Source organism: Hemiscyllium ocellatum, chromosome 7 (genome assembly GCF_020745735.1).
Source record: "Hemiscyllium ocellatum isolate sHemOce1 chromosome 7, sHemOce1.pat.X.cur, whole genome shotgun sequence".
NCBI classification, from domain to species: Eukaryota; Metazoa; Chordata; class Chondrichthyes; order Orectolobiformes; family Hemiscylliidae; genus Hemiscyllium; species Hemiscyllium ocellatum.
Window position 1 is genome coordinate 94,934,224 of NC_083407.1, and position 144,179 is coordinate 95,078,402.

At 42.9% G+C, this 144,179-nt stretch overlaps 1 protein-coding gene across 1 annotated transcript; it reads left to right on the plus strand.

Annotated features, from left to right (window-relative positions):
* The first annotated feature begins 43,841 nt into the window (after positions 1 to 43,841).
* ndufa10 (NADH:ubiquinone oxidoreductase subunit A10) lies at positions 43,842 to 103,944 on the plus strand. Its single transcript, XM_060828061.1, has 10 exons — positions 43,842 to 43,952; positions 45,259 to 45,427; positions 46,211 to 46,426; positions 50,852 to 50,938; positions 55,925 to 56,046; positions 74,145 to 74,224; positions 82,752 to 82,806; positions 92,796 to 92,881; positions 98,772 to 98,880; positions 103,676 to 103,944. Exons 1-10 carry the CDS (start codon positions 43,887 to 43,889, stop codon positions 103,742 to 103,744), a joined length of 1,059 nt encoding a protein of 352 aa, XP_060684044.1. The 5' UTR covers positions 43,842 to 43,886; the 3' UTR covers positions 103,745 to 103,944.
* The last annotated feature ends 40,235 nt before the right edge of the window (positions 103,945 to 144,179 follow it).

Below are 144,179 nucleotides of genomic sequence, written 5' to 3' on the forward strand. Positions count from 1 at the left end.
AATTTTCTCCCCATTTAGAAAAACAGTCCATGCCTCTATTCTTCCTACCAGAGTGCATGACTTCCCACTTTCCCATGTTGTACTCCATCTGCTAATTCAATGCCCACTCTCCTAACCTATCCAAATCCTTCTGCAGCTTCCCCGCCTCCTCAATGTCCCCTCTTCTTATCTTTGAGTCGTCTGCAAATGTGGCCAGAATGCCCTCAGTTCCTTCATCTAGATCGTTAATGTAGGACCTTGTGAGGCACCACGGGACATTTCTCAGAGGGAAACAAATTGTTTTTGTTGCAGTAGAGTCACAGCATCATACAGCAAGGATACAGACTCTTTGATCCAACTCGTTCATACCAACCAAGTTTCCCAAACTGATCTAATCCCATTTGCCTGCGTTTTGCCCATTTCCCTCTGAAACTTTCCGACTCATGTATCTATCCAAATGTCTTTTAAATGTTTTAATTATACCAGTATCCACTCCATCCTCTGACACTTTTATTCACATACAAACTACCCCTTTGTGAAAAGGTTGCCCTTCAAGTCTCTTTTAAATCTTTCTCCTGTCACCTAAAAAATATGCCCACTCATTTTGAGCTCCCCCATTAAAAGACCTTGGCTTTTCACCTTACCTATGCTGCTTATGATTTTATAGACCTGTATAAGTTCACTCCTCAACCTCCTACACTCCAGTGAAAGAAGACCCAGCCTATCCGGCCTCTTGTTATAACCCAAACCCTCCTGTCCTGGCTACATCCTGGTATATCTTTTCTGAACCCTATCCAATTTAAAGTGAGCCTTCCTTTAACACCATTACCAGAATTGGACACAGTTCTCCATAAGTGGTCTTATCAACATCTTGTACAAACTCAACATGATGTCCCAACTATGGTACTCAGTGGTCTGAGCAATGAAAGCAAACATGCTAAAAGACGTCTTAACCACACTATCTATTTGTTCTGCAACAGGAAAATGAAACACTCTCAGTGTTGAAACTCATTCACTTACAGCGTGTAATGTAACAGGGAGGCAATAGCATTGTGACAAAGTAACTTCCAATGAGTTTGCAGGACATGCTATTTCTGAATAGGATGCTTAAAATAATCGATGTGGTTGGGGGGGAGTGGGTGGTGGGGGGGAGGGGTGAAGATTTGAAGCTCTAAACTCATCGGGTCACAAAGGTAACATTCAATCTGACTCTTACAAGTTTCCATTATCCAAATGGTCAAAGTGATTTGCAGCCAACAATAACGTCCTTCGTATTTATGTTTGTCCACTTGTTGCCCTTCTGATAAAATGCTAAGATGGAGTTGGGGTAAGTGGTTTGGATGGACAGAAGGTAATGAAGGTTTTCACCTCCAAATGAAGGCTTCAGACTGAGAAAAGGAGAAATTTCTCCATTATAAGGATTGTGAATTGTTGTAATTCTGTGCCCCTAGGGTTTGAATGCTCAACTATTAAGGATATTCAAGACCGAGTTCAATAGAATCTGGTCCTAAGGGAATTAAGGGATTGGACTACACAGAGTTGATATAGATCAACTCTCATTTTATGCACGGTGGAGCAAACTCCTCCTCCTCCTCCTCCTATTTCTAAAGTCCTCATGAGATTTGAGGTTATGGTTGGGTGAAGAGGTCGGTTTGAGGCAGGTTTTGGGCAAGGGGATGGGATAAGGGGTGACAGGTTAGAGATGGTTTTTTTTGAGGCATGGTTGGAGGTTTTTGGGCTGGGTAAAGCTGGGAGTGCAGTTGGAGGCGAGGATTTATACCTCTACTGCCGCCAGTCTGTACCCAAAAGATTGAGGCGATGAGACCATCAGCTTGTGAAACGATCAGAAGCAGAAATGTGTCCCCAGGGATTTATGGTCTGGGCTTTGAACTGGGAATGAGTCAACTGTGGACTGTGTGCTTCTAAAAGCCTTGGCCATTGTACATTGCCAGCAGTGTAAGACTGTGTTGAAGTGAGATTGAGTTGACAAAATTGTGGCAGAGTTCTGACACCGGAGCAGAGGGATTACTGAGTCACATGGTGGGTGGTGTGATGTTACAAGCCTGTTTGTCTGGTTTGCAGGTGCCTAAAGATCCACACACTCTCTAGTAAATGGAGTAGTTTCCAAAATAAAGGTCAGCAACATCAAAAGCATTGTTCCTCAACTTCAAAAACATCAATGATTGAAACAGAAATCGCATATTTAATACCGAAAAAATCAGTCAGAGAACTGGCCTAGTTTCACTGGCTTGACAAAGATTTTGAGGCCAGAAGGATTTTTCTCGACTAAAGAGTCTTCCACTTATCAGATCAACTATCTAGTGCTGAAATCTCTGAGGGAGCTTGGTCTTCAGCCGAGTATATAATCTCAGTTCCGGTATCACAGGTAATGATTGAGTCCATCGGTGAAAATTATTCTACGTACTAGACTAAATACAGAATCAATGAAGGAAACAATTTGCATGGATCCCCATATATTACCATAAATTTCAGACACAGCAGGGTGATATGAATTGCATTGTCTGGTCTTGCTACCTCATCGTAGGAGGGAATGGATACTTGCATTCACCACCTAGAGGTACCAACAGGTATTGCAGGGAATTTTATAGAGCTGTTGGGAGCCTTGGCTGTCAGTGGAGAGCTGACAAGAAAACACCCTTGGGGAGAACATGCTGAAATATGAGCCAATTGGCAGTTAACAGGCCAACAGCTGACCTATCATGGAATTGAGGGCCTCAGGGGCTGGAAAGTCATCTCTGTCAAGTCTGTCTGTGACACTAACCACACAACAGGATGGAGTGAAACTGTATGGAATTTTACAAAATTATCCACAACACATCAGCTATCCCACTTCTTTTCAAACCTTAGGTTAAAGTCCACGGATCAGGGATTTAACCCACAACTCTTAACAATTTGCTCTGTACCACCTGTCTGGTGATTGTCATCTTCTTGAGTTCCTCCTTCCATTCCAGTTCCTGATTTCCAGCAATTTCTGGGTTGCTGCTTGTTTCCTCTACAGTGAAGATCAATGCAAAATACTTGTTCAATTAATCATCCAGCTCCTTAATTCCCGTTATTAAGTCCACATATTCACTTTCGGTAGGATCAATGCTTACTGTATTAACTCTTCCAACTATTTATAGGAAATCTTACAATCAGTTTTTACATTTCCGTCTAGCTTTCTTTCATACTCTACATTTTCCTTCCAACGTAATTTGTTATTCATTCTTTGCTCTTCTTTATATCTTAGCAAATTTTCTGTCCTACCATCTGTCTTTGTGTAATTCTGTGGGTTTTTTTAAGTTTGATGCTATCTTTCACTTGTTTAGTCTACCACAGATGATGGATCTGCCCCTTGGAATTTCTCTGTCTTGTTGGGATGTATCTATTCTATGTATTCCTTTTAAATATCTGCCACTGCACTTCTATTGATCTATCCCTGAATCCAATTCACCAGTTCACTGTCTCCAAGTCACTTGAGATAGCCTTGCTTTCATGGCCTCATAGCTGCCTTTACTTAAGTTAAAAAGACTAGACTTGAACCCACTCTACTCACTGGAGCTTAGAAAAATGAGAAGTGATCTCACTGGAAACATATAGGATTCTCCAAGATCCTGACAGGATGAGTGCTGATGGGATGTTTCCCACATGGGAGAGACTAGGACTAGAGAGCATAGTCTCAGAATAATGGCATGCTAATTTAAGACTGAGAAGTTTGTGAGTCTTTAACAAGGAGGGTGGGCTCCTTGCAACAGAGAGCCATAAGAGCTGAGTTCTTGTGCATATTTAAGGCTGAGATCAATAGATTCTTGATCAGTAGCAGAATTAAGGGTTATGGGAAAGGGCAGGAAAGTGGATGTGAGGAATTTGGATCAGCCATGATCCTGTTAAATGGTGAAGCAGGCTTGAGGGGCTGAGCGTCTTAGTTCTGTTCCTATTTCTTATGGTGTCATTAACCTGAATCTAAAATTCTATCTTATTATATGACAGCATGTTCTCTTCACTTGAGAACATTCATTAATCCAACCTGTAACTACTCAATGCCAGGTCGAGTATTTCCTGCTGTCTGGTTGGCTCCAGAACAAGGCGAAAGTAAGGACTGCAGATGCTGGAGATTAGAGTCGAGAGTGTGGTGCTGGAAAAGCACAGCAGGTCCGGCAGCATCTGAGGAGCAGGAGAATCGATGTTTCGGGCAAAAACTCCTTGGATGCTGTCTAACCTGTTGTGTTTTTCTGGCTCTAGAACAAGTCATTCTAAGAAACTATCCCAAAAGCATTCTTTGACTCTTCATCTTGCCTGTCTGATCTTTCTGTAGATTAAAATATCCCATGGTTATTGTCATACTTTGTTTTAACAAACCCTTGATATGTATTCCTTTGTATTCTGCCTGTTTGTGCCATTAGTGTTATACAGCCTGTACACCACCCTACAGTGACTTCCTGTTTTAAACAATTTCCCATCTCTACCCAAACCACTTCTGTGTCCTGCTTTCTGGAAGTTAGGCCATTAACCCTATTGTACTGGAGCCATCATTAATTAACAGAGCTAGCCCTTCACCTTTTCCTGGCATCCTGTCTTCCCTAAATGTCACCTATCCTTCAGCTTTCAATTCTTTTTTAAAAATTTTTTTTAGAGTTGGTGCAACTGTTTATTTTTCAGCTTTCAATTCTAATCCCGTTCAGGGTCACCACCATTGGACACCAGCAGCCTTCCTGCCATGATCCAATTGGGTGGTGGAAATGTGCCACCACCGTCCCATCTGACTATTTGCTACCGAGCTCATTTTGGGGAAGAGCATCAGATTCCACTCAATGTATCTCCCAATCAAAGTAAGGTCCAGTCATTTGTATTTATCTGTCCACTTCCAGAACTGTGTAGAAAATATTAGAGCTAGAAGACTGACAGGGAATCAATCTGACAAGGGAATACCTGTTGCTATTTCAACCCATCTGTTAAATTCATTTCAGGTCATTAAGTTTCCACTGTTTCCCAAACTAAAAACCAACTCACCAACCAATTGTGAAGGGAACATTCCATCTGTGACAACCTAGTTCACACCGTACACAACACCCTAATCCAGTCCATCTCTCACACACTAATCCAGTCCATTTGTCACACCCTAATCCACTCCATCTCTCACACAATAATTCAGTCCATCTGTCACACCCTAATCCACTCCATCTGTCACACCCTAATTCAGTCCATTGTCACACTCTAATCCAGTCCATCCAATATATCCTAATCCAGTCCATCTGTCACACCCCAATCCAGTCTATCCATCACACCCTAATCCAGTCCATCTGTCACATTCTAATCCAGTCCATCCATCACAACCTAATCCAGTCCATTGTCACACCTTAATCCAGTCCATCCAATACATCCTAATCCAGTCCATCCATCACACCCTAAGTCAATCCATCTGTCACACTCTAATCCAATCCATCCATCACATCCTAATCCAGTCCATCTGTCACACTCTTATACAGTCCATCCATCACACCCTAATCCAGTCCATCCATCACATCCTAATCCAATTTATCCATCATATCCTAATCCAGTCCATCCATCACACCCTAATCCAGTCCATCTGTGACAGTGACACCTTGGCTCACTCCACAAGCTGACTCCCAACTTGAAGTCATCAGTTATTTCTTTGCCCTGCCTAACTCACACTTATTGCATAACACCAGGTTATTGTCTAACAGGTTTATTTAGAAGCACTAGCTTTCAGTGCTCTGCTCCTTCATCACTCTGAATGGCCTGGTGTTGTGTTATTTTGAACTTTGTCCACCCCAGTCCAATACCGGCTCCTCCACATCATGGTTACTCACACTTAGATCTCTGTTTTCTTGTGTTCCAATCAACAGCAACCTGATATTTTAAAGAGGGTCTTTAGCAATATCTATGCCTTAATATTGTGTTTAACATTTTATTATCTTTTAATTTTGAAGGAAATAATGATTTATTACAGTCACAGTTGTACATTAAGAATTTAGCCATGATGCCGAGGAATTAAGGTTTAATTTCAGTTTATCTATGAACTTGTGGCTGCTCTCAAGGATAGTAGCTTACAGAGTGTTTTCCATCCCAGAGCAAAATTCTGATTCAGAGAAGGTATGTGCCAACAATGTCAGTAGCATTTTATAAGCAGACAGACGAGGGATTGTTAGCAGCTGTACGCCATAACCCTGGCTCCCAGCGTCTTTGTCAGTAACAGGATTGAATGACATTAAGAGTCACTCTACAACAGGTATAGCCAAATAACACTGGTATTCTCCCAGGTAAGTTAGGTCAGCACATGAGGGAGACAGGAATAGGAGGATATGTTGTTAGGTTTAGTTGAAGAAGGGATGCGAGGAACCTTGCATTGTGGAGCATTAAAATCAGCCCTAAACAGTCGGGTTGAATGGTCTGTGGCTGTGCTATGTGATCTTACAAAATGTAACTGAGTAAACCCTGCCTCTTGCTTTGTTGTATTCATTAAACGTTGCCTGAATGCTGGTAAGTATTGTTCCCATGCTGCCCTGGTGCGACAATCCTCGTTTGTCAAATTCTCTAAACTGGAAGAGGTTTGTTCTTGTGAACTTGTGCCCATTGGAAACAGCATTGACTAAAGGTTTTACGGTCAGCAATGAGACATTCTGTCTGGGTATGAGTTCAATCCCAGAGATAAAAGGACAATGTGCTAATTGACTGCACTGGCCAGTCCCATTTTCCTTTAATTTTTAAGAAACAAAATGTCTTTTTTTTTAGCCATCATTCCATTGCAGTCTGTAATTCCTTTGACCTTGGAGCCACAGTTCTAACAAAGAACAATGAATCAGTTTGAGATCAAGTCCGTTAAGAAGACATCATTCCAGTAACTTATGTGTGATCGGAACCTTTCCTTATCCCTCTCACAGTTTGATGTAAGTTTGAAAAGAGCCATTCTGAGAGTTCAATGCAGCCTTAAAGTATTATCTTCCCTTCCTCCTCTTTGTATTTGAGCACTGAGTGAACAATGCCAGAATTGCTTTACTCAAGCTGTGAAAATATGGTTTGAACACTTCCGGAAGTTAACAAAAATCCTGATCTATAAGACTGTTGTGTTGGCCACCCTCCTCTGAACCTGAACCATCTCCTGACATCACATTAATATCCTCAAGAGTTTCCATTGTTATCAAAACCTCAGGGTCAAATGAGAGAAAGGTCACATGAACATGAGTGTCGTCTATAAGGCTACATCTGCCAGTGTTAAAGCCTTGCTCCTGAAAAACCAACACCCATTCTTGGGCTATTGCATCTAGAAGTCCAATTAACGTTCACTCCTTATACCATGCTGTACCTTCAGTCAAAGTTTGCTTTAAATTCCAGAATTCCTTTTCTGAGCCATCTCTTCTTCCTACCACTCAGTCTTCTTTAAAACCCTCCTAAGTGTGCTTTTAGTCACTTGTCCTGATAACTCTTTCTTCGGCTCGATTACAAGCTTTGTCTGAAACTACTGCTATGGAATATCTTTTTGTCCACCATAAAGGTGCTACGTAAATACAAGTCATTGTTGAGTCTTCCCATGTAATTCACCATCCTCCTGTTTGATAAGGTAAAACCGAGCTGCTCCGAAAACTCCAGATAATGCCTTTCTGAAGCTGACTGCAAGAACCAGCACAACATTCTTGTCTGGCTTTACGTCTTTTGGCTGAGGAATCTGGCCTCAGTCTAACATCTTTCCATAGCACCCCAACTGAGAATTCAAAGCATGAATCGATATTCCAAAATGCAAAGGCACAACTGTTACCTTCTATTTGACAAAAACAAATCAATCACCCACAAAACAAAATCGGAAATTCTGGGAAAACTCAGTAGATCTGGCAGTATCTGGGGAAGGGAAATCAGAGATACGATTTCAACGTCAGTGAACCTACTTCAGAACTGAATGTGGTTAAGAAAGGGTTGGTCTGTATGCTGAAGGAGGGGGTAGAGGGGGCGTGGGGAAGTAAACAATAGCTGGAGATGGAGCCCAGAGAGACAGAAAAACAGTTGAACAAAGGAATGGGTAAAGGTCAGTCTAGGAGAATGAACAGCTGCTAATTATGACATTTTGTGACAGTGGAGGCCCAGTCTCTGGATTCATTTAAGAAAGAGTTGGATAGAGCTCTCAAAGATAGTGGAATCAAGGGTTATGGAGATAAGGCAGGGAGCGGATACTGATTAGGAATGATCAGCCATGATCATATTGAATGGCGGTGCAGGCTCGAAGGGCTGAATGGCCTACTCCTGCACCTATTGTCTATTGTCTATTGTCTATTTGTGCTTGTGGTAGCAGCCCATGTGATGTCAAGTGTGTGTGTGTGTGTGTGTGTGTGTGTGTGTGTGTGTGTTGGGGTAAGGACATCGGAGAAGGTGTTCAAGCCCTAAAGTGGTTGAACTCGATATTAAGTCCTGAAGACTACAGAGTTCCCAAGTGGAAAATGAGGCGTTGTTCTTTCAGCTTCAGCTGGGACACTGCAACAAGCATGAGACGGAGATGTTGGCCAGGGAACAGGATGGCGTGTTAAAGTAACTGGCAACCGGAAGCTCAGGGTCTTTTTTGCAGACAGAACATAGGTGTTCTGTGAAGCAGACACCCAGTCTACAGTTTGTTTCCCCAATGTACAGCAGGACCACATTGTGAGCAGCGAATGCAGTAGACTAGATTGTGTGATGCATGGGTAAAGCACTGCTTCACATGGAAGGTGTATTTGTGGCCTTAAGTACGGAGGAGGGAGGAAGTAAACAGACAAGTGTTACACCTTCTGCAGTTACAGGGAAAGGTGCAATGAGACTGTGGGGTGGGAGTGAAGGTGGGGTCAATGAAGATGTCCTGGAGGGAAAGGTCCCTGCGGAAGACTGATAAAGGAGGGGAGGGAAACATGTGTCTGGTGATGGCGTCTCACTGGAGGTGGCAGAAATGGTGACTAATGATCCTCTGGATGTGGATGCAGGTGGGATGGCAGGTGAGGACAAGGGGAACTCTATCGATGCTGTGGGAGGGTTAGGGTTAGGGCCAAAGAGTGGGAGATGGATCAGACCTGGCTGAGGGGCCTGTCAATCGCAGTGCTGGCGAATCCTCAGTTGACGAAGAACGTGGACATTTCAGAGGCTACCTGTTGAAGTTGACAACATTGGAACAGATATGACAAGGACAGAGGGACTGGGAGAATGGAATACAAGGATTATAATCATACAAGGATTTGAAAAACAACAATAGGGTTCTTTATTTGAAGGTAAGCCTCTGCACATACAATGTATAACTGGGAAACCAAGTGGATATATCTGACCTCGATCACTTCTGCTATACTGTTGGCCACAGAGGCATGACACTAATATATCATCTTGTGTGTTGAAGGGGAAGTGATTGACAACAGTTTACCATGTGACCTTTTCGAGATAATGGTACTGATGATGATGGTAGTTGCCCTTCATGGTCAGAGAAGTCAATTAATGTGCAGGTTCGCTGGACTGTCATATCCGGAAACAATTGAGCCAATGGAACAACCCATATCCTGAGGTATGGACAATGCTGCAGCTTTCTGACATTGTTCACTTGCAGGAATAAGACAGTGAGAGGCTCAGCATATCAAAGCATCATCCTGTTTTTCTCAATGCAAAGTTTACCTTGAAAATATCAAACAGCTTACAAGACAGCAAACAAAATAATGTTGTGTCTGAAATAAACCACTATTCAAAGTAATTTATTCACAAGCTCTGTGAAATATAACAAGAGTTTATTTCTCCATCCAGGCTCAGTTATAGTCCCCTGATTGGAAGCTGCGTTATGGTTTCCAAATGCTGGTTCGGGTGCTTCATTTGCATTGCGTTGAAGACTGTGTTCTATCTGCAATAGGATTACTAGGTGTTTCTGCCTGCAGTGTTGCTCCAACTTGGTACCTGTTCAGCACACTGTCAGGAGAAAGTGAGGACTGCACATGATGGAGATCAGAGCTGAAAATGTGTTGCTGGAAAAGCGCAGCAGGTCAGGCAGCATCCAAGGAGCAGGAGAATCAACATTTCAGGCATGAGCCCTTCTTCAGGAAGGAGAAGAGGGTGCCAAGCAGGCTAAGATAAAAGGTAGGGAGGAGGGACTTCGGGGAGGGGTGTTGGAAATGCGATAGGTGGAAGGAGGTTAAGGTGAGGGTGATAGGCCGGAGTGGGGGAGGGCGCGGAGAGGTCAGGAAGAAGATTGCAGGTTAGGCAGGTGGTGCTGAGTTCGAGGGTTGGGACTGAGACAAGGTGGGGGGAGGGGAAATGAGGAAACTGGAGAAATCTGAGTTCATCCCTTGTGGTTGGAGGGTTCCTAGGCAGAAGATGAGGCGCTCTTCCTCCAGCCGTCGTGTTGCTATGGTCTGGCGATGGAGGAGTCCAAGGACCTGCATGTCCTAGGTGGAGTGGGAAGGGGAGTTGAAGTGTTGAGCCACGGGGTGGTTGGGTTGGTTGGTCCGGGTGTCCCAGAGGTGTTCTCTGAAATGTTCCGCAAGTAGGAGGCCTGTCTCCCCAATATAGAGGAGGCCACATTGGGTGCAGCAGATGCAGTAAATGATGTGTGTGGAGGTGCAGGTGAATTTGTGGCGGATATGGAAGGATCCCTTGGGGCCTTGGAGGGAAGTAAGGGGGGAGGTGTGGGCGCAAGTTTTGCATTTCTTGTGGTTGCAGGGGAAGGTGCCGGGAGTGGAGGTTGGGTTGGTGGGGGGTGTGGACCTGACGAGGGAGTCACGGAGGTAGTGGTCTTTTTGGAATGCTGATAGGGGAGGGGAGGGAAATATATCCCTGGTTGTGGGGTCTGTTTGGAGGTGGCGGAAATGACGAAGGATGATACGATGTATATGGAGGTTTGGTGTGGTGGTAAGTGAGGACCAGTGGGATTCTGTCCTGGTGGCGGATGGAGGGATGGGGCTCAAGGGCGGAGGAGCGGGAAGTGGAGGAGATGCGGTGGAGAGCATCGTCGATCACGTCTGGGGGGATATTGCGGTCTTTGAAGAAGGAGGCCATCTGGGTTGTTCGGTATTGCAACTGGTCCTCCTGGGAGCAGATGCAGCGGAGACGAAGGAATTGGGAATATAGGCTGGCGTGTTTACAGGGGGCAGGGTGGGAGGAGGTGTAGTCTCGGTAGCTGTGGGAGTCGGTCAGTTTATAGTAAATGTCCGTGTTGAGTCGGGTGACCTCCAACCGCCACCAGGACAGAACCCCACTGGTTCTCACCTACCACCCCAAGGAGCAGGAGAATCGATGTTTTGGGCACGAGCCCTTCTTCTGGAATGAGGAAAGTGTGTCCAGCAGGCTAAGATAAAAGGTAGGGAGGAGGGACTTAGGGGAGGGGCGTTGGAAATGCGATAGGTGGAAGGAGGTCAAGGTGAGGGTGATAGGCCGGAGTGCTTTTGTCAGTTATCGTTTTGTGGAGTACCTTATCATCTGATCTTCTGTGTTGCAGAGTTCAATGGTTTGCTCTCACTGTAAACATGGGGTTTTCCAGGAATGGTTAACCGGGACAAATCCCTGTCTATCCATAAGCCTGACATCGCTAAACCTGTGGTGTCTTTAATGTGACATGTTTGGGTGGGGAGAGTGAACTATTGTCGCGACACTTGAGTGCTATGGATTCCAGCGATGGAATTTCAGACCCTCTGTACACCTAGAGTTTGGCAGCTGTTGGAAAACCATCATTTGCCCGTTCCCTGTGTTTCAGTATGCTAAGTGGGAGCCCCCAATCCAATGTTGCCTCAATTTGTGCTGATAAAAAGTGAGGTCTGCAGATGCTGGAGATCACAGTTGAAAATGCGTTGCTGGTTAAAGCACAGCAGGTTAGGCAGCATCCAAGGAACAGGAAATTCGACGTTTCGGGCATAAGCCCTTCATCAGGCTTATGCCCGAAACGTCGAATTTCCTATTCCTTGGATGCTGCCTAACCTGCTGTGCTTTAACCAGCAACACATTTTCAACTCAATTTGTGCTGACCCTGCATCCATGAGCATGTAATTGAGATGGTGGCAAAGGCATCTGTTGGTGTCACTGAGGCAGTATATTCTTAGATGCTCATAATGCTTAAAGTTTGTTCATTTTGTGTTGGGTTATCCTCATCACCTGACCATGTAGTTCACCTATACATGACATGAATATTGTCTGGATGATGTCTGCTACATGTTTATGGTGGGTTGGAATGTATGTATGCTTCTAGTTATAGTTTTTCACAATGTCTAACCACTTTAAGCTTTGGTTTTTACATTTACGTTTCCAGTGTCTTCTGATGCTACCTACGCTGCGAGTACTTTAAAAACTGGACAATTCCTGGGTACATGTATAGACCGGACCATCCATGTTGCTTACTAGTTTAGCCTCTATTGGCTACCAGGCCGATGACAGATGCATTCTGCCCAGCTTGTAAACACTGTCCCTTGTAGTATGGCTTTACACTCATATATTTGCTTTGCAGTTGTGATTCCATGTTGTAACATTTGTATACTCCAAGAGATCTTTTTGTAACACCTCTATCGCTGTAAATGCTGTCATGAGCTTGGTTATTCTGTCCGCTAGCTCTGGCATCTTAGAGTCCCAATCCAATCCCTTGCCTCTGCATCTGCTTTTAAATCGATCAATAATTTCTGTCAGTTGTTAACTGAAGGGTATGCATTCTGTCAGTATTTAACTGAGGGGTGTGCACCACAGGCAGTGTTTTCAGAGGTTGAGCTTCTCTTATAATTGACCCTAAAGTGTTGACCACATTTTATCTGGGTTTCTAATGTCATTATTGAACAGGTCTGAAGAGACTTTCATTGCTGATAGAAATTATAAACTTCAATAGTGTTACGACATGGGGTAAAGCCTCCTGCTTAATTTAAACCAACAACACAGAAAAAGATTTATCCCTTGCAGTAAGCTGTGAAAATCCAAGAGGGCAAAAACTATTTAAAGTAAAAACGAACAAGTGTATTTCTTAAAGTATAACAGAGAATAATTAGCTAACATCTATTTACAACTCCTTCCCCTAACCTATCTTTTACTTTCCCCTCTATAATACTGGCCTGATAAAAATCCCAATTAGGATTTAAAAAACAAAACTTCTTATCTCAAAACCAGGCAGCTTTCAGTTCTTCTCTGTATTCCTGTCTTCTTTTCTTCGTCTTGGGAAATCTGCTTCACAGGTTACTGATCGATAAAGGTACCTTTAAGATAGCTATTTTCTGGGCAGTCTTTACATGCTGGTGGCCTGGCAGTTCTCCTCTCAACTGTTCAATTTTCCCTGGTTTTATATCCCCAAAGCATTGGATTGTGCCATTGGCTTTTAAATTGTCAATAAATGATTTAGATGTGAGCATAAGAGGTACAGTTAGTAAGTTTGCAGATGACACCAAAATTGGAGATGTAGTGGAGTTGTAGAGTTACCTCAGATTATAACAAGATCTGGGCCAGATGGGCCAATGGGCTGAGAAGTGGCAGATGGAGTTTAATTCAGATAAATGTGAGGTGCTGCATTTTAGGAAAGCAAATCTTAGCAGGACTTATATACTTAATGGTAAGGTCCTAGAGAGTGTTGCTGAACAAAGAGATCATGGAGTGCATGTTCATAGCTCCTTGAAAGTGGAGTCGCAGGTAGATAGGAAAGTGAAGAAGGTGTTTAGTGCTTTATTTTATTGGCCAGAATATTGAGTACAGGAGTTGGGAGGTTGTGTTACGGTTGTACAGGGTATTGGTTAGGCCATTGTTGGAATATTGCATGCAATTCTGGTCTCGTTCCTATCAGAAGGATGTTGTGAAACTTGAAAGGGTTCAGAAAAGATTAACAAAGATGTTCGCTAGCTTTTAATTCTCTTAAAGGTACAGTACACTCACATCTTCATAACAATAGCTTTGATTGCCTGCATCGACAATATACTGGTTAAGATAACACAACTCTTCACATTTTTGGAATAACATAAGCTCTGGTAGGAGTTCCATTGTCTTCCAATGGATTCTGTGGTCATCCTTTGACTTTTTGAGGATTACGAGGATCTTATCACAATTATTTAATACTCTCCTCCTGCAGACATTATTTGATCAGTAACAAATCATTTATCACCTTCAAACTTGATGGTGTCAATTTATTTATTTCATGTGCATGCTTTTCTTGTTTCTCCTTTGAAAGTTTACAGCACTTACTATGCTAAGCCATAATGTACAATATCCTTACAAATGCATTTCTCCAAATGCTTTCTTCCACACTCTCACATTCCAATCATTTAATCTACTCAATCGACACTCTTTGTATTCCAGCACTCCAACCTCCAATTTTTACATAAATGCTGCTCCTCACCACACTAGATGTCAGCTCCAATGAAGACTCATTTAGATTCAAACATTAGCTTGCTCTTTCTCCACGGTGGCTCAGTGGTTAGCACTGCTGTCTCACAGAGCCAGGGACTCGGATTTGATTCCACCCTCGGGTGACTGTCTGTATGGAGTTTGCATATTTTCCCTGTGTCTGTGTGGGTGCTTCCATTTCCTCCCACAGTCCAAAGATGGGCAGGTTAGATGGATTGGATATGCTAAATTGCTCTGTGGTGTCCAGGGATGTGTAGGTTAGGTGGGTCAGCCCTGGGAAATATGGGGTGACAGAGTTAGGGTAGGGGGTAGGGTCTTGATGGGATGTTCTTTGGAGGGTCAGTGTCGTCTTGATGACCTGAATGGCTGACTTCCACACTGTAAAAATTCTATGATTCTTTTTAATTACAGATGTTTATTCTTGCACTCTCCCAACAAATGTAGCATATTGTCCATGTCTGTCAGGATTAGAGGCACCATTATAACAGGGAATCCTTGTATCGCTGTGTTTAAATGGCATGTTAGACAGACAGTTAACAAGTGTCTGTGTTCCTCCACACGGTATTTACCTCGTGGAAAAATAGATTGGGTTTTCTCAGGCCAACTATTGTTTTCTTAATTTTCTTTCTCTCAATGGCTGTTTACATGTTTGCCTTCAATCTCACTGGAAGGATTCTTGCTATTTCAGCATTTCGGATGATTAATCCTGACAAGGATGAATGTGTTTTGAAGAGCTTAAACTACGAGAGACTGCTCTGGTAAACTACCTGTCATTCCATCCAGTCACAGTATTTTGGCTCCAACTCAATCTTAGTTGTAGTGGGTGTTACCAACTCCAAAATCCTGAGTTACTTCTGAGTGGTTTCTAAATGTAAATGTATCCATACGTATAAAGTAGAAAGCTTAATGTAGATTAGAAAGAGTGGAAAAGTCCATCTGCTTGATCATGTTCTCAAGTGGATTCTTCGGGTATTGATATAAGGCCAGACGCCTTTGAGATTTTTAATGTATTGTGGGGAAAGATTTGCTAACCCATGATAGGCCCACAAAAGTAAAATTGGCCAAACTGTCAGAGAAATTTGTCCACTAGCTTAGAGATCACAAAACACAGCTCAAAGTGAAATTGACAAACAGTTTATGAGAAGCGATATCACCGGAAACGAAACTAACTAGGCTGACACAGAACTGGCAGTCTGCACAGGTAGGTCAGAATTTTGCTTCCCAGAGCTGAGGATGAGACCAGTTTTATAGTAATGCTGCACAATGAGACTGATTAACTAATGGGGAAACTACTATGTATCTGGAAATGGAGTAATCTAGTTGCAAGGATGCTAATTGGACAACAAATACCGGATGAATGTCCTGTTCCTTCACACACAATGCAACATCCTGCCAGTATCGATGGTTCCATTCCTCTTCACAGGTATCATTTGGAGAGGCCGGTGTTGGACTGGGGTGTGCAAAGTTAAAAATCATACAACACCAGGTTATAGTCCAACAAGTTTAATTGGATGCACTAGCTTTCAGAGTGCTGCTCCTTCATCAGCTGGTTGTCTTCACAGGTAAGTGTTAACGTCTCCTCTGAAGTGGTGAGGTGCCTCCATTGTCCTGTTCCTGGAGCATGTCCATGCTGGTACCTCTCTGTCTGACCTGTTCTTTGTGTGGCTTTGGTATTGCTGGGTTGTGAAACTGCTCTCGGGGCCTTGAGATGTTTGTGGTGCTCTGCCATGGTTCGTGGGAGCTTGAAGTGTATTTTCTTGTCTGTGTGGGCTGTCTGATTTGGCTTGTGCGCCTGCTGGAGAATTCTGGGTGTTTTTGGTACAGTTTGGCCAATTTTGTTTTTGTGGGCCTTTCGTAGGTTAGCGAATCTTTTCCCTACACATGCCCAGGTATACAAACTACGTAACCTAACCTGGCAAACGACATCCTGGGGGGACACCCTAACCACACTTACTAATCTGATTAGGAATGGACTGTTCATCACACCAAGACCGTACGGTAGAGGTTTCGGGAGTGCCCATGACAGAGCCACCCTCCCAACCCGTGAACTTTAGTATCGGACCAGCCACTGCCCCTGACCTGGCCGTCATTTCCGCTACCTGCCCAGTCGCCCCCCTGGGCTGACAGACCTTATGCAAACTAAATGCCAGCATTCACTGTTCCCCGGAGGGCCTCACACTAGAGATCCCGGACACCCACTATTCCATGTTGCAGGCAGTAATCACCCAGAGCCCGGAGCCCCGTAACCAGACAAGTTCCTGCTACGCCAGGTCCTGCCCCACCACCCCTACCCGCTCTCTTCTCGGCCGCTTCCTTTCCCTGTTATCAACGGCCCCTTCATCCCACACTTTATCTTTCCTCCACTGGGTGATACTGACAGGCCGCTTGTCTGTCGGGCTCACTGAGCAGCTTCCGGCCCACTGGAACCGGCATCAGCATTGCACTCGCAGACCCCTCACCTCACCCTCACCTCCCCACTTGCACTCACTGGCCTGTACTTCGTGGGATCACAGGGAGTGGCGGCAGAGGTACAGCTTGGCAAGGAACAGGCTGCACTGTTCTTCAATGACCCAATGGCTGTTCTGTACATTCCCCTCATTGCTAAGAACCCGGGAGTCCCTAAGGATTTAGCCCACGTGATGGTGACCTAAGGGAGTGCCCCCTCCACTTCGCGCCCCTCAGTCAAGCCCCCACTCCTCCAGTAGAGATTGCCCAACTTGGGCCGGATGCGTTCTGTGTGCATAGTGGTCCCGCAATACTCCAGGTCACTTTCACCAAGCTAACCCCAGACACTGCCTCCTCCTATGAGAACCCCCCTGTTGCTAGCAGGACCTCCCGACCTCACTGTGGGCACAACACCCTAACCACGTAGGCCAAGTGAAGTCCACCCCACCACACATTGTCACACTCAAACAAGAAGCCATCCTGCCATCTATCTGGCAATACCCACTGTCCCCAGCAGCAGCAGAAGGCATCAAGCTGGTGATTGACTCCCTTCTACAGCAGGGTATCCTAGTTACAACAACCAGCCCCTGCAATACACCCATCCTACCCATCCCAAAACCCAGGAGGCCAGGAAAGTGGCGCTTTGTCCAAGATCTCAGAGCTGTCAATGCAATTGTAATTTTCTGCTCCCCAGTGGTCCCGGAGATCAACGCTATCCTCACCAGTATCTCTGCCTCCGCCACCTACTTTTCTATAATCGACCTCTGCTCAGCCTTTTTCTCCATCAAATTGTCCCCTGAAAGTCAGTACCTTTTCACTTTTACATACGGCAGCTGCCAAGTACACATGGACCAGGCTTCCCCAGGGTTACACAGAGAGCCACATAGTCTATGCCGCTGCAATACACCGTACCCTCTACATCAGCCATGCAACAGCACCCACCTGCAATATGCGGGTGATTTGTTACTGGCCTCCACCTTCGCGGAGTCATACATGCAGGACACTGTGACATTGCTCTGCTGTCTGGCAGTGGACAGACACAGAGTCTCCATAGAGAAGATGCATCTCTGACAGTACATGGTTCAGTATTTGGGGTACAAACTCTCACATGGCCTCAGGGCACTACCTAGAGAGAGAGTCGCAGCCATCACTCAGCTCCCCCCCTCCAGCCACAAGAACTCAGCTACAGGCTTTCCTGGGGATGGTGAATTATTGCAGGCACTGGATCCCAGACCACCATGCTGTTGAGCAGCCTCACCAAAGAAGCCTGCAAAAGTGACCTGGACACTGAATGGAATCAGCGACTCGTGTTTGCTCCTGCCCTGGGGGTCCCAGACTACACTCAGCCCTTCTACCTCTATGTTAATGAATCTGTGGGGTTTGCATCTGACATCCTAACACAGGTCCATGGGGATCTCCGACATCCTGTTACTTTTTACCCTGTCCACTTCCCGCCTGTTGTATGGGGAATGCCGGTGTGTTTGAGCTGTGGCAGCAGCCACGGTAATGGTAGAGAAGGCCATCCCTATTGTGCTAGATCACCCATGCATTGTTTTGGTTCCCCATTCGGTCTCCCTGCTGCTCAATTCAAAAGCAACCCAACATTTCACTGCCACACGGAGAACTGACTATGAGGTCGCTTTACTGTCCAAAGCCAACCTGTCCCTACAACCTGCCCCTGCCCTGAACCCTGCCACCATGCTCCCACTCATTCAGACTGCCATTGCAGATGACCACGACTGTTTAGACAGCAGATTGTCACCCTACGTCCTGACCTCTCTGAAACACCTCTAGACAATCCTGACCTCATACTCCATACAGATGGCTCATCCTTCAGGCCCTCAGACCACTGTACACAGGCAGGGTATGCCATCTGTTCCCCTTTCACAGTCCTAGAGTCAGCTGCACTGCCAGATGGCACATCTGCACAGGCTGCGGAGCTGGTTGTAACATTGCTAAAGGACTCACAGCAAACATTTATACTGACTCCAAATATGCCTTTGGAGTCGTCCATGATTTTGGCACACGCTGGAAACAGAGAGGCTTCATCATGTCAGCGGGGAGGCCCCTAACAACATGCTGTGCTAATCCTGGAAGCAGTCCTGTTACCCTCAGCCCTAGCAATTATCAAATGTGTAGCCCACACCTCTGCCGCTGACCCGGTCACCCTTGGGAATGCCTCAGCTGACACAGCAGCCCGGGAAGCCGCGATGCACCCCACAACCTACGTCCTGCAGGCCCCCAGAATAGCAACGGCCCCAAGTTCTTTCTGGAACACTAGCACATGACCACTGTATTCGCAGTGACATCCCTGCTTATGACAGAATCCATCTCCAGAATCACCACATCTTATTACTACATCTACCACCCCTCCACACCATGTATGTCCTTATCCAGTTTTGAAATAAAAATATTTTCCTTATATTACTATCTGAAAGGTTTAACTAAGGGCATTCTCATTAAAACTAGACATGTTTTCAACTTCACCACACCCAGCAACGTCTATTTTTGACAGTTTCAAACCTTAGAGAGACCTCACAATGCTTCTGAACTGGTCAACTGGAATGATATAAGGGGACAATAGCAGGAAGGGTGGTCCGGCACTGCACTTTTATAGAATCCCTACAGTGTGGAAACAGGCCCTTTGGCCCAACAAGTCCACTCTGACCCTCCAAAGAATCTCCCACCCAGACCCATTCCCCATTACTCTACATTTATCCCTGACTAACACGCCTAAAGTACACATTCCTGAACACTATGGGCAATTTAGCATGGCTAATTCACCTAACCTGTGCATGTGTGCACTGTGGGAGGAAACCTGAGCACCCGGAGGAAACCCACACAGACACTGGGAGAAGGTGCAAGCTCCACACAGACTGTCAGAATCAAACCTGGGTCCCTGGCACTGTGAGGCAGCAGTGCTAACCACTGAGCCACCGTGCTGCCCTGGTTCAGCAACCAAAACAAAAAGAACAAGATGAGTATCAGTGGTCCAAAGCTCACAGTAATTAAAGGACAATTAGTCTGACAGACCGTCATCAAAAGGTGGCCAGTTGATGCCAGTTAGTTTTGTCTCTTTGATGATGTCTTCGAGTGAGGAGAGAATGATTGACCACTGAAGGGTGAAACTGCACCATAAACGAAAAGCAGAGGGATATCTTCATTCAATTGCACTGGCAGGAGAGTTTTGTATTTTTATATTTTGTACTCCTGCTTTGCATTTTTAACCCTAGGATGAAGTGACGAGTTAGCCTCTGGGAAGGCTGCACAATATAGATTCATTCCTGCAAAGGACTTGCTCAAGGTCTGCAAAGGATCAATGCAAATCTCTTCAGAGGTTGCTGCTATCGATGGAGGAGTCACAGAAAGGACTGCAGGGACTGCATCAGGACCCACCACACTATTCTGGGCAGAGAAGGCGAGATCAGGGGACCATCAGAGTTGCTTAATGGTCGCATCGCTGAATCACCAGATAAAGACAAAGAGTTTTCTTGTCTCTAGTATGAATGTGGAACATCATTCCTGTTCTTCAGCATCCTGGAGAATGTTCCTGCATATTCAGAGTTTCCTGTTCTTCTGCACTGTTGGACAAAGTAATCACATACAACCTGTGTGCTGCTGGGTGAGACTCCAGTCTGAGTGCCCATGTAGCTAGAAATATGGAAGCTTCCATCTCTTCTTCAAAATACAGTGCTACCTCATTAACAATGCTGGTCATACCAACTGGCTTCACCTCAACACTAGGTGAAAGATTCTGCTGTCACTGATCTGGAACTGTACCAGAGGGATCTTCATGGAGTGCATCAGCAACTGAAGGATCAGGTACCACAGGATCTATTTCTGGAAAGAATGACATTAGGCCTGATACAACACGTTATCAGGTTCACCAACCATTCCCCATACCAACTCCCCACCTCCCCTCCCCCCACCCATCCAACAATGGTTCGACAATTGTCTTGGCCACCTATTGTCAGCTACATGACACTCTGCTAGCTTCCTCCAGTTGGAATGGTGTTATGGACTAGGCCAGACCATTCAAAACATTTTTAAGCAGGCAGCCCAGACCATAACTTTGCAATTTGTTTCGGTAAGATACAATGAAAATTATCTGGATTAATTTAGCTAGGTTGACTACTAGATTTTAAAACAGACAAACATTTATTCACAAAATTATACAATGAAACACAGAGAACAGAATAAAGAACCCCTACAGAACTCAGTCCATCCAAACTAGACTTGGGTATGCTGGTCCAAACATACACAACAGTCACAATAAGCAAACTCCCTTTAAAAACCAGTCCAACACGCTTACAGGTTGAAGTTGAAGGGCAGAGAGAGAGAGAGAGAGAGAGTTTCCACACAGCTCACTGTTGAACTCTCAAACTGCTCAGCTATAGAGAGCTGACCACTCCCCTTTCATTATACAGGTCACTTCTGAAACATGACCACTTTAGCCTGAAGTCTCAACTGTTTCCATATAAACAAAAGGCCCTCAAAATCCTTTGCATCTCTGTATCAAACCAGACTGATTGGAGCCCAGCCCGGTCTACTAACCCTCTGAAAAAAAATCAAGGACAGAGTCTCCTTGAGGCAAGGACCAGTTTTTGGGAAAAAAAAGGTTGAGCTTTGTGACAATGGTAACTATTCACCTAACTAGCCACGTGGTGAAAACAATCTTTCTGAGTCAGCACATAGGCAGATAGTGTCAATGCCAAATTATGAAAGAAATCAAGCCCCATCATCTAATTTTTGATCTGCTTTTTCTGGAATACTGCATCCACAATGTGGTCTTGGTTTGAGCCACTGATAACGTTCCAAAACCGAAATTGAATTTGCATACAGCAACACATTTTTAAAAAAAACAAAAGCCACATCTTAGAGGATCAGGGCAAGCTATTCTCCATTCTTCCTACCTCGTTTCCATTTCCCTTCTTTTGGAAGTCACAGGGAGAGATACGTTTTGGAAGTATATTAAGGTGAATCCTCATATTTGGACGCCTGGCTGCCATGTTTTACAAATGGAGTCAGAGAACACTGTTCCTGTCAATATAGTTTGAGATAAGATTGTGCATTAATCCGTACGCTGTCACTTCATCTCTGGGACCTGTGTATGAAATCCAATCTCTCAGTGCAGGACAAATACACTTTGTAATTGGAAGGTTATCCACCAATGAAGCCCACAAGAACTCTCATCTCTTTGTCCCCTTGGTAGCAACTTGTGGAAACACAAAGTAAGGTCAAGGCAAAATGAAAGGGAATGAATGTGAGAAATTGGAACGGACACCTTTCAACTGATAACCATTACGCTAACAGGACTTGCTTGATAGAAATTTGGAACATGTTAGTGTAGTGTTACTTGAATGGATCAGGGGACTTTCATTCCAGTGGCAGTGATGTGGCAAAGGGGATTCATGCCAGGCCACCACGGCCATGACCCATGATGGAGCACTTAACAAGAAGGACTGCAAAGTTGGACATTTTCTTTACTTCTTCATTTTTCTGCCTTTATATTCTCTGTTTTGGTTTATTTTTCCATGTTTTAAGATGGTATTGGAGAGTGGCGACACTATACAACAGTTTTCTCTGTATTTTGTAACAATATACACGTGACAATAAATAAATTAAATAGTAATCCCACTACCCGAGTTCAACTCCCACCACAGTAGCTGAGTAAGTTCAGCTAATAAAGAAATCAGGATCTAATGAAACTAGTAGCAATGTGTAGTGACCAGACTTCCCTAAACTCTGGTCTGGTTCACTAATATCCTTTAAGAAAATAAATGCATGGTCCTTAATGGGCCTTTATATGCCTGTAAATCTACAGCAATGTGGTTATCCCTTAAATGTCCCCCGAAATAGCCCAGCAAGACATTCGACTAAAGACAATAAATCCTGGCCTTGCCAACAGCACCTACATCCCATAAGTGAACGAAAAACAAGAGAAAAGACCTTTATGATTTTGGTTTTCCTTCTTTCAGAGACGAGAAACTAATTGGACCTGCTTTGCCAGTCCTGAGGAAGAGTCACCAAACCCAAAACATTAACTCTGATTTCTCTCCACAGATGCTGCCAGACCTGCTGAGTTTTTCCAGCAAGTTCCGTTTTAGTTTCTGCTGTGCTTGTTTTTACTTTCACCCGTGTCGGCCATTAACTGTTAGCTTATAGGCGTTAGTCAATGCCCACCATCCTTCTCGTGCTGACTTGAAATAAGTCCCCTAACCTTACTGATTGATTCCTATAATCTGAAGATCATGAAATTCCTTAGAATCGTCAATTTCCTATCTGACAATTTAACACTTGTGGAATGTCAGATTTGGATGCTAGAAAATTTCAATTTCCTGACTTAATTTGTCTTCATTCTCAGGATTCCGAGGCTTTGGAGCTCCGTGACTCCAACCAGCTCTGAGCTTGAGTTTTCATGTGATTCTCTGACTAGACATAACTCAACTTGCTTGGTATTTATTCCTTGTGTTTACTTCCTTGTAGCCCTGAGGATCTTTCTTACATTTACACTAGTGTTATGTTACCCTAGCAACAGTGATTTGGTGTGAAGCAGTTTACAAGTGATAACAGGTGAGTAGCTCTCGGTGATAGTGGTTGACTGCCAGGTATCACTGGGAGTTTGGATTGACTTCATTATTGAACATTAAGAAATAAAATCGAGAAAAAGGACCAAAGTTGGGATGATTAACTGGATTCTTAAAATCTCAGTCTAGTCACGGAAGTGTTTCAAATTGTTTTTCTGATCGAAATATTTTCTGGATCATTTTTGTTTCATGCTCAATGAAGTGAGGGATTTCACTACGTACACTCAGGAGAACAGAAAGCAAAAAGAAATTGCCAAGCTGTCTTGAAAATGCTATGAAGGAAGTAACTGATAAATGTTACATGGATGGAGAAATGTTCTGGATTGTTAGCAAGTTACTACAAAGAAAGAGCACAATGATACAGAGAGATAAGAAAATTATTTGACAAACATCACATTGTGAACAGATATTTAAAGAAAGGTATCACTTCCAGTGAATGGTGCCACCAGGTGAAGCATTAAATGCAGGAATTAGAATTAGAATTAGAATGAGGTTCATTGCCATATGTACTCAAGTACAGTGAAAAGTTTAGAATGTTACCACACCTGGTGCCATTTTAGGTACAATGTACCTAGGAACACAACCTGACAACCTGATGTGATGCCTCAGCAATGGAGTAGAGCATTGCTGATGTTTTTTATCTTGTCTGTCTAACTTTGCTGCAAGCTGAGTGTATTTTGTTTCCCTACTCATCCTATTAGAGCAAAGAAAGTGGATCTGAAATGATCCACACCATTCTGTTTCTTTGGTGCTGAATGCAGAAACGCCTGTCTTTGCTCCTGACTAGACAGTCTCCTAACACAATCGATGACTTGGAACCCGAAGTACCCCTCATTACATTAGAAGCAGTCTTGATACCAGCAACTTGGCTGTTCGTGCTATATTTCCCCTGAAAGTCCATCACCCCCTACATTTTCCAAAACAACATACTTGTTTTAAATGGGGATAGCCACAGAAGACTTTTGCACGACCTGTCTACTTCTCTTACCTTTCCTGGAGTTAACCTATCTACCTGACTGTACCTGCGGCTTTTCTCCATTCCTATTACTGCCATCCATCAGACCCCATAGCTCTTGTATATTCCTCATTGCTTCTAACTGTCGCTCCAACTGATCTATTCAATCTGACAGGATTCGCAAACAACAACATTTATTGCAGATATAACCCTCAGTATCCCTTAAACTCTCCTGAAACTCCCACATCCAACAAGAAGAGCATATCATTCTACTAAAGGCCATTTTGCTTCTTCCAATCTACAGTCCCAGAAAATAGCACCATCTTATTGGTCTACAAAACACTGCTCCAGGCTAAATTAATACATCTGACTTACATTTTAAAAATTTAATCAAGAGACAGATCCCAATTTAAAAAATTTAATCAAGGAAGAACTCATTCAACTCACTATTTTAGATTTACAGCAAGGCTATTCTTAAAACTATTTACATATCTGTTTCTGTGCTGGTGAATGGTGTGTTGCCTCCCTGCTGCCAAGATCAAGGATGTCTTAGAGAGGGTGCAAAATGTTCTCAAAAGGGAGAGGGACCAGCAGGAGGTCATTGTACACATTGGTACCAACGATATAGGAAGGGAGAAGGATGAGATTCTGAAGGGAGAATATAGAAAATTAGGCAGGAATTTAAAAAGGAGGTCCTCAAGGGTAGGAATATCTGAATTACTAGTGAGGGTAGGAATAGGAGAATAGAGCAGATGAATGTATGGCTGAGAAGCTGATGCATGGGAAAAAGATTCACATTGGATCATTGGAATAGCTTCTGGCGTAGAAGTGACCTGTACAAGAAGGATGGATTGCACCTGAATTGGAAGGCGACTAATATACTGTCAGGGAGATTTGATAGAGCTGATCGGGAGGATTCAAACTAGGAAAGGGTTGGGGGGTGGGGGCGGGGTAGGGGTGTTGGTTGGAGCTCAGGGATACAGGAAAGAGATCAATCTGAGACTGGTACAGCTGAGAAAAATAGTGATTTAAACAGTCAGGGGAGGCAGGAACAAAGCAGAGAACAAGGTGGACTGATAAATTAAACAGCATTTATTTCAATGCAAGAGGCCTAACAGGGAAGGCAGATGAACTCAGGGCATGGTTAGGAACATAGGACTGGGACATTATAACAATTACAGAAACGTGGCTCAGGGATGGACAGGACTGGCAGCTTAATGTTCCAGGATACAAATGCTACAGGAAGGATAGAAAGGGAGGCAAGAGAGGAGGGGGTGTGGTGTTTTTGATAAGGGATAGCATTACAGCTGTGCTGAGGGAGGATATTCCTGGAAATACATCCAGCGAGGTTATTTGGGTGGAACTGAGAACTAAGAAAGGGATGATCACCTTATTGGGATTGTATTATAGACCCCTTAAGAGTCAGCGGGAAATTGAGAAACAAATTTGTAAGATTTCAGTTTTCTGTAAGGAAAGTAGGGTGGTTATGGTAGGGGATTTTAATTTGCCACACAAAGACTGGGTCTGCTGTAGTGTTAAGGGTGTAGATGGAGAGAAATTTGTTAAATGTGTACAAGAACATTTTCTGAGTCAGGATGTGGATGTACCTACTAAAAAAGGTGCAAAACCTGACTAACTCTTGGGATGTAAGGCAGGACAGGTGATGAGGTGTCAGTGGGGGAGCACTTTGAGGCCAGCGACCATAATTCTATTAGTTTTAAAATAATGATGGAAAGGGATAGACCAGATCTAACAGTTAAAGTTCTAAATTGGAGGAAGGCTAATTTTGACAGTATTTTCAAAAGCTGATTAGGTGCAGATGTTCGCAGGTAAAGGGATGGCTGGAAAATGGGAAGCCCTCAGTAATGAGATACCGAGAGTCCAGAGACAGTATATTCCTGTCAGGGTGATAGGAAAGGCTGGTTGGTTTAGGGAATGCTGGATGACTAGAGAAATTGAGGGTTTGGTTAAAAGAAAGAAGTCTATGTCAGGTATAGACAGGATAGATTGAGTGGATCCTTGGAAGAGTTTAAGGCAGTAGGAGAATATTTAAGAGGGAAATCAGGAGGGCAAAAAGGGGACATGAGATAGCTTTGGCAAATAGGGTTAAGGAGAATCCAAAGGGTTTTTATAAATACATTAAGGACAAAAGGGAGTGAATAGAGCCCCTCAAAGATCATCAAGGCAGCTTTTGTGTGCAACCCCAGGAGATGGGGCAGATACTAAACAAGCATTTTGCATCTGTATTTACTGTGAAAAAGTCATGGAAGATATAGAATAGGGAAATATATGGTGACATCTTGAAAAATGTCATTATTGCAGAGGAGGAAGTGCTGAATGTCTTGAAATGCGTAAAGGTGGATAAATCCCCAGGACCTGATCAGTTGCACCCTAGAACTCTGTGGGAAGCTAGGGAAGTGATTGATTGGTCTCTTGCTGAGATACTTGTAGCATTGATAGTCACAGGTGAGGTGCCGGAAGACTGGGGGTTGGCTCACGTGGTGCCACTGTTTAAGAAGGGTGGTAAGGACAAGCCAGGGAATTATAGACCAGTGACCCTGAAGCTAGTGGTGGGCACGTTGTTGGAGGGAATCCTGAGGGACAGGATTTACATGTATTTAGAAAGGCAAGGACTGATTTGGGAGAGTCAACATGGCTTTGTGTGTGGGAAATCATGTCTCATAAACTTGATTGAGGTTTTTTGAAAAAGTAACAAAGACGATTGATGAGGGCAGAGTAGTGGACATGATCTGTATGGACTTCAGTAAGGTGTTTGACAAGGTTCCCCATGGGAGATTGGTTAGCAAGGTTAGATCTCATGGAATACAGGGAGAACTAGCCATTTGGATACAGAGCTGTCTCAAAGGCAGAAAGAGGGTGTGGTGGAGGCTTGTTTTTCAGACTGGAGACCTGTGACCAGTGGAGTGCCACAAAAATCAGTGCTGGGTCTACTACTTTTTGTCATTTACATAAATGGTTTTGATATGAACATGGGAGGTATATTTTGTAGGTTTGCAGATGACACCAAAATTGGAGGTGTAGCAGACAGCGAAGAAGGCTAACTAAGATTACAATGGGATCTTGATCAGATGGGCCAATGGGTTGAGAAGTGGCAGATGGAGTTTAATTTAGATAAATGTGTGGTGCTGCATTTTGGGAAAGCAAACCTTAACAGGACTTATCCACTTAATGGTAAGGGAGAGTTGCTGAACAAAGAGATCTTGGAGTGCAGGTTCATAGCTCCTTGAAAGTAGAGTCGCAGGTAGATAGGATAGTGAAGAAGGCTTTTGGTATGTGTTCCATTATTGGTCAGAGTATTGAGTACAGGAGTTAGGAGGTCATGTTGTGGCTGTACAGGACGTTAGTTAGGCCACTGTTGGAATATTGCATGCAATTCTGGTCTCCTTCCTACCGGAAAGATATTGTGAAACCTGAAAGTGTTCAGAAAAGATTTACAAAGATGTTGCCAAGGTTGGAGGATTTGAGCTATAGGGAGAGGCCGAATCAGCTGGGTCTGTTTTCCCTGGAGCGTTGAAGGCTGAGGGGTGACCTCATTGAGGTTTATAAAATCATGAGGGCATGGATAGGGTAAATAGACAAAATCTTTTCCCTGGGGTGGGGGAGTCCAGAACTAGAGGGTATAGGTTTAGGGTGAAAGGAAAAAGGTATAAACGGGACCTAAGGGGTAACTTTTTCACGGAGAGGGTGGTGCGTGTCTGCAATGAGCTGCCAGAGGAAGTGGTGGAGGCTGGTACAATTGCAACATTTAAAAGGCATCTGGATGGGTTTATGAATAGGAAGGATTTAAAGGATTTTGGGCCAAGTGCTGGCAGGTGGGACTAGATTAAGTTAGGATATCTGGTCAGCATGGACAAGTTGGACTGAAGGGTCTGTTTCCATGATGTACAACTCTATGACTCTCTGACTCTAATCACGTTGATTTGAGTGTTTCAATTTGATTGCCTCAACCTTGATTGTTGCATTTAAAAACCAGTTCCCATAAAATGAAAGTAGGGAACTCTGTGCATGCACTGGCGTTGATGTCATTGAGCACAGAATTACTCCATCAGAGAAAAGTGGTGCAACTTAAAAATAAATGTATAATTAAAGACAAATTCGAAGTGTCAGGTTGGATTCATTGGTATTCAAGCTTCATCACTTTAAAACACAGAAGTAAATTGTTTTATTGTGCATCTTCCAAATTCAAGTCACATCTTTTATTCTAAATGGACCTTGATTAAGAAGGTTTGAGATGAATACAATGTACACCTTGATCATCAACTTTTCAAATGCCTGCTCTAAATGAAAGCTCTTTGAGTAAATATTTCCAAGAAAGGGGACTTGATGTATTCAAACTCCAGGTCAGTCAAATCAGTCATGGTCTCATTGAATGATGGAGCAGACTCGAAGGACCGAATGGCCTGCTTGTGCTCCCTCGTGTAATGGTTTTATGGTTCATGCTTGTTTTGCAAAATTTTTCCACCTCTGCTCGCAACTGCTAAAGTTCTGCCTATATATTCTGTGCCTGTGCCCTTCCCACCACTTCACCTGACACAGGAGCAACACTCAGAAAGGTTGTGATTTTAAATAAACCTGGTGGACTATAACCTGGTGTTGTGTGACGTCTGACTTTGTTCACTCCAGTCCAACACCAGCACCACCACATCAAAGCTTTAAGTACTGAGCCCATGTGTTGGATTCTGATAAAACATCATTGATCTGAAATTCAGTTGTTTTTCTCCATCCACAGATGCAGTCAGACTGGCTGAATGTTTCTAGCATTTTCTGTATTTATCAAACCTTTAATGTGATTGGTTGAGAGATAGATATTGGACACAATATCACCTCCCTCCCATCCTTGTTCTTTGTCCTATCAAACTGTGAGATCTTTTATATGCACCTGAGGGGGCAGTCAGGACCTCAGGATAACATTGTCATTGATAAACAATATCTTTGATAGTGTTCCTTCTGTACTGGAGGTTGTGCATTTGGAACAAATTAAATCCCAAGTCTCTGAAATGAGGCTCAAAGCACTCCTTTCAGAGACAGAGGTGAGAGTTGTGGCTGATGTTGTGGCAGAGTTACATATCACATGAACAAAATTTACTGCTGATCACCCCAAACGTGTGTGTGTGTGTGTGTGTGTGTGTGTGTGTGTGTGTGTGTGTGTGTGTGTGTGTGTGTGTGTGTGTGTGTGTGTGTGTGTGTGTGTGTTGAGGGGGGTGGTGGGGAGGATCTTGCTGCTTTGTTTTCCATCTTAAGGTGCTTATCCATCAACTGTTGAAATTGTGGATTCCTGAAAAACAATGCAGTTCTATTAGAGTCACAAAACCGAACACCAGAAGCCTCAAATTATAGACTGTCCGTTGGGTGTGAAAATCGCTGTGTGGCTGGACGGGCCACTCAAAATGGTGAAGTTACAATGGATTTACAAAGGTGGGACAATAACTGAGGCATGCTGGGAAACAGAGACAAGCCTTGACCAAAGGGACTGTGCTAATAAACATGCTGCCGAATCCAGGCAGGCTGCGGCTACAGACAGACAGTATGCAATCGACCTGGTAGCTGCAGATCACACAGTACACACCCGAATTTGGGATTGAATAGAGTCAATTGGAATACCCTCATCAGGGTGTTTGGAAACATTCTGGTGTGTACCAGATACAGAGGGGTGCCTCACACCCTTATTGGAGGGGGCTTCATGTGCCCTGCACCTCCAGGAATGGATGCCTCAGGACCATCCTACCATCGACATGCCAACGCCACATTGGGTCCAATTGATCAGGGTGATTGAGCCCTGATCGATCTATTGGAGGACAGTAAGGACCTTCCCAAAAAGACTTCCAAGTACAAGAATCACACAACACCGTGCCAGAGGCAGTAACTCGAGACCAAATACTGTGGAGAGAAGACACCCTTGGGAACCCCAGGAAATGACCAGATGATCATCGCCATGTAGATCAAGGCCAAGATCTTTTGTGGTGGGATATGACCATCCAGAGTTCGTTAAAGCACAAGGTAGATTCATAATGTAAATCATCAGTTTATTGTGTGTTTTGTTGTTATAATACTAACTGTGTTTAAATAAATCAATAAATATTATTTTTTAATGTTATTAAGAGTTGCCTCGCAGTTTCTTTGCTAGATATAAAAATTAAAACACACTATGTGGCAAGCACAATACTGTCAAACTTTTATTGCCAGATTTGGAGATGCCGGTGTTGGACTGGGGTGTACAAAGTTAAAAATCACACAACGCCAGGTTAAGCTAGTGCTTCCAATTAAACCTGTTGTACTATAACCTGGTGTTGTATGATTTTAACTTATTTGCAGAGAAGGTGCTAGTCAGCTTCTTTCTTGAATACAGCTGAGTCTCTTGCTTGGCCTTTTCAGAGGGTAGTTAAGAGCCAACTGTAATGTGCTGGCTTTGGGAGGTCAGTGCAAGTCTAACCAGGTTAGGACGATAGGTTTTGTTTCTGAAGCCTAGTAGTGAACCAGATGGTTTTTGTTTAAAATGACCATCCAGTAGTTTCTTGGTCACCCTTACTAAGGCTAGTTGCTTTATTTCAGATGAGTGCAATTTAAGTTTCCTAAATGCCACAAAGGGATTTGAACTCTAACTGTGGTTGGTATAATGCGATTGTTCCGTTCTCATGTTATAAGAAAATCGTGTCATAGCGGCACCATTTAAATGAATGGGGCTGGAATCACGCTATAACCAATAGACGCTTAAAAAGTTCATGCTTTAGAAATAGTGTCCCCAATTCATCATTGGTGTTATAGCAAAGTTATAATGAAACATGTGTTATAGCAGAACGAGTGGTAATCGTTTTCCTCCTACACACGTACAATAAGGTACAAGATACAGGAGCAGAATGAGGTAATTTAGCCCATCAAGTCTGCTTCACTATTCAATCATGGCTGATATGTTTCTGAACCCCATTCTCCTGCCTTCTTCCTGTAACTCTTGATCGCCTTTTGAATCAAGAATTTATTTATCACCGTTTTAAAGACATTCAATGACTTGGCCTCCACTGCCCTCTGTAGCAACATGTTCCACAGACTCACCTCCCTCTGGCTACAAAAGTTCCTCCTCATCTCAGTTCTAAAGGGTCATCCCTTCACTCTGAGGCCCTTGGGTCCTAATCTCTCCTGCTAGTGAAAATATATTCTCCACATCCATTTTATCCAGATCTCTCAGTATTCTGTAAATTTCATTCAGATGCCCCCCTCGCCCCATTAGAATCCATTGGGAACAGACCCAGAGTCCACAACTGATCCTCATAAAGCAAGCCCTTTGTTCCTATAATCATTCTGATAAACTTCCTCTGTAACCCTTCCAAAGCCAGCACATCCTTCCTAAGATACGGGCCCAAAAACCACTCACAATATTCCAAATGCGGTCTGACGAGTGCTTTATACAGCCTCAGCAGTACATCCCTGCTCTTGTGCTTTAGTGTTCTTGAAATGAATGCTTGCATTTGCCTTCCTAACTGCCAACTGAACCTGCATGTTCACCTTCAGAGAATCCTAAATGAGTACTCACAAGTTCCTTTGTGCTTCAGATTTCCAAAGTCTTTCCCATTTTAGAAAGTAGTCTACTTCTCTATTCTTCCACCCAAAGTGCATGATCTCACACTTTCCTACACTGTATTCCATTTGCCACTTCTTTGCCCACTCTGCTAGGCTGTCCAAGTCCTTCTGCTGCCCCCCTGCTTCCTCAATATAACTTGGCCTTCCACCGATCTTTGAGTCATCTTTAAATTTATCACACTGCCCTCAGTATCTTTGTCCAGATATTTAATGTGTAATGTGAATCGTTGCAGTCCCAACACTGAATCCTTTGGTACTCCACTCATCACCTGTTGCCATCCGGAAAAAGATCTCTTTAGTCCCCACTCTCTGTCTTTTACCAGTCAGGCAATCCTCTATCCATTCCAGTACTTTGCCCCTATAATGATGGGGTTTTGTCTTATTGAGCATCCTCCTGTGCAGCACCTTGTCGAAGGCCTTCTGGAAACCTAAACAGATCAATTCCTCTGGCTCTCCTTTGTTTAACTTGCTTGTTACTTCCTCAAATAATTCTAACAGATGTGTCAGGCATGACCACTACTTGATGAAGGTCACGAGTGTGGTGCTGGAAAAGCACAGCAGGTCAGGCAGCATCCAGGGAGCAGGGAAATTGGTGTTTCGGGCCAGAGCCCTTCATCAGGAATGAGACTGGGAACCTCTGGGGTGGAGAGATAAATAGGAGGGGGGTGAGTCTGGGGAGAAGGTAGTTAAGAATGCAATTAAGTGGATGGAGGTGGGGATGGAGCAGATAGGTGGGAAGGAAGATTGACAGGTAGGACAGGTCATGAGGATGGTGCTGAGCTGGAAGGTTGGAACTGGGGTAAGGTGGCAGGAGTGGAAATGAGGAAACTGGTGAAGTCCATATTGATGTCCTGGGGTTGGAGTGTTCCAAAGCAGAAGATAAGGCGCTCATCCTCCAAGCGTCAGGTGATGAGGGAATGGCAATGGAGGAGGCCCAGGACCTGCATCTCCTCGGCAGAGTGGGAGGGGGATTTAAAATGTTCGGCCACAGGGCAATGGGGTTGATTGGTGCGGGTGTTCCAGAGATATTTTCTAAAGCGCTCTGAAAGAAGGCATCCAGTCTCCTCAATGTAGAGAAGACGGCATTGGGAGGAATGGATACAGTAAGTGACGTTTTTGGAAGATCGGGTGAAACTCTGATGGATGTGGAAGGCTCCTTTGGGGCCTTGGATGGAGGTGAAGGGGGAGGTGTGGGTGCAGGCTTTGCAGTTCCAGCGGTGGCAGGGGAAGGTGCCAGGAGGGGAGGGTGGCTTGTTAGGAGTTATGGACCTGATCAGGTTGTGATGGAGGGAACTGCTTGATGAAGCCATGCTAACTCATCCTGCACTTCCAAGTACTGGGAGAAAGTGAGGACTGCAGATGCTGGAGACCAGAGTCGAAAAGTGTAGTGCTGGAAAAACGCAGCAGTCCAGGCAGCATCCGAGGAGCAGGAGAATCGACATTTCGGGCATAAACCCTTCTTCAGGAATGAGGCTGGTGTGCCAAGTGGGCTGAGATAAAAGGCTGGGGGGAGGGAAGTTTGGGGGAAGGGCACTGGGAATGCGATAGGTGGAAGGAGGTGAGGGTGAGGGTGAGGGTGATAGGCTGGAGACGGGGGTGGGGGCGGAGAGGTCGGGAAGAAGATTGCAGGTCAAGAGGGCGTTGCTGAATCCAGGGGTTGGGACTGAGATAAGGTGGGAGGAGGGGAAATGAGGAAGCTGGAGAAATCTACATCCAAGTACTGTGCAATCTTATCCTTAGTATTAGACTCTAAATCTTACCAGCAACCAAAGTTAGGCTAACTGGCCTATAATCTCCTGCCTTTTGCCTTGCTCCCTTCTTAAACAGGGGTGTTACATTAACCATTTTCCATTCCTTTGGGATCGTCCCTGACTCCAGTAATTCCTGAAAGTTTGCCTCTAATGTCTCCACAATCTCCTCAGCATACTCCTTCAGAACTCTGGCATGTAGTCCATCTGGTCCAAGTGATTTATCGACATTCAGACCTCTCAGTTTACCCAGCTCATTCTCCTTAGTGATGGCTGTTACACTCACCTCTGCCCCTGACTGGCTTGAAGTATGCTGCTGGTGTCATCCACGGTGAAAACTGATGCAAAATACTAATTAAGATCCTCCATTCGTCCTTTGTTCCCCATTACATGATTCTGTTTTCTGAGCAGCATAGTGGCTCAGTGGTTAACACTGCTGCCTCACAGTGCCAGGGACCCAGGTTTGATTCCAGCCTTGGGCAACTGACTTGTGTGGAGTTTGCACATTCTCCCCGTGTCTGGCTGGGTTACCTCTGGGTGCTCCGGTTTCCTCCCACAGTCCAAAAATGTGCAGGTTAGGTAGATTGGCCTTGCTAAATTGCCCATGCTGTTCAGGGATGTGTAGGTTAAAAGGATTAGTCAGGGGTAAATGTAAAGTAATAGGATAGGGGGGTGGGTCTGGGTGAGTTGCTCTTCGGAGGATCGGTGTGGACTTGTTGGGCCGAATGGCCTGTTTCCACTGTCGGGATTCTATGACTACTACTTCTCCAGCCTCATTTTCCATTGGGCCAATATCCACTCTTGCCTCTCTCTCATCTCTTACATATCTAAAAAGAACTTAGGCAATTTTCTTTTATATTACTAGCTAGTTTACACTCATATTTCGCCTCCCCCATCCCCCCCAACCCTACCTTATTGCTGTTTTAATTATCCTCTTCTGATTTTTAAAGGCTTCCCAATTCTCTAGATTCCCACTAGTCGTCTCTGAATTGCATGCCTTTCCTTCAACCCTTTGTCACTGTCCCAGATGTCCCTTGTCAGCCATGGTTGCCTCTGCTCAAAGGCTGGTCTGACCCTCAGCACTGCGGTCTCCACCATCAATGGGGTAAGCTTCTCCCCTCCACCTCAGCAGGAATGGGGATTAAACCCTGCGCTTTTGGCCCCAATTTGATCCACACCATCAGTCCAGCATTGCACTGTCCTCCACATCACTCCTCTATCTTCATCACTCCCCCACCACTATGACAAAGTTTAGTTTACTGCAATGTTTTAAATATAGTAGGTTCTCAACATCTCAAACACATTAATTGGCATGTTATATGTTACACATGTAACAATGAAACATTGTATTTACAAAACATGCTGCATTATAAACATACAGTGTTATTTGACAAACAGTGTTACTTTATAATCTGATAAGGGTTTACACGTTCATGTGGATTTAAGACATTATGACCATCCTTTACTTTTTAAACTTGTGACAAGGCAGCATCAGAAAACATAAGGTTTCAGTGGACAACATGCACAATGTTGAGTGCAAAAGGCTGCAGCAGCTGAAACAGCCTTTGGCACTTCATTTCCAGGTTTGTGGGGAACACCAGGTTTGTAATCTGAGCAGACCAGTACCACGGTTTTTCACTTTATATGCTGCCTATCAAATTGGTGTTGGTTTGTTTGTTTTGCATGCTGGGACAGAGTTCATGAAGGGACAAAGATTTTACAATTTATTTGGGCTGGTACTTTTTTCAAGAACAGCATTGCTGACTGCTGGAAATCTGTCAGGCTTCAGGATACTGCTAAACGTAACTTGGAATTGAAGGAGTAATCCCAAGTCTTACCCTTGAGTCATTCTTGAATTTCTTTTCCCTGGTTTAAAGTCTCCTTTTTTAGGAAACCCAGGCTTCACATTGTGTACTTTTGTGCGAGCAGTTTATTTTTCTGTTGAGTTAAAACCTCCTTAGCTTCTTGAAGAACTTCCTCAAGGTTACATCAAAGTTTAGCTGAGAAAGTTTAATGTTCCTTTTCATCCAGTTCACAATATTTATTCTTACAATTTCTTCTTGCCTTCTTTGCTCCCACTGTATATAAACAGTCAAATTCAGGATAGATCGATTGACCGTGCTAAAATAATTGCCCATTAGTGTCCAGAGACATGTAGGCAAGTTGGGTTAGCTGTGATTAAAAACCCTGTGTAGTGTTTTAGTGGTGGGTCTGGGTGAGATGCTCTTTGGAGGATCAGTGAAGTCTAGACTGAATTGCTTCTTTCTGCACTGCAGGGATTCCGTGATTTTTGTTGTTGCAAGGGTGATTACTTCTTTAAGTTCTGTTCAAAATGACACATCCTTCCTGGCAGCTCTATAGTGTCAGCATTGGACTCAACGTTTCCATTCTGTTTTGAAGCACGTTTTTCCACTTTCTCCTTAAAGCTTTAGATACTATTACCAGCTTCTTTACTACATTATAGGAAGGATATTATTAAGCTGGAGAGGTTTCAGAAGAAATTTACCAGGATGTTGCCAGGTCTGGGTTACAGAGAGAAACCTTTATAGCCTGGGACTGTTTTCACTGGAGTGTAGGAAATTGAGAGATGACTTCATAGAGGGGTTTATAAAATAATGAGGGGTTTAGATAAGGTGAATGACGGTTGTCCTTTCCCTAGGGAGGGAGATTTCAAGACAAGGGGGCGTATTTTCAAGGCGAGAGAAGAAAGATTTTAAAAAAAACATGGGGGAGCAATTTTTTTCCAGAAAGAGTGGTTCGTGTGTGGAAATAACTTTCAGAGGAAGTGGTGAATGTGGCTAGATTTACAACAATTAAAAGACATTCAGGTAAGTACATGAATAAGAAATATTTGGAGGGATTTGGATAAGCGTAGGCAGGTGGGACAAGTTTAGTTTGAGATTATGGTTGGCATGGGCTGGTTGGACCGAAGGCTCTGTTTCTGTGCTGTATGACTCTGTGACTATTCAGGGACACTGCTTCCATTACCTTTGCAGAAACAAAGTATCAAGGAATCAATACCCTCTGACAGAAGGATGTTTGCCTGTTCTAACTGGGTGACCCCTTGTTTAACAGTGACACCCACCTCTAGATGCTCCCATCGATTATATCATCATCTCCACATCTATCCCACAGGATCTTACCTGTTTCAATCAAGTCACCTCTGACTGTTCTGAACCTCGGCTGAAACAAGCCAAGGTAGTCCAACATTTCCTGATGAAACAACCCTCCCGTTCTAGGTATTGGCCTGGGCTGCTTTGGTACAGAGTGACAAGATTGAGAATTGCTGAACGAGGAAGTAAAAGTTTCAGAATTCGCATTTAGAATGAGAATCAGGTTTATTGTTTTGTGTACCCAAGCAGAGAAGTACAGTGCAGTGAAAAGTTAACAATGTAACCCCTCACAGCACCATCTGAGGATGAGGCCTGATTGCAGCGGGACAACCATTATGCCCAGAGCGGAGTGGGGACGGTAATTGGACTGAGGACAAGTCTGGGTGGTCAGTAGCTTGCCCGGTCAGACCACGGGCGAAAACCCCCTGCATTAATCTACTTATAGAAAGATTATAATGTTTATCTTTTTAACTTTATTTCTTACTTTTCTAATTTATCCTATGCATAGCTGTAAGGTGATATAACTTCATTTTCTTTGTTTCTCTATTTTGTATCTAAGATTTGTATAAAATCTGGGAGTGCTTGCCTGAAATTTACCATTTTACTTGAAGTTACTGCTTTAAATCTAAAGTCTCTCTGTGGGCAGGGCTAAGCCTGGAAACCAGGACTTCTGCAGCAGAGCAAATGAGATCAGTTAAGTACCTGATTCTACTGGGTTTAATAACAGACTGTCGGGAGTGAGAGGAACAATTGAGAGAGTTTATGTGCTCTCTTACTGGTGCTCTGGTGCAGTGTAGTAATACTAGGTTTGGACAAAGTTAACAATTACACAACACCAGTTATCGTCCAACAGATTTATTTGGAAGCATCAGCTTTCAGAGCACTGCTCCTTCATCAGGTAACTGAAGGAGCAGCACTCCGAAAGTTAGTGCTTCTAAATAAACCTGTTGGGCTATAACTTGGTGTTGTGCGATTTTTAACTTTGTCCACCCCAGTCCAGCACCACCTCCTCCACATCATGACTAGGTTTGGTAAATAGGGAGTGCAGAGAGGAGGGAAGGAGAACTTATCATCTTCTTTCTTTCTTCATCTCCAGCCCCAAACAAGAAAAAGCGATGAAAAGCTGCACGAGACAGGTGAATTCCGAAAAATATTCAAAAGCGATATTGCAGGGAAAGCATAAGCTTATCAGGTGAGACTGCAAACCAGTGCCGAACATGTGGATAAGACAGGTGAGTATTTCTACTATCCAGTCTTTAATGTAAAAATTAATCTTTAGGTTAAAAATGTTTCAAGTATAATAGATTGGATTCTCTACAGTTTGGAAACAGGCCCGGCCCAACAAGTCTACACTGATCCTCCAAACAGCAATCCACACAGACCCATTGCCCTATCCAATGCACTTACCACTATGGGCAATTTAGCATGGCCAATTGACCTGACCTGCGCATCTTTGGATTGTGGGAGGAAACCAGAGCACACCCACACAGACACGAGGAGAATGTGCAAAGTCCACATAGACAGTTGCTTGAGGCAGGAATCAAACCCACATCCCTGGTGCTGTGAGGCAGCAGTGCTAACCACTGTGCCACCCTAATAATAAATAAGGTAAAGTCCATGGTGTATAATTAATATTCTTTAAACTAGATTAAATAAATGGAAAATAATAATTTAAGGTTAAGCTATGGCAGGGCAGCTTGACCTGGTGAAGTACTTCTCCCATACAATGTGGGAAATCAGGGACACTTCCAGTCTCCAGAGTAAGCATACATGCAGGAAGTTATCTAGCTGCAGCTACAGAAAATCTGCATTTTGGATCTGGAGTAGTAGTTGGAGTATCCACAAAGCCGAGATCTTCATGGATTGTTCATACATTGAAGTGGCCACATTGCAGGTAAAGAGTCGACAGGAAGATAAGCATGAGTGACTGCCCATTCAAAAAGCTCTAGGCAGGGAGTGCTGGAGTCCCTTGGGGACATCTCCTCTCTGACAGATTTTCCTTTACAGACACTCAGAGTGGGGGGGAATGTATATGGCACTGGGAGTGGCTCCGTGGCATGTGTCAGTGGGTGGGGGAGGGTCAAAAAAGAGTGTATGAGAGCAAGAATGATAGGGGATTTTGTGGTAAGGGGAACATATAAACATCACTGTCATTGCACATGTGACATAGAGTCATAGAGATGCACAGCACGGAACCAGACCCTTCGGTCCAACCCGTCCATGCCGACCAGATATCCGAACCCAATCTAGTCCCACTGCCAGCACCCGGCCCATATCCCTCCAAACCCTTCCTATTCATATACCTATCCAAATGCCTCTTAAATGTTGCAATTGTACCAGCCTCCACTACATCCTCTGGCAGCTCATTCCATACACGTACCACCCTCTGTGTGAAAAAGTTGCCCCTTAGGTCTCTTTTATATCTTTCCCCTCTCACCCTAAACCTATGCCCTCTAATTCTGGACTCCCCAACCCCAGGGAAAATACTGTCTATTTATCCTATCCGTGCCACTCATAATTTTGTAAACTCTATAAGGTCACCCCTCAGCCTCCGATGCTCCAGGGAAAACAGCCCCAGCCTGTTCAGCCTCTCCCTATAGCTCAAATCCTCCAAACCTGGCAACATCCTTGTAAATCTTTTCTGAACCCTTTCAAGTTTCACAACATCTTTCTGATAGGAAGGAGACCAGAATTGCATGCAATATTCCACAGGATGGCACATTGTCTCACTGGTGCCAGGATCAAGAGGTCCCTGAATGGCTACAAGTCATTCTAAAGGTGAAGGGCAGGTGGCAGGAGCGGAGGGTGGGTTGGTGAGGGGTGTCGACTAACAAGGGAGTCACAGAGGGAATGGTCTCTTTGCAATGCTGAAAGGGATGGGGAGGGAAACATATCTTTGATGTTGGGGTCTGATTGTAGATGGTGGAAATGGCAGAGGATGATGCATTGTATGCGGAGATTGGTGAGGTGGGAGGTAATTGTGCACCATTTAGCACATGTTTTAACCAATCTCCTGTCTCCCAGGTCAGAAGCCCCTCAAACCTTTGTTTACTGTAGATAAAAAAAATGTAACACCACATTAATGGAATTTTAATATTTATAAGAACTATATTTTGGGATTCTATTGCTGCCTCGAACTTGTGCAAAAGTGGTTGCTGAATAAGGGAGATTATTTTCACTGATGTTAGTTGATATTTGAACATAATCCCATAGTGTCATCAGCAAACTTGGAAATATTACATTGATTCCCTCATCCAAGGACCTTGTCTATTTGTCCTACCCATGCCCCTCATGATTTTGTGGACCTCTGTCGGGTCTCCCTCTCAGCCTCTGATGCCCCAGAGAGGGCAGCCCCAACCTATTGAGTCCTTCTTAAATCTTTCCCCTCTGAGTTCCCAGAGGGAGCTGGCTTTTAAGATTCATTGTATTCCAGTAGCATTTTGCAAAGGAGTGTATGGTGTCCTGGAATAACTGATCACTGGGCTCCACAGGTCCATTGTCCCATTCCAGAGCTGTTTAGTTAGAAAGGCTGGAGTGTTGATGGGTGCAACTGGCTATAGACTGGAGAGAAGCTGAAGAGAGCAGGCAGCTGTACAAAGCATAGACCCGTGCCAAAGAAGGTTGTCTCAGAGTACAACAGGATCTGGACCAGATGGGCCAATGGGCTAAGGACTGGCAAATGGAGTTTAATTTAGATAAATGTGAGGTGCTGCATTTTGGGAAAGCAAATCTTAGTAGGACTTATACACTTAATGGCAAGGTCCTAGGGAGTGTTGCTGAATAAAGAGACCTTGGAGTGCAGGTTCATAGCTCCTTGAAAGTACAGTCACAGGTTGATAGGATAGTGAAGAAGGTATTTGGTATGCTTTCCTTTATTGGTCAGAGTATTGAGTACAGGAGTTGGGAGATCATATTGCAGATGTACAGGACATTGGTTAGGCCACTTTTGGCATATTGCATGCAATTTTGGTCTCCTTCCTATTGGAAGGATGTTGTGAAACCTGAAAGGGTTCAGAAAAGATTTACAAGTATGTTGCCAGGGTTGGAGGACTTGAGATATAGGGAGAGATTGAATAGAGAACTGTTTACCCTGGAGAGTTGGAGGTTGACGGGTGACTCTAAAGAGCTTTATACAATCATGAGGGGCATGGATAAGGTAAATAGACAAAGTATTTTGCCTGGGGGGGGGGGGGGGGTGGAGTCCACAACTAGAGGTTTATAAAATCAAGAGGGGGGGGGGGGCTTGGATAAAGTAAACAGACAAGGTCTTTTCCCCCTGTGGTAGTGGAGTGCAGAACTAGAGGGGCTAAGGTTTGGGGTGGGAGGGAAAAGATATGAAAGGGACCTAAGGGGCAACTTTTTCATGCAGAGGGTGGTGCATGAATGGAATGAGCTGTTGGAGGACCTGTGGAGGCTGGTACAATGACAACATTTAAAAGGTATCTGGATGGGTATATGAATAGGAAAGGTTTGGAGGGATATGGGCCAGGTGCTGGCAGGTGGGACTAAGTAGGGTTGGGATACCTGGTCAGTATGGACGAGTTGGACCGAAGGGTCTGTTTCCATGCTCTCTATGACTCTAAATCATTGATATATATTGTAAGTGGCCACCGATGCTGGTGCCATGTGCCAGCAAGATCAGGAATTGGAGAATAGACTGTCTCAACACGTTGCTGTAGAAGTTTAGATCCTTGAGGCACTGGGATTCATTCAAGCTAGATGGGACCTATTCAAGCTAGATGGTTGCAACCCAGCTGGACTGGGACCAATATCCTCAGAGGGGCATTAGCTAGTTCAGTGGGGAAATGTTTAAACTAGAGTGGCAATGGGATGGGAAACTGAACAGGAAGACAAAACTGAAGAAAACAGGGATGGAAATGAAGGTTAGAAAAGTAGAAATCAAATAGTGAAGACAGAGGAAGGAAGGACTAACAGCAAATAAGGTTGTGATTCAAAAAAGTGTGAAAACGTCAATTTTAAAGGTACTACATCAGAATACATGGAGCATTCATAACAAGATGAACAAGTTCACAGCACAAATAATTATAAATGGATTGGATATGATTGTGATTCTGGCTACATGGCAGCAGTGTTACCAAGGCTGGGAGTTGAACATTGAAGACTATCCAACCTTCATGAAGGACAGGCAAGAAAAGGAGGTGGCATGGGATTGATAGAGAATGATTAAAACAGTGCATTAATGAGAAAGGCTCTTGGTGATGAAAATCTAGGTGTAGGATCAGCCTGGGCAGAGTTTAGAAGTAATAATAAGTGGAAGATATTAATGGGTCTATAGGCCTCCAAACAGAGTTGGTGAGCTAGGGGAAAGAAATGTATACAGGAAATTTGATCTGCATGCAACAAAGGTGCTACAGTCATCATGGTTGTCCTTAATTTACATATAGACTGTGTAAACCAAATGAGCAATAAAGCTGTGACGGTTGAATTTTTGGAGTGTTTAGAAGATGGTTTTTGTTTAGGCCAGTGTATTTAAACTATCCTATATTCGATTTTGTGCATTGAGAAGCAGTCAATTATTAATTCTGTTATGTGATTGTCTTTTAAGTAACAGTGACCATTATCATCATAGAATTCTTCACTGGGAAAGAAACTGGAGTAGTCCCATTATAATCTAAGGTCTTCGACCGAAACACAGGAACTGATGGTATGAGGGCTGTGATAGACTGGGTAACTTAATTGAAAGGCATGTTAGTGGATAGAGAATGGTTAATATTTAAGGAAGTAATACATGCATCGCAAAAATTCTTGCATGCCTTTTACATGAAAGAGCACTCCAGGAAAAAAAATCCCACCAAGGCTAATGAAAGGAATTAAGGATAGTTTTAGATTGAAAGAGGAGTCATATAAAGTTGCTTGATAAAAAGAGACCTGAGGGCGGTGAGCAATTTTGAATGCAGCAAAGGAGGACTAAGAGGTTGATTAAGGAAGAAAAGTAGAATACCATACTTGCCACTTCTTTGCCCATTCACTTAAACTATTCGTATCTGTTTAGTCTCCGTTACAAAAACAATGTTACTTTATTCTGGGCAGGAAAGCCACATGTATACTTTAGTTTGAGGGAGCTGGATGATTAAGGGAGCTGGGGTTAGGGGAGCTCCTCAAAGGGAAAGAGCAGTAAATCTTGGAAATGATTGAACTGATGCAAGTTAGCTCATCTTTTAAAATACATTTCATTCCATATCAGTACTCCAGGTTTACTGGCTTTTGGATTTTTCTGTTTTATCCTTCATTGAGAGTTTTTAGGGAGTTAATTGGGGGTGAATGGGTTAAGGAAGGTTACATAGGTCTAGAAGTCCATGTAACAGAGCAGAGGTCTTAAGAAACTTGGGATGTCATTAAAGGATCTGCCTGGTTTATTAAGGGATTTGGGATTATTACGAAAGAAGCTTGGGGATTCAGAGACAAAAACAAAAACAGAAACAAAAACAGAAATTGCTGGAAAAGCTCAGCAGGTCTTGCAGCATCTGTGAAGAGAAATCAAAGTTAACGTTTAGGTTTTGGTGAAGGGTCACTGGACCCAAAACGTTAACTTTGATTTCTCTTCACAGATGCTGCCAGATTTATTGAGCTTTTCCAGCAAAGTCTTTTGTTTCTGCAGTTCTTTTGGTTTTTACTTGGGGCTTCAGGGGTTTATTCGGGAGCTCACAACTGCGGAAGCGATTTGGACACTGGCTACGGGGTTGGGAGTGTCATGGGAAAGGAGATTGAAGAGATTTGGTTGTGTTAAGGGTGCAGGGGAGTTGCTAAGGTGTTTGAGGGGTGTTAACGTAGCGGTGGGGCCAGCTCCAACAACACTGATTAAACCCGACACCATCAACCAGGGCAACACAACCTCCTCATGGGGTGACAAATTTTGGGGTGAGTTGTTGCGGAGACAATTGTTGGGGAACTGGAAATGTAAGGCACCACAAAAGAGAGTTGAGAGGTCTTTGGAGGAGCAGGGCAGGTGGCAGGGGCTGGGGCAGGGGCGGGGCACTCAGCAGTGGGTGGAGCAAGTGTACCAGAGAGGGCACGTGTCTGCTGTTTGTTGTTGGTTGTGCTGCGGGCAGGCGCTGCGCAGGACGCCTCTGCGTCACCGAGTGACGAAGGACCCCCCCCTCCCCGCCCACCTCCGAGCGACAGCCAACGGACGGACAAGATGGCGGCGCGGAGGCTGTTGGCGGCGCTGGCGGCTCGGGGAGCCCGAGAGTCCCTTCAACGCGGGGTCAGTGCGGTCAGGGCCCCGTAGCGGGAGGGAGAGGGGAGAGTGAAGACTCGGAACAGGGGGAAGAGAGAGAGAGATAGAGATTGATCGATCAGGGAAGTGTCAGGGGCAGGTGGAGGTCACCGGGGAAGGGACACGGGACACACAACGAGGCGTCAAAGAAAATAATTTAGGGGGAAAAACACTAAAATAAAACCCGGCACACCGGTTAGGGCACCAGGTAGAATCTATCGATGTCAGGGTTTTATTTTGAGCTGGGAGACCCAGGAGTCACTGTGTTGCATTACCAGCTGTAACCCTGACCCGAGAAGGCTCCCAGGGAGGAGGGCACGGCAAAAGTGAGGACTGCAGATGCTGCAGATCAGAGTCTCGGTTAGAGTGGTGCTGTGAAAGCACAGCAGGAAGGGCTGGTGAAGGGCTTTTGCCCGAAACGTCGATTCTCCTGCTCCTTGGATGCTGCCTGACCTGCTGCGCTTTAACAGCACCACTCTAATCTTGCTGCTAAGAGCAGCACCAGACCTGTCTCAACCTGACGGCTCCAGCTTTGCCAAGTGACAGGTGCCACTGTTGGACTGGGGTGGACAAAGTTAAAAAATCAGGTCGCTCCCTGATAAAGGGGCAGCGCGCTGAAAGCTTGTACCAAACCTGTTGGACTACAACCTAGTGTCATGCGATTCTTAACTTTGCCAAGTGACAACAGGTGACAGAGCTGGGCAGTCCCACAATCAACTGACGGGTCAGATCTGCGCTGCATGGTCCTGTTGCATCCGGTCGTGAATGGCAGTGGGCAATTCATGAATTAACTGGGGAAGGAGGAGGAAGAGGCTTCACACCTGTCCATATCCTCCTCATTAGGGGAGCCTACCCATTTTAAGTGCCAAAGCCAAGTACTTGAATCTTATTTTCAGCCAGTGTTGCTGAGTGGATGACACATCTCAGCTTTGTCAAGAAATCCTCTGCTTCAGAAACATCAGGTTTTGACCAATTTGATTCGTGCCACATGATATCAAAAAAGAACTGAAGGTTTTGGTACTGATAAGGTGGTGGATGCTGACAGTATTCCTGCAATAGTATTGAAGACTTGTGCTGCTGAACAAGCTAGACCCATAGCAGTGCAGTGGCAACACTGCTATTTAGTTGGTCGTGTGAAAGATTGCTAAGGTTTGTTCTGCCCACAACTGAGCAGGACCAATCCAATCCAGATGTTTATAATCACTGAGAATTAGTTGATAAAAGCTGTGTGAAGTTAAGGGCGATGGGATAACCGCATCGCTCTCAATCTGTGTATTTCTGCTTTGGGTTCCAGTCTCGAATCCACACGACGTCCCACAGAGAGCTGAGGTATGGCTGGTTGGCCTACATGTTGGGTGAAAGAACAATGCGAAAGTTCAAGGACAGTAGTAAAATCATCACCATTGATGGAAACCTTGCTTCTGGAAAAGGTGCCTTAGCGAAAAGCTTGGCTGAGAAACTAGGTAAAATGCTGAGATTGCTTTATTCTTTTCTCAGTAAATGTTAAATAGCTCTATATTATTTGTGCTCTGTGTTGTTTGTTGCACCATTTAGATTATAGATGTAGTGAAGTTGATGTTAGTTATGTGTAGTTGGATAATAAGTGCTGAAACATATTGCTTATAATCTCTCGAAATGTAATCCCCTGGAAACTTTGAATGATCACACATAAACTGAAACATCTCCCAGCACTATAAGTGCACTCAAGCTAGCCCTGCTGTTTTTGAGGGCAATAGGCAACATTGACTGCATTTGCTCTAGGTAAATTGGTTTGAAAATTATTTTACTGCTCACTTCCTAAACAGGAACTTGACTAAAACTTCTAAGTTTTCTGTGATATGCTACAATCATAGGGACTGTTAACATTTAATGAGAAATTCAAAAATCCCAGTGATTTAATTGAAAGAACCAGAATCATAAAATCTCATAATTTAAAACAAAGCAATCTTTGTGAGCCCTCTCTGGATTGCCTCCAGTGCCAGTATATCTTGCCTTTGATAAAGGCCCCAAAAGTGTGCACGGTATTTCATCTGTGGGCTTGACTAATGTCTTGCATAGTTTTCTTTATTTTATAACATTATTAGTTCACAGTAAAGTTATTTTATACGGAGCAATTTTCTGTAATTATAAAGATTATTTGTGAAGTAGTTTCTTTACCGTGAAATGCTTTAGATGTCACAAAGATGTAAAATATGCTACATGACTGCAAGTATTTTGTCGTCTTGAACACTTTTTGCTTTCTTCAGACATGTTGTATATCCCTGAGGTTGATATTCATTACTGGGACTGGAAGACAGGTGACGGCAAGAAGTTAAATTCTGCATTCAATGGTAACTGCAGTGTGGAGAAGTTTTATACTGACCCCAAATCTCCAGATGGAAATTCCTATCGGCTGCAGAGTTGGCTGTATCACCTTCGCACCCTGCAGTACTCTGATGCTCTGGAGCACCTTCTTCAAACAGGTGTGGAAATGAAAACAAATTATTCATTTCTCGTACAAAAGCCAGCAGTGCAGATCTAAGTATTCTGGTGTGGCAGTTTATTTTCTGTTAAGAAGGAGCAATTGTAAATTCATTTCTTTCTGGCTACTGATACTAGTGGGTGTTCTCATAAGGTATTCAGAGTTTTACCTTCAAGAGTTGGGCCTGGATTTCTATCAAGGTAGAATGACCAGGGAATCTTTTAAAATTAGTGAGTCACTCCAGCGTCTGGGATCCTGACTCTATCCCAAATCTTTCCAGTTTTCAGTACCTTTTGTTTATGGGTGGAGCTTGGTTCAGGTCTTGAGGCCATACCCAGCATTTTAGACCTGGCCTGCTCCATTGTAGCTTTGTGGGATAACAGCCAAGTCTTCATAGTGAATCTTGGTTGAGATCCCAGAAATTCATTAGTGTGGTCAATCACCCAAGCCCCAGGTAATTTACAATATTAATTTACATAACAGGTTTCAGGTACTTACAGTTTTTGCCATTGATGCACTTAATGGTAAGGTCCTAGGGAGTGCTGCTGAACAAAGAGACCTTGGAGTGCAGGTTCATAGCTCCTTGAAAGTGGGATCACAGGTAGATAGGATAGTGAAGAAGGCATTTGGTATGCTTTCCTTTATTGGTCAGAGTATTGAGTACAGGAGTTGGGAAGTCATGTTGCGGCTGTACAGGACATTGGTTAGGCCACTGTTGGAATATTGCGTGCAATTCTGGTCTCCTTCCTATCAGAAAGATGTTGTGAAACTTGAAAGGGATCAGAAAACGTTTACAAGGATGTTGCCAGGGTTGGAGGATCTGAGCTACAGGGAGAGGCTGAACAGGCTGGGTCTGTTTTCCCTGGAGCGTCGGAGGCTGAGGAGTGACCTTATAGAGGTTTACAAAATTAACAGGGGCATGGATAGGATAAATAGACAAAGTCTTTTCCTTGGGGTTGGGGAGTCCAGAACTGGAGGGCATAGGTTTAGGGTGAGGGGGAAAGATATAAAAGAGACCGAAGAGGCAACTTTTTCACGCAGAGGGTGGTACGTGTATGGAATGAGCTGCCAGAGGAAGTGGTGGAGACTGGTACAATTGCAACATTTAAGAGGCATTTGGATGGGTATATGAATAGGAAGGGTTTGGAGGGATATGAGCTGGGTGCTGGCAGGTGGGACTAGATTGGGTTGGGATATCTGGTCGGCATGGACGGGTTGGACCGAAGGGTCTGTTTCCATGCTGTACATCTCTATGACTCTGACACTTGTATTGCTTTTTAAGTGCAAGGACTTTCCATTAAAATTAGTGGAAAGTTATGAATGTTTAGTTTTGAAAAATATTTTACTCCTCTTGTTATGAAGTTCATTTATTACATGCAGTATATCGTTTGCCAGTGGGCTTGGGAATGCTGTATGGCTATCACAGAGAATCAGAGGTCATGGAGTGGCATAGCGTTATTTATGGGCTTGAGTTGCTCATTGTGTGAGACTGTGGGGAGATGAATGGTGAAGATTAGAGAACTGTTTTTATTATAACTGGGATGAAGTCCCACTACATCAAAGTGGGCCTTTAAACAGAATGACACTGAAGTCTGTCAACTCAGTAGCTGATTGCTCACAAGAAGTAGATGAGAAGACTAAAGGTACTTTATCATAATATTCCAAAGTTTTTTGACTCCAGGATTATCCATTATGGTTTGGAAATGTAAGCCCATCATTTAAGGAAGGTGAGAGAGAGCAAAACCATTAAATTATAGGTCTATTTGTCGCATTATTTGTGGGAGAGTTATCAAAATCTATCATAAAGTTAGTAACCGAGCGCATTAAATGAGAGAAAACAAAGAGCAAGCAAGCATTTGGGAAGAAGAGCTCACGTCTAGTGAACCTAATTTAAATTTCTGAGGAAGTAACGAAAGAAGTTGTGCGAGGTCTATAATTATTTGGAAACTTGAATTGTAAAGTAGTGGGAAATTTTTTTTGATTTTCAGTTCTACAAAGGTGTCTTGTTTTCACTTAAGTGTCAGGAGTTCTTTTTTAGCAATAGGTTGAAACAGAATTTCTTAGAAATCATGTGACTGAAGCTAAATGATGAGACCACTTACCTGATGAAATAATTGCCAAATGTTTACAAAGTTCAGTATTTGTGATCTAGAGGAAGAGGCGAGAAGCAGGTTAAACTTAGAAGAAAGCATGCATACCAGGAGTTGTGCTGTTCTGCAGCCTGAAAATAGTCAAAAGTAATTGGGGGATAAAAAACAGTCCTGATAGAGTTCTATGAGAAAAGTCAGTGAGTTCGATTGCCTCTGTGTCTCAGGCAGAGGCAGAGAGAACCATCAGTGGTGAGTGTGCCTGTCAGCTGGGTAGGAAAGAGTGAAGACAGTAATTTGTTGAGTGTCTGTAAAAGATATCGCTGAGATAAAGAAGTCAATTTTTTTTCCCCCTATGACAAGATCTTTACTTTTTTTTTCCCCCTCTCCTTTTGTGCTTCGTGAACTTATTGTTCTTTAGTTAAAAGTGCAATGGCAGCTTCTTGTGAAGATGTCCTGTGATGAAACCCCATGGTAACCAAACTGCAAAAATAATCCTCGAGACAAACAAGCCAGGTCAGGTTTCACTGTAAAATCTGACTTGCTCAGTATTGTCATAACTCAGTACACAGGGTAATGTCAGTAAATAATAGCGAGTTTTCACAAGATTTGTAGCTCAGGTTGAGGTTCTGGGTGTAGGTTTGCTTGTTGAGCTGGAAGGTTCGTTTTCAGACGTTTCATCACCCTACTAGGTAACATCTTCAGTGGGGCTCTGGACCTTCCAACTCAGAGAGCAAACCTACACATCAGTAAATATTCATTACTATGGAATTTCAGAGGTCATTTCATAAGAGTCAGAATAAGTGACTTTAGCTCAAAACAAAGATCATAAAATTGAAGATAAGTGAGTAACCTGCCTTATAGATTGGGTATGCAGTCAATGACAAAGTGAAGGGATTATGACTCAGATTGGCAGAGAGAGATTTATGGAGTTCTCCAGGGATTGTTATAGTGACGTTGACTATTCATTAAATTTGTTCAGGATTTGAATATTTGCTGTTGATGCCACTCTACGTTGCAAACCAGCTTTTCAGCCAACTAAGCTAACTTAGCCCCATTTATACCTTAAATTGTAAAGAGGAGAAACATTCACTGCATCAAGATGAAGCCCTAGTTGGATCACATTTAGAGCAGTTTTGGGGAAAGTGTGTTACCTTAGATGAGGTATAGTACAGATTTCCCTGGGCACCAAGACTTAGATTGATGGGTGATTAGATGTATTAGAGCTGTTTCATGTTCTTAGGATTTTGTAAGGAATTGATAGGCTAGTTAGATAGAAAACGTTTTTGCTCATGACAGAGTCTTTGGCAAGGAGACGTTACAGAGTCGACCAAAACTTTCAAAAGTGAAGTTTGTCAACTCCTCTTCCCACAAAGGCTGGTCGATGTGTGGAATACTCTCCCATCAGGCACAGTACAGGCAACTTCAAAACTTTTTTTTAGGCTAGTCTAGGGTAGACAAACATAAAGAACTAATACTGTTGGATTGTATTGATATACAAACCATGAATGCAGTGAATGGTAGAACAAACCAGAGGGGATGAATGGCCTCTCCATATTTTGATGTTCCATACTTGTTACTGCCAACTGAGAGTATTGGTGCCAAGAATATTTCATGAACCCAGTGTTGCCACCATTTCTGTACACAGTTAAATTTCCACAACATATTACTGTAAGTGTGGTGACTTTTATTTCATGGTGAAGTTTGTATGTTTACATATCGTTAAATATACTTGGCAGTATAAATTGGGACATTTTCACTATTTTCGTGCGAAGTATTGACCCTTCTTGAGATGTGTTTCTGTGATTTCTGCTTGCTGCCAGCTCAGTGATGTTATTCCTCATTTGTGGACTGAGGTCATGCATATTTACCACAATTGAACAGATGTCCACAGAAGCCTGATTGTGTTCCTGTCATCTACCAATGTGATTTTTCAGTGGTGTTGAATGGATTGCGATTGCCACAGGAAATTTGGTGATTTGTGTCCCCTCCAATCCCATGACAATGAGACAAGAGGTGATGCCCACTTTTGAAGCCAGACAACAACTCAACTTGGCCACTCAAGAACTAGCTGGATAAACTCATTTCACCATCAAAGGAGTTTAAATTCAGCTTTTCGTGATTAAAGTTGATGTACATTGTGAATTGCTACCAGGGGTTGATGCCATTTTGATAACAAATGTAAGGATTGGGGTCATGATAATGATAAGGGACATGCAGCTTCTACTTGGAAAATGTAAATTTGAAGGATTCTGACTTTTTCCCCCATATAACCAATTAACAGGATAAGCATTTTCAATGGACTTTGCATTTTGATCTGTTTGTGTTTGCACCTTTAGGGCAAGGTGTTATATTGGAGCGGTCGCCCTACAGTGATTATGTTTTTCTCGAAGCGATGTACAAACAAGGCTATATCCGGAAGCAGTGTAAGTTATACCATTTTGCCGCAACACTTATGCACAGTTTACATTCTTCAACTGCTGAGAAAAATTTCTTTGAGCTGGATGTGGCTTGACATTTTTATTGTCCTGATTCCTGTTGGGTTTTCAGTGATACTTGCAGTGTTGCCCAACTTGCTACTCTTTATCCGAGAGTCTGTGTTAATAGGTTTGTTAATTACTGCTAAGTGCTGAGACCTATCTTTTACAATTGTGGAATGGCTGAGTCAAATACAAGGTTGATTAGAAGCAGGTTATACTTTCTGTTCAGTGCAATACAAATTGTTTAGAGCACAGAAAGTGACTTTTCAGCTCATTCAATCAATGGTGTTGTTCATGCACCACACAAGCCTCTTCCTACACTTCTTCATTGAATCCTATTAATGTGTTCTTGTTTATTTTCTCTCGCTTATGCTTATCTAACTTTTGCTGAAATGCATCTCCACATTTATCTGTTATTATTGAGTTCTAAGGTTCTCGCCATTCCTAGGGGTAAATAAAAATCTCCTGAATTTGTTTTTAATTTGATTGATTGAGTAAAGATTATCTTAGGTATATGGCCCAAAGCTTTGGACCCCACTCAAGTGCAGGTTTAACACAATTTCTGTTCAATTCTAACCCTCCAGAAGTAAACTGCAAAGTTTTGGTTTGATGGCTTTAATAACTGTTGTACAAGGTTCTGTCTACCCTGCCAAATTATTCCATGATCTTAAGATGCATGAGCACTAACCTGTTCACGTTTTCCTGATATCTATAACCCCTCTCTTCTGGTATCATTCTTGTAATTTTGTTTCGAGAACATCTTCTCCAATGTCCCATAGCCTTGCATAATAAGGTGACTAGAAGTGTTTACAATACTCTCAAATCTAACCTAACCAAGGTTCAACGCAAGTTTAACATGATTTCTGTTCAATTCTAATCCTCCAGAAGTGAACTGCAGTGTTTGGTTTTGCTTTTTGATGGCTTTAATAATTGTTGTACATGGTTCTGAAGGGTTTAACACTGAGGAAAGCTGTAAGCACTACCCACTATATAAATGTCATGTGGACCTGGAGGTAGAAAGCTGAGGATCTCAAAGGATTGAGGTCTACTTTGGGCTGCTTCCAAGTCCCTGTAGCAATGTCGACCATATCTGTGTAACTTACAACTAGTAAACTGTATCTTGTTCCCCAGTGAAGGCTTTTCTAAGTTGACAAGAAAGTGATTCTCCTGTACCACCCTAGACTAAGCAGCCTCTATAGTTTTCTACATTTAAAGAAGATGGTGGCAGCTACCTCTATCATGAGCATGTTGCTGGCATATATTGCTTTTTTTTAATAAATAATGTGCCAGCATTCCCAGATTCTTCCTCTTAATTTCATCACAAACTTTCCAAGGCGTTTCTGACTTTCTCATTCTTTGAATAAAATGTAGTTACTTGCACTGACCTGTGCTGAATTCATTTGCCAATTAAAAGTCTGTTCTCCCAGTTTGTTGGTGTCTTCCTGTTTATTTTTCTAGTTTAGTTCTCATCTGTGTGAATTACTTCTCCGAGTTTAGTGTCATCTGCAACTTCTAAAATTGTTCTGCTTCCCAAGCTGTGATTATTTGTTTCAATGGGTGACCAACAGGGTCCCCAGCAACACACCTTGTGGGACTTCAAACCATTTGCTAATCCACGTAGCTACCTTTAATTCCAAAACTGCATTGATCCTTAGTTAGAGTGCATTATTGAAGTTACTATTTTGTGTATGTATATTTTGTATATGAAAAGGTATTTAGAGACATAGAAATGGATACCTAAAGATTAACACAGCAAATAGTGCATTGATCCAATGAATGAATAGCGTTTTCCTTCTTCCCAATACAGAGGAACCTTGATTATCTGCCATTTGATAAACTGAACTCTGGATTATCCGAACAAGGTCTCAAGGGCCCGACGTGTGGCTAGCTATGTTATCTGGCATTGATTATTTGACATTCGGTTAACTGAGCAAAATACTGCTCGCCTATGTCCTCAGATAATCGTGGTTCCTCTGTAATTCCTTTCAATCATCAATTAACTGTCAAATTGTTACAATGGTGTATTTAAGCCTGAAGGAAGTCTCTGCCTAATTACTGCACTAAATACTGTGATGAAGTTTTTTTTGTACCTATTTCTTGTGTGCATGCTGTCAGCTGGCAGCTGTGGAGAAGTATACAGGGAACATATGTTGTAGTGATAGCTACATTCAGACAGATTCGTGGGATGGTAGGACTATCTCTTGAGGAAACATTGAGGAGACTGGGCTTATGTTCTCTGTGGTTCAGGAGAATAAGACATGATCTCGTAGAAACTTGCAAAATCCTTAAAGGGTGAGACAGGAGATGCAGATACAATGCTTCCCCTTGCAGTGGAGACGAGAGCCAGTGGGACAGTCTCAGAATAAAAGGCAAGCAATCATGGACTCTGATTAGGAGGAGTCTTTTCGCTTGGAGGGTGGTGAATCTTTGGAGCTTGCTGTTTGGCTGAGCTTTCACAGCCCTCTCAATGTTAGCTTCCTTCTGCACTGTAGGAATTCTATTCGGCCCATCGAGTCCGCACTGACCCTCAGAAGAGCATTCCGCCCCCCGCCCCCCCGACCCAGTCTCCCTCCACATCAAATAACCCCTTATTTCCCATGGCTGAAGTGGTGAAGAAGGCATGTAGCATGCATGCCTTTATTATTCGGGGCACTGAGTATAAAAGTTGGCAAGTAATGTTGCAATTGTATAAGACTTTAGTCAGGCCACATTTGGTGTACTGTGCACAGTTCTGGTTGCCACACTATACAAAGGTGTGGAACCTTTGGGGAGGGTGCAGAAGTAGTTTACCACGATGTTGCCTGAATTAGTGCATTAGCTTTTAGAAGAGGTTAGACAAACCTGGATTGTTTTCGCTAGAGTGTTGGAGGTTGAGGGGTGATCTGATACAAGTATATAAAATTATGAGGGACATCGTTAAGGTGAATCAACAGAGAAAGACAGAAATGTCAAATACCAGAGGGTGTAGGTTTAAGGTGAGGGGGAAGGTTTACGTGAGGTGAGCAAGGGAAGTTTTTTTCCATCGGCATTAGGTGCCTGAAATGTACTGTTGGTGAGGTGGTAGAAGCAGATATGATAGCAAAATTTAATTGTCATTTGGACAGACACAGGAATGGGCAGACAACAGAGGGATATGGACCAGGGGACAAGCACAGGGGATTAGTTGTGAATAGAATCACGGTTGACACAGGCACGCTGGACCAAAGGGCCTGTTTCGATGATGTACTGTTTTATGTTATCTGGAAAGGAAGGAGATGTAGGGTTACAGGTAGAAGTGGGGAAAAGACTCCAGGTAGACTGCTCATTCTGGGAGCTGGTGCAGATACTGCCAACCTGAATGGCCTCATCCACATTGCAACAATGCACAATTCAGTAACTTGTCTGATGTAGGCTCAAACCAGGTTGAATTCAGTTAAGATTAAATAAACAGTGTTCAAGCAGGCCCATTCAGTTTGTTTATCCTGGCAAGTAACAGTTTCAACAATGTAAGGTATACCACTGGAGATCTTTCTGGGCAAACGCATAACCCAGAACAAATATGTTGGTGCAGTTTGATTTCTGTGGAATATAATCCCTTTGATACTGGGATCAAAAATATATTAGGTCAAGCTGAATCAGTTGATGGTCGCTTTAACCAACACAGAATACATAAGCACAGTATGAAGAGATTCATTCCAGTTTTAACAATTCAAAATGTGTCACGAAAACCACGATCATGTTTTGATTAAGACCTTTAGAGGCATTACAAGTATTTAGAAGTCTCAAAAGGGAAAGGCATACTCTAACAATAAACTTAGTGAAAAGAACGTTACTGTGTTTTTTCATTCAAAGTTACATGTGAATCTGCCACAGCATTGAAAGATAATAGATTGATCTAATCATGAAAAATTTAGCTTGCCAAATTGCTCAATCATATACGCTAAAATTATAGAATCCCTGCATTCAGCCCATTGAGTCTGCATGAAACCTCCAAAGAGGATCCCCCTCAGACCCAATCCCCTACCCTATTCCCATATTTACCCACTAATCCTGCACATCCCTGGAGACTGTGGACAATTTAGCATGACCAATCCACCTAACCTGTGCATAGTTGGACTGTGGGAGGAAACGAGAACACCTGGAGGAGACCTGCGGAGACACAGGGAGAATGTGCCGACAGTCACCTGAGGGTGGCATCCAACCTGGGTCCCTTGTTTTGTGAGGTGGCAGTGCTAACCACTGAGCTACCGTGTTGCCAGTGCTTCAATATGTTTAAGATAGAGATCGATAGATTTCAAGTTATTAATGATATCAAGGGATGTCTGTGCAATGTGGAAACATAGCTACATATGTATCTCATACTATGTAGAAAGACGTTGTAAGTTCACAGGGCTGAATGGCTCATTGATGCTCCAATGTTCCAATACAGCTAAAGAGCAAGAGCACATGCTTGTTGTGAGTTATCTTTGGGTCACTCAGAATAGTTACTGAACTGTCAGTTTTTACTCATTAGCCAGAATTAAGATGGAGAAGAGCAGCAGAATCAGCTCTTTGTCGGACAAATGCTGCCGAGAAAGTGGCTGACAGCCAACTTGTTCTGTGTCGTTGGTGTTCGCAAGAAGTCCTAGGATCCATTTGTAGAGCTCCTTGAAGTTAGAACACAGGAGTAGTGCTGGAGAGCTGATTAAAATGGTCTACTGCAAGACGAAGAGGGTTTGACCCTAAAAGAATGTTGCTTTGGCAGGTTCTGAGTGGTTAAAACTCTTGAGAAATCCTGGGAACGTATGGGTTTGACTGAGGATCCAGAAAACATCACAGAAGCTGGAAGAAGCTCAATGCCCCAATAATTATTCAGTGATGCTGCTTACCAACTGGCAGTTGCCTAAGTCGACAGCTGCAGTCTTTGTTAGTTCGTAACCCAGTCACTGTGGTAAAGCCCTCCTCTATTTTCAGGTATTGAACATTACAATGAACTCAAAGGAAACAGCATTTGTGAGTTTCTTCCCCCTCACCTTGTTATCTACCTGGATGTGCCTGTTGTGGAAATACAAAAGCGTTTGAAGCAGCATGGTGAGGTAAGGACTTTCTTTTTAACTCCTTGCGTTTCCATAGAGCTGTACAGCATGGGAAGCGGCCCGGCAGTCCAATCCATCCGTGCCAACCAGAAATCCTAAATTAATCTAGTTCTATTTGCCAGCATTTGGCCTATATCCCCCTCAGCCCTTCCGATTCAGGGACCCATCCAGATGCCTTTTAAATGTTGTAATTGTACCTGCCTCAATCACTTCCTCTGGTAGCTCACTCCATACACGCACCAGCCTCTATGGTTTCCATTATTTTGTATAGTAATACTAGGGTGCTACACATGCATTTATCTCAGGTCATTCATTGCGTATTTAGTATTTACAGAGGCACCTTGATTATCCGGCATTCGATTATCTGAACACGATCGCACTGCCCCGATGCTTGGCTAAACTGTTCTCCAGCATTTGATTCTCTGAGCATTTGAATATCTGGACAAAATACTCCCTGCTCATGTCATTCGGATAATCAAGGTTACTCTGAAATAGAGAGGACATCAGTTTGGAGGTTGGTATTTTGATGAATTATTAAACTTCATGTACAGTTTGGGGAGGGATTTGGAGAAGCTTTGCTTAGTATCATAGGGTTGCTGTTTGATAGTTCCGAGAGGAGTACAGGTTCATAGCTCCGTGAAAGTGATGTCACAGGTAGATAGGATAGTGAAGAGAGCATTTGGTATGCTTTCCTTTATGTTACAGCTCTACAGCACACGGGTTAGGCCATTTTCGGAATACTGTTTGCAATTCTGATTTCCTGCTATAGGAAGGATGTTGTGAAACTTGAAAGGGTTCAGAAAAGATTTACAAGGATTTTACCAGGTTTGGAGGGTTTGAACTATAGGGAGAGGCTGAATAGGTTGAGGCTGTTTTCCCTGGAGCGTCGGAGGCTGAGGGGTGACCTTATAAAGGTTTACAAAATCATGAAGTAGTGGATAGGGTAAATAGGCAAGGTCTTTTCCCTGGGGTGGGTGAGTCCAAAACTAGCAGGCATAATTTTAGAGTGAGGGGAAAAAGATTTAAAAGGGGATCTGAGGGGCAACTTTTTCACTAGTGGGTGGTCCATATATGGAATGAGTTACCGGAGGAAGTGGTGGAGGTTGGTACAATTACAACATTTAAAAAGCATGTGGATGGGTATATGAATAGGAAAGGTTTACAGGAATGGGCATGGGCCAAATGCCAGCAAAAGGGACTAGATGAATTTAAGATATCTGGTTGACATCGACAAATTGGACCATAGGGGTCTGTTTATGTGTTGTACATCTCTATGACTCTTAAGTTACTGGGGCTGGTAATTTCTTGATTCCTTGCATCAGCCTCATCTCCTGTAGATCAAAAGCAAAAACTGTGCCCCATTGTTTATCTGTTAAAGCACATGATGTATGTCTTCAAGGTGTACAGGGCAATGGGTTGTTTGCATGATCTCCTCCCCAGCCCTGATCACGTGAGATTCTCAGTGAAGTGGCTGGCAGCTGTAGGTTTCTCCTTGTGCATGAGATTGGAAAATATTCAACACAGTCGAAGCCTTAGGCCGAGGGGATTACCTGCGTTAGGACTAAACTGACAGCATCTTTGCAGTTACCTGATTATAAAGGCATCATAATGAAGCGTAGCATTTCCACAGCATGGGTAGCTAGATTGACATTTGGAAAGCGCTGGAGTATCACTTTTCCTGCTTTGTCATCTCAGGATGTTTAAGCATGTTATAGGTATCTTCGGGATTGAGCTTGTCATCTCCCTGATAGGGCAAATTCTTCCACTGGAGCTATCACCGAGGGAAGCTTCACTTATGCAACTGACTGGCCACAGATTTAGCTTAGTGTAAGATGGAAATTTGTGTATTTATTGATACATCTAAAAGGATGTTAGTGAAGTACTTGAGGGAGAAAAGAAGGGATGAATGTGTTGATGGCATGATGTGGTGGAGAGTTGCTGGAGACTTGTGTTAAATCTCCCTTGAAAGCCCAGATCAATGGGCAGAATGGCTTTTTTCTGTTTTTTTCTCTGTAATTTTTACGTTATATCTAGCCAAGACATTTATTTTGCTTATCTCTCTGTTGATTGCACTTTTCCATTCATAACCTAACCAACAAGAAGTTTACTATTCTTTTAGCGTGGGGTGAATTTTCATGTTTACTAAATAAGGGATTTCAATACTGCATCATGAGAGTACTGTCAGCCAGTTCGGCACTGACCACTCCCAGTTCATTTACCTTCTGACTTAAACTGGATGCAGAGATTTGCTCTTTGTAATTCTACTTTGCCATCTAATGAGCTTCAATCTCCTGCAGCAATACAAAGCAAAGGTAGTTATAACTGATGTTTGTGCAGCTTCACTCGTCACCTTTCCACATCACAAAACTCTTCATAGGCAGACACATTTATAAATTGCATTTCCAATGAAGTTGAGCTGCTTAAAGGACTTTGGGTGTTCTGTAAGGGTGAGAAATAGTCGGTCAGGAGAAAGATATACTTGATTCCCATGACAGTAAAGGAGTGATCATTCAGTTGCAGAACACTCCTTTTAGTAATATCATGGTTTGAGGGTCAGAAATCTTCTGGAAATGAATCTTTATCAAAGCCTGTTATCATAAAATTGAACTGACAAAAGTCCTTCAGTCATTATTGAAGCTGTTCTCATCACTATTGAAAGCACCCGTGGTGGTTATAGTTCTGGACATAGTACACACACTGCTGACTTTCCTTGGTCTTTTCATGCCAGTTGCACAAAACCATGACTGAAGCCCTGTGATTTTTAACATGGCTCTACCCACTGCAATTCTCTCAGGTTTCCTGAATTTCAACCAGCTCTGATCAAACTGTGAATTTATGACCTAAAATTTGACTGATAATCATAGTTCAGTGATTTTGTTTCCCTCTCTGGGAGACAAAGTATTTTGTCTTTGTATCTCACAAAGAATCCTTTCTCGATTCCCTTGTTGCACTTTCTGAAACATGCTGTGCTTCAGTAAATGGCAGTTTCCTGGCTTCAGGTTTTTAGCCCCTCTTAATGCACGACAGTTATAGAAAGTAGTGTGCAAGTTCACATTTTTTATGACTTAGTCATAGAGATGTACAGCATGGAAACAGATCCTTTGGTCCAACTCGTCCATGCTGACCAGATATCCCAACCTAATCTAGTCCCACCTGCCAGCATCCGGCCAACATCCTTCCAATCCTTCCTATTCATATACCCTTTTAAATGTTGCAATTGTACCAGCCTCCACCACTTCCTCTGGCAGCTCATTCCATACACATACCACCTTATAAGTGAAAAAGTTGCCCCTTAGGTCTCTTTTATATCTTTCTCCGCTCACCCTAAACCTATGCCTTCCAGTTCTGGACTCCCCCACCTCAGGGAAAAGACTTTGTCTATTTACCTTATCCACGCCCCTCATGATTTTATAAATCCCTATAAGGTCACCCCTCAGCCTCTGACACTCCAGGGAAAACAGCCCCGGCCTATTCAGCGTCTCCCTATAGCTCAAATCCTCCAACCCAGGCAACATCCTTCTAAATCTTTTCTGAACCCTTTCAAGTTTCACAACATCTTTCCGATAGGAAGGAGACCAGAATTGCACGCAGCATTCCAACAGTGGTCTAACCAATGTCCTGTACAGCCGCAACATGATCTCCCAACTCCTGTACTCAATACACTGACCAATAAAGGAAAGCATACCAAACACGTTCTTCACTATCCTATCTACCTTCAAGGAGTTATGAACCTGCACTCCAAGGTCTCTTCGTTCAGCAACACTCCCTAGGACTTTACCATTAAGTGTATTAGTCCTGCTAAGATTTGCTTTACCGAAATGCAGCAGCTCGCATTTATCTGAATTAAACTCCATCTGCCACTTCTCATCCCATTGGCCCATCTGATCAAGATCCCGTTGTAATCTGAGATAACCTTCTTCGCTGTCTACTACACCTCCAATTTTGGTGTCATCAGCAAACATACTGACTATACCTCTTATGTTCATATCCACATCATTTATATAAACGACAAAAAGTAGTGGACCCAGCACCGATCCTTGTGGCACTCCAGTAGCACCACGTTAGCCGACCTCCAGTCTTCTGTCACCTCACCTGTGACTATCGATGATACAAATATCTCAGCAAGAGGCCCAGCAATCACTTCTCTAGCTTCCTGCAGAAGTTCTATGGTACACCTGATCATGTCCTGGGGATTTATCCACTTTTGTGTTTCAAGCACTTCCTCCTCTGTGATATGGACATTTTTCAAGATGTCACCATCTATTTTCCTACATTTTATATCTTCCTGTTTTACACAGGTTTTCACTTGTTTCACACTCTATGTAACCTCTATGCATGCCAGTGAGATTCTTTCGAAATGTTGGTGTAATTCAATAGCGGGGAGATGTGAATATATTTTAGCATGATTTCTATATTATTTTGTTTCAGGATATTCCAGCCGAATTTTATGTTATCCTGAGGCAGGTCATAACCCTTCATGTTGATTTAGTTGCTTCAAATGCACATAATACACTATCCAGCAGCTTGAGTGTAGGCACCTAAATGAGTACTGATGGCTTTAGCATGGTAATTATTCCTCCATTCCGAGAGCTGTTGGTAAAATGTTGAGATTAACAGCATCACTTCTGTGGATTGGTGCTTGATGATACACCTACCTTTGTTATTTCGCAGTCTTGGTTCTGCATTAGATAATTCAGTGGAGACAAGCTATGTCCCTGAAGAGAAATGACCTGGAGAGTTGAACTCATCTGTGCAAAAGCTGTGGGGCAGACTGTTGTCTCCCTACCCTGGCACCCTGAAGGATATTGGCACAGTCCAAATGAACAGAACTAAAACAAGATTATGCTCATACAGAAATGAGCTTTTAAAAATTGAGATGAAGCTTCCTTGTCTGTGCTTCAGAGAAGAAACCCTCCTAAAACTATCTAGGAATACTTTAACCTGTAACCATTCTGGGTAAAAAGGTGTTGGTTTTCAGCCTTTGGAGGGAACATTGGGAAATATCAGCTTGCCCAGTGTTCTACTGTATTTGGAGACTGCGAATATAAACCAGCTGGACATGTAATAAAATCACGACCGACCTGACCGTGCATTGCTGTATTGTTAGAATTACTAGGTTTCACATGTCAAGCCAATGCTCATATTCAAGGTTCCATAACATTTTTGAGCTGTGAGTCCTGATCAACATATGTTTCTGAACTGATGCTAGTCGAATTGTTGGTTCATCTTGGTGATACTTCAGGCTCATTGCCGTACATGATAAGGTCAGTTTTTGGCTGCAAAACTGCAATGGTTACTCTTCAAATAAAAAAATGCACCTGAAGTGCTTGAAATATCCTCAACATAATAAAAGGTGCTTTATGAATGCAGGCTTTTTCCTGAGCTAATGAATCCCCTGAAAGGTGCAAAGCTGTGTGAGAAGGCTATGTTTACGCTGGGTAAAGAAGGCAATTTGAAGATACTTGCCTTCATTGCTCAGTCCTTTGAGTATAAGAGTTGGGACGTTAAGTTGAGGTTGTACAGGACTTTGGTGAAGCCTCTTCCGGAATACTGTGTCCATTTCTGGTCGCCCAATTATGAGGATATTATCAAACTGGAGAGGGCTCAGAGGATATTTACCAGGGTGTTGCTGGGTATGGAAGGTTTGAGTTATAAAGAAAGGCTGAATAGGCTGGGACTTTGTCCACTGGAGCATAGGTGACCTTATTGAAGTTTATAAAATAATGAGGTATAGATAGAGTTAATGGTAGTTGTCTTTTTCTTAAGATAGTGCATTTCAAGACTAGGGAGCACATTCTTAAGGTGAGAGGAGAGAAATTTTAAAAAGACTTCAGCGGCAAATGTTTTCTCACACGGTTTGTTTGTGAGATGTATTTCCTGTGGATGTGGGTACAATTACCATGTTTAAAAGACATTTGGATGGATTCGTGAATCAGAAAGGTTTGGAGGGATATGGGCCAGAAGCAGGTAGTTTTGAGAGTATGCGCACTGAAAGGTCTGTTTCCGTGCTGTATTACTCGGAGGGCATAAAATACTGCAGATGCTGGAATGTGTACTGAAAACAAAAAATGCTGGCCATCACAGCGGGTCAGGTAGCACCCATGGAGAGAGAACAAGCTAATGTTTTGAGTCTAGATGAATCTTCATCAGAGTTGACGTGAAGTGTGGAGGGGGCAGCATTTATACAATATGTGGGGGGGAATGGGTGGAATACTGGAGGAGAAAGTGCAGATGCAGTGATCAGCAGTCTTTCCCCATTAGCTTGCTGTCTGTCCTTGGATGTTGTTTGACCTGCTGTGATTTCCAGCATTTTTTATTTCACTTTTGTTTTCACATGATTGTTTAAAAAAAACTCAAATTTTAACAGGAGGATAAACTGTGTTGCATTTATTTTCAAGATACAGCATCATGCAGCCTAATTTTAACCAGGTAGATGGAAAGGTGGAACTGGCAGAACATTCTCCTGATTAGCCCTAATCCACAACTAGTTCCATTCTTATGATTCAGGGACAGGTCCAGAAGTGTTTTGTTCACCTTCATGTTGGAAGTTTTGAATGAGGGCAAACAAAAAATGTTGGAGAGTCATCTCAACTCGAAATGTTAGCTTGCTGTCTGTCCGTGGACGCTGTCTGACCCACTGTGATTCATTCCTGATGAATGGCTTATGCCCGAAACGTCGAATTTCCTATTCCTTGGATGCTGCCTAACCTGCTGTGCTTTAACCAGCAACACATTTGCAGCTGTGATCTCTAGCATCTGCAGACCTCATTTTTTACCCACTGTGATCTGTCAACTTCTGCATCTCCTGATGCTGCCTGCCTTGCTGTGTTCTTCCACCCTCCTGCCTGTCCTCTGTGATCTCCAGCATTTGTTGTTTTCACTGTATCCTCCCCTTCCTCCCAACTATAGCATAAATGCTGCCCCCTCCACACTTCACTTCAGCTCTGTTGAAGACTCATCTAGACTCGAAATGTTAGCTTGTTCTCTCTCCATGGATGCAATCTGACCTGCTGGGAACAAGTTTCTGACCTAAATTCTGATCTACCGTTTGCATTTTCAGGCTGCTGTCTCACAAATCGGAATGACCTTCATGGGGGGGATGTTATATCCAGGCAGGGAATGTTGTATCCAAAATGTGTGCTGATAGACATGTCTCTGGGCAACTGTCTAGCCAGTTCTTACAGTGATGTCATTCTTTTCAGATGTTAATTGCATGCAAAACTTATCTCATTTCTTTGAAGACTGATCTTTGTAGGATTTACCCTTTAGATTGTTATAAAGAAAGTTTGGCTCAAATTAAGCACCTGTTAACAGTCTCAATTGTCTGACTATTGCAGGGGCTGTTTTTGGTTGTTCCAGGAAACAATCCTGGCCATCCTTGGAATTAGTGAAAAAGCAGCGCTTTTCTCTCTGAGTGCAATGGCTGCATATCTTCTTGATTGAAAGTAATGACTCTGTGGGAGTGGGCGCTCGCATTAAAAAGGCAACTAAGTTCAAAGACATTGGGGCTAGAGTCCCAAAGTTCTCCACATTTTGACAAAGGATCACCAAGACTTCAGATGAATAGTACAAATGAAATGAATCAAAACTGTTTTATTGGATATTAATTGAAACAAACATCAAGGCCAAAACGTATCTATTTCTAATGCTGAAACTGAGAAATCGAAGGATTATGATATCATCCAGGTTAATGATCAGATAGATCTGTGGTCTGTATTGAGTAATCACCTCACTAAGCCAGTTAGAGTTGGCTGTTTCTTTTCCAGATGCTGCCAGACCAACACTTTATGTCTCTAATTCAGACTTCCTGCATCCATTCCATTTTAAGTAGACACCGGGAGAATGTCCAAACTTCACACAGACGGTCACCCGAGGCAGGAATTGAACCTGGGACCCTGGTGCTGTGAGGCAGCAGTGCTAACCCATGTCCATGGTCTCATATAAACATTTCCTGTTTAATGTGTTTGAAACAATTAAAATCTCAGTCGAATTTGTCTTTGTTTAAAAGAGTACCTAATTCATAAAAATATCTCTGTACGTCGTCACGAAGCAGTTCAGTTCTGTACGTAGCATATGGAGAAACAACAAACATTGAAGTTTAACTCTATCCAGCAAACAAATTAAAGGCATTTCTTCCTTGTACATGACTATATTTTCAAATTTGAGGCAACGGGAGTGTCAGATAACTGAATAGACCCTCATTTGACTTTGACAGAAAGATATTAGATGGTGGTCTTTTGCCACTGCGTCTTGGTGGCAGTTTCCCCAAACTTGAATGCATCCCTCAGCTCGTAGTCCTGGAATGTGCCAGTCTGCAATAATCTGTCAAGGTTAGCTCCTTCCTCTGGAAATCCAACAAGTTTCAGGCAGATCAAAAGCATCTTTCACTGAGTTTGTTGTTCTCCAGGAGCAATTGATGTTTGTCTCTGTGTGCATATTGCACTGCCATCGTAAAAACAGAAGTGTTACAAATGCTCAGTATTTGGTCTCCTCCACAGTAGGGACTACTTTAGGAATGTCTTAAAACTGGTGAAGAGATCAAATGTACCCATTGACTCACAGGTGTCCTTGGCTTGTGACCAATCAAAATGGAGAAATTTGACTCTGGAAACCATTATGCGATTTCATCGGGGTGAAGGGTTGAAGTTAAGATGACACAGAGAGCACACAAACCTCCAAACAGCCCATCTACCCAATCATCGTGCTCTGCATGTGACAGAATCACTTTGCTGATTGATCAGCCATCTCAGAAGTTGTTGAACTGGTCATCCTGAGTGACTGCCTAAGGCGAAGGGGATGCCGAATGGATGTTAGTGGATCATCTTCATTTAGTCTGCAAGTGTGACCCATGCAGTTTAGATTAGGTTCTCTACACTGTAGAGTTTGTATGAACAATGACATGCTACTATTTGTTCATTTGTTTCCATTTTTTTGATGCTGAAATTTGTTGCTGTGATTCCCAGTATTTGGTTAGGGAAGGCAAATGTTTTTCCTTGAGATTTAGAGGTGCCGGTGTTGGACTGGGGTGTACAAAGTTAAAAATCGCACAACACCAGGTTATACTCCAAAAGGTTTATTTTGGAGCACTGCTCCTTTATCAGATGATTGTGGAGTATAAGAGCATAAGACACAGAATTTATAGCAAAAGATAATAGTGTGATGTAACTGAAATTATGTATTGAAAAAGACCTGGATTGTTTAAATCTCTCATCTTTTAGAATGGTCATGTTGCTTTCAGAACATTTTTAAAGTTATATTCTCAAGTGAACTTTAACAATTGGTGTCTTGTCGGCACAGGTAATGCACTGAAGGTGTGAGTTGCCCTGTGTGAGACCGTCTGTGCCACAATGATTTGGAGATGCTGGTGTTGGACTGGGGCGTACAAAGTTTAAAAATTACACAACACCAGGTTATAGTCCAACAGGTTTAATTGGAAACACACTAGCTTTCGGAGTGTTGTGTGATTTTTAACTTTGTGCCACAATGGTCAGACTGATTCTAATTTTAAAAAAAAGAGATCTACAGAATTTTACGTGGATTCATGCAGTTCTTGAGCAAAATAAAATGTAATTCTGCAAGTACAAATTCACCCCACAAAACTTACGTGTGTGCGCGCATGTGCATGTGGGTAGATGCATGAGAGGGAGGTGCATGAGTGTGAGGGAGTGTGTATGTGTGAGTGTAAGGGGGTATAGATCTGAGAGGGTATGTGTGGGAGTGTATGTGTGAGCATATGAAGAGAACTTGTGTATGAGAGGGTCTGTAGGAGTGTGTGTGTGTGTAGTGCAGTGGGTTCACCTGTAGTGTGACATGAACTTAAGGTCTGATTTGAGGTCATCCCCATGGGTACCGAACTTGGCAATCAGTCTCTGCTTGGCCACTTTGTGTTGTTGCCTGTCCCAAAGTCTGCCTTGCAGGATAGTCGGTCCAAGGTCAAATGTCCCAATCACTGAATTGTTCTCCGACTGGGAGGGAACACTCCTGTCTATTGATTGTTGTGCTCCCAGGAGTGTTCAGCAGTCCAGGCCATTCGACCTTGGACCTTCAAGTGACCATCCTCCAAGGTAGACTTTGGAACAGGCAACAATGAAGAGTGGCTGAGCAGAGGCTGATGACCAAATTCAGTATTCATCGGGATGGCCTCAATCAGGATCTCGGATTCATTTACTCTACAGGTGACCCCACTGCACTGTGTATGTGCACGCGAGCGCACACACACACACACACACACACACACACTCACACACTCCTACAGAGAAAGAGACTCTCCCAGAGACTCATGCAGACCCTCTCTTATACACAAGCTCTCTTTCATACGCTCACACATGCAGACACTTTCTCACAGATTTAAACCCCTTTACATTCACACACATATACACACTCTCTCAAGGACACTAATCCCCAACTCCAACCCCACACATGCACGTGCACACACACACTCAAACTTAGTTAAAAATCACACGACACCAGGTTATAGTCCAGCAGGTTTAATCGGAAGCGCACTAACTTTCGGAGCGATGCAACACAAACTTGGAATCAGTCTCACACCTTCAATGCATTATCTGGGCCGACATGACACCTATTGTTAAAGTTCACTTGAGAATGCAACTTTAAAAATGTTCTGGGATTTACATATGAAAGAACTGAAACCAACATGCCCATTCGAAAAGGTGAGAGACTTAAACAATCCAGGTCTTTTTCAATATATAATTTTAGTTACATCACACTGTAAACTTTTACTATAAATTCTGTGTCTTACAATCTTATACTCCACAACCACCTGATGAAGGAGTAGCGTTCCGAAAGCTAATACTTCCAAATAAACCTGTTGGAGTATAACCTGGTGTTGTGTGATTTTAGCTTTTCCTTTTATCAGCAGATCACAGTACTCCCATAAACTACTTGATTTGTATAGTACACTTACCACTGTTAAAATCTTGAGCACCTCACAGAGGAGGTTATGGGTACTGAGTATAAAAATTAACACACGTGACTAGAAAGAACAGTTTCCTAAGCAAACCTGTTCTGAAATAATAATACAAGGAAGAGAGACTTGCTTTTATAGAGCATCTGTCATGACTTTCCAAAGTCCTTCACAACCCATAAAGTGCTTTTGAATTCATTAATGGAGGAAGTTCAACATTGGAAAAATGACTGAGAGGAACACCGTGACATGGCAGTCATATAGATTTTCCTGTTTGATCTTCAAGTGCTGTTCACTCAGAAATTCTGTCAAAATTATTTAAAACTGTATAAGGCTTGTTGTTGCTTATTAAATTTATCCGCACATTGCTTATAAATGTAAGAGGGTATCAGTTCTCTCTCATTCCTGTTCTTAACAGTACTAAACCTCGGCCTGGATTTATACCCATGTAATCTGGTCAGTCAGGGGGGAAAGAAACCCAAACAAAAACAACTGAAAATCAAGTGACTGTTTTCACACTTTATCATTGAATAAAAAACAAATGCATTTTGCACTCGAAGAGCAAGTGGGAGACCAGCAGCGACTGCTAAGAGGGACAAAGACAAGTCTTTGTTAACCAAACAAGATGAGTTGGTGAGAGCTGCTTTCCTGTTTTGAAGAGGACCGAACAGTTGCGACCTCTGGAAATGTAAGGAATGAGGAGCAGCAAAGTAGACCTTTCTAGTGAAATTTGGTTCGAGAATACTTCAGTTGAGTGGAATATTTTTCAAAGGACACTGGCAAATTCCATGTCGTGAAGTCGGGTGAAGTGAGCTTGCTGGAAAGCTAGGAGTAACTTGGATTTTAACTTTGGATTACTACATATCTATCAGATGTGCAGAACGAGAAGAGATGTAAGATGTCTTTCAAAAAATCTTTATCTTCAATTTTGTGTCTTAGTTACCTATTAAGGAATGTTTGTGCTGATTTGAGTTAGTTTGTTACAGTAAAAGTTAGAAAACGTGGAATCTTGTCCTTCTGTTGTTTCTATCAGTTGATGGAAAACTCATCACTTATTACAAGTTATTTGTCTCCATGGGATGCACAGTTGAATAAAACAACACAAAACAAAACAAAATCATGTCCATGTACTAATAGAAACAAAAGAAAAGGCAGTGGTAGACTCAGAGCTGATTAAAAGTTCATGGCCGATCTGATTGTGACCTTAACTCCACCTTCCTGTCTGGCCCCAAAAGGCTTTGACTCCCTTGTGAATCAAAATCTATACAGCTGTATGTGTATTAAAACCACTCCGAAAAGGCTGGAGCTGTTTACCTGAGTGACGGAGGCTGAGGGGTGACCTTATAGAGGTCGATTAAAACATGAGGACAGGGTAAATAGACAAGGTCTTTCCCCTGGGGTGGGTGAGTCAGGACAAGAGGGCATAGGTTTAGGGTGAGAGGGGAAAGATATAAAAGGGATCCAAGGGGCAACTTTTTCACACAGAGGGTGGTGCGTGTATGGAATGAGCTGCCAGAGGAAGTGGTGAAGGCTGGTCCAGTTGCAACATTTCAAAGCCATGGGTATGTGAATAGGAAGGATTTAGAGGGATATGAGCCAAGTGCTGGCAAATGGGACTAGATTAAGTAGGGATATCTGGTCAGCATGGACGGGTTGGACTGAAGGGTTTCCATGCTGTACATCTCTATGACTCTAAGTGGAACGAGCAGTGACAAATCTTTATTGAGTCTTGACATTTCCATAATTTCAAGGTGAGACAAACTAGAGGGAAATCTTCATCTGCTTGCAATGACCTCTCCGCTCCAGTTCTAGGATTTGGTCAGGATCCCTTGGGCTTCGTTTAGCTTCTGTTCACTGACATCACTCAGCTTTATCTCTCTACTGTTTTGTCTGACCATGTTGACCTCCCACCAAAATCAGTGTAGCTTCACTCATGTTCGCTCCCCCTCCACTGGCTGTACCACCATTTTCATCACTTTGCTTAGCTGCTTGTTCGGCTAGAAGCCAACATACATGGCCTTTCTGAGCTTGCATTGAGTGGACCTTGGGGTTCACAACTCGTCTCATCATATCACTCCCCGGTTTTGTCTCCAGTCTCAGTCTAATTAGTCATCAAATCATCTCCATCTCACTTTTTGACAATACTACTTTCTCGTTTTATTTTGCTGGTTTCCAGACTTCAATCCTACATAAACTCTTCACCTAGCATTCCTGCTCAATAGCTTTCATATGTAAAGCACTTTTAAGATCATAGAACAGCCCAACGAGTTTTGTGGGAGGCTATTGAACAAAATTTGACCCTGTCGCACTTGTTCTTAGCAATTTAAATTTGCTCTGGTCTTAGTGCATCAAATTCAAAATTAATTGATGGCAAATGAGTCCACTGCAAAATTTCCATTTCTGTTATAATTCTGCCCTTTTTGGTCAGATGGCAGACCTTTCTAGTGTCTTGACCCTGCTGGAATGATTTACAACATTTTACCTCTTTTTTTTCTATTTTAAAATCTACCACTTTGACCATGTGTGTGGCTGCCCTTATCATACTCTTGCCCTATTGCGTTCATTTCTGCTCCACGTGAAGATCCTTAAAATGCTTGACATAGTGGCAGTGCCTTTTAGCGTGGGTGTTTATAGTTGACTGATTGCAGTCTATCGTTTTGATTCCTTCGAGATTTGATATTGTGTAATCGAAACAATTTTACATGCTACATCGCAAGTGGTTCAGCAATGATGGTTTTTGAACGATGCGTGCAGGCGAAGTAAACAGCCTGTTCTGCTTAAATGCAACAGCTTAACCACATACCTCATCTAGATCTCTCTGATGCTGATTGTGGCGAGTGGATTATAGGATTTGAATGTGGTTTGTCTGGCATGGCTTGTTTTTTTTAAAGCTGCTGTTTTTTTGCCAAGCCGTGACACATCACAGCAAGCTCAGAACAGTTGCGTTGCACAAATCTGGCTTCCTGGAGGTAGACACTTAAAACAAATGGAAGCTGGGTGAGACGTATTTGTGAAAAACTTGAAGCTATGTAAAAGTTTAGGCAGCACAATGGATTGATCAGTTTTGAAAATTAAATATGAAATCAGCGAGATCCTTTTTTCATTGTATTGTCAAGTTACTCAGAAATGCCAAATTTTCTTTAAGTACCATTTTATCAGATTTCCTTGGCTATTGAGTACTTGTGATTGTCCGAAGTTCAAAGAGCCCTCAAGTTAGGAGCTCACCTCATTCGAGGTTTATAAAACCATGAGGGTGAATAGCCAAGATCTTTTCCCCAGGGTAGGGGAGTCCCAAAATTAGAGGGCATAGGTTAAAGATGAAAGGGGGATGATTTAAAGGGGACCTAAGGGCCAACCTTTTCACACAAAGGTGTGGATATGAAATGAGCTACCAGAGGAGGCTGGTACAATTACAACACTTAAAAGTCATCTGGACAGATACATGAATAGGAAGTGTTTAGAGGGATATGGGCCGAATACTGGAAAATGGGAGTAGATTAATTTAGGATATCTGCTCGGCATGGACAAATTGGACTGAAAGGTCTTGTTTCTGTGCTGTACGACTCTTTGACTGTATGACTATCTAACAGTATGTGCCATGGGCCAATGTAATAATACGATAGAGCAGTGGTTTCTGATGTGCAATGTGTTTGTGTACCTTGAACCATTTCTTCTAATTATAACTGTTTAAGTTGTGTACTGACAATCCTTAAAGCACAACTGCCTGCCAGGGAATGGCTTTTTTAAATAGACTGTACAATGGAAGGGCATGAATGACCAATGCTTTCTAAATATAAATTGCTTTAAATATCCACCATCAGTTGGAAGGTTAAATGCTATTGTTTGTTTTAAGTTCTTTTCAGTCTTGATCTAACCACAATTTCCTGTATTGCTTTCATCAGCAGAATAGTGGAATAATAGGCACAGGATACCAGTACAAAACGTTCCAAGTCAGGAAGGTATGGGGTACTGCTGTTGTAGAGTGAGAGTAGTCAATTTCTTTTGGAAAGGAACAATAAAGTGGAAATGTTGTAGACATACCCACTGCTTGACCATTTCTAAAAGAGACCAACTACAACCCCCCTTGTCAGAAGGCTTTGGGAACTTCATTTGAAAATTAAAGATCTGAACTTAGCTTGAGTATTCTTTTAGCTCAACTAGTTGAATATGGAGAGCACAAAAGGAATCTTGAAACACCTGATGGGCTAGTTTTCCTTCTTAACCACCCGACCACCCACCTACTGTTAAGAAGGTGGCACTCCTTGTTACAGAGTCTGTGTGGCAATCTGGCTAAGAACTGACACCAACTCAGCCCCAGGATATAATTGAATATAACCTTCTGGATTTAGTTAGTGAAGAGCTGCTGCATAACAATGTGGACTCTGACTCATGCCAGGCACTTTCGTGTTTTAGTCATGCTTATTTACTTTAAAGTTAGTGACTGTGTGGCTGCCTTGAGTGTGCCAGCTTTTTTCATAAGAGAATGTTTGTTGTTACTAGAGTAATGTTGTCTGGTCTATCCATTGAAAAATAGTTTTATCTATTTTGTCCTGGAATGTGTGTGTGATGGCTAGCCCAGTATATATTGGCACTGTGTTTGGCCTTTAGAAGTTGGCAGGCAAAATTTAAGGATGCTGGAAACCAAAGTTTAGATTAGAGTGGTGCTGGAAAAGCACAGTAGGTCAGGCAGCATCCGAGGAGCAGGAAAGTTGACATTTCAGGCAAAAACCCTTCATCAAGGATGGAGGCAGGAAGCCTCCAAGGTGGAGAGATAAATGGGGGCTTCCTGATGAAGGTCTTTTGCCCAAAACATCGATTTTCCTGCTCCTTGGATGCTGTCTGACCTGCTGTGCTTTTCCAGCACCACTCTGATCTAAACTTAAGAAGTTGGTGGTGAGCCACTCTCTTGAATCACTGTAGTGTGTCATTTAGATGTATCTAAAATGCTGTCAGGGAGGGAGTTCCAGATTTTTGCTTGGTGACAGTAAATAAAGATGCTACTTTGCTTGAGTGTGTGTGTGCAATGTTGAAGGTCTCCTTGCAGGTTAGTTACCAATACTAATGGTGCCCGCAGCCTGGAGATATTTGAGGTGGTGGTATGTTTGTCGGGGATGTTTGTTTTTTTTCTCTCACACTATAGCCTTCTCAGCTCAGAGTCAGGAATTATTTACATATTTCACTAATATCCAGTATAGTGTAACAAGGACGAGGGCCATTGCTTTTGTGGTCAGCTACAACTTGAAGGTTATCTTAGTGAATCTGTTTGAATAATGTTAAATTCTGGCAAGTTTGCATGATTAATGGCAGTGACAGATCCTATTGATAGAAATATTCCAATGTCAAATCATTTCATTAGCAACAACAACTTGCATTTAAGCAGTCACTTTAAAATCTTGAAGACCTGGGAATGATTCACAGGAGCATTGTTTACAATATTTGACAATGACCCAAGTGAGGGAATATTGGAGACATGATGTTTGTCTATACAGGAAGATTTTAAGGACAGCCTTATAGGAGGTGAACTTAGAAGAGAGATGGAGAAGTGTAGGAATGGGATTCCAGAATCTAGGCATCTGAAGACACACCAGCCATCCTGTAATGATTCATATCAGAGCTAGGTTTAGAGGAGTGTAGAGATCTGAGTTGTGGAGACTGATCTGGATTGCAGAGATGGAGAAAAATTAATATTCCCCAATCAAGGTGTTGCTGGATGAAGAACCAATAGAGGTCAGTGGGCTTGGGGTGATGTGTGAATGGGACTTTGAGCAGCTTGAAACAAGCAGCCCTCTGCAGCCTTGCTGTGACCATCCCTGCAGTATTTTGTGCAGTTCTGGTCTTCTTGCCTTAGAAAATATATACTTATCAAAGCAGAGGAGCACCAAAGGTTAATCAGACTGATTCCTGGGCTGGCAGTTTTATTGTTTAAGGAGAGGCTGCATCAGGTAGGCCTGTATACACTGGGGTTTAGAAGAATGGAAGATGGGTTTCATAGAAATACGCAAAATCCTGACAAATTGAACAGAGAGGATGCAGGGATGATGTTTCCCCAAGCTGGACAGTATGGACAGAATCAGCCTCAGGATGTACAGAGTGCCCTCTCAGATTGAAATGTGCTGTTTCTTTGATTTAGAACGTGGTAAACCTGTGGAATTCTCTACTATAGAAAGCTGTGAAGGTTAAATTACAGAATGTATTTAAGAAACAAAAAGATGCTGCAAGGCTAAGTGTCAACGGACATGGGGAGAACATGGGAGTATGTTGTTGAGATAGTGGATTAGCCATAATCATGCTGAATGGGCATAGTGGGCTCAATTTTGTCCTCCTACCTTCTAAGGGGTAGATTTCCACTGGCAGACTGTCATTATTCCAGTGTAGAAAGGGGTTGCATATGAGAACCCTACAAAATCCCCACAAAGGGCTGCCTGGGAAATTGAATCATCTGCTGTAAGATTCCTCCACACCTAGAACCCTCCAAAGATTCCATCAAAATTAGAGACTGGATGGTTTCAGTGAAATCAAATCAAATAATCACTCAAAGGTGAAAGTATTAAAATTCAAAGCCTAATACCTGAATATGTATTTAACTGGTCCCATATCTGCCTCACTCACAACCCTTAGATTCCTTATACCCATTGCCCTTGGATTCAACACCACCATCACCTAAGCTGAAACCCCTGCTCCAATCCACACCTGACCATTACCACGACCACAGCTCCCCTCAATACTGGTACCCACCCCGACCTATCCCATTACCGATTTTCTCCAATCCACCCAACCTGCCTTAGACAACACTTAGCTGCCCCCAGCAACCTACCACCACAGCTTACTGCTTTCCAAGGGTGTCACGAGAACTGTCAGCATAGATGAACAGCTCCACATTTCTGCAGGAGCCCTGAGCAGAATCTCCTCCAAAATGTGGGCAAGAGTGACAGTCTGAGATTTTTGAAATTTTAATTATTTTTCGGGCATTATTTGTGATTGAGCTATTATAAATGCAGGCTATCCATTCCTTTTTCAACATGTTTTGGTTGGTTTTCTGAGGAACATTAAAATTGATGGGATAGGTTTATCCCTTACCTTAATATCACCCTTTAATTGCCTCCCTTTTTTTGGTTAATGATACATCTAGTGGTATATTTCATGTGTATCCACTAAATGAACTGTTATTTTGTAGGTTTATGAACAGAAAGTTTCTGCAGATTACCTACAGAGCATTGAGGATGTGTACAAGAAGTCTTTTCTTCCAGAGATCAGGTAGGTGCACTTAATTCCTTGTTAATTTCTGTTGTGTGAAACAAGCAGTCATGAATTTTCAACAAATGTGCTGTCATTGCATAATAGCCCTTAGAAAGAATTCACAGCACCAACAAGCCATATGGCTTAACTGGTCCTTGCTGCTATCCTCCACTTGAACAAGAATGCAATAATAAAACAAACAACATACACCTAATTGCACGAATTAGGAGCATGAATAGATCACTTGGCTTTTTGAATGTGCTTTGCCGTTGGATAAGATCATTGCTGATCTGCTTTTAGCCTCTGGTCCATATTTCTGCCCATTCCCCATACCATTTAGCTCGGTTATTAATGAATCTATCTACTTTGACCTTAACATATACTAAGTGACTCTGCCTCCACAGCTGTCTTGGAAAGAGTGAATCCTCTAAAAGAAGGAATTTATCTTTACTTCCATCATAAACAGAAGACATTAAACTGTATTATTAAACTGTGAAGAAGTATTATTAAACTGTGCCCCAGAATCTCCTCTGATCTGCCTTCATTTCAACGAATCAATTAACCTTCCATGCCTTTTCCCTTTATGTTTATCGAGCTATCCATTTGCATATACACTATTCAGTCCTGATGAAGGGCTTTTGTGTGAAACGTCGATTCTCCTGCTCCTCAGGTGCTGCCTGACCACCTGTGCTTTTTCAGCACCACTCTAATCTAGACTCTATACACTATTCACCTCTACTGCTCCCTGTGCTGCCGAGTTCTACTTTCTCTTGTTTAAAGAAGTTTCTCCTGAGTTCACTATCAGATTTATTGTGACTTTCTTGGTAATGTCTACAACTGATAGCCACTTCTCTGCACCTATTCTATCAAACCCTTTCAATACCTTAATGGCTTCAACATGTCAAACCCCCTCCATTTAATTTCTCTAGAGGAAATTCAGTCTATTCTGTTGATTGTAATATCTCAGCTCTGGAATCTTCCTAATAAATCATCATCTCCATCCTTTTTCTAAGAGGGAGACTAGAACTGTTCACATTATTCCATAAGTATGGCCTAACCAAAATTCTGAGAGTTTGACATAACTGTTCTGATTTTCAATTCTATCATTTTAAAGGTGAACTTCTGTACTGCTTTGGTTGCTTTTCTGATGACCTTATTAACCTGTTAGTAACCTGTTATGATTCACATATCTGTACCATTCAGCCATAGAGTCAGCAGCTTTGAAACAGACCCTCGGGTCCAACCAGTCCATACTGAACTTAATCCCAAACTAGACTAGTCCCATCTGCCTGCTCTTCTCCATGATTTAGTCACTTTTATTTTTGAAGAAGCATCGCCCTCTCTAATACTCCTACCAAACACTGTTACCTTTGTTCATATTGAAGCTCATTCTGCAAGTTTAGTCGTATCATCCTGCATTTGTCACAGTCTGCTCCCTGTCAACACCACCATTCAATTTGTCTCAATATCAAATTTTAAAATCTTACTTTAAATTTGAGTCCAAATCATTAAATAGCCAAGCCCAACACCATTTAATCTAAATAATTGCTCTTAACCACAACTTTCTGTTTGTCTGTTGTGGCTACCTGACTATCTGTTCTCCTTGTCTCCTGACTTCACATGACCTGACTTCAAGTCCTGAGTCTGCTGTGCATTGTTATTGACAGCTCTGTCTTGCTGCTGTCCTAGTCAAAATGAAATCAGATTAGATTGTACAGTCAGTAGCGTTTGTGTGTGGATTGGGTATTGTTATACACGGAGTGAGACAGTATTTCGTGAATTACTGCTTCTTTCAAATCAATGTTATGGGATCGGCCAGACCACTCAAAACAGTCGTAGGCAGACAACATAGACCATGACTTAGCAATTTGTTTTGGTAAGTGTACAGTGAAAATTACCTGGATTAAGTTAGCGAGGTTGACTACCAGGTTCAAAACAGACAAAAAAAACTTCTTCATGTTTTATTGGGTAATTTTGTGAATAACAGACTAAAGAACCCCTACAGAACTTAGTCTATCAAGCTGGACTTAATTATGCTGTTCTGAATACCCACAACAGTCCCAATAAGCAAACCCTCTTGAAAAACTTTATAAATGGAAGAGAGAGAGAGAGAGACAGACGACAGAAGACAGAGGGAGACAAAGATTCCATACAGCTCACTGTTGAGCTCCCAACCAATTCAGCTCTGCACTAAACTGCTCAGCTACAGAACTGACCACTCCCCTTTCATTCTGCAGATCACTTCTAAAACATGACCACTTTGGCCTTCAGTCCTTTTTATCTCTTCACCAAACCAGTCTGATCAGAGCCCAGCCGGGTTTGTTACCCCTCTGAAAAAAATCAAAAATAGAATATCCTTGAGCCAAGGAACAGCTTTTAGAGAGAAAAAAAAGGATTGGCTTTGTGACAATCAGCTTTAAATTACAGTTGGTCAGAGTTGGTGATCTTCCTGGGAAAGATGGTGGACATGCAGCAAGTCAAATCTGCTGGGAAATGGTTAGCTTTGTATGGTGCACTCATGGTTGAGGGGCACGATTGACTAGAGGCAGTTGTAGTGAAGCTATTATTGGGTGTCGATATGGGTTGTTATTTACTCTTTGCCTGTTACCAAGATCTGGTAGTCATTCTTGTGGCACAGCAGTAGCGACCCCCCCTTCTGGACCAGGAAGCCAGGTTCAAATCCCATCTGCTTCAGAGGTGTTTAATAATATTGCTGAATGCGTTGGTTAGAAAATATCCTGCCCACATTAACTGACAAATAATATCGCCATATTCCTTGAACATCAGCTAGTGTAACTCCTAGTTGTGGGAATTGATGTTTTGAGCCGCCTTGCCTCACATCCTTGAAATAGCTCTTCAGGCATCCTACTCAACCTTTGGCCATAGCTCGTAAATGGAAAACCAGAAGTCCGTTGACTTCCCTTTTAGCGGACTAATAAACATGGCTCAGCACCCACACAAAATGCTTTAAAATCTTTGTGAGTTAAAATACTATTCTGATCCTTTTCAAATGTTTGTCAGTTTTGATATGTGGTTCTAAAATTGCACAACTTTGCTTAAGATTGAAAGCTGACCTTTCCAGCTACAGAGATCCATTAAGGAACATCACTTATGTTTGTTTTGGTGACATTTAAGTAAAGCGTTGAGCAGAATACTTCGTATAAGTTTGCTAATGTAACAAAGCCACAAACACCAGACATTGATGCTTTTGTTCTGGAAAAAATGACGAGGATGTCAAAAATGGCAACAGCAATAATTGTGTACGTAATAAGCACTGCTGGGAGCCCGCACAAAAATGCAAGAGAAGGGCTGTTTTAAATAAAACTCCACTTTTGAACTTTTTTTTTTACGAAAGGCGCTTGGCTGTTATATACGTAATTTGTAACATATTGAATGGTTGTGCTTATAAGTTGCAGCTTAAGCAATGTTTGTTCGTACATTTGGCCAAAGCTGTTTTATTATGAAATGGGATTTGCACTGAACCAGTTTTCCCAAAGCTCATTTTTTAATGTGTTTTCAACTCATAATTAATCTCATCTGTTGAGTAAAGTTAGCACTGTTGAGAAGGTTACAGTATGTTTACACCCAGGTGCTTTCTTTGAAATAAAGCACTTTGGTACATTATGGATTTTGTCATTCGAAAACTTCTCATTGAGTTTTACAGTAACAGTTTGCCATTGTATACCACTGCCAGTGGAAAAGAATGTTCTAAGGTGACTCTCAAATAGCACCTTTTAATGTGTTATAACATTCAAAGGCACTTCACAAGAGAGTTACAACACAAAATTAGATGTTGAGCCACAGGGGAGATATTAAGACAGATGACCAAAATCTTAACCGAAGAGGTGGGTTGTACGGAATGCATCAAATGAGAGAAGAGAGATGCAGCGGTTTAAGGAGGAAATTACGGGTGTTGTATTGTTGGCACTTGAGGGCATGACTAATGGTGGAGAAATTAATGTTGGAGATTCTCAAGAGTCAGAATTAGAGGAGAGCAGAGATCTCCAAGGCTTGTGGGATTGGAGGCAGTAGCATATAGACAGGGGTCATATCATCAAGGAATTCAAAAGCAGTGATGAGAATTTTAAAATTGATGCATTACTTGACCCAAGAGCCTGTGTGGTCAACACAAGCACAACCATAACAAAACATGCTCCTATCTCCAAAGGTAGAGCACAAAGGTGAACAAAATGTTAAGACTTTGTGGAATGGCTCATTTGGGAAGGGTTGGAGGAATTACATTTCAGGGTATGATGGAGTTTGAATGGAAGGAGATATGGAGAGTTTAATGGACTGTGTTGAGGAATGGGGGTGCTAGTATAGATCAGTTAAACATTAATTCAGTGTTTATAGCATGAGTGCAGAATTTTGAACGATGATATTTATGGTATTTATTTTGAAGAGATGATGCTTTTGAAAGAGAAAGGGGAGCAGTACAGAACCTGAGTGGAAATTATTTACAATGTAAGTTCATATGGAGACAGCAAAGGAAGTTTAGTGGGCATCTTTACTTCCCTCACTACCACCAGCTCCACCCCCATACCCACCACTTAATCTCAGTTCATGTTAATTCAACAAACACCCAATGTGCAGGAAAAACTTGCTTCGCACATCTCATCAGACCTGGTCAGTTACCATCCTTGTGCTTGCTGGCCTTGACCTTTACTTGCCTTGGAGCATTTACTGTAACATTTTCAATTTGGTCATGGCCCCCCAAACTTAAGTTGTTTTAGAAGTCTTCTCAGCCCATAAGGACTGCTGTGCCATTCAGTGAAACTAAGGCTGATCTGTTAATCCTTAGTTGCATTTTTCTGGCTCATCCCCATAATCCTTGAGTCCCTTACTGATTAAAATTCTGTCTATTTGACCTTGAATAGCATCAACAGTTCTCTGTGGTACAGAATTCTAGATTCACTACCCTCTTAAGAGAAAGAGCTATCCTCTTCATCCCATATTAAATGGGTCACGCTTCACTCTGAGATTACACAATTTTGTCCTAGACTGTCCCACCAGAGGAAACAACCCTTCTACATCTGTTAAGCTCCCTAAGAATCTTATGTTTTAGTAAGGTCACCTCTCATTCTCCTAAGCTCTGATGAGTACCTGCGCAATCTCTCATAAGAATTCTCCTTACCCAGGGTCAACCTCGTGAACATTGGAGGGCTGACTCCAGTGCTAGTATATTTTTGTTGGACATGGGGATCCAAGTTGTGCAAAGTATTCCAAGTGTAGTCTGATTTGTGGCTTGTATAGTTTTAGCAAGATCTTCCTTTTTTTTAGTACTCCTCACTTTTTGAACAGAGTACAGTACAGTACAGAAACAGGCCCTTCGAACCTGTGCTGATACATTTGCCCTTACATACTAAAACTATCTTCATTTAAAGGATCCATATCTCTGTATTGCCATTTAGTTCATGCATATGTCCAGGTGCTTCTTGAATGCTGCTGTTGTGTCCTCCTCTGGCAACGTGTTTCAGGCCCTCACCACTATTTGTTGGAAAAACTTGTTTTGCACATGTCTTTTAAACTTAATCCCTCAACACCTTGAACTTGTGTCCTCTAGTATTTGACCCTTCCACCCCAGGGAAAAAGCTTCATACTCTCCATTCAATCCATGCCATTCACAATCTTATAAACTTCTATCAGGTCGCCTCTCAAACTCCTGCATTGTAGTGAAAACAAACCCAGTCTTTCCAACCTTCCTTCATAGCTACAATCCACAAACCATGCAACATCATGGTAAACCTTTTCCATACACTCTCCAAAGCATTCACATCATTCTGGTAGTGTGGTGACCAGAACTGTATGTAATATTCCAAGTGTGGCCTAACTAAAACTCTATGAAGCTGCAGCATAACTTGCCTATTCTTGTTCTGGTACTTATAATAAAGGCCAGCATTCCATTTGTCTTCCCAATTACTTGCTGATGCTAACTTCTTGTTATTCAAGCTCTCGGACCTCTAAATTCTTCTGAACTGTAGCTTTCTGCAGTCTTCCATCTCTTTCATTCCTGCTGTCAAAGTGCATAACCTCACATTTCCTCATGTTATATTCCATCTGCCAATTATTTGCACAGTTATTTAAATCTCTCTATATATCTCAGCAAACTCCTTGTGCAGTTCTCACAACTTGCCACCTCACCTATTTATGTCATCAGTAAACTTGCCAGTAGTTAATTCACATCCATGATCTAGGTAATTTGTTATATATTGAGTAATTGTGGCTTCAACCCTGATTCCTGAGCACTAAACAAATTTGCCTTATCTTGAAAATGCCTCCTTTATCCCAACTCTGTCTTCAATTAATTAATCAAAACCTGTATTAATGCTAATATACTACCCCAAAACCATGAGCTCTTACTAACTAGCCTTGTGTGTGGTACTGCATCAAATGTGTTTTAAAAATCCAAATGTATTACATTTACTGGTTCTCCTTTATCTACCCTTCTTGTTACCTCCTCAAAGAACTGTAATATATTTGTCAGGCATGATTTCCCCTTTCAGAAAGCTATGCTGATTCTGTTTGATTATATTATGTGTTTCTAAATGGTATGCTATTACTTTATCATTAATAGACTCTTAACATTCTCCCCATGATAGTTGTAGAGGTGACTGGCCTATAGTTATTGTTTTTTTGTCTCTTTCCTTTGTTACATTGGCAGCTTTCCAATCCTTTGAAATCTCTCCAGGATCTAAAGATTTCTGGAAGATTATTACCAATGCATCCCCCTATCCAGCTTTGAAATCCTAGGGTCTTAAAGATCAAGTTGATCTTTAGTTCCATTAGTTTTGTTGTACCTTTTCTCCAGTGATTGTGTAATTTCCTCCTCCCTCTTTAGCCCTTTCATTAGTCAGTATGTTTGGAATGCTAGTAGTGCCCTTTTACTGTGAAACCTGATGCAAAGTACTTAGTCAACACCTCTGCTGTTGCCTGATTCCCCATTATTTACCCAGTGTTGTTCTCTAAGGAGCCTGTGTTCACTGTTGCCTGGTTCTTTATTTTTATATATTTAAATACATTTTTAACTGTCTGATGCCTGCCTTGAAGAAGTTTTCCTTTATTCCTGATGAAAGGCTTTTGCCCGAAACGTCGATTTCGCTGCTCCTTGGATGCTGCCTGAACTGCTGTGCTCTTCCAGCACCACTGATCCAGAATCTGGTTTCCAGCATCTGCAGTCATTGTTTTTACCTGTTTTATATTGTGTGTTAGTTTGCCATAATTGTTTATTTTCTCCCTGTTTTTGTTGTTGGCTTCTTAAAACGTACCCAAACCTTTGACTTTCGATTAATCTTTACCAAAATGTTTTTCTTTCAATTTGATGTTAATCTTAGCCAGTAAAGGTTGCTTTATCCCCTTTCAGAGTTCCTGTTTCTCACTAGGATATCCCTTTGTGAGTCATGAGTTATTTATTTAAAAAGTCTGCCATTGTTCATCAACTGTCCTTTCTGCTGAACACCTTTCTCAGACCACGCCATCAACTCTGCCCTCATTTCTGTATAATTTACCCTTATTGAAGTTTGATGCAGTTGTTTCCAACCCAAGTTTTTCTCGCGAACTGTATCTCGTACACTCTCTCTCCACGTGCTTCCTCCACTGCGCCCCCCCCCCCCCCCCAAAAAAAACCAGAATGCTAAATTCTACCTTGTTATGGCCACTTTTCCCTAGAGATACTTTGAGATCATTTTTTAAACTTGATTCAATTACACATTTACAGATCCAACGAAGCCTAGTCCCTGGTTAGATTCACAACATATTTAGGAAATGATCCTGAAGACACTCCATGAATTATACTTCATGGCTACTTCTGCCAATTTGATTTTCTCAATCTACTTGAAGATTAAAATAACGCATGATGAATTGCCTGTCTTTTGCTCTAACCAGCCCTTATTGTCTCCTTATTATTCTGTCATGGATTAGATTAGATTCCCTGCAGTGTGGAAATAGGCCCTTCGGCCCAACAAGTCCACACTGACCCTCCAAAGAGCAACCCACCCAGACCCATTCCCCTATACCTAACACTATGGACAACTTAGCATGGCCAGTTCACCTAACCTGTGCATCTTTTGGATGTGGGAGGAAACCAGAGCACCCGGAGGAAACCCATGCAGACAATGAGAGAATGTGCAAACTCCACACAGAAAGTTGCCCGAGGTGGGAATTGAACCCGGGTCCCTGGCGCTGTGAGGCAGCAGTGCTAACCACTTATGCTCAGGGGTCTAAAGGCTACTCACGTCAGTGTTGTCTTCCCTTTGTAACTCCACACATGGATTCTATAACTTTCGATGGAAGATCTTTTCTTGCTATTGTACTTATTCCATCTCATACAAACATAGGATCAAATCCCCACAGCAATGAATGAAGTGGGTGTTTATGGGCTTGATGACCTTTTCTCAACCTGAGTATATAAATGCTATTCTCTAGAAATTAATCATTTATATGTAGAGTTGCATTGTTTTCCAAAATATCTGTTGTTAGACACTGGATGGTCTGTGCAGCAGATATTGCCAATACAACAGTAATCACTCTTTTGTTTCTTTCCTCCTAGTGAAACATCTGAAATTTTGCAGTATAATACATTCCAGCCTCCTGATGTAGAGAAGGTAAGAATAGTGACAGAACTTCCCTCCAAACTGTTAGGTCCCATGTTGTCCAGCTGCTAAGTGCTCGCCCATTCTGTTTCTCTATATAATAGAATGTGTTACTGTGCAATGATGGACAAGAAGAGGTTACATTTGCAACATTACTTGTAATTGTGACTCCTGTTCCATATTTTTATTCATTTCCATTCATCTCATTATGGGCAGGTCTGTGTCTTTAGAGTTACTTCCCTCTTCCCTCCTGGTTATTGTGATATCTAGACAGATCCCTTACTTTCATGCCTTCTTTGAAATTGGACAGATAGATTTGGAGAAGAGCAACTCTGAAGAATGTGACTGGCTCATTGAAATTGTATTTTGTTTTTGACATGGCTGCTCGCCTTTTCTGAGACCGTCTCCAGACTATTACTATCCCTGACTGCAGAGCTGAGGTCTTAAGACAAATGATTTAATTCAAATAGCTGACCGTTACCTGCTTACATTTTTATTTACAGAGATGCATGTCACAAAGATGCACCTCCAAACCCAGCAACTACAGTTTTAGCCTATTGCTACAGCAAAAGCAAATAAATTCCCAGTTAATGTCCACCACTTGAATATGCAATTAATATATAAGGTTGGATGGTAAGGCACATAGCACGCTGAACAACAAAGATGCAATCTGTCGCATTGCATTCACATCCAATCCACTTTGGTTTCCCTAGCATTTTAAAAATGTGCCATTTTATCTTTAGACATGAAAGTAAACTGCACACCCTATTGGACATAAGATTTTTTTTTATTTTGCATTCCTGTCCATTTCAAGTACATGCATTGTTGTAACCTTTGTTCATTTATTTAATTTCCCTTGGGTCCTGAGGTGTCTTGAGGGGATATCAGCTGTTTGGCACCACTGGGTGTATAGGTGTGCTATCTGTTTGATTCAGGTCAGTAGAGGTGATACTAGTCTGGAAGAAACCGATGTGTTGATGCTGACAGAACGTTTTCTTTCAGGGCAATCAAGAATTGTTGGCACAGTCTAAAAACAAGGGTTCTCCAATTTTTAAGGAGGAGTTAGAGGCTTTTTTTGTCTCTTGACAATCATTTGGCTTGAAATTTTCTTCCACAGAAAGCTGTGGAAGCTGGACCAGTGAATGTATTCAAACCTGAGTTAAAAAGATTTGTGATTGACAGGGGAGTTCAGGGTAATAATAACCATATTTTTGAATGGGAGAGCAGAGTTGGGGGACCAAATGGCCCATATACCTTAGCTCATATGATGTCTGGGGATAACACAAAGTCGTTGGCATTTTGAAGGGAAGAGTTGGCAACAGGTTCTCCCTTTGAAATATTAACATATTGTGGATTTTTTTGAATTCAGATAAGGGCAGTAAGAATAAAAAAAAAGTTCTCCTGTCACACACAATCCCTCTTACCAATTTTCAACTCATACATATTCACACCAACTTGGAATATATCCAAATGGTTGCTAGTGGACCACCGTTGTTTTCACTTCTATCCATATCATATTTTCATTCTGTTTTGTAATTAATTTAAACTTAATTGAAATCAAAAATATCTTCATGCACCAGCTAGTAAAAATATCTTGCATGATGTGTTTTTAAAAACAAAACTGGTGTTAAAGTAGAATCTGACGACTTCACTGGTTCTAAATGGAAAATGGAGGTTCTGAGGGAATGGGACACATACCTGGTGTTAGCGCACAAATTACCACTTGTTTCTTTGAGTTCCTGGCTTGGTGGCTCAGTGCTTAGCGCTGCTGTCTCACAGCATCAGGGATCTAGGATCAGTTTTAGCCTCAGACAACTATCTGCGTGGGGTTTGCACATTCTCCCTGTGTCTGTGTGGATTTCCTCTGGGAGCTCTCATTTCCTCCCACTGTCCAGCGATGTGCAGTATAGGTGCATAGGCCATGCTAAATTGCCCATAGTGTTCAGGGATGTACAGGCTAGTTGGATCAGCCATGAGAAATATGGGGGTAGGGTAGGTGATTGGATCTGAGTGGGATGATCTTTGGCCAGTCAGTGCAGACTCAATGGGTCGAATGGCCTCTCTGTGCTGTAGGGAATCTATGATTTTATAATCTTAATATATGTGATTTGACAAAGTTCTAAGTTTTATCATGTATTTAAGGAAACCTGGAGGATTTCAGACTGATTCAGTGTTCAGAACAGTTTCTGTGAAATGTGAAGTTTGGTATTTGTAGTGTATCTTTCATGTCCTTTTGCTTCTGTGAATTATTCTATCTATTAATGAGTCTTCTATTTATTTTAAATTGACTTGTTTTCAAATCCTGATGACAGGGCATCCTGAACAGTTTTTAATATTTACATGCAGGTTGTCAAAACAAGACTACACATGCTAATTCATGGCAGTAGGCTTCAGTGCAAGTGAGACTGCTTTTTGATATTACAATTTGCCATCTAGCTATGAATGTGAATTGGACCATTGGGGAAAACCACAAACTCTAATTTAGGAAGCACAATTTTTCATGATTAGATCAAGCTAGCCATATGTCATTCATGGCATCTGTAAACAACAAAAATATACATTTTGTAGGGAATTATGAAGCTTAACGGAAGACAGCCAAAAGGCGTAGAGGGACAAAAGAAACTACTGATACACCTGCCACAGGATTAAAACAGCCTTTAATATTCCTCAGCAATAATGGATCTTTCAGCGCTGTGGCAGGTTCACATGTAACTTTGAATGAAAAAACAGTAATGGTCTTTTCAATAACTCTGCTGTTAGGGCGTGTCTTTCCCTTTTGAGACTTCAACCTACTTGTAATGCCTCTAAAATTTTTAATTGAAGCATGATTGTGGTTTTTGTGACGCATTTTGAATTGTTAAAACTGGAATGAATCACTTTATACGTGCTGACTTATTGAGTGTGTTGGTTAAAGTGACCATCAACTGATTCAAATTGACCTAATATATTTTTGATCCCAATTTCAAAGAGCTTATGTTCCACATTTTGTCTTGGCTATTTCACTTAAAATAAATCAAATGGCACCAAGCTAAGCCTGTCAATTTATTTGTTCTGGATTTTGTGTTTGCCCTGAAAGGTCTCCAGTGGTATACCTTACACTGTTGAAACGGTTACTTGCCAGGAAAAACAAGTTGAATGGGTTTGTACGAGTACTGTTCATTTAATTTCAAGTGAATTCAATCTTGGTTGAGCCTAAATCGGAACAGTTACTGAATAGTGGATTGTTGCAATGTGGATGAGGCCATTCAGTTTGTCATTCTCTGCACCAGCTCCCAAAATGAACAGTCCACCTAAAGCCATTCTCTCCAATACCTGTAACTCTACATTTCCTTTGTTCCAGCGAACATAGAGCACCATTCCGTGCCAACCGTGATTCTGTTCTAAATTAATCCCCTGTGCCTGCACGTAGTCCATATCCCTCGATTCTCTGCCTGTCTAAATGCTCATTAAACTTTGCTGTTATATCTGCTTCTACCACCTCCTTGCACATTTCAGGCACCTATTATCCTATGTCTTTTAAAAAAAAACTTACCTTGCACATCTCCATTCAACTTCCTCTTCACCTTACCTATGCCCTCGAATATTTGACATTTCCATTTTGGGAAAGAGCCTCCAACAATCCACCCTAACCATGCCTCTCAAAATTTTATATACTTCTATCAAGTCGACCCTCAGCCTCCAACGCTCCAGTGAAAACAATCCAGCTTTGTCCAACCTCTCCTAATAGCTCATACTCTCTAATCCAGGCAATATCCTGGTAAATCTCTTCTGCACCCTCTCCAAAACATCCATCTCTTTTGTGTAGTGTGGTGACCAGAACTGCACACTGTACTTTAAATGTAGCGTACCAAAGTCTCATACAGCAGCAACGTGACATGCCAATTCTCATATTCAATTAGGGAGGCTGTGTGGGTAGTGGGCTCTCTGAGCTGTGAGGGCCAAGGACAACTAGTACAGAGAAGGGGAATTGCTAACAGATAAAAGTCGAGCTTGCTCTTGGAGGAAACCTTCTCAACTTGGGTTTGAGTGTCAAAAGAAAATGTTCAGGTCCTTCCTCACTCTGGGAAACAAGTTGAAAATGTTGAAGCAGGTTGTTCCTGGCCAACAGCCGGTGTCTTGTCTAAATAATAATTTGCTTTTCCTGTCTCTCTCTCTGCATTTCTACCAATCCTCCAATTTCCAGCTAAAAAAGCTGTCTCCATCTGGAGAGGAAAGGAATTGCTGAAAACAAAAAGAAAAAAACATGGGCAGCATGATGGCTCAGTGGTTAATACTGCTGCATCAGGCGAGTTTGCACATTCTCCCCTGTGTCTGTATGGATTTCCTCCGAGTGCTCTGGTCTCCTCCCACAATCCAAATGTGCACGTTAGGCGATTTGGTCATGCTAAACGATGTTCAGGGATTTGTAGGTGAGGTGCGTTAGTCAGGGGTAAATGTAGGGTAATAGGGTAGGGGAATGAGTCTGGGTGGGTTACTCTTCAGAGGGTGGATGTAGACTTATTGGGCCGAAGGGCCTGTTTCCACACTGTAGGGATTCTATGATATTCAGTGCCCCGACTAATGAAGGCAAGCATGTCATTTGCTGCCTTCACCAATATCTCTTATTATTTTTATCTATTTTTGTCACTCACTTGCAATCCGGCCATTTACAGTATTCTTTCCTCTTGCATTTGACCTCTTAAAGTGCATCAACTTCACATTATCCAGATTAAGTTCCATTTGTTGTCTCGCTGCCCAACTTCTGCAGCTATCCTACTGCATCCTTCAGTATCCTTTATCACTATCCACAACTCCACCAATTTTCTTTGTCCTCTGCAAATTTACATATAATTTTCATCCAAATCATTTTTATACATTAGAAATAAAGGAGGTCCCAGCACTGTTCCTTATGGAACACCACTGGTTGCAGACCTCCAGTCAGAATAACACCTCTCCACAACTACCCTCTCTCTTCTGTGAAAAGGCCAATCTTGTATCCAACGTTTCAACTCACCATGGATTCCATATGATTATATTTTCTGGACCATCCCACCAGGAGGGACCTTGTCAAATGCTTTAAAGTCCATGTAGACAACATCCACTGTGCTACTGTCATCCATCATCATAGTCACTTCCTCAAAAAACTCAATCCTTCAATATTCAACAGAAAATGTCTTTGTAAGAACACATCAACTCAATACCCAATACAAACTCACCAATCCCACAGTTTCCTCAACTATACCTCCTTGCACCTTGCCTCCAATAAAGATTTTATTCCACTTTCTCAGTTCCTCCATCTCCACACCCATTCCTTTGATGCTAATTTAAACAAGTGGAGCCTTCAAAATGTCCACCCTCTTCCTCAACTGAAGATTCCCCGTCACCACAGTTGTCAGAATCCTCAGCTTTGTCTGACCCAGCACCTGCACTTCAATGCTCACTCGCTGTCTTCCCTTGCACAGCAGGAAAGGGTCCCTCATCTGGGATGCCACCACCAGACACACATTCCCCTCCCCTCTCTTGTCAGCCTTCGGCAGGGACCATTCCCTCTGGGAGACTTTGGTCCAGTCCCAACACCTCCCCACACCCTCTCTATCCTCCAGAGCCCACTTTATCTGGAGTCAATCTAAATAACTTCTGGTCACAGTCATACTCGTAGAGATGTACAGCACGGAAACAGACCCTTTGGTCCAACTTGTCCACGCTGACCAGATATCCCAACCCAATCTAGTCCCACCTGCCAGCACCGGCCCATATCCCTCCAAACCTTTCCTATTCATATACCCATCCAGATGCCTTTTAAATGCTGCAATTGTACTAGCCTCCACCACTTCCTCTGGCAGCTCATTCCATACACGTACCATCCTCTGCGTGAAAACGTTGCCCCTTGGGTCTCTTTTATATCTTTTCCCTCTCACCCTAAAACTTTGCCCTCCAGTTTTGGACTCTTCCCCCCCACACCCCCACCCCAGGGAAAAAACTTTGTTTACCCTATCCATGCCCTCATAATTTTATAAACCTCTATAAGGTCACCCCTCAGCCCTCCAATGCTCCAAGGAAAACAGCCCCAGCCTCTCCCTATAGCTCAAGTCCTCCAACCCTGGTAACATCCTTGTAAATCTTTTCTGAACCTTTTCAAGTTTCACAACAAGTTTCCGATAGGAAGGAGACCAGAATTGCACACAATATTCCAACAGTGGCCTAACCAATGTCCTATACAGCTGCAACATGACCTCCTGACTCCTGTACTCAATACTCTGACCAATAAAGGAAAGCATACCAAACTCCTCCTTCACTATCCTATCTACCTGCAACTCTACTTTCAAGGAGCTATGAGCCTGCACTCCAAGGTCTCTTGTTCAGCAACATTCCTCAGGACCTTACCATTAAGTGTATAAGTCCTGCTAAGATTTGCTTTCCCAAAATGCAACACCTTGCATTTATCTAAATTAAACTCCCATCTGCCACTCCTCAGCCCATTGGCCCATCTGATCAAGATCCTGTTGTAATCTGAGGTAACTACCTTTGCTGTCCACTACACCTCCAATTTTGGTGTCATCTGCCAACTTATTAACTGGACCTCTTATGCTCACATCCAAATCATTTGCACAAATGATGCAAAGTAATGGACCCAGCACCGATCCTTGTGGCACTCCACTGGTCACAGGCCTCCAGCCTGAAAAACAACTCTCCACCACCACCCTCTCTCTTCTGCATTTGAGCCAGTTCTGTATCCAATGGCTAGTTCTCCCTGTACTCCCATGAGATCTAACCTTGCTCTCCAGTCACTCTTGGAGAACCTTGTTGAACACCTTACTGAAGTCCATATAGATCACGTCTACTGCTCCGCCCTCATCAATCTTCTTTGTTACTTTTTCAAAAAACTCAATCAAGTTTGTGAGACATGATTTCCCATGCACAAAACCATGCTGACTATCCCTAATCAGTCCTAGCCTTTCCAAATACATGTAAGTCCTGTCCCTCAGGATTCCCTTCAACAACTTGCCCACACTGGAATATAGTTCCCTGGCTTGTCTCTACCAACTTTTTTAAACAGCAGAACCACGTTAGCCAACCTCCAGTCTTCTGGCACCTCACCTGTGACTATCGATGAAACAAATATCTCAGCAAGAGACCCAGCAACCACTTCCCGAGCTTCCCACAGAGTTCTAGGGTACACCTGATCAGGTCCTAGGGATTTATCCACTTTTATGCATTTCAAGACATCCAGCACTTACTCCTCTGTAATATGGACATCTTTAAAAGTGTTGCCATCTATGTCGCGACATTCTATATGTGTGTCCTTTTCCACAGTAAATACGGATGCAAAGTACTCGTTTAGTAACTCCCCCATTTTCTGCGGTTCCACACAAAGGCTGCCTTGCTGATCTTTGAGGGGCTCTATTCTCTCCCTAGTTACCCTTTTGTCCTTAATGTATTTGTAAAAGCCCTTTGGATTCTCCTTAACTCCATTTGTCAAAGCTATCTCATGTCCCTTTTTTGCCCTTCTGATTTCCCTCTTAAGTATACTCCTACTGTCTCTATAGTTTTCTAAAGATTCACTTATTCCATCCTGTCTATACCTGACATATGCTTCCTTTTTTTTAACCAAAACCTCAATTTCTTGAGTCATCCAGCCTTCCCTATATCTACCAACCTTTCCTTTCATCCTGACAGGAATATACTGTCTCTGGACTAATTTCTGAAGGCTTCCTATTTCCCAGCCGTCCCTTTACCTGCGAACATCTGCCCCCAATCAGCTTTTGAAAGTTGGTGCCTAATGCTGTCAACGTTGGCCTTTCTCAATTTAGAGCTTCGACTTTTAGATCTGGTCGATCCTTTTCCAACACTATTTTAAGACAAATAGAATTATGGTCGCTGGCCCTAAAGTGCTCCCCCACTGACACCTCAGTCACCTGCCCTGCCTTATTTCCCAAGAGTAGGTCAAGTTTTGCACCTTCTCTAGTAGGTACACCCAAGTTCTGACTTAGAAAATGTTCTTGTACACACTTAACAAATTCCTCTCCATCTAAACCTTTAACACTATGTCAATCCCAGTCTATGTTTGGAAAGTTAAAATCCCTGATCATAACCACACTATTATTCCTACAGATAACTGAGATCTCCTTACAAATTTGTTTCTCAATTTCCCTCTGACTATTGGGGGGTCTATAATACAATCCCAATCAGGTGACCATCCCTTTCTAATTGCTCAGTTCAACCCAAATAACTTCCCTGGATATATTTCTGGGAATATCCTCCCTAAATACAGCTGTAATGCTATCCGTTATCAAAAATGCCACACCCCTCCTCCTCTTACCTCCCTTTCTATCCTTCCTGTGGCATTTGTATCCTGGAACATTAAGCTGCCAGTCCTGTCCATCCCTGAGCCATGTTTCTGTAACTGCTATGATGCCCCAGTCCCATGTTCCTAACCATGCCCTGAGTTCATCTGCCTTCCCTGTTAGGCCCCTTGCATTGAAATAAATGCAGTTTAATTTATCGGTCTTACCTTGTCCCTGCCTGCCTGACTGTATGACTCGCTTCTGTTCTCAACTGTACCAGTCTCAGATTGATCTTTTTCCTCACTATCTCCCTGAGGGGTTCCCCCCCACCCCATCCCCACTTACTAGTTTAAATCCTCCCAAGCAGCTCGAGCAAATCTCCCTGCCAGTACATTAGTCCCCTTCCAATTTAGGCGCAATCTGTCCTTCTTGTACAGGTCACTTTTACCCCAAAAGAGATTCCAGTGATCCAAAAACATGAATCCTTCTCCTATACACCAGCTTCTCAGCCATGCATTCATCTGCATGCCCTCCTATTCCTGCCCTCGTAGCACCGGGAGTAATCCAGATATTACATTTTCTCGAGGACCTCCTTTTTAAATTCCTGCCTAACTCTCTGTAATGTCCCTTCAGAATCTTAACCTTTACCCTTCCCATGTCATTTTTTCCAATGTGGACAATGACATCCTGCTGGCCCCCTTCCCCCGTGAGAACATTCTGCACCCTCTCTGAGACATCCTTGATCCTGGTACCAGGGAGGCAACACACTATTCTGTTTTTTCGCTGCTGGCCACAGAAACGTCTCTGTACCTCGGACTAGAGAGTTCCCTAATTCAACTGATTTCTTGGAACCTGGCTGCGCACAGTACTGTAGGTCTGGTTCACCAAAGCCCCTATATATTTTCAGTAAGACCTCATTCTTCAACATTAATCCCTTAGTGATATTGGATGCATAATGTACAAAAATAGTCTTGTTTTAACTGCAGATCTAAGCCATAACCAGTCATATTGGGTGGATTAGACCCAACGAGTAACATTTTTTAAAAAATGGCCTGTTAGTTTTGTTCAGATTTGAAGTGTCGTCCTTTTTCATTATTGAGAGATACGCAGATGAGAAATTTGATCTGATTTGAAACATTGACTTTGGACTTGGGCAACACGTTCATCATGTCTTTTGATGATGCACTTTGAGGGTTTGTCCTGTCTCTAATGGTGGTTTCGGGGTGTTGTACAGATGAAAGAGAAAATCTGCCCTTTTGTAACATCTGTTGCATTCTCTAGACACTCAAGTACTTTTCAGTAATGGCTTGTGAGATCAAGCCACTGTTATGTGTAGACAACCTACAGCCCACAGGCAATGTGATCAATGGTCATTTAACGTTTGCTTCATACTTTCATTTGCTTGATCCTTTGACTCAGAAATTCTCTCTCTAAATTTCTCCACAGTTTTTTAAGACTCTGTTTTGAAACTTACCTTTGAGTTTGTTTTGATGCTTTTCCTAATGTCACCTTGGTCTTAAGTTTCCTTGGAACATTTTGCAACATCAAAGGTGATATAAAAAAAGCTCAGTTGTTGTTGAAACAAGGTTGCCACCTTGGAGGAAGCCAATTAGTTTGGGTGGTTGTACTATTTCTAATGGAGCTATTTACCCTGATCAAACGTCCCTATCCTGTCCTATTAGAAAAATAAACTTTGAATGACGGTCTCTGACTAAACTACCGCTGGTGTAATTGCAGGTTGCTGAGGACATTAAACTCTTGAAATGGGAGAAAGGGCCATGGCTGGAACAAAGTGACGTTTCCTTCCATCTACTCAGACTGCTGTGAGTACATGGGCTACACTGATGGGGGACATTAATACCATTCAGAATAAGTTTGTCCTCTGAGGAGTGCACTGTGCTGCTTAGAATGCCTAAAGACATTAAAATTGAAAGTCTGAAAGACTAGTCAAAAACAAACATAAAACGTACAGCAGGTCTTTCAGTCCCTGTAAAGAGAAAGATGGCATACTGTTTGAGTAGCTGCTGGATTCTAGCCAAGAGTGCATATTTGAAATGTCAAATCTGTTGTTTCTCTTATGGATGCTCTTGGACTTACTGTGCATTTACAGAATGTTCTGTTTCTGTGCCAGCTCTCAGATTTCAGTGAAGTGCTAAATAGACATTCATGGATAGCTGCCTGCTAGATGGGTTGTAATTTTTTTAATAACATTTTGGTACTCAACTGAAGGAGTACTGCAAACTTGTGTTCTGATTCGGGTGTTGAAAGTCTGTTGCCACTGCGTGGTTGACAGTGTCGTGCACACAGTCTTGTTTCTCATCTGCTTATTATCTTTGGATAATGTTTTACCTGTCTCGACAGAAGCCTCTTGTCTGAATCACTCCACACCTGTTTCTCTCTACTTCATCTGCTCTGCTGTGAAATGTGATCGTTGGCTTCTATTGTAGACATCTAGGTCAAGGAGCTCATTATGACCTGGCAATCTGCTCACAAATTACGAGGGCAACTGAATCAGTTAATGTTCATGTAATGGAGAATTTCAGTTGTCGGGGACTTGGCATGGCAGCTATGAACATCTAGTAATTAGGCGAGGGCAACTGAAAAATCTGTGGATATAATAAATAACTGTTTACTTCAACATATATTTGGTTGCCAGTTACCATTTCAGTTCTTTGCAGGGAGCACTTGAGTAACAGAATTGCACTAAATGGGTACATAATTTTTGTCACATCTGCAGGTTTGAGATTAGTTTCTTTTAAATGATGTTGATTGAGAGACAAGTGTGTGTCAGGTCATGGGGAAAGTTCTTCAAAATAATACCATGGGGATATTACAGACAGGGCCACTTACTCGTAAATTGAAGGTCATTTTGGGACCTTCATTTGAAGGTCCTGGTGCATTGTGGTTCATTATGACTGAGGCAGGTCTGTTAAGTAATCTGTCTTACTCTGTCTGTCTTTTCATACACTTGTATATTCCACTCCTTGCCGGTCCTCTCCATCCTGTATTAAGGAGCTTGATTTAGGCTGTAAGGTTAAGACACATACTGCTCCTGTTTCTGTCTGAGAGCAGGCTGCTCTTGTCAATGTCTCAACAGTAGATTGCTTTACATTTTTTTGGTTTGGAAATACTTCAACGCACTACAAAAACTGAATAGAAAAGTAACTCAACAAGTGCCTTATATAAACTAGTAAATCCACAACATCATAAATATTTTTCTGGTATTTGTTGTTGGCTTTTGTAGGATTCTGTCATTCCAGTATGACCATGTTCCTGTTTTTATTTAATTCTTCATTGAGAATGTTTTGTAGGCAATGTTAAGGAATATCATTTTCAAGCAGCAGGGTTAACTGCTGTGCAATGGAGCCCTCTAAAGATCAAATCTATTTCCTAGAAGCAGCAGAGTAAATGAGTCTGGAGGTTTAGGCACCACATGAAACAGCACTTATGGCCAGAGACCACTTTCACTTCAGAAAACATTGACTGAGCTGTGTCCCTGTTTCATTCCAGTAGATGTATACTTATCAAGTGGAGTAATTGGAAATACTGGAAGAGTGAGTGGGGCAAAAATATATAGATGTAGGTAAGGTGTTGCATGTTTGTACCACTTCTAAATGAAGTGTCAGGTGTTGCACCACAACATTCATTCTCCCAACCCATTCAAATCTGTTGCCTGCATCAGAGTCTTGCCACCAAGGATTGCTTGGTTCTCTGCAGCATTTTCCTTTATTCGTGGAGGAATTCTGATGAAAGGTCACAGGCCTGAAGTTGTTTCTCTCTGCATAACTGCTGTCACATTTGATGGCTCTATCCTCGTTTTGCTTTTATTTCAGATATTTGGCTTTTTTTTTGGTAAAGCTATAGAGTTTGGAAATGTCTGTGGTTTCTGTATAAATGTCGAGTGACTGATCAGTCTTTGTATTGGCACTTATTATCATTAGGAGGATATTTGAACAAGCTTCTGCATCGAGCTGCACTTCCATTTTAAAGGAAGAATGAACTGAATATTTTTGAAGTTTATAAAATAAGTGATAACTTCCTTCCTGCATTTCCCTATGATTTGTCTGAGTTTAAAGGTTCATTGTTCATGGTTCTCAATTTATTGACTATTTTACAAGTCAAGTGTGAACTTCTGATTACTGTTGTGTCTTGCACATTTTTGTGTATGTGAAGGAACACTGTTGTCCATTGTAACAATAATTGGTTCACTTTTTGCCCGTCACCCAATTTAAATTGGATTCGTCTTAAATTCACATAATAAAATTGCCATGATGCCAATGTGATCATTTAATCCTTCAGTGTTAACATCACTCTTCCTCAGTGGCAACTCTGGCAATGTAAACAGCCTCTCACATTTACAGGACAGATTGAATTAAGCCACTTTTTGTTGTAAGCATAATATCTTGTCTATAGGTTTTGAGGTTGCTAAATCTAGAATTTCAGGAGCAGAGTCTGCAGGAAATTGTAATGTGTACACAGAAAGATCCCACCTACAGTAGTGTAAAAATCAACTTGTTTTTAATGGTGTTACTGAAGGCCTAAGTATCAGCACGGGGTGAATGCCCGAAATGGTGCTATGGCCCCTTTCTTCACTTGGAGGGGAGTTAGAATTGGAATTTGCTACTATATAGAATGTAAATATTGGCATAGAAGCTTTAGATAGAATTACCTCTTTTCTGTTCTGCAAATACTGTATGTAAACTCATCGCGTGCACCACAAGTTGAGCTGTTTTCTGCAGCTTTTAATTGTAAATTTTTAGTGCTGTGGATTACTGGGCTGACAGCACAGCAGCAAGGACACATCTGAGATCTCCATGAACAAAAGAGTTAACAGTTTATCAGTGTGAGCAATGGAAAAGGAAATGCAGCAAGTTCTCATTAAAGTTGGAAATGAAAACTTTTAATGAATCATAAGCCTTGATAGGAGTCAGGATTAAAACTGGAGTTTTGTTCACTTGTACATTTTTTTTTGCCTGGAAAAATAATGTACAAATTATAATGTCTTACATCTGTAATGCTGAGCATTCCCAACTGAAGTAGCTAACAAAATCAGACACTGTGCATAATAGCAAAACTGTACAGTTTGCTGCTTTAAGGTATTTCACAACAGAAAATAAAACTTTTTAAAACATTATAAGTTGAAAGGCCATATATCATTAAATGCTGACCTTAGAAAATAAAATGCTATTAAAATAAAAAGTAAGCAAAATAAGTATAACTTTTGTGGTGTAAATAAATGTTTTTAAAAAAATTAGACTAACCCACTTAAGTTTTAGATTGACCAGGTTCCTCCTCAGTTTGTCATGAGTATGGTGCTGGAAAAGCACAGCAGGTCAGGCAGCATCCAAGGAGCAGGAGAACCGATGTTTTGGGCATAAGCCCAGTCTCCTTCTCAGTTTGTAGCAGAACCCGACCCAGGATAACCTGCAGTAACTAACTCCAGTGTCAGATGGTGCTGATGAGTTCAGTGCAAGATCAGAACAGAGGGACAGCAAGTTCCCGCTGTTAGCAGTAAACACCAGGGACTTTAAAGGTGAAAACAGTGGGCAGGAATAGGACTGGGGGCATGAGCAGGGGCCAGGCCAGAGTGGGAACAATAGCTGACATGTCCAGTGGTGACAGTGACCACCAAGAATTTGAAAGACACCAAGATTGCAGATTCACATTGGGAGCCATGGGGAGGAGGGACCCCAGGACTGAGAGTGGGTGTGGGAGCACTGGGGAAAACAACCTGAGACCAGGCTAGCCACTGAACAGTTCAATTATGTAAATATTATTTAGCATCGGTTTCCAGTGTTATATGGATATGTTGATAACTACAGAATAAGCGACATGAAAGCGTGATGGTGTTCAGAAAGCCAGTGTTTAAGAGGATTTAATAGATTAGCAATTGGACTCAAATGAAGTAGTCAATGATGTAGGAAAAGAGGGAAAATGATTTGGTTGCGAAGAGAAGGAAGGCAAAGGAAAAATAGGCAAGTAACTTGAATAGTAGAGCTTTAACAGCAATTCCTACAGGAATGAAACTCTACAGCGGAATATTCTGTTCGTGGGCCACTGAGGTTGAGAAACATATGCCAGTTAAGTGGTCCTTGCATTGTTAAACACTTGTTATAAATTGCTGTAGCAATTTTAATTCAGATTTCCTGTAAAAATCTAGCAAATGTCTTGAATCTCTTGATGCTGATGGTGAGCCCCAGTTTTGAGGCTAACAGCATAACCTTTTTACATGTTAATAATTGTGTGCTCCATAACCTTTGTTATTTTGCTGTTAAGTTCTGTCTCAGTTAATTACGTTGGCATTTTCTCTTGATCAGAAATTTTTGCCTTTGACTGGATAATCTGTTGTTAGTAATAAAGAGATGTGAACTTATTTGAAATGGCAGCAATATGTCCTTAGTTTGAGTCACTCATTGTCTGCTCCACATAAATGTTGCCATTGTTCCTTGTGCTCTTTGAAAGATTCAGTGCAGCTTCAATGGGCAAAAAGCATAAAAGACTTTGCAATCTGAAATATAACAGTGCACTTGTATTCAAATACAACAGTATCACTCATTTTAGAGAGGACAATAAGAAGATCAGTCACTGTTTTGCCTAGCTTTGGACTTTTAGGCATTGTAGAGAAAGCCTTTAGCAATTGATAGATTATAGGCTGACATCAGGACTGCTCACTTCAGGAGCCACGATAACTCTAGAGTGTGGTTGATATGAACTAAGGAAGTTCATTGGCAGACACTTAATTGCAATGCAAAACTTATGAGTTAGAAGATGTTGTGAAACTATGGAACTGTCAGGTTATAAATTAATATTGATGCTATTGTACAAATTATTCACGTTCCCATTGCTACTTTGCTGCAATTAAGTAAATGGGTTAATATCTTTTAAAAGAAGGCAATTTTATTTGCACCAACTGATTTGCAATATGGTCTACCACACATCCTTTGCCTTGGGGATGCAGCAAAAACATATCAGATTTAACAGTCTTTTGTTTCTTTCCATCAGTTTTGTTCTGACATTTTTAAGTGAGCCTTGGGAGTATAGAACAAGTCAGGACAAACTGTAATTCTTGCTCTGCACTTGAATTTCAATGAAAATGGAACATGGCCCTGTAATAATCCCACCCAACTTGTGGCCATTTCTCTTGATCTCCTGTTCACATTAGATTCTGTCAATCTCTGATCACCTCTGTGTCTCAGGGCAGGAGTCAGTGGAACAGTCTCGGTTGAAAGTGATACAGATGCATGAGTCTGACAGCAAACTGCACAAATGTGTTAAGGCAGTTGAAGCCTTTGAACTATGGGTTTTGACAGAGAAGGCACCAGCTGTCAAAAAAGTTATTCTCCACGATGAATTGTAGAAAAATGTGATCTCTACTAATGTCATTGAGTTATGGGCTATGTCAGAGAAAAGCACTAGGGGGTGCCATTGTTACATTGAACTATTTTGTTTTCTGTGTACAGTTACCTCTTGCTTATTCTCATGTTTTGTTCCTAGTTAATGAACAATTTTGCTTTTGGAGAACTTAATGAATGCTGTATTTTCAGAAAACTTAAAAAGTCAAGTGGTAGGTCCTGACTCAGCAATTTTTAATATAATTCTGACCATCGTATTAAAGAGCAATCAACCCAGGTTCAGTGCATCTTTGCAAAGTGCAGGTATTGATCTGTCATGAGGATATTTACCAACACAAATTACCTTTCTCCCCTTGATTAGTGTTGAAGACAAGCAACGTGTAGCTGACCTGACGTCGTTCCCCAGATTCCTTCCAGAAGTCACAGTTGGAGCTCATGAGTTTGATCAAATGTATCATGCCTACAGACAGGTAGGGAACTTGATATAAGCTTGCATGCTGCATTAAAAATAAGATTTCCAGCACCTGCAAATGCTTCTTCTCTGCTTTTCCGTATTTGTGTACTTTCTATGGATTTGTAAGGTGAATAGAAGTATCATTTGCGTCTGACAGAATGCTTTTCTGTGAATCGCACTTTTTTGCCCCTGTAATGAAGATAGTATCAAACACTCCCAGATCAGGGTGAGCACAGATGGTGTGCAAAGCTAAGTTTGTTGCTACATTGCTAATCGTAAAAACTGTAGGACAGTGAGATTTTGAGCTAGTTATTTTAATCAGCCTGTTCGAACATGCTATTCCACATTAAAGGGACGGCTGGAAAGTGGGAAGCCTTCAGAAATGAGATAACAAGAATCCAGAGAAAGTATATTCCTGTTAGGGTGGAAGGAAAGGCTGTTAGGTATAGGGAATGCTGGATGACTAAAGAAATTGAGGGTTTGGCTAAGGAAATGAAGGAAGCATATGTAAGGTATAGACAGGATACACCTTTCAAAATGTCCATATTACAGAGGAGGAATGGCTGGATGTCTTGAAATGCATAAAAGTGGATAAATCCCCAGGACCTGATCAGGTGTACCATAGAATTCTTTGGGAAGCTGGAGAAGTGATTGCTGGGCCTCTTGCTGAGATATTTGTATCATCGATAGTTGCACGTGAGGTGCCAGAAGACTGGAGGTTGGCAAACGAGGTGCCACTGTTTAAGAAGGGTGAGAAGGACAAGCCAGGGAACTATAGACCGGTGAGCCTGACGTTGGTGGTGGGCAAGTTGTTGGAGAAAATTCTGAGGGACAGGATGTACATGTATTTGGAAAGGCAAGGACTGATTAGGGATAGTGCGTGGAAAATCATGTCTCACAAATTTGATTGAGTTTTTTGAAGAAATAATCAAGAGGATTGATGAGGACAGAGTGGTAGATGGACTTCAGTAAGGCGTTCAACAAGGTTCCCCATGGGAGACTGATTAGCAAGGTTAGATCTCTTGGAATACGGGGAGAACTAGCCATTTGGATACAGAACTGGCTCAAAGGTAGATGACAGAGGGTGTTGGTGGAGGGTTGTTTTTCAGACTGGAGGCCTGTGACCAGTGGAGTTCCACAAGGATTGGTGCTGCGCTCTCCACTTTTTGTCATTTGCATAAATGATTTGGATGCGAACATAAGAGGTAAGTTAGTAAGTTTGTAGATGACACCAAAATTGGAGATGTAGTGCACAGCGAAGAGGGTTACCTCAGATTACAACAAGATCTTGACCAGATGGGCAAATGGGCTGAGAAGTGGCAGATGGAGTTTAATTTAGGTATATGCGAGGTGCTGCATTTTGGGAAAGCCAATCTTAGCAGGACTTATACACTTAATGGTAAGGTCCTAGGGAGTGTTGCTAAACAAAGAGATCGTGGAGTGCAGGTTCATAGCTCCTTGAAAGTGGAGTCGCAGGAGGATAGGATAGTGAAAAAGGTGTCTGGTATACTTTATTTTATTGGTCAGAGAATTGAGTACAGGAGTTGGGAGGTCATATTGCGGCTGTACAGGACATTGGTTAGGCCACTGTTGAAATATTGCGTGCAATTCTGCTCTCCTTCCTATCGGAAAGATGTTGTGAAACTTGAAAGGGTTCAGAAAAGATTTACAAGGATGTTGCCAGGGTTGGAGGATTTGAGCTATAGGGAGAGGCTGAACAGGCTAGGGCTGTTTTCCCTAGAGGGTCGGAGACCGAGGGGTGACCTTATAGAGGTTTATAAAATCATGAGGGGCATGGATAGGGTAAATAGTCAAAGTCTTTTCCCTGGGGTCGGGGAGTCCAGAACGAGCAGGCATAGGATTAGGGTGAGAGGGGAAAGATTTAAAAGAGACCTGAGGGGCAACGTTTTCACACAGAGGGTGGTATGAGTATGGAATGATCTGCCAGAGGAAGTGGTGGAGGCTGGTACAATTGCAACATTTAAAAGGCATTTGGATGGGGATATGAATAGGAAGGGTTGGAAGGATATGAGCCGAGTGCTGGCAGGTGGGACTAGATTGGGTTGGGATATCTGGTCGGCATGGACAGGTTGGACCGAAGGGTCTGTTTCCGTGCTGTACATCTCTTTGATTCTATGATTCCCAGCCTTCTGACCCAGAGGTAGGGATATTACCACTGCATCACAAAGGCTCTAGCAAATGGCTGCCGTGGAGCTGGAATTAAATGCTAATAGCTGTGAGCTTCTTTAAATCCTCGTGATTTTGCCTTTGGTAGATGCAACCACAGAGGAAGCTCTTGCTCCCTAAAAGCTTGTGAAAAGCTAGGTGTTCATGTTTATTTAAAACAAAAACTTCTCTTTGTACTTTAAACGCTGACCAGCTGCACCTCACTCTTTGCTCTGCCTCCCACCTTACTTGGGTGTTCTGACCCCTCCCACCCTCAGGTCCCATGAAGATTGAGGTTTAAACTGTGATCACATGGAGCGATGGACTCGGGGAACACTTCTTTATAGAAACATAGTTTATTAAAAATGAATAAAAAGCAAGTCAAATGTTGATGCATTTAAGATTTTGGGGTGGATTTTGTATCTTAAACAGAGTTTTTTTTTAATCCTCGGCAATTTAATGTTAACAATTTATTGAAAATGAGATGACCAAGGTCTACATCAGGTCAGTAAGCTGGTGTAATTCTGAGAGTATATGCACCTGAAACTTCCATCATCCAACTCAATCATTTTATCTGGGTACAATTGCCACATTCATGTTCGGTTGTTGCTAAGTTTATGTAATGTGCTTCATAATCGAGAATGTCCTCCTCAGGACAGTGATAAGATGGCTGGTTTTCCTTCTCCCTGGCTAGCATTCTGTGTTAGGGTCAACAACAGCTTCCAAAGCTACCCTGGCAGTCCAATGTATGACCATTAGACCAAATTTTACGTACATTTTGGATAAAGAAACTGTTCCAAGTACTAATCATAAACTGCTCACTCAATAAAAAAAATTGTTTGCTGAACCTGCTAAAGGTTCATTAGCTGAATAATCTATTTCCAAAAAAATAGGCTCGGTTGGTGTGGTAAGCCCAAACAGGCTTGGTCAGAAGATAGTTTTCAGGCAAGTGAGGTGAAACATTTGCTGTGAGTAAACATATTTTGAGAACTAAGTCCAGCATCCAGCCTCTGCATATTTCAGTCCTGGGCAGAAACCACAACGGTTTCACTTAGCCTTTCATGTTCAAACAAGGCAACTTGGCACGGCTGTTCAAAGGTTACTATTTATAGTTTGGACGCAAGCTGAGGAGTTGCAGTGAAAAAAAAGGAAAGTTTGATCCCAAGAGACTTGTCTGTTCATGAATCCATGGAACACAATGCCAAGAACCATGAGCAAAAGTAGAGCATATAGACCACTCAGCCTATCTCTCTGTTCTGTTCCCCTGCCATGCACTTATAATTTCATATGATTGTGGATGATCTTTAAGATAGTGCTATTACATCCAAGCAGATAGATGAGACCTTCTCATCCAAACGAGAGCACCTCTAACAGTGAGCACTCTTTCAGTACTGCACTGAATTATCAGGTCAGAAATTTTGCCGGGAATGGGAGGTGAACCTAGAATCTTGTGATTCAGAGCTGAACCCATAGGTGACACTGTAAATGTCTGAGGTGCCCTGAGATTCAGTGGGGCTTCCCCTCTCAACACTCCCATTAAATGATTATAAGTACCCACTCAAGTACACAAGACTCTGTATTTGGCAAAATGAAAACAGCATACTCTGTTCATCAAAGTCTTCAAATTCATGTTGGGTACTCCGACCTTATCGCTTTGAACACAGGGTATATGGATCTTCTTCCTTTCTACTCCTTCCCTACTTCCCTATCCCTAACACTAACCCTCTGTGTTAATAACTTAGTGCTTTTAAGAAAAAGTGTTGGCATATTTCTGGTTGTAAGTAATCTTCAGTGAAACGTGATTACTTAGTGTCATATCCACTATTTCAATTGGGCGCAGGTAATTGCACATCAATATTTAAATGTGATTTTGCTTTGGTTCAACTCATGGTTGATGTGTGTAATGCAGAAACTTACTACAGTCAAGGTTTGGTCAACACACTGAAAATGAATAGTGACAGTTTTTCTTTGACATAACCATGTTATACTTGACAGAGTACCATCACCAAATAATAGAGGGTTGGGATGGGAAGGGGGAGTGGAAGCTGTCCTCTGGAATGTTAGCTGGTCTTGGTCACGTGGTGCACACTAGTTATGCTCTAAGGAACTACACTTGAAGATTTTTAAAGGTTAACTGGGAAACAGAGCTAGGTTGTTCAATGGGGAGGTAAGTTTTGTTTTGGGGGGGGAGTGGGTGCGGCTGGGGAAGAATGCATTTGCCATGAGATACCAGCCTCCCTTCCTGCAGCCTGCTTCAATCCTTCCTCAACCTTTGCCTCACTGCCACTTCCTGCATGTCTAAGCAGCCTTAAAACCTAACTTTCTGGTTATGCTCATCGTCACCTTCCCTGATCTTTCTCCTGGTTATTTTTGTCCTTTGGAACTTACCGTTTGTTTCACCCAAATAATAAGTTAACAAGTTGAAGGGTGAATAATTGTATCTATATGCAAGATCATTGTAGGATTCAGTCTTTCTAAATGCTGTTCTAAGTAGAAGTTAATGAATATCAATTAATTATGCACTCATTAACCTGAATTTGAGTGCACACTGCTATCAGGCAACATGAAAGAGTTATAGGCCATGCTTTCTTGCAGCCTGTATAAAACAGTGTCAGCACTTATCTGTTTTCTGTCTCTTCTTTCAGCTCCCAGGTCGAAAGTATGCAGAAGGTTTCAATGCTGATGTCGGGGATAAGTGGATCTGGTTAAAATAACTGTGTGGCTTGCAGAAGAACAATTAAATGGATTTGAAAGGAAGAGAAAGTGAGAGAACTCTCTGATGCATGGTGAAATAGCTGGTTTCATACTGAGCTCAGCATGGCAAGTCTGATTGGATTTACCCAGGGCCTGTGCAGAATTTTGAGCACCTTATTAATTGACTGTAGGTATCAAATAAAACCTAACATTGAAATTACCGCATCCTTGTAGATTTGAATGAAGTAAAGTGTGACAGCATGGAACAAGTCTGGGGCAAACATTTCAATTGGGGAGTGGTTGTTGCACCAGTTCTCTATAGCATTTAAGTGAACTGTATCGGTGTTGTTTTAGAATCTAGCGGTAGTCTGGCTGCCATCCTGCAGTCTTACTTTTTCTCCCAGAGTTGCACCCTGTCCATCATGAGCTTTTATGTACTTGTGTTATTTCGTACAGATCGCTGTCTGAAAAAAGTACACCTCACTCTCTCTCAACACAACTTCTTTCAAATCCTCCACATGTCTTGTTGAATATTGGTTCACAATTCGATCCTCTGGGAACTGAAGTTCCCTCTAATTGAACATCAAGAAGACTAAAGTCATTGTTTTCACTTCACACCACAGATTTCGCTCTTTTCCTTGACCATAATCTCAGACCAAATCAGACTGTTCATAACGTCAGCATCATATTTAACCCTGAACTGCACTCCTGACCCCCATGTACTCTGTCTTCAAGCCTTCTGCTTCCTTCATACCACCTATTTTAGTTTCTGGCTCAGCATATCCGCTGTGATTTTCCTTACCTACTGACTGACTTTAATCAGGTGTCTAAGAATGCTGAGTGTAAGTTTTTACTCTCCTCCATAGATAATGTTGAGACTTCGGAAAGGGTGCAGCAGAGGATTACAGGATTGAATGCTGGTTTAACGCATCTTGTAAAGTCACTAGGATAGGCTGTAAGAGCAAGGAACTACTCCTTCAAGAAGCAGAATCTTGGGAATCATCACAAGATGTGAATTTGGTGGCTATCGTTCTTGAATTGGTCAGTTATTGAATATGTGAAGTGTGTATCGAACATATAGAAATATGTTTTGCTCAAAGGGTAGGTTCTAATGGTGCTGGCCATGATGGCAACCAGCGTGAAAGGTAACTATAGGGAACTGTTCTGTTGATGTTCCATGTTGGTTCCAAGCATAACTTTCTTTCCCCGTCTCCCAATTTCCTTTTCCACAGCACACGCCAAACCTCTGAACAAGCCTGATTTATTATCAGAGTAATGCTTTTAAAATGTCAAGATCTTGAGGGAAGCTAGTTTGCAAAGGTTTCAAATAAAAACAAAGTGCAGGCAACACTCAGCAGGTCTGGCATCATCTGTGCAGAGAGAAACAGTCATTGTTACACACAGCGCTGAAAGAACCTTCACTGGAAGCACTGAGTCAGTTTCTGACTCCAGTGTTGCCAGACCTGCTGAGTATTCCTTGCATTTTTGGTTTGCAAGTGTTGGCCAAATGAAGTATGATGTTTGGATTTTGTATTCGTGAAACATTCGGGAATGTTTTATTTCAAAAGAAAGAAGGTAAAGGTTGGATTTTGAGGCAATAGTTTGTCTGGAGGCAGTGAGGGTGCGAGTTGTTTCTGAGGTGCTGACAGTAGCAGTTGTAAATGGGCAGCATGCTTGCTTAGTGGTTAGCAGTGTTGCCTCATAGCACCAGGGAAGCAGGTTCAACTCTACCCTTGAGCAGCAGTACATGTGGAGTTTGCACTTCTCCTCCCCCTCCTCCTCCATCGACTCTCTCCCCTCCCCTGCCACCACCGCTGCCATGTCTTTGTGGGTTTCTTCCCACAGTCTAAAGATGTGCAGGCTTCTGTGGGTTAGCCATGTAAATGCAGGGTTACAGGGATAGGGTAAGGGGATTGGTCTGGATGGGATGCTCTTTGGAGCATCAGTAAGGACCTGATTGGCCGAATGCCCTGCTACACACTGTAGGGATTTTGTGATGCTATAAAATAATGAGCTTGTGTGGAATACTTGAGAAAAGTTGCGAACTGCAGGATATTATTTTAAATTACAGAGAGCACATGTGTGGTGTTGAACATTCTTCCTCTGCGTTGACACCACTGTGAACAGAAGACATGGGGACGTAGGCAATATTTTCCCTTTTACGGTGTCTCTGAAGCAGATCTTTGCTGGATCACAGTTCCTTTGCTACCAATGTTGGTTCTTATCGTCAAACCCATCCTAAGGAGGACAGACTGTGTGTGAGCCAGCATGTATCTTTTGTAATAAAGTGGATTTATTCCTCTTTCAACAATTAATGGATTTCTCACAATTAACTTGTGTCTTGAGTTATCCGAGTACACACAGCACGAGGAAAGAGCAAGCTTGTCGTCTTTATTTGTATCCAGGCAGCATTGTGGAGAGGGCTCACCAGAGGATGTTGTCTTATTTTTGATGTGAACATTTGCCGCTGCATGGTCCAAAAGCCTTGATAAGTAGCAGAGTCCATCCTCCCCTCAATCCCCAGGGTCTGCTGTTACCTGCTGAGGAACCTAACTACCTCGATTCCTGCTGGGAAACTCCTCATTACAGGTTGCACCAACGCTTACTTTTTACGACTTCCTCAGGACAAGCCCAGTGAGCAGGTCGCTGGAAAGCTATTAACAACGGAAGGCACTGAGCGTAATGGCCAATAAATGTTACAGGTGACATGCCCCCTTTGCCCTCGAGAGCTGTTGTCAGGCTGCAGCTGTTTGGTGAATATTATCTGGGTGATCACAGCACAGTTATTACTTTAAGGTGTGATGTAAGTTTTATTTCAAGTTGGCATCAGTTTCGAAACTCTTCGCCCAGACCCACAACAGCACTCTCAGCATTTCCACATTACCCACTGATGTTGGGAGTGACAGCATTCAGGGTGTCCTTAGTCTGGAAATATTATTCTGATAGCGCAGCACTCTGCTTTTATTATGTTGGAGAAAACACCTCTATAAAAATGAACAGGCAGTTGTCTAATTGGCTTACCAAAAAATCCTTCATTTTCCTGACAATTAAAAAAAATCCTGGCTTTGAATGAGGGCCACAGTGTGACTTGCTACTGGAGCCAAGTTAAGCAAGTGTTGGTTAAAGCATTAAGCAAAGTGAGTTAATGTGTTTCTGGTGAATAGAAGGAGTTTTTAGCATCCATTAGGCATGTAGTTTTTTTTTGCACTAAACACTTTGGGTTATTGTTCAGAAAAGTTTCCCAAACAGTTTATTAATGTCACAGCTCTTTGCTTGTGACCCATCAATAAAATCTCACCTCTGAGGCTTACTGCACATGCTATTTAATGAAGTAGCCAACTGTGCCTTTGGGCAGGATTGAACTGATTTAACAGTGTCAGAACAACACCTCCCTTCCAATCCTAAAGCCTCACATACACAAGGTGTTTTACGTAAACCCCAGATGACATCATTCAAAATATATCATTGTCCTTTCGATACATGGGATCATTCTTTGTTTTCCCAAAAAAATGCAGTGATTTATATAAATACTACCTGTAGATAGTGCAAAGAGCAGGTTTTTCTAATGAGAAAGTTAGTCATTGGTTAGTGCAGTAAGCAGCAATAATTCTCAAAGGTGGTGCTGCAGGAACTGTGCGTTCAGAAATGTTCTTCAGATTTTAGATTTTTTACAAACTACAAATAGCTAATGCACAAAATGGTCAAACCCAACATCCAGTTCTGGATTCTTTCAAATTTCTGACAGTTAAATTTTGGGAATGTGAAACCTTCAGTCCATACTCCAAACACAATTTTCAAGACTCTGGCAACAGTCTTGAGGTTAAACCAGATTGTTTCTGTTCATATTTGACCCTAAATTCATGTTCGCACCATCACTAACAACTCCCTACTTCGTTTCAGAATCAGCTCAGCTCCTCCTAAATCCATCCCTCATGTTTTCATTAATTCCAAACTCAATTATTCGAACATACACCTCGCTGCTCTCATATTCTGTCCACTTTGGGTTATTCAGAATTCTTGTGCTGTCTTTTACCTTGTGCTGCGTTTCTCTACCACTGCCCTGAGCACACTCACTGACATTGGCTCTTTGTCGAGCAAACCTGTATTTTAAAATTCTAATCCTGGATTTCAAATCCTTTACCCCTCCCTATCTCTGTAACATACCCTCCCAGCTCCAAGGTCGCAGTGGGATAGGACTCCTGAGCCAGAGTTTGACCGCTCCAACCAGTTCTTTTTTTTTTATTTCTTCACATCATATTTCTTTATTCTTATTACCTCTCACCCTTGGGCGACATTGATATCTGAGTTGAAAGCCAGTGTGGAAGTCAGGCCTCACTCCCGGCCTCGGCCTGGCCTCCCTCTCCCGGCCTCGGCCTGGCCGCCCTCTCCCGGCCTCGGCCTGGCCGCCCTCTCCCGGCCTCGGCCTGGCCGCCCTCTCCCGGCCTCGGCCTGACCGCCCTCTCCCGGCCTCGGCCTGGCCGCCCTCTCCCGGCCTCGGCCTGGCCGCCCACTCCCGGCCTGGCGGTGAAGCCTGGTGCAGTCTGGGTTGGAAAGACTATCATACTGAACTCTTCACTATTTTTATAAATTATTGCTGGACTTTTTATTTCTTATTTCTCTAAATTTTTTCCCTCAGAATTTGTATTGATGAATGTGTACTTAAGATTGCTCCGTAAGTGGCGACTTGTAAACCTTTCACTGTACTCATCTGAGTACATATGACAATAAAGCTAATTTTAATTCTAATATTTTCAATCCCAAAAAACCCTCTGAGATCTCTGAAATGACATCGGGGCTAGTCAAGTCAGTCTTGACCAGCCCTAATTTCAATAACTTCAGAATTGGTGCCTTCACTTACCTCAGTCCTATGCCCTGTAGTTTCCTTGCTAAACTTTACCATCTCTCTGTGTCTTTTCCTTTAAGATGGTCCTTAAAGCTGACCTCTTTGGATATCTATAATTGCTATGTAGCTCTATTGATATCTTCTAATGTTCCTCTGAAACTTTTTGGGTGATTTGATATATCTAAGGTGCTTTATTACCGCAAATTTTTGACAAAGGTGCAGCACTGTACTTTATTTTCACCTTTTACAGTGTGTTCCTTTTTGAACTGAAGGTCACACATAACAGGCAGAGTGAGTGGAAGAAGAGAAACTGGGTGTTTGATAAATGCAGAACAGCTATGGGTCCCAAATGTGTGAGTGGAGATGCTCTACCCTGTTGCAAGTAAAATATTCCACTATGCACGGCACGTTCAACTTATTCCCCAGCTGCAGCTTTTATGTTTAAGACAAAACACTTGTGAAAATATAGGGATGGGTGGAGAGTCTGGCTCAATGCAATATGCTGCTGTGTGCTATGTGCACAAGGACTGTTGCCAAGTGAACCGGTTGGAATGCAGAAACTGAACTGCCCCAACTATATAAATACTGCGGCCACAGTTATAGGGCAGAGGTTAGAAATTCTGAAATAATGACTCCCCCCGACTCATCAAAGCCTGTACAACAAGGCACAAGGCAGGAGTGTGATGGAATACTCCCCACTTGGCTGGTGGGTGCAGCCCCAACAACACTCGAGAGGCTTGCCAACATCCAGGACAAAGCAGCCCTCTTCATTGGCTCAGCATTCGCATCCTCTGACACACAGGGACAATAGTGGATATTATCTACAAGATGCACTGTAGTAACATGCCAAGTCTGCCTTCCAAGCCCATGCCCTCTGTCAGCCCTCTAAGGGCAGCAGATCAATATGCCTGCAAATACCTTTTCAAGCTACACATCATCCTGAACAGTGAAGCTGTTCCTACACTGTCGATGGGTCAAAATCCTGGTGCTCACTTCCTAACAGCTCTGTGGACGTGTGTAAACCCCACGGCCTACTGTGGTTCAAGAAGGTGTCTCACCACCATCTTAAGGTCAATTAGATTAGATTACTTACAGTGGAAACAGGCCCTACAGCCAATCTAGTCCACACCGACCCTTCGAAGAGCAACCCACCCAAACCCTTTCCCCTACATTTACCCTTTCACCTAACATTATGGGCAATTCACCCAACCTGCACGTTTTAGGGAGGAAACCTACACAGACACGGGAAGAATGTGCAAACTCCACACAGGCAGTTGCCTAAGGCCGGAGTTGAACGCAGGTCTCTGGCGTTGTGAGGCAGCAGTGCTAACCACTGTGCCACCATGGACAATAAATGGAGGCAGGAATACTTATTTCCCATGCAGCTGTAAAAATAATAAAGGTGATAAAATAAGGTCCAACAGGAGCAGAAGAGGTGGAAACAACAAAACAAGTAACTTAGATTGGAAAGATAGATATCATTGAGTTTAATACTATTTCTGGATGTTCAATTGATGGGCATTTCTTGTGCTTACTGCGAAAGATTGTACTGCATGTAAGACCTCACACTCTCCAAACTGGTCTACCTTTATGTATTTGATATCTATGTAACTGCAGTGAGCACAGTGTTTGAATAGAAACTATTATCACCATATCGTATTGACTACATCATCTGCCCTCAAATAACTCTCTTTGACTGTAGAGGCAATGGAATAAACACTGAGAGCGCTTAGGTTTCAAATTCTTTTTAAGTTTAGTTAAGATAAACAGTTAACGGAACCCAGCTAATCTTGTCCAGGATATCCAAAATATTAATCTTACGTTAACTCTTACAATAAAACATGACAATGGATTTAGATGGACTTGCTGCTGAAGCTGTTGACTGCATGTTCCAGTTCAGTGTCAGCTTTAATATAAAAGCATAATGTAGTTGCTAAAATAAAAAAAAACACTGAAGGAACTCAGCTGGTCAGATAACATCTCGCACAGAGAGAAACAGAGTTAACCTTTCGAGTCCATGTTCCTTCCTCAGAACATGTCATTCGTCTCATTATTTGTTTTTAGAGTTTTGCAGGATTTTCATATTTATACATTACTTGACAATGCTTATTGCAACTCAAGTAAAATCCTTAGTTGTAAAGATGGAAGAATATGCTGTGTGCTGTCGGCCCCCAGAGTAATCTGTGCTGTAAATCATGGCTCAGTTGACACTGCTCTTGTACCTCTGAACCTTAAGGTTCTAGGTACAAATCCCACAGCAAGTGAAACAAGCAAATGAAGACCGTAAGAATATGGGCAGTAATTAGGCCATTCAGCCCATCAAGTCTGCTCCACCCTTCAATCATAGCTGATATGTTTCTCAACCCCATTGTCCCAACATCTCTCCATAACCCTTGATCCCTTTGATACTCTAGAACCTAGCTATCTCAGTCTTAAATATACCCAATGACCTGGCCTCTACAGCCTTCTGTGGCAATGAATTCCATAGATTCACCACTCTCTGGCTGAAGAAGTTTCTCCTTATCTCTGTTGTAACAGGTTTTCCCTTTACTCTAAGGCTGTGCCCTTGGGTCCCAGTCTCTCGTACCAATAAAACATTTTCCCAACCTCCCCTCTGTCCAGACCATTTAGTATTCTGTATGTTTCAATTAGATCACCCCCTCATCCTTCTAAACTTCATCAAGTATAAACCCAGCATTCTCAAATGTTCCTCAATTGTTAGGCTCTTCATTTCTGGGACCACTCTCGGGCACCTCCTCTGATCACGCTCCAGGGCCAGTACACCCTTCCTGAGATATGGGGCCCAAAACTTCATGTAATACTCCACATGCGGTCTGACCATACCCCTATATAACCTCCCTGCTTTTACATTCCTCTCAAAATAAATGCCACCATTGCATTTGTCTTCCTAACTACAGAGTCAACCTGCAAGTTTACCTGGAGAGAATCCTGGACTAGAACTCCCAAGTCCCTTTGCACATCAGGCTTCTGAATTTTCTGCCCATTTAGAAAATAGTCCATGTTTCTCTTCTTCTCACTAAAGTGCATTACCTCACATTTTCCCATGTTGTACTCCAACTGTCACTTCTTTGCCCACTCTCCCAATCTGTACAAATCCTTCTGCAGCTTCCCCACCTCCTCAATGCTACCTGTCCCTCTACCTACCTTTGTATCGTCTGCAAACGTATGCAGGTTTATTTTGATGCAGAGCTGAGAGTGTGTTTCGTGTTGAAGCTTCGGTCTTTCAGGTGAGATGTTGAACTAAGTCCCCTATCTGCCTGCTTAATGGATGTACCTGATCCCATGGCACTGCTTTGAGGATTAGTGGGAGAGTTCTCCTTCCTGGTGTCTTGCGCCAATGTTTATCTCTCAGCCAACACCGCAAAACCAGGTTGTCTCATCGTCACATTCTTTATGGTAAACCTCCATGTGTGGAATGGCAGGCTTTGAGCAGCCACAGTGAGACTTGTGCTTGCCTAATAGATTCAGGGCAAGCCAAAGTCCCTGCACAGCCAATTGTCACTGCTGGCCTCAGTGCAAACTCCTTATGTACTTTCCTCTCCATTTGCACAGATGAGTAAAGTTCCTACAACACAAGGAGCTCTACACATTCCAGGAGTAAATCAGCTTTCTTCCTGTGATATTTTTGCTTGCCTGCACTGACACCGACTGGGGACAGTTGCCACTCAGAGCAGGTCTTTTGTTCCCGTTATAGATTTACTTTAAAATGTTTACAGCCAGCAGACAGGACACTTGTCATCTCGCCAATGTGAATTAGTAGGAGTCAATGCCTCTTAGATTTGGAGATCCCACTGTGATGGTCTTATCTTGGAGCTGCCCTGTTAAACTTTGCAGCTATTCGTTGTCTTTATTAAAGGAGATTGTGAAGATGAAGAATGCTCTGTGAGGTCCTGAGGTCATGGGAGGTGCTATAGAAATGTAACTTCTCCCTTCAGAGCCCTGAAAAGCTCACTCATTCAAATCACAAAACAAATTGAGTCACTGGAAGTGGGAAGCAAGCGTCTCCCAGCAGGGCTCCTTTTAAAGAAGAGTTTGAAATCCTGGTCCCCCGCTGGCTGTATTGTGTTGTGTGAAGTGATAATTATATATTGAAAGAAAAGCAAATACTCATCTTCCCTGCGCATCTCTGGGGTGATTCAGTCACAGTGGGTAAGGAGATTATTACTCCATAATGGCCAAAAAGAAATGTAATCCATTCAGCAGTTTGTGAACACTTGATTTTTTTCCCCTCTCACACGTTATCAAATACAAACATCTGTTCTGCGTGAATTGTGCTTCAGATGTTTTATTCATTGATGTGAATAATACAGACACCTCTCCCTGTAAAACGCAAATCTACTTCTGTATCAGATGTGACACGGCCTGGCAAGATAGCACTCGCAGTTCGACCAAGACACTTGTTCTAATGTGTACAAAGTTAAAAATCACACAACACCAGGTTATAGTCCAGCAGGTTTATTTGGAAGCACTAGCTTTCAGAGTGCTGCTCCTTCTTCAGGTGGTTCCAATTAAACCTGTTGGATTATAACCTGGTATTGTGTGATTTTTAACTTTGTACACCTCAGTCCAACACTAGCATTTCCAAATCATGTTCTAATGCGGATGGACATAGGAAATGAGGAAACAGGCCACTCAATAGCTCAAGCCTGCTCCACACATTGAACTACACATTGTCCAACTTTTCACTTCATTGCCATTTTCCAGCATGATCCCTGTATTCCTTCATATCTTTAAATTCTCACCATCTATCTATCTATCTCTACTGGATTATATTGATTCCTTGAGCCCCCACAGCTCTGTGGAGTAGAGAATTTCAAAGATTTGCCACCAGCTGAGTGAAGAACCGCCTACTAATCTCAGCCCTAGATGGTCTATCTCTTGACGTGAGATTGTGTCCCTAGCTCTAGGCACCCCTCACACACACAGCCGGCACAAACGTTCTTCGTGCATCAAACCTGTTGAGCCCTTTAATGAGTTCACCTACCATTCTTTTCAACACTGGATAGCATAGGGCAAATCTCCTCAATATCTCCCCATGGGATATTCCCACCATCTCAGATATCAGTTTTATCAACATTCACTCCACTCCCTCCTTGGCAGACATATTCATACTAACACAGTTGCTCAATGGTTAGCACTTGTGCCTCACAGACCCAGGGGCCGGGGTTTAATTCTACCCTCGGGCGACTCTGTGGAGTTTGCACATTCTCGCTGTGTCCGTGTGGGTTTTCTCCAGGTACACTGGGTTCCTCCCATCATTCAAAGATGTGTAAGTTAGGTGGATTAACCTTGCTAAATTGTCCTGTTGTGTCCAGGGATGGATAGACTAAGGGGATTAGCCTTGAGAAATGCAGGGTTACAGGGTAGGTAGGGGGTTTGTCTGGGTGAGATGCTCTTCAAAGAGTCAGTGTGAACTTGATGGGCCAAATGGCCTGATTCCACACTGTAGTGATTTTGTGATTCTAAAGGAACCAAAACTGTGCACAATACTCCAGCTGTCATCTCACCAAGTCCAATATTCATTGCTAATGTACTCAAATTGTCTTGCAATAAAAATCATCCTATCATTTGTTTTCAGAGTCACTTGCTGCAACTATGTGAGATATTTCAATGAATTAAGAACATGGATGTCCAAATCTCCCTGGTAATCAATTCTTCCCAAACTCCTGCCATTTACGAAATTCTGTGAATTTCTATTTTTCCCACCAAAGTGGATAACTTCACAATTTTTTCCCATTATATTCCAGTTGCCACATTCTTGCCCATTCTCTCAGCCTGTCAAAGTTTCCTTGAAGCCTCTTTACATCCTCTTCACAATTCTCTAGTTTTGTGTCATCAGCAATGTTGGAAACAGTACAGACAGTTCTTTACATCCAAGTTGTTGAATTGGATTGTGAACAACTCATGTTTAAGCACAGATTCTTGCAGTGTTCTACTGGTCACCGCCTGTTCACCCTGAAAATGATCCATTTATTCCCACTCTCTGTTTTCTGTCAGTTAGCCAGTTCTTAATTCATGTCAATGTAATACCCTGAAATCCATCTGTCCGTATTTTGCTTACTAACCTCCCATGTGAGACCTTGTCAAAAAACCTTCTAAAACATTCAAATGTACCGTATCCACTGTTCTGTTAATCATTTCCTCAAAAACAGATGTAATAGCTTAGTTGAACACAATTTCTCCTTCATAAATCCATATTGACTTCTCAATGTTAACATGATCATATCCTTTATGTTACTAAAGAAAGACACATTTCCTTGGAGCTTTTTGTTTTGCACTCATCAGGACACTTCACAAGAACACCAATGTAAAGGAAGAACAACGTGTATACTGTATAAGAGGAAAGTGCTGATTGACTGGCACATGGTGAATTCATCAGTTATGATGACTGACATTTAATTGTTTGAGATTGGCCTCGCCAGTAATCTTGTAAATAGGGCCCCAGGCTATTTCTTCACTATGCAAGTTTAGTGCCGAAATGGGGCATCCTGTGGATCTCTTGATCAGCTCGTTTCTTACTCCACATAAAATAAACCTGATGACTAGGCTTAAAGCGAACACTCTTGATCCTCAAAGCTGCGCAGTCTACCTTAGATGACCATATAAGTGTAAAGTATCTCTTGAACAACAGTGAAGTTAGCTGTTTCACTTTGCTACTATGCAGCCTACTCAGCAGTAACAGGACACTATTATTAAGCGAAAACTATAGTTTGCCTATGATACAAATGGGTAATATGGTATATGAATGTCAATGCTGGCATGATGCTGAGTGTCTAGGCAATACCATCCAAAGTCTGGCAGATTGTATCAAACAGTTCGTGGCAAACTACTGGCTGTACCCATCCAGCCAGCAGTTGCAAAATTCACAACATGGTGTTCAACATTGGATGCGTTTCTGCGGTTGGATGATGTTTCCTACACAATCCTCAAAGTGCAAATTATTAATCTGACAACCAATTTAAGATTGTCAGTCGAGTTTTGAGTGAGGCATACTGGAAGCTACATATATGAATATTGTGTCTGTTTAAATTTAACAAAACAGCCATTCACTGGCTCATTTCACAGGGCAACCTGCCTGATTTAAAATGTCAACAAATTTTAGTGGGCAGCACGGTGGCACAGTGGTTAGCACTGCTGCCTCACAGCGCCAGAGACCCGGGTTCAATTCCTGCCTCAGGTGACTGACTGTGTGGAGTTTGCATGTTCTCCCCGTGTCTGCGTGGGTTTCCTCCGGGTGCTCGGGTTTCCTCCCACAGTCCAAAGATGTGTGGGTCAGGTGAATTGGCCATGCTAAATTGCCCGTAGTGTTAAGTAGGGGGTAAATGTAGGGGTATGGGTGGGTTGCGCTTCAGCGGGTCGGTGTGGACTTGTTGGGCCGAAGGGCCTGTTTCCACACTGTAAGTAATCTAAATCTTGGTAGTTCGCTGTCAGTTATCTTGACTGGTGTATTCTCCACAGCAATGCCTTTACCAGTTAGACCACTTGGCAACCAATCAGCACTCTGCCCTGGATTCTGTGTTGTTGGAGATGATCATTGCCTAACATTGTGTGGGATGCATGTTATCAGTCTAAGCGTGAATGTTGACCAGGTCTTGCTGCATTTTGACAAAGACTGGTTCAGTATTGAGGAGTTATGACTGGTGCTGAACATTGTACAGGCATCAGGGAACATCCCCACTTCTGACATTTTGATGGAGGGAAGGTCATTAATTAATCAGCTTAAGATGGTTGTGCCTATGACACTACCCTTCAGCAAAGATATCCTATGGGTTGAGATGATTGACCTCCAAAAGCGCGCAACCATTTTTTGCCCCCTGGCAAACTTCAACCAACAAAGAGGAATCCCCCTGATTTTCATTGACTTCAATTTTGATAAAACTCCTTATACTCAGCCAAATACTGTCATGATGTCAATGGCAATCGCTCGTATTTTTATCACCGCAGTTCAGTTTTTGTAATCCACGTTTCGGCCAATGCGGTATTTTTGTCTGAAGGTGAGTCGGCAGCATCCAAACTGAGTGTGTAAGTGAGCCGGTTACTGTTGACTGAATGCTGCTGAGTAGAACTGTCGATGATTTAGAATGATGAATACTGCCATAAATAAATGACAAGAAAGCAGACCCAGGGCTGATGCCTCATTCCAACAGAATTCCCTGATATTTCCTCTGGAAGAAATTATAATCCTGCTGGGGAATGTTAATGACCTGTTGTCCAAAGTCAGCAAAACAGGAGCCCAACGCTGCTCATAAAACCAAAAACATTTGCAGTTCCCGTCCAAAGCACTAGTACATGTTAAAATAAATTCCTGTTAATCACTGTGTCCCTGTTTGGTTGTACAGCTGAGCATATGTACAACGGCAGCTAATGGCAGTTAAATTAATTGCTTAATGATTAGAAGAGTGTTACAGTACTGAAAGTATGGAGAGGAAAATATCAAAGCTGCTGCTTAGCCTGAAAGCTATTATCGTAACTGCAGGTGGCACTGCCTTCAGGACGTGAGCTGAATTCGGGATTGGTCCTTATTGATCATACTTTCAAATCTAACAAGTCTGGGGAGAAATGGTTGAAAATAACAGTTGGATTAGTGATGGAGAGTTAATACTACATGTGGAGCAAATTTCACATTGAGCACTTTCTTTAAAGGAAGTGCCATTAAAGGGTTTCAGTTGCAATTTTCTTTGACAATTTAGTTGGTGCTCTTAGCAGCATTTTGGAGTGCACTCAACACATATGTACGAAAGAACTTAATATTTTCTGATCACAAAACGATGAAGGATGAGGGAGATCTTTTGACTCATTGTTAATTGTTCATCCAGTGAAATGACAATCCCATCCCCACTCCAATTGTTTCTTAAGGCAATCCTGGGTTTTTGCCTTAATCTGAAAGGTCTGGATATAAGTTTGCTCAATGAGCTGGATGGTTTGGTTTCAGACATTTCATCACCATTGAGCCTTCAGATGAAGCACTGATGGTATAGCCAGCTTTTTATTTATGTGTTTAGGTTTTCTTAGGTTGGTGATGTCATTTCCTGTGGTGATATCATTTCCTGTTCTTTTTCTCAGAGTGGGGTAAATGGGATCCAAATCAATGTGTTTGTTGATAGAGTTCTGGTTAGAAAGCTATGCTTCTAGGAATTCTCATGTGTGTCTCTGTTTGGCTGTTTGGATCTGGAAGTTCTCTCTACACAATGCTCTCTCTTTATGTAAAAATTCATTTCCTGATTCAAGTTCTATAAGAATTTTTGTTCTTCAAAGTTTGTTCCCACATTCTGCAGTTTAATTTAATGTAATATTCTAAGCTTATTTGTCAAAGTCCGCAAACAATTTTCCATATTTTAGAATAGCGCCTCTTGAAGTTATCTTCCCAAGCTGAAAATTTCAACTTCTTTCATGGTTTTCCCATAACTTAGACCACTGCCATTGAAATTAGTAATGAAGGTGTGGACATTAAAGCAGTAACCTCATTGAGAAGAATGTTATGGACCATTTCAAACCGCCTTCAAATACATCAAGGAGATAGCCTAAGTTTTTCTTATTTAAAGGCAAGCGTAAGGTACTGTGTTCCAGATATAATTTGATTTGTTACACTATTTAGCTTTAAGCAAAACACGCTTCATTCATCTCTGCAGCTAAAATACAAATAAAACAAAGAAGAATTTGTCTAACTTTAACTCTGTTGGAAAATTTAACAGAATAATAGATTATTTAATGATTAAACTGCAAATGTTCCAATATACTGACATCCTATAAACACAGCCATGGCAAAGGAAAATTCAGTAAAATAAATTGTCTCACATGCAATGTTTTTCCAGTCCAGGAGGAAAGAACGTCAAAAGATAATTCTGGCAGAGAAAGAGAGACAACTCAGGTGTTTTGCTGGAAAAGGTAGAAATGTATTGCAACTTCAAAACCCCAACAACTGCTGAAAGCTAAACTAAAACCCTGGTTCTTTGGGACCCTGACTCCACCCATTCAGGCTGCTTCTATTGTTCCAACTTAAAAAGAAACCAAGGCATCACAAGCTGTTTATTTTATTGGCTTGGAACAGACCATTCAACACCCCAGCCTTAGCCTTCATAAAAACACTATGGAAAAATATCCCTCTTTAAGCAATAGTATCATCACAAGAAATAGAAAGTTGTGAATTATCAGAAATGGCTCTGATAGTAACATTTCTGCCTCATAGTCAGCAGCTCGTTGATTCAAGTTCTCTTCTAGATGGTGAGTACAAAATTCTAGGCTGAAACTCCACTGCAGTGCTGAGAGGTGTTCCAATGATAAAATGTGAAACAAATGTTAATAAAAATAAAAAGGTTTGGCATAGACTGGCATTTCATTGCTGGTTCATTCAGACTTAGAATTATTGGATTGGGAAATAGGCTTGCATGTTTAATGTTGGCATTAAAATGGATTGTTCATGTCTGAGGGGCCTAGATTGTTCTTCTGAAATAAACAATGAAAAGTGGCCTTGTTCTTCCTTCTTGCCATCACCTTGACAAAAAGCAGAACATGTGAGTTAGGAGCTGGAATCAGCCCCTCCATCCTATTTTGTCATTTAACAAGGTTATGACTGATCTGATTATTCCACCTTCCTGCATACCCCAATAACCTTTCACCCTTTCACAAATTAAGAACATGCTTGCTTCTGCCTTAAAAAAATTTAAAGATTCTGCTGCTACCTTCATTTCGACGAAGAGAACTCCATAAACTCTCAGCACTTAGTAAGAAAAGAATTAACCTTCTCTCTCATTGGGTGGGCCACTTCTGGAATATTGTTTGCAATTCACTTTTGTTACTCTATGCTTCTGGTTATACTGTATACCTTATTAAGTGCTTTCTCAACCTACCTTCCTCCATTAGACATGGACTGTTTTAGTATCTGAGAGGTTGTGAGTAGGTATGGAACATTACACAATCATCCAAAGGATGTTGTGAAACTTGAAAGGGTTCCGCAAAGATTTACAAGGATGTTGCCAGGTGGAGGGTTTGAGCTTTAGGGAGAGGCTGAACAGGCTAGGGCTGTTTTCCCTGGAGTGTCGGAGGCTGAAGGGTGACATTATAGGGGTTTATAAAATCATGAGGGACATGGGTAGGTTAAGTAGACAAAGTCTTTTCCCTGGGGTGAGGGAGTCCAGATCTAGAGGGCATAGGTTTAGGGTGAGAGGGGAAAGATATAAAAGGCAACCTTTTCAAGCAGAGGGTGGTACGTGTATGGAATGAGCTGCCAGAGGAAGTGGTGGAGGCTGGTACAATTACAACATTTAAAAGGCATCTGGATGGGTACATGAATAGGAAGGGTTTGGAGGGATATGGGCCAGGTGCTGGCTAATGGGACTAGATTAATTTAGGATATCAGGTTTACATGTACAATTTGGATCCAACGGTGTGTTTACGTGCTGTACATCTCTATGACTATTTTGTTAATGGGCATCCGTGTATTTTTAAACAGTGAACCCTGGTTCTAGATTCTCCCTCTCCACAGTCAGCCTGCCAAGAGCCCTCAGGATCTTAGATGTTTCAATCAAGTCACCTCTTATTCTTCTAGATTCTAACAGGTACAAGCCCAACCTGTCTAATCTTTCCACATAAGAGAACACACTAATTCCAGGCATTAGTCTTAGAAACTCTCTCTGAAGGGTTTCCAAAGCAGTTACATCTTTCTTAAAGTATGGTAACCAATGCTGTACTGTACTCCAGATGCAGTCTCACCATTCCCCTGTATAACTGAAGCAGAACCTCACTATTTTTGTATTCAGTTCCCTTTGCAATAACTATTAGCTGTGCTGTGCTGGCATACTAGCCTTTTGCAATGCACGCACAGGGATTCTGAGATCCCATTGCATTTCAGAGCTCTGCAATCTCTCACCATTTAGATAATATGCTTCTTTTAATCCTCTGAATGAAATGGAGAACTTCACATCTTCCCAAATTATACTCTATTTGCCAGATTTTTGCACTGTGGTCAACATATCTGTTCATACCCTTCACAGGTTTTGTCTATCAACTTCGTAAAATAATAGAGAAGTAATCACAAGAAATTAAAGAATGAACAGTGCCTTTGTAAATATTCATCTTTATTTGTGTTAGGCAAATTGTGAAGCACAATGTGATGGGTTTAACACAGAGCTGCTACACTTTGCCAAGTATGTGGAGAAATGTAATATTATCCCAGGGGTCAGTGACGCTATCTATCACGGAACATTGCGCATTGTGTCACTATCCCAAAACTCCCCTAAGCTTTCATGGGTTTCTCCCTTAGTAACAGTTGCTATTTTCTGCTGTAAATTATGGATATGTGGAGTTTATTTGTCAGTATTATACGTGGTTCGTTGCAGCTGTTAATGAATATAGATCCCAATGGTTTGATGCCTTTGGATAAGTCATTCAAGAAATATTTAGACAGACACTGACCTTCATCAAAGCCATAGAGACAAGTTTGGGTGGGTCCTTAGGGCTTGCTTTTGTGTTCAGGCAACAGTTTTGGAAAAGCTGATGGCTTTCTTTCAGCACAGAAATCCATATCTTTTCCCACCAGGTCTAGGGTTGGCATTGAAACCCTTATTGCTATAAATCACTTGCTGAGAAATGTGTCAAGTACTTCATTTTTCTTCAAAGACACCAGAAAATAACCACAGCCTTTTTCATCCCAACCAAGGGTTGCTAATCCTCCCAGAATGTTCTGGAGTCTCCAGGAATTAAGTAGTCATCCCCAATAGAAAAGAAAGGTTTCTATCAAATAGCATCTCTTTATAAACGAAAGGAAAGTGAGCAAGTATTACACTTTATTATTCCTGGGAACTTGTGGAGCACATAGTCTCCCATCGTTTTCTCCACAGCAATACCTCAGTCAATCAGAGTCAAACTGCCAACTACCCAGGATCCTTTGCTTTTGTCATACAAATGGTGACAATTGTTTGAAATTTGTCATTCTTGTTTTTGTCCCGATCAGTGCAAGATCAAAAGCTTCACCGACATGGCCCAACATGTTCACCAAAATTCAACCTTTCGTGTCCTTCCAAGTCCTCTATAGCCAAGGAAGTACTCTTACAGTGCAGTCACTATTCTAATGTAGGAAACATGGCAGCGAATTTGTGCACAGTAATCTCCCACAGACCGCAATGTCGTAATGACCAGATAATCTGCTTACTTGTGATGTTGATTGACGGATAATACGCACCAGACTATCTTCCCTGCTCTTTGTCAAAATAGTGTCAAGGGACCAGTAACATTCACATTAGAAGTGGAGGATGGATCTTGGTTTAACATCTCCCCTGAATGATGGCACATCTCACTCTGCAGCATTCCCTCAGTACTGCACTGGAGTGTCAACCTAAACCGTTGTGTTCAGGTATCCACCACCACCTGACTTGGAGCCAAGATGTATGAGTGACAGCCAGAGACAAAAACCAGGAACAAAACAACTCTATTTGGAAATGAACCACTGAATGCGCTGGAACTCCTTTTTAAAGGACACAAGTTTGATCAATATGCATCATTCGTGACCTTTACAGTTTCTTTCTCCCTTACAGGACGTCACTGCTGTGGGCAAACCCAGGAGAAAATTCATTGGAATATTACAATAATTGGTGATTTGTTCTCTTAGTTTCCTTTACACTTCTGTTGATTAATTAAAGGGAAAATGTGGGGACTGTTTCAGCAAGAGTTAAACTTTACCCAATTACAGAAGAATGGCTTGTAATTTTCCAAATGGCGTGGGGGACCCATGTAGTGTAATGAAGCAACTGTGAGTGACCAACAGCAGAAATGGTGGGATGGTTGACATCAGAGGGTCATATATTGTAACATCCTGGAATCCATTCACCCAGAGCTAATGAACTTGTAAGAAAAAGGAGCAGAAAGTGAACATACAGTGCTTTGAATCTTCCCACTATTCAACATGATGTGGCAGATCTTCTGACAAACTCCACATTCCCACCTACTCTCCATATCCCTTGATTCCCTGAGGGGCCAAAGCATTCAATGATGGAGCATCAACTGGCCTGTAGGACAGAGAGTTCCAAAGATTCATAAGCTACTGAGTTGAAGAAAGCTTTCCGCATCTCTGCCCTAGATTGTTGACCCCTTATCCTGAGACCGTGCTCCTGTGTTCTAGAATCCCCAGTCAGGGAAAACACCTCATTTGTTATGGTCAGCTTGGCTTTCTCCCTTAAAGCCAGAAATTGTCATGTGGTCATTTAACATTTGTCCTTAAAGCCTTCCTTCCCCATGTTGAAATTGTTGTTACATATCCAGCTTCAGCACCATGGTAGCAATCTCAACAACAAATTCTGGAAAGCTTCTATGGGCGCTGACTTGATCACAAACTCAATAATTCAGTCTGTTAGCTCCCATTCTGAAAAATCACACGATGAGCCCTTTACTCTGTAACTGTGGATGAAGTGATCTATGGATTCGATAGGCATCTGTCTAACTGGCATGAATTCTAGCTGATGACTAGACAAGTTTAATCTGACTCAAACTGATCTTCTAATGTGGTCCAAATCATTTGAGAATATTTTTAGCTTCTTAGCTATTAACAATGATGCATTAATTTTCTAAGCTAATTTTAAAGTTTGATTTTTCTACGTTAGACACATCTGAACCTAGAAACCATTGCTCTGAATGCTTAAATATTTTAAATTTTATTAGGAGATCTGCTGTGTCCCAATTTAAACTAGAGAATTTTACAAACATGCCTTTGACTTTCCCTCGTTTACTATCGACCTAGCAAACAAGCTGTTCACTTGACTTTCTCAAGTGAGTTAAAGTGGCCTATCAATGGGGATATGTCTGATTAACAGTGATCAATGTTTTCAACATTCCCTGTTGTAGCAATGAACTTAAGGTCAAGGGTTATCTTATGCACTTCCACATGATTTAGCACTGTTGACCATGCATTTCACCTTTAGGTTAACTTGCTTGCTAACTGTTCAAACATCATAGGTCTCATTGGCCTGATACTTTCCACTATTGTTCATCATGGTATTTTAATGATAGTAGCCTAACAATCAATCCCTCATCAGCGATTGATTAACTCCATGGGCTAGTTTATTTAAAACAGTAAGACACATTACAATTATTATAGCAGAAATTACAGTAAATCAACTGATTCTTACCTGTGCAACTGGGAAATGCACAGCAGACACGCTTCCAGAAAGCCTCACAACATAATATATCCGCACAACATGTAGTCCTTAAAGGTGAATTCTCTTAAAGGCAGGGTCATTCCACAGTAGTTTCAAGAAAAAAAGGAAATGATACATGTTAAAGTGTTAGGGCTTGCGTGAGGCATAAAGGAATTAACCTCTCAGTACAGCTGTTTATTTGAAATCTTGAATCCTCAGTATGAGTGAATATTGTAGATCACTCTAAGTTTTCAGTGCTTGGAAATGTTTTCCTCTAATTTGTGTTGTCACCAGGTTCTTTGTCCTTTTGTGAGGAGGAGAGGGAGAGTGAGCGTTCCCCAGCTCAGTACTTAGTGACGTCAACCTTGAAAAGAGTTGAATGAATGGAGGCCTGACAGAGATGAAGCGAACAAAAAAAAAGATAAATCTAGACTATTTTTTCAAATTAAAAATGCAGAGTGGGAGAAAGCAGCTCAAATTTATAAGTGAGAGGCAAAGTTTGGCCAGATAACAGTAAAGTGTTCTTCCCAAACAGAATGGTGAATGGTGACAATGGGTGTCCAGACTGGTCAGTGTCCTGAGGAGTCCTGTTTCTATTTGTCAAGAAAATCTATGAAGTAAGTGAATGCTGGTGGTAGATGATTGATCCTATCGTCGGTTGTAAGGGGAATGTCATTTTCATTGAGCAGGTCCTTAACTCAGGCAATCATACACATTAACCGCAACAACAATGTCTGGCAGAGCAAGTTCAAAGAGCAGACTAACCTACTCCTGCTATTCTATCCAGGTAGCTCTTTCAACGTTGTAAAACATCCCACGGTGCAACACAGAAGCACCAGCAAACAAAATTTGACACCAGACAAGACAAGAAGATATTAGGGCAGATGACTGAAAGCTTGGGTAAAGTAGTTGGTTTTTCAGGTGAGCTTTAAAGGAGGGATGCGAAAGGTTCAGAGGTACGGGGAGGGAATCCTGGGATTTGGAGCTCATGTGGGCAGCTGAAGCATAGCTGTACAAGTAAAGCCAGGGGTCAGCATGAGAGGAGTGTAGGGATCTGATGGTTGTTGGACAGGAGGAGATTACAGAGTTAGTGAGTCGTAAGGCTATAGAGGGATTTTGAAAAAACAAATTTGAATTTTCAACATTCAGGCGTTGCTTAACTGGGACCCAGTGTAGATTAGTAAGCACAGGGATGATGTGCATGTTGATAAAGAGAGTTTCAAACTTGTGTTCAACAGTGGGAACTGGAATAATAGGCAATACAGAAGAAAATAAACCAACTCAAACAGAGCAGGACACAATTGCGCAAGTGAAATACACCCAGTGCAGAAATACACATTAAGGATCTTCTGGTTAGCAATATGCTTAACTGCTTATTTATAAGATTTGGAGATGCCGGTGTTGGACTGGGGTGTACAAAGTTAAAAATCACACAACACCAGGTTATAGTCCAACAGGTTTAATTGGAAGCTCCGAAAGCTAGTGTGCTTCCAATTAAACCTGTTGGACTATAACCTTGTGTTGTGTGCTTTTTAACTTTGCTTATTTTTAAGACTGTGTTGTTGAGTCTCTGCCCAATGTGCCATTGCTGATTGTACTTATGGTGCTAACACTGAAGGTAATGTCTTATAGTACTGATACCACACCCTAATTTTGTCCCTGCTTGCAGTTATTAAATTGCTCTCCTATGTATTTGACCACATTGAGTATCCTAATTACTCTGACAATATGTTAGCAATATCTTACAGTGACAAAATTTCTCCAGCGTGGAATATTTTACAAACTGTTGACATGAGATATTAAAGAATCTGCATTTGGAAACTTATCTTCCCTATAAATTTATAATGGAGTGAAATCAATATTTTTGGTTTAATTTAGAGAAATCTCTCTCCTTAGTCTCATTCCTCCTTTCTTATTCCTTATTTTCTTTCTTAGTCTCTGTCTCTAGGCATTTTTATCTTTTGCTTTTTTCTCATTTTCTGTACGCTGTTCACCATCTCCAGCAGGGAGAGAATTCAGTCCAGTGTAAAGCAAAGATGAGTACACCCATTAATAAGGAAGGCTATCCTTAAAAGATGTGCAGCAAAGACTGATTTCTGGGAAGAGGTCATCCTTTGCAGAGAGACTGAGTTGCATGGGACCTATGTTTACCAATGGTCTTCATTCTTCACTTGAGTTTGGGAGAAATGGTTTTCTTTGTGAAACTAAGTGTGAAAGTTAACCAGAAAACCAGAGCTGCTTTCAGAGACCAGGTAAAAATTGGCACCACACTTTAGTGAGGTCTCCCTTATAGTTCTGCTGACTAGGTAAGAAAGGATGTTCTTTTCCCTATGGAAAACACAAAGGCCATTTGGACTGACAAAGACAGCCTGGACAGAGACCTGGATTGTGGAAGTCAGTGTGTGGGTCAAGAAAACATGTCTCCAGTGTCATTGAATGATCTGCTGTGCCCCGCCAGTAACATGCTACTACTCAATGATTCATGCCCTTGTGAATGTGAGTTAAGGCTGCTACTACACAGGATTGTCACATAGGAAGTGGAGTGCCAGGCATTTTCATCAGAGGCCTCATGTGCAACCAATGTCTGTCATTTCATTGGAGTCATAAATGGAGCACTATTTGCTCCACAGTGCTGCTGCCTCTCACACGTCTGCCAGGATTCAGCCTTCAAACTTAGAAGGAGCGACAACACTCAATAGCTCATGAACGATCAAGTCGCTGACCTTATTTCACAACTAAAAGAAGCACACATCTGCTAGCTTTTCACCAAAGGGCTGCATGAACATAATCACAAAAGACAAGCTTGGAATGAACACATGACAGATGCCTCAGGCACATATTATTAATAATATTATTGATTAGCATCAACTATCGCTCTCAGCTGATGCTGAATTCACTTTTATTCTGAACCGTTTAATACTAACATCCCCGTATTCCACATTTTCTTACTTGCAAGGCATGTGGCCAATCACTGCTCTGTGGATTGACATCTCGATCTGTTGTCTTTCAAAATGGCTTGGTTGTCCACATTTTTAAGTAAACAGTAAGTTTTAAGTGGCATAAGTGCTCCTGTCAATGAAAACTCTGTAAGCATGGGCAAATGATTGCTCCCGTTTTTAGACAGTTTTTACCTCAGCTCCTACACTTTTATTTTTAATCAAGAAAAAAGGATGTGAGAATATGGTCCAAATAATACTCCCATTTAATAGAGCCTTTCACATTTCAAAGTACTTATATTCAATAAGTTATGTTGGCAGTGCAGGGACTATGGTTGTGCCAGTAATTATAGTTATAAGGTACTTGACTTCAGTAGGAAGACCATAATATAAAGCCTTGTAACATCTGGGGAATCCATTTGGGTAAATCCCCTTAAGTTATTTCTGTTTGTCTTCAGGCCCAACATTAGTTGAAGAAATGTCAATGCTTTGGGCATTTTGGTATCTTGTCCACTGTTTAATGCAACTATTATCTAAGGTTATAATGAAAGGTCACAGTTGCAAATGTTTATCTTTTCCCATCTGCAGTTTTAATCTCCCTACCTAAGGAATGCTATCCTTGCCTTAGAAGGTGTGCAATATAAACTGATTCCTGGGAAGAGGTTATCCTTTGCAGAGAGACTGAGTTGCACGGGGCCTAGGTTTACTCATGTGGATTGTACTTTTCCATTCGTAAACTGATTGAGCAGGTAGTTTGCTGGCAGGGACAAAAAAAACAGTGTTTATTTGTTTGTGGAGTTGGGAAGTAATTTCCATAACTATTAAATAAGGTCTATTAATGCAGCCTTATGAAAGGTTTCTGTTCTGTCAGCTCTGCACTCCCTGCCCATACGCATTATGTCTTAAACTGAAAGCAGAGATTAGTTTCTTGTTACTCTGAGTTGTGTTTGTCTAAACATCTCTTGACATCAGACAGCTCTTCATAGGTGATGCACTTTGTGGTTTTCTATGTTAGTCTATGTAATATCCAACAACTCGATTTGTGTTGAGTCAGAAATCTTCCAACACTAACTACTTACAATGGCACTATATCATAGACAACTACTCTGGGTATTGTACTCACAAATGTTACACACACATATAATTGATTGACTGCACTGACTCCATGGCACAAAGAGAGTGACATAAAGTGTGGAAGTTACCTTTATACCTCACATCATGAGACGTTATGTAACTGTCTTAAAGGTACAGGCCTGTTGTATGTAATATAATGTAAAGCAATAGGCAGACATATTTAGAAAATGCATGTTCGATGATATGTAAGGACTTCAGGCATCCTGTGGAGATATGAGACAATTAACTTTTAGAAGTAGATTAATTTCTCAAAAGACCAATGGAAATAAACCAGTGCTCAAGATTTTAACTTTTAAAACTTTTACTGGAACCAGCAAATTTAAATCAATGTAGGTTTTATGCATCAATTAATAGATAACCAATACACCAAGAAAAAGTACATTTTTGCATTCAATGACTATTGTGTCTTACACTCAATTCCATGCATCTGGCCAACAGCCCAATTACAGGGACAAAATCACACACTCACTCCCAGCTCTCCATGCCAGGTTAAAACTTCCATTGCCCTTTGATAACCGTTACACCCAGCCTGCAGTCTCCTGCAATAACTATCAGGAAGGGCACATTAAACAACTCTGTCCTCCTGAAATCTTCAAAAGGTGCCTCTGTGTTCTGTTATATTTCTTTTCATCAGAAACAAAATACTCCACAACAGAACATTCTTTGTTTCTGCAGCCGTAGCAATAGCAATTCCATTAGTTTTAGAGATGCTCTGAAAAGATGTTTAAATTGCCACCTCAAATCTTCAATTGATTTCTGCTCAAGTTTTTTCCCTTGGCAACCAGATCACATTGATATACCACCACACTGAGACGTTTACTTGGAATTAGAACATAGAACATAGAAAAGTACAGCGCAGTACAGGCCCTTCAGCCCTCGATGTTGCGCCGATCCAAGCCCACCTAACCTACACTAGTCCACTTTCCTCCATATGCCTATCCAATGCCCGTTTAAATGCCCATAAAGAGGGAGAGTCCACCACTGTTACTGGCAGGGCATTCCATGAACTCACGACTTGCTGAGTAAAGAATCTACCCCTATACCTACCACCCCTTAATTTAAAGCTATGCCCCCTCGTAATATCTGACTCCATATGTGGAAAAAGGTATTCTCCATTTTAATTTATTAAAGGTACTTTTCAAACCATAACCATTTTTACAGTTCAGCATTCATGACAGTATGAGCTTGGCTTGTACTCCTTTGAGTGTTTAGATAGAAGAATAATCTAACTGAGTTTAGTCATGGAGTCATACAGCACAGAAACAGACCTTTGGTCCAACCAATCAATGCCAAACATAATCCCAAACTAGACTAGTCCCTCCTGACTGCTCCTGGTCCATATCCCTCCAAACCTTTACTATTCACATACTTATCCAAGTGTAATTGAACTGTAATTACACTGTAATTGACCCCATGTCCCCCACTCCCTCAGCAAGTTTATTCCACATGCAAACCACCCTCTCTTAAAAAAATGTCCCCCATGTCTTTTTTAAACATTTCTCCTCTCACATTAAAAAATGTGCCCCTTAGTCTTGAAATACCCCATCCTAGGGAAAAGACAACTACCATTAATTCTATCTATGTCCCTCATTATGTTATAAACTTCTATGAGGTCGCCTCTCAACCTCCTATGCTTCAGTGGAAAATAGCCCCAGCCTGCCCAGCTTTTCTTTATATCTCAAACCTTCCAGACCCGGCAACATCCTGGTAAATCTCTTCTGAACCCTCTCCAGCTTAATAATATCTCACCTATAACAAGGTGACCAAAACTGGACATATTATTCCAGAAGAGGCTTCACCAATGGCCTATCCTCTCATTTATCTCTCCACCCTTCAAGCACTCTGCCTGTATTCCTGATGAAGGGATTTTGCCCGAAACGTCGATTTTCCTGCTCCTCGGATGCTGCCTGAACTGCTGTGGTTTTCCACCACCACTAATCCAGATTCTGGTTTCCAGCATCTGCAGTCATTGTTTTTACCTAATGTCCTTTACAACCTCATCATAATATTCCAACTCCTGTATTCATAGGACTGCACAATGAAGGCCTGCATGTTAAGTGCCTTTTTAACTATCCTGTCTATACATGATGCAAACTTCGAAGAACTAAGTACCTGAACCCGAGGTCCCTCTGTTCTACAACATCATCCAAGGCCCTACCATCAATTGGATAAGCCCTACCCTTATTTGTTGGACCAAAATGAAATGCCTCACATTTTTTCAAGTTAAACTCCACCTGCCATTTTGCAGCCCATTGACCCATTTGATCAAGATTGCTTTGTAATCTTGGAAAACCTGCTTCACTGTCTGCTATGTCACCAATTTTGGTGTCTGTCTTCCGCAAACTTACCAAACGTGCCTTCTATATTCTCATCCAAACCATTTACATAAATGACAATCAAAAGAGAGAAAGTGCTTTCCCTGGAGGAAGAATCCAGAACGAGGCAGCATAAACCTAAACTTCATGTGAGGCTGTTCAGAGGCTGTTCAAATCACAAAGCATAGCACACAAAATGTCGTAGAAATCTGGAACTTTCTCCCCCAAAAGTTTATGGGTGCTGGATAAATTGAAGCAGTGAGGTAGATTTTTGTTAGGTTCTCAGGGATATGGAACAAAATGCTTCAGTGTTGGGATACATATAAGCCAAGATCTAACTGAATAGCAAAGTAGGCAAAAGGCACTACCCCTGTTCTGGAAGTTACTATTGCTCAGCATTTTTCTTCATTGAAGACACATTTCCAGAAGTTTCATATTCTTACACATGTCACGTTGACTCCTTCAACCAATGGTTGGTTGGGGTGACTCATCCAGTATGAGCGATGTGAGAAATGAGTTTGGTGGGTTAGTAGATTGGGCCCTTTCTCTTTCCATCCAGACTGTCAGGAACACTCTCCAATTTTTTCGTGGAGTGGTGCTCACAAAACGGCAGCAGGTGGTGCTGTTGAAACAGGGTACACACACACACACACACACACACACACACACGATGCAGGACAAACAAAGGGTTTGCCTCGTGGTAAAGTGCTTAATGAGCACAGGAAATATGTCCAGGCAATCTGTCTCTTGTGATCTTTAAAACCAAATATAAACTGGTTCGTGAATAAGGGAGATTGTACAACAGCTGGAATTTACAGACCCATGACTTAAAGGGAGGTTGGTTTCCTGGGAATGGATGGACTTTCATCCAATCTTTTTTGGCAGGCAAACTGACACCAAACTCAGAGATTCTGCAGAAACCTGAGCCTCTTACACTTCACTCTCTGGTGACGTAAGGTTCCGCGGAGCCTTTATCCAACTACGCACAACAGACAAACCAAACGATGTCTTTCTGAAAACACTGCCTGTTACATGCTTTCCAAGTGTTTATTATGCCAACCGTATTGTTTACGTCCAAACTGATGCTTGAATTTCCTGTTCAAGGAGCTTATCTTCTTCTGCATTGGTTTTGACAAGCTTCTTATTCCAGATTTAGTTGATTAGTGCCTGATGTCTATGGCTCTTTGCTGCATCTCTCTGCTTTACTAGTCCAGTACAAAAACACTGTGCTGCCATACGATACCCAATCTCCCAGCTTTCACCTTAGACCATATGACCATAAGACATATGAGTGGAAGTAAGGCCATTCTGCCCATTGAGTCTGCTCCGCCATTCAGTCATGGCTGATGGACATTTCAATGCCACTGACCCGCCCTCTTCCCGTAGCTCTTAATTCCTTGTGAGATCAAGAATTTATCAATATCTGCCTTGAAGACGTTTAACGTCCTGGCCTTCATTGCTCTCTGCGGCAATGAATTCCACAGGCCCACCACTCTCTGGCTGAAGAAATGTCTCCTCATTTCCGTTTTAAATTGACCCCCCTCTAATTCTAAGGCTGTGCTCACGGGTCATAATATCCCTACCCAACGGAAACAATTTCCAGCCTCCACCCTTTCTAAGCCATGCATTATCTTGTACGTTTCTATTAGATGTCCCCTCAACCTTCTAAACTCCAATGAATACAATCCCAGGATCCTCAGTCGTTCATCGTATGTTAGGCCTACCATTCCAGGGATCATCCGTGTGAATCTCCGCTGGACACACTCCAGTGCCAGTATGTCCTTCCTGAGGTGTGGGGACCAAAACTGGACACAGTACTCCAAATGGGGCCTAACCAGAGATTTATAAAGTCTCAGTAGCGCATCGCTGCTTTTACATTCCAACCCTCTTGAGATAAATGACAACATTGCATTCGCTTTCTTAATCATGGACTCAACCTGCAAGTCAATCTTTTGAGAATCCTGGACTAGCACTCCCAGATCCCTTTGCACTTTGGCTTTATGAATTTTCTCACTGTTTAGAAAATAGTCCGTCCCTGTATTCTTTTTTTCGAAGTGCAAGACCTCACATTTGCTCATGTTGAATTTAATCAGCCATTTCTTGGACCGCCCTCCTAAACTGTCCAAATCTTTCTGCAGCCCCCCCACCTCCTCAGAACTACCTGCCTGTTGGCCTAACTTCATATCATTGGTAAACTTGGCCAGAATGCCCCCACTTCCTTCATCCAGATCATTAATATGTAATGCAAACCACTGCGACCCCAACATTGAACCTGCGGGACACCACTTGTCACTAGCTGCCATTCCGAAAAAGAGCCTTAGTCTCTGAGGAGCATGGTCCCCTGCCTCACTATGACTTTTATCAGTCACAGAGTCACACAGTTAGACAGCACGGAAACAGAAGCTACACTTTGACTCATCCATGCCAACCACATTCCCAAATTAAACTGGTCCCACGTACCTGCTTTCAGCCCATATACTTCTAAACCTTTCCTAATGTCTTTTAAATGCTGTAATTATACCTGCACCTATCACTTCCACGTATAAACCGCCGTCTGTGTGAAAACGTTGCCCCTCAGGGCCCTTTAAAATCGTTCTCCTCTCACCTTAAAAATATGCCCTCTCGCTTTTCCTCCCCCTAGAGAACAGACCTTTGCTAATCACCTCATCTATGCCCATCGTCATTTTATATATTTCAATTGAGTCACTCCTCAACCTCCAACGCTGCAGTGAGAAAAGTCCAAGCTTATGCAGGCTTTGCTTATAACTCAAACCCTCTATCCCAGTAACATTCTTGTAAGTCATTTCTGAACTCTCTCCAGCTTATTAATATCCTTCCTATAGCAGGGCAACCAGAACTGGACACAGTATTCCAAAAGTGGCCTCAGCAATATCCTGTAGAACCTGATGGCATTCTAACTCTTATACTCAATGGTCTGAGCAATGAAAACAAATGTGCTAAACATCTTCTTAACCACCCTATCCACCTGTGACACATTTTCAAAGAACTATATACCAGAACCCATGGTCTGTCTGTTCTACAACACTACCCTGGGCCCTACCATGAACAGTATTAGTCCTGTCCTTGTGTGTTTTGCCAAAATGCAACACCTCGCATTTATCTAAATCTCCATCTGCCACTCCTCAACCCATTGACCCAATTGATCAAAATCCCTTTGTAATCTTTGATAACCTTCTTCACTGTTGACAATACCACCAACTTTGGTGTTATCCACAAACTTACTAACCATGCCTCCCAAATTCGCATTCAAGTTATTTAGATTAGATTCCCTCCAATGTGGTAACAGGCCCTTCAGCCCGACAAGTCCACACCGACCCTCCAAAGAGTAACCCACCCAGTCTCATTTCCCTCTGACTATTGCACCAAACACTATGGGCAATTTCGTGTGGCCAATTCACCTGACCTGCACATCTTCGGACTGTGGGAGGAAACCAGAGCACATGGAGGAAACCCAAGCAGACACAAGGAGAATGTGCAAACTCCACACAGTCAGTCGCCTAAGGCTGGAATCGAACCTGGGACCTTGGTGCTGTGAGGCAGCAGTGCTAACCACTGAGCCACCAAGCCAGGGAATCAAAGAAACAAATGGTAATTTGTCTGCTAACACCAGGTGGCAACTGTGTTCCAACAGCCCAGCTTTGACCCTTAACCCCTTCCCCCACCCACTCGGGTGTCCAATCGGGGTGGGGGAGGGGAACTGGGGTAAGATTTGTGTGGGTGGGGGATGAGAGGGGGAGAATTGTGAGGGGGGGTGTATAGGGAGATGAACAAGGGCAGAGTTGGGGAGGGGGGAGGGTCAGAGAAATAAATGATAAATGAAAATGAACCCAGCACTGATCCTAGCGACACATCGCTAGTCACAGGCCTTCAGTCGGAACAACAACCCTCCACCAGCACTCTCTGTCTCCTATCATTAAGCCAATTTTATTTCTAGTTGGCAAGCTCTCCCTCAATTCCATGTGATCTACATTTACTAATTAGTCTATCATGTGGAGCCTTGTCAAAGGCCTTACAAGAGTCCATGTAGACAATGTCTACCACTCTGCCCTCATCAATCTTTTTGATTATGTCCTCAAAGAAACTCAATTAAGTTTGTGAGGTCCGATTTCCCACCCACAAATCCATACGATTTTGTACTCCACTACCACCTAATGAAGGAGCAGTATTCTGAAAGCTAGTGCTTCCAAATAAACCCGTTGGACTATTAGCTGGTGTTGTATGATTTTTAGCTTTGTACACCCCAGTCCAACACCAGCATCTCCAAATCATGATCATGTTCTAGAAAGACACTCTGTAATGGAAACAAAGGAGTTGACGGTTGAATTTAACAATGTTGCAATTGTCTACACTATAGAGGATACAAGTAACATCTGAAAAAATAGCTGTAAATCTGAGACTGAAAGGGAGGGAGGACCTGAGGAAAATTACAAGCACTGCGTAAGTGGATTGAAGTAATTTGCTGGAACTATGGACTGACAACTCCCAGAGGCCCACTGGACTTCATCCATTCAGATGAGGCCTTAAAGAAGAGACTGGTGAGATAGTTGATGCTTTGGTTTTGAGTTTCCAAAGCTCATTTGATTTGAAGAAAGCCCAATTAGATTGGAAAATAATGAATGTAAATCCTTCAATCGAAAAGGGAGGGACATATAAAGCAGAAACTGACAGGCCAGTTAACTTCACATCATAGTGAAACTATTAGCAGCTAGCATTAAATAACTTATTGTAGGGCATTTTGATAAGTTCAAAGTAATCAGGCAGAGTCAATTTTGTTTTTGGGAAAGGGAAATCATGCTTAACCAATTTATTGGAGTTCTTTGAAGAAGTAACATATGCTGTGGATAAAAGAGGCAAATGTTCTGTATTTTATTCCCAGAAAGCACTTGACAAGGTGCCACAATAAAGTTTATTGTAGAGGGTAAGTACTCAAGATAACATATTGGCGTGGATGGAATGTTGACTAAATAGCAAGAAACAGAGTTGATTAAAAAAAAGGTCATTTTCTGGTTGGCAAGGTGTGACAAATGGTGTGCTACAGGGATCAGTGATGGGACCTCAGCATTTTATAAAAGCTGTCAATATTATTAATGACTTGGATGGTCTGGCCAGTGCTGCATAATGTCGGAACATGTGAATTGTCCTATTGGAGTGAAAGATAAGAAGCATACTATCTAACTCACGTGTAATTGCAAAGCCCTGAAATGCAGAGGGATTTGGGCTTGAGTCACAGAAGGTTACTATACAGGTACAACTTAAATAATTAGGAAACATAATTAGGAAAAATATATAAGATCATGCGGGGTCTGAATAGGGTAGTTGCAAAAAGGATCTTGCCTGTTGTGTAAATATCAGAATAAGGCATTATTGATTCTCAGTAAGACAGAGGTGAGAAAAATATTTTTTTAAGAAGGTTTTAAAATTTGGAAGTCTCTTCCTGAAAGGTTGGTGGGAGCAGAGTCCTTGAATAATTTGAGAGTGGAGTGGACGAAGTCGTGTCAAACAACGGGGTGAAAGGTTTTCAGGAGCAGACTGGAATGCAAATTTGGGGTTACAGTTGCATTATCCCTGTCTTATTGGATGGCAGAACAGATTTGAGGAGCTGAACAGCCAGGTCCTGCTCCTTGCTTGTATGTTCACAGAAGAAGGTGAAAGGTCGGGTGAAAGGAGGTAGGTAGGAGTATGGAGCAATCAGATCACTCACAAATGTATTAACTCACAGAGCAGACTTGAGCTGCTGAAAGGTCTAATCCCGTTCATAACTCATATTCTTATATTTAAGGGTGAGAAGTGGCCACTCTACATATCCAAACTACTTCTCCTTTTCCAGGTATCTATTTCTGTTTGAGTAAAAAATTTCTTCTAAAGTTGCGAGTGCACTTTGCACTAATTTAACATGCAGAGAGCTTATTTCAGTTTAATCAGCTGTATACCCTGTTTGTATATTCAGCATTTGTTATCGTACAATGGCCGATATTTTTGTTTATGCTACAGGTTATTCATGTTCCCAAATGTTTCAAATGGGAAGTTTCACACAGGTAGATGACTCTCTGGCTTAATGGATGCATGAGTGTGACACCTCAAATCGGTTCTCTTTGCAGTGGTTTCATCCAATGGCCTCTCACCTCCAATGACCTTGTGTACGTCCATACCCGATTTCATAATTATTCAGCTTGATATTCACTTCTTCTGTTTCCCTGTCTCTCCATCTTAACTCAGTCGTGAACAGACTCCCCATCACTTCATATAATTATTCTTGACAGCCATTTGATTCATCTCCCAATATTTTTCCCACCAGAAATCTCATATTGTAGATCAGGTGCTCACTTGTTGGCCTTTCAATGATTTGTTTTACTTTCACTAAGTAAGGCCATAAGATATGGGAGGAGAATTAGGCCATTCAGCCCAATCAGATCATGACTGATAAGTTTCTCAACCCCATTCTCCTGTCTTCTCCATGTAACCTTTGACCCCTTTACTAATCAAGAACCTATCTGTCTCTGTCTTAACTGCCCTCAATGATTTGGTCTTCACTGACCTCTGTGGCAATGTGTTCCACAGATTAACCACCCTCCAGCTAAAGATAGGCCTCCTCATCTCAGTTCTAAAGGGTCACCCCTTCTCTCTGAGGGTGAACCCTCAAGTCTTAATTTCTCCTAGTACTGGAAACATCTTCTCCATGTCCAGTCTATCCAGGTCCCTCAGCATATTGCTCTGTTTCTCTCGTCAGTTGAGAGTATGGTGCTGGAAGAGCAAAACAGAGGGGGAGCGGAGGGGGTGATATTGCAGAAGGCAGTGGATGGAGTGAAATTGCAGAGGGGGAGTGGAGGGGGTGATATTGCAGAGGGGGAGTGGAGGGGGTGATATTGCAGAGGGGGAGTGGAGGGGGTGATATTGCAGATGTGGGGTGGAGGGGGTGATATTGCAGAGGGGTAACAGAAGGGGTGATATCGCAGAGAGGGAGTGGGTGGGATGATATTGCAGATGGGGAGCGGATGAGTTGATATTGAAGAGGAGGGGTAGAGGGCGTGATATTGCAGTGGGGAAGTGGAGGAAGTGATATTGCAGAGGTGGTGTAGAGGAGGTGATATTGCAGAAGGCAGTGGATGGAGTGAAATTGCAGAGGGGGAGTGGAGGGGGTGATATTGCAGAGGGGTGGGGAGGGGGTGATATTGCAGAGGGGGAGGGGGGTATATTGCAGAGGGGTAGGGGAGGGAATGATATTTCAGAGGGGGAGCGGAGGGGGTGATATTGCAAAGGGGGGTGGAGGGGGAGATATTGCAGATGGGGAGCCAAGGGGGTGATATTGCAGAGGAGGAATGGAGGGGGTGATATTGCAGGGGGGGGGGGGGGTGGAGAGGATGATATTGCAGAGGGGGAGTGCAGTGGGTCATATTGCAGAGGGGGAGCGGAGGGGGTGATATTGCAGAGGTGGGATGGAGGGGGTGATATTGCAGAGGGGGAGTGAAGGAGGTTGCTATTTCAGAAGAGAAGTGGAGGAGGTGATATTGAAGAGATGGAGCGGAGGGGGTTATATTGCAGAAGGTAGTGGACCGGGTGACTTTGCAGAGCAGGGGGGAGAGGGTGATATTGCAGTGGGGGTGTGGAGGGGGTTATATTGCAGAGGGGGAGTGGAGGGGGTGATATTGCAGAAAGGGGGTGGAGGGGGTGATATTGCAGAGGGGCGGTGGAGGAGATGATATTGCAGAGGGTGAGCAGAGTGGGAGTTATTGCAGAGGGGAGTGGAGGGGTTGATGTTGCAGAGGGGGAGCTGAGGGTGTGATATTGCAGAGTTCAGTGGAAGGGGTGATATTGCAGTCGGGGAGTGGAGAGGGTGATATTGCAGAGATGGAGTGGAGGGGGTGATAATTCAGAGGGGGAGTGGAGTGGGTCATTTTGCAGAGGGGGAGCGGACAGGGTGATATTGTAGAGGCGGAGCGGAGGGGGTGATATTGCAGAGGGTGAGCGGAGGTGGTGATATTGCAGAGGGGGAGTGGAGCGGGTGATATTGCAGAGGGGGCGTGGAGGGGGTGATATTGCAGAGGGAGAGTGAAGGGGGTTGCTATTTCAGAAGAGAAGTGGAGGAGGTGATATTGAAGAGATGGAGTGGAGGGGGTTATATTGCAGAGGGGGCATGGAGGGGGTTATATTGCTGCGGGAGTGAGGAGAGGGTGCTGTTTGCAGAGGGAGAGTGGAGGGGTTGATATTTGAGAGGGGGAGCGGAGGGGGTGATATTTCAGAGTGCAGTGGAAGGGGTGATATTGCAGAGGAGGAGCGGAGGGGGTGATATTGCAGAGGGGTGGAGGGAGTCATATTGCAGAGGGGGAGTGGAGGAGGTTATATTGCAGATGGGATGCGGAGGGCGTGATATTGCAGAGGGGGAGTGGAGGGGGCAATATTGCAGAGGGTGAGCAGAGTGGGAGTTATTGCCGAGGGGAGTGGAGGGGGTGATATTGCAGAGGGGGGTGGAAGGGGTGATATTGCAGAGGGGATGCGGGGGGGTGATATTGCAGAGGGGGAGTGGAGGGGTCATATTGCAGAGGGGAAGGGGACTAGGTAATATTGCAGAGGGGGAGTGGAGGGGATGATATTACAGAGGGGGAGTGGAGGGGTGATTTTGCAGAGGGGAAAGGGAGGGGGTGATATTGCAGAGCGGGGTTGGAGGGGGTGATATTGCAGAGGGGGAGTGGAGGAGGTTATATTGCAGATGGGATGCGGAGGGCGTGATATTGCAGAGGGAGAGTGAAGGAGGTTATATTGCAGAGGGGGAGTGGAGAAGGTGGTATTGCAGAGGGGGAGCGGAGGAGGTGATATTGCAGAGGGTGAGCGGAGGAGGAGTGGAGGGGGTGATATGGCAGAGGGGGAGTGAAGGGGGTGATGTTGCAGGAAGGGAGTGGAGAGGGTGATATTGCAAAGGTTATTGGCGGGGGTAATATTGCAAAGTGTGTTGGAGGGGGTGATATTGCAGAGCGGGGTTGGAGGGGGTGAAATTGCAGAGCGGGAGCGAAGGAGGTTATATTGCAGATGGAATGCGGAGGGGGTGATATTGCAGAGGGGAATCGGAGGGGGTGATGTCGCAGAGTGGGAGCGGAGGGGGTGAAATTGCAGTGGCGGAGTGGAGAGGGTGATATTGCTGAGGGGGTGTGGAGAGGGTGATATTGCAGAGGGAATGCGGAGGGGATGATATTACAGAGGGGGAGTGGAGGGGGTGATTTTGCAGAGAGCAGTGGAGTGGGTGATGTTGCAGAGCGGGAGCGGAGGGGGTGATATTGCAGAGGGTGAATGGAGGAGGAGTGGAGGGGGTGATATGGCAGAGGGGGAGTGAAGGGGGTGATGTTGCAGGAAGGGAGTACAGAGGGTGATATTGCAAAGGTGGTTGGAGGGGGTGATATTGCAGAGCAGGGTTGGAGGGGGTGATATTGCAGAGCGGGGTTGGAGGGGGTGATATTGCAGAGGGGGAGTGAAGGAGGTTATATTGCAGATGGAATGCGGAGGGGGTGATATTGCAGAGGGGGATCGGAGGGGGTGATATTGCAGAGGGAGGGCGGAGGGGGTGATATTGCAGGGGGGTGTGGAGGAGGAGTGGAGAGGGTGATATGGCAGGGAGGGAGTGGAGAGGATGATATTGCAGAGTGGGAGTGGAGGGTGTGATATTGCAGTGGCAGAGTGGAGGGGGTGATATTGCAGAGGGTGAGCGGAGGAGGAGTGGAGAGGGTGATATTGCAGAAGGGGAGTGGAGAGGGTGACATTGCAAAGGTGGTTGGAGGGGGTGATATTGCAGAGGGGGAGTGAAGGAGGTTATATTGCAGATGGAATGCGGAGGGGGTGATATTGCAGAGGGAGAGCGGAGGTGGTGATATTGTAGAGGCGGAGCGGAGGGGGTGATATTGCAGAGGGTGAGCGGAGGTGGTGATATTGCAGAGGGGGAGTGGAGCGGGTGATATTGCAGAGGGGGAGTGGAGGGGGTGATATTGCAGAGGGAGAGTGAAGGGGGTTGCTATTTCAGAAGAGAAGTGGAGGAGGTGATATTGAAGAGATGGAGTGGAGGGGGTTATATTGCAGAGGGGGCATGGAGGGGGTTATATTGCTGCGGGAGTGAGGAGAGGGTGCTGTTTGCAGAGGGAGAGTGGAGGGGTTGATATTTGAGAGGGGGAGCGGAGGGGGTGATATTTCAGAGTGCAGTGGAAGGGGTGATATTGCAGAGGAGGAGCGGAGGGGGTGATATTGCAGAGGGGTGGAGGGAGTCATATTGCAGAGGGGGAGTGGAGGAGGTTATATTGCAGATGGGATGTGGAGGGCGTGATATTGCAGAGGGGGAGTGGAGGGGGCAATATTGCAGAGGGTGAGCAGAGTGGGAGTTATTGCCGAGGGGAGTGGAGGGGGTGATATTGCAGAGGGGGGTGGAAGGGGTGATATTGCAGAGGGGATGCGGGGGGGTGATATTGCAGAGGGGGAGTGGAGGGGTCATATTGCAGAGGGGAAGGGGACAGGGTAATATTGCAGAGGGGGAGTGGAGGGGATGATATTACAGAGGGGGAGTGGAGGGGTGATTTTGCAGAGGGGAAAGGGAGGGGGTGATATTGCAGAGCGGGGTTGGAGGGGGTGATATTGCAGAGGGGGAGTGGAGGAGGTTATATTGCAGATGGGATGCGGAGGGCGTGATATTGCAGAGGGAGAGTGAAGGAGGTTATATTGCAGAGGGGGAGTGGAGAAGGTGGTATTGCAGAGGGGGAGCGGAGGAGGTGATATTGCAGAGGGTGAGCGGAGGAGGAGTGGAGGGGGTGATATGGCAGAGGGGGAGTGAAGGGGGTGATGTTGCAGGAAGGGAGTGGAGAGGGTGATATTGCAAAGGTTATTGGCGGGGGTAATATTGCAAAGTGTGTTGGAGGGGGTGATATTGCAGAGCGGGGTTGGAGGGGGTGAAATTGCAGAGCGGGAGCGAAGGAGGTTATATTGCAGATGGAATGCGGAGGGGGTGATATTGCAGAGGGGAATCGGAGGGGGTGATGTCGCAGAGTGGGAGCGGAGGGGGTGAAATTGCAGTGGCGGAGTGGAGAGGGTGATATTGCTGAGGGGGTGTGGAGAGGGTGATATTGCAGAGGGAATGCGGAGGGGATGATATTACAGAGGGGGAGTGGAGGGGGTGATTTTGCAGAGAGCAGTGGAGTGGGTGATGTTGCAGAGCGGGAGCGGAGGGGGTGATATTGCAGAGGGTGAATGGAGGAGGAGTGGAGGGGGTGATATGGCAGGGAAGGAGTGGAGAGGGTGATATTGCAGAAGGGGAGTGGAGAGGGTGACATTGCAAAGGTGGTTGGAGGGGGTGATATTGCAGAGGGGGAGTGAAGGAGGTTATATTGCAGATGGAATGCGGAGGGGGTGCTATTGCAGAGGGAGAGCGGAGGGGGTGATCTTGCAAAGGGGGAGTGGAGTGGGTGATATTGCAGAGGGGTGCTGAGGGGGTGATATTGCAGAGGGAGAGTGGAGGAGGTGGTATTGCAGAGATGGAGCAGAGTGGGTGATATTGTAGGGGGGGTGTGGAGGGGGTGATATTGCAGAGGGGGAGTGGAGGGGGCTGATATTGCAGAGCAGGGTTGGAGGGGGTGATATTGCAAAGAGGGTTGGAGGGGGTGATATTGCAGAGGGGGAGTGGAGGAGGTTATATTGCAGATGGAATGCGGAGGGCGTGATTAGATTACTTACAGTGTGGAAACAGGCCCTTCGGCCCAACAAGTCCACACCGACCCGCCGAAGCGCAACCCACCCATACATATACCCCTTACCTAACACTACGGGCAATTTAGCATGGCCAATTCACCTGACCCGCACATCTTTGTGACTGTGGGAGGAAACCGGAGCACCCGGAGGAAACCCGCGCAGACAGGGGGAGAACGTGCAAACTCCACACAGTCAGTCGCCTGAGGCGGGAATTGAACCCAGGTCCCTGGCGCTGTGAGGCAGCAGTGCTAACCACTGTGCCACCGTGCCGCCCCAGGGGTCCCGCTCTCCGAGGGGTGATATTGCAGAGGGGGATCGGAGGGGGTGATATTGCAGAGGGGGAGCGGAGGAGGTGATTTTGCAGAGGGGGAGTGGAGTGGGTGATATTGTAGGGGTGTGTGGAGGGGGTGATATTGCAGAGAGGGTGAGGAGGGGGTGATATTGCAGAGGGGGAGTGGAGGAGGTGATATTGCAGAAGGGGAGCGGAGGAGGAGTGGAGAGGGTGATATGGCAGGGAGGGAGTGGAGAGGATGATATTGCAGAGGGGTGATGGAGAGGGTGATATTGCAGAGTGGGAGTGGAGGGTGTGATATTGCAGTGGCGGAGTGGAGAGGGTGATATTGCAGAGTGGGAGTGGAGGGGGTGATATTGCAGAAGGGGAGTGGTGAGGGTGATATTGCAGAGTGGGAGTGGAGGGGGTGATATTGCAGAAGGGGAGTGGTGAGGGTGATATTGCAGAGGGAGAATGGAGGAGGTGGTATTGCAGAGAGGGAGCAGAGTGGGTGATATTGTAGCGGGGGTGTGGAGGGGGTGATATTGCAGAGGCGGCGTGGAGGGGGTAATATTGCAGAGCAGGGTTGGAGGGGGTGATATTGCAGAGAGGGTTGGAGGGGGTGATATTGCAGAGAGGGTTGGAGGGGGTGATATTGCAGAGAGAGTTGGAGGGGGTGATATTGCAGAGGGGGAGTGGAGGAGGTTATATTGCAGATGGAATGCGGAGGGCGTGATATTGCAGAGGGGGATCGGAGGGGGTGATATTGCAGAGGGGGTGTGGAGGGGGCAATATTGCAGAAGGGGAGTGGAGGAGGTGGTATTGCAGAGGGGAAGTGGAGTGGGTGATATTGTAGGGGGGTGTGGAGGGGGTGATATTGCAGAGAGGATGAGGAGGGGGTGATATTGCAGAGGGGGAGTGGAGGAGGTGATATTGCAGAGGGGGAGCGGAGGAGATGATATGGTAGAGGGGGAGTGAAGGGGGTGATGTTGCAGGAAGGGAGTGGAGAGGGTGATATTGCAAAGGTGGTTGGAGGGGGTGATATTGCAGAGCGGGGTGTGGAGGGGGTGATATTGCAGGGGGCAGTGGAGGGGGTGATATTGCAAAGTGTGTTGGAGGGGGTGATATTGCAGAGCAGGGTTGGAGGGGGTGAAATTGCAGAGGGGGAGTGGCGGAGGTGGTGATCTTGCAAAGGGGGAGTGGAGGGGGTGATGTTGCAGAGCAGGAGCGGAGGGGTTGATATAGCAGAGCGGGGTTGGAGGGGGTGATATTGCAGAGGGGGAGTGGAGTAGTTTATATTGCAGATGGGATGCGGAGGGCGTGATATTGCAGAGGGCGAGTCGAGTGGGTGATATTACAAGGGGGGTGGAGGGGGTGATATTGCAGAGATGGAGTGGAGGGGGTGATATTGCAGAGGGGGAGTGGAGGGGTCATATTGCAGAGGGGAAGGGGACAGGGTAATATTGCAGAGGGGGAGTGGAGGGGATGATATTACAGAGGGGGAGTGGAGGGGTGATTTTGCAGAGGGGAAAGGGAGGGGGTGATATTGCAGAGCGGGGTTGGAGGGGGTGATATTGCAGAGGGGGAGTGGAGGAGGTTATATTGCAGATGGGATGCGGAGGGCGTGATATTGCAGAGGGAGAGTGAAGGAGGTTATATTGCAGAGGGGGAGTGGAGAAGGTGGTATTGCAGATGGGGAGCGGAGGAGGTGATATTGCAGAGGGTGAGCGGAGGAGGAGTGGAGGGGGTGATATGGCAGAGGGGGAGTGAAGGGGGTGATGTTGCAGGAAGGGAGTGGAGAGGGTGATATTGCAAAGGTTATTGGCGGGGGTAATATTGTAAAGTGTGTTGGAGGGGGTGATATTGCAGAGCGGGGTTGGAGGGGGTGAAATTGCAGAGCGGGAGCGAAGGAGGTTATATTGCAGATGGAATGCGGAGGGGGTGATATTGCAGAGGGGGATCGGAGGGGGTGATGTCGCAGAGTGGGAGCGGAGGGTTGATATAGCAGAGACGGGGTGGAGAAGGTGTTATAGCAGAAGGGGAGTGGAGGGGGTGATATTGCAGAGGGGGAGCTGAG

Excerpts from the sequence above, each read along its gene's own strand:
- ndufa10 (XM_060828061.1), top strand. The coding sequence starts at position 43,887 with ATGGCGGCGCGGAGGCTGTTGGCGGCGCTGGCGGCTCGGGGAGCCCGA. Across the intron at positions 45,428-46,210 it reads AAGCTTGGCTGAGAAACTAG|ACATGTTGTATATCCCTGAG; the intron begins GTAAAATGCTGA and ends TGCTTTCTTCAG. Across the intron at positions 74,225-82,751 it reads TCTTTTCTTCCAGAGATCAG|TGAAACATCTGAAATTTTGC; the intron begins GTAGGTGCACTT and ends CTTTCCTCCTAG.